Genomic DNA, 137073 nt, shown 5'->3' on the forward strand with positions numbered 1-137073 from the left:
TATATATTATATAAAAAGGTGGATGATCTCTAAAACTTAAGCTTTCACTCACCCCAGTAGGATCCAAGGTCCACTGACCGTCTACACAGAACTTGTACTGGTGCTCTCCCTCTGGCAGGTCCACAATAGCCACGAAGTTTTTCTGACTGGGTTTAAAAGACATTTGCGTGTTACATCTCCATCAGTACACACAGATGCAGGATGTACAGTCTGGTGATGCATTCTGCATGAGTCAAACTACCTTTTGTTGAGAGGGATCTTGGTGGCCCAGTTGTTAAAGGAGCCGGACACAAAAACTTCCTTGGCGGCCCCCGGCCACCTGAACATAGTGGGTCTGTCCTGGGTTGGACTTTTGTTATCACTCTCCAGGTCATGCTGCCAGGCCAGAAATTCCTGTATTTCCTCAGGAGCCTGTAGAGCATGATATAAAGGTATTGTTGCCATGTTAATAAATGCACCTTCAACCTCTGCCACTGTTCCACAACACAACACTTCCTGACCGAACGGCCGGCTGAGAGAAAGCTGAGGACTGGAATAGTTTTAATGATTCCACATATGATTTATATACATAATGTATGACTTTGCCTGTACATACAGTAGGCTATGTATGGCCTCGCCTGTGCATCTATGACAGATATTTTGCAAATCCTGTATATATGCAGCCATTTTTTATTTACTGCATTTAACTATTTCAAAATGATATGTCTTAGAGTTGTATAAAATCATGTATTAATACAGCAGCGTTCACAACATAATGAGTGATATTTCATTCATCAATATTTTTATTATATTTGTTATAACTTATGCATTCCCACCTGCAATTTTGCCCAATTTTATGCTAACAGTTTTACTAAAGCATACGAAAAGTCTCAAACCTAGAGATGCTCACAAGTCACTTTTCTGCAAGTCAACTCTCAAGTCACTGTGTGAGCAACTTAAGTGCGACCTGGTCCAACACCCCATCTCTGTTTCTTACCTTTGTGTCTTCTCTCTGGAAAAGGTCTCCGTCCTCTGAGTTGTCTATCAGGATGGTGGCGCTTGCCTCTTTCCCTCTCTCACCCTGACCCCCACTGGACCTGTCGCTGCTGCTGTTCCCCATCCTGGTGGCATCAAACACTGCAAGACACACACACACACACACACACACACACACACAGACACACACACACACACACACACACACACACGTCAAATCACGTCAGTACCACCAGGAGCCCCGGATGACTGCAAGTCCAATGATCCTCTGAAATACCCGAGTTAACCAGCATATTTCGCGGGTGATTCATAGGTTTCATTTTATGTACCAGCAGTAAAAAGCCTATGGTAATGAAAAAAACCCACCTAAGTCTTCCCAGGGGAGGTTTGGTTGGATGTGGTCTTATCAAACGGAGGTCTCTGGTCTCGTGCACATCTGTTTTGGGTTCCTGGATGTACAAACGTCCCGGTGCTCTTATCGTTGTTGTTTTCGTCTCTGAACGGCAGAAGTTTCCCTCTCGGACTCGAAGCACAACCATGAGGCGGAGCAGAGTTCACCGTCCCGCAGACGAGCACCAGACGAGCAGTCACTTGTTTTGTTTATGTTCTTTCTGTTTCCTTTTACCTACCACTAGTTATTCTTCTAATCTCCCGAGGTCAGCTGTACTTTGTGCGTTTTCGCCATTTAAGGGAAACCTCGGTGTGTGCGCGTTTGTGTGCGTGTCGTGAAGAAAACACACCTCTTCCGCCTCCTGTCCTCGAGCTCAGCGAGCTTTTGTTTAACCCGATTGTTGCCAGCTATTTTGTGGTAACGTTAGCAGATGGTTTACAAGTGAATTGCATAATTTCAAAAACAGATATACGAGTTTTTAATCATAAAATAACATCAAAGCTGTCAGTGGGTTTGGTGATTTTCAACAAATAGGCCAAGTTACATTTACTGCACGTCCTGTATATAAAATTCAGATAAGAACAATACTGGTTTATTTATGATCTGAATCAGATAGAAAAAAAATAAAAACAAAAGATTCATATGACGAGTATTCTTGAAAATATCAAAAGGGTGTTGTAGTAAATCAGTGGTTCCCAACCTGGGGGTAGCAGCCGTGCAAAGGGCCACTCAGTAAATCTGAATTAACAGGATAAGAAAGCGAAAAAGAAAAAACAAAACATTTGTTTTACAAAATTAGTTTTATTCTTTAGATTTAAATTTTTTTATTATATTATTATTAATTTATTATTGGATAACATGAGATCTTCAGGCCTCTACAAATTATTCAAACACGTACAGCCAGAATTACATTCTGTCAAAAATAATTTAAAAATGCCTCAAACACATCTTGGCCACACAAAGATGTGTTGAGGTGTATTAAAATGTATAATTTAAATTATTATTTACATATTCCGACGTATAGATCAGTGAGAGGCCTGTGAAGCAGACCGCTATCAGTAGAGCCTTTTAAGAGTTCTGCTGCTCAGCAGGGGAGTGTCCTTGAGCCATATCACACTTATTTATCTGAGGCGTTCTCACGGCTATCCTGTTTCATGTGATTCACATGTCTAAAGCCTATAACTGTACACACTGATAATAAAAACAGTCAGCAGTATTTCAGTGTTATGCACTGAGTGTTTATTAGCACTTCTGTCTTATTTCTGTCGCATTAAATCAGACATACATACAGTCCTGTCCAACTTCTATCCGTGGACAATTTACTACGGTGTTTATATACGCAAAATACCAGCATACTGCATTGTTATCAACTGGTATTGCTAACCAAGGCTAACAACGGCTAACCCGGCTGAGGCAAACCCCATCAAGTTGTCCGACTCAGGTGTGATGTCATTCACAGCTCCAACTTCCGATTTCCAAGGTAAATGGGATGCAGCTTAACTCCACATCTCTGTCCTCAGTGAAGGTCACAGAACAAGGCCCCGCCTCCCATGTTCTGGCTATCTGTGTGTTTGGCAGAGGGAGTCACAGAGGCCTCACTAAGCTAAGAGGACCTCCTTCTTCAGCTGGTGTCCATCAACAAGTTCTTGAGTTGCCCCTGTGAACTTCAAGCCACAACTCCAAGCAGCCACCTCAGCAAAGGAGGCTTTGAAAGGCTTCTCAGATTCTCTGTACCTCTCCCTCAAAATGCAAGAAAAGTTCATCTGGTGGATGTTGGTGATTTGGCAGGTTAGGCTCCTCTGCCTGACATTTTCAGTTCATCCTCACGACATTTTTTTGGACTTTACCGCACCCAACCAGCAGCTTTCCCTGTCGTCTCATCCAGCTCACTAGCAGGTGGGTAAGACACATGGCTGCAGTCCAACAGTACAACCACGCAGCTGATCATCAATCTTTAGGTAAAAGTGTTTTGGTACCATACATTTATGAACCGTCCTTTGCTGAACATGGATGGCACCATTCAGACTGCTACAGTTTTCAGGTGCTGATCACAACAACAGAGAAAAAGATGCATCAGACACTTTTAGTGCAGGTGCTTCCAGCATCACGGGATGAACAAAATCCTCCACCGTGATGTGTTGGTGATTCAACTTTTATTTTCTCTGTAATTTGTGTGCTGGATCCCTGCATAGCTGAAAGAGTATGCTCTTATTTTTAGCCTTGTTACAGTGTTAATATTACATATCAGAGTAAACGATACCTCACACTCATTGAATTGCAACAGGTGTCAAAGATGGCTGTCAACTAGGGCCATTTTGGTCCACTACTGTTGGACAGTATTTCACCACATTGTTGCTGTATTTGTTGGTTCTACCAGTGATGTTATAACATTGCATTGATGCCCTGATAAATATGAAACTAGTTTGTATCAGTGTCAGTAATAGATTTCGAATGAAACTCATTTTCAATCATATTGTATTTACAGTTTGGGTTTATTTACCATACCAAATTTCATTTTGTGTAAAAGTTTTTATTTTACATTTTATGTCCACAACATTTAAAGCAGTTAAAGCAGACCAATATTTCACCGTGTTAGATCACAATCAGTAATCGGTTAAACAGTGAAGATATAATGGAATGTATAACAGTTCATTAAAGGCCTTTAGTTACAGAAGTCTAAAAAAGAGTACAGTTAGGGTCTTGTGCATATGTCATATGGCATAATTCCTTTCAATTTTCATTTACAAAAATTGTAAAAAGTGTTATTGAAATATCATTTGCAAAATAGCTGAAACAAAGATGTATTCAGCAGTACAGGGAGACTCTGCCAGCTCTTGCAAAACTTCCAGAGTTGTTGATGATAGAAGCCAAGCAGAGCTGCTCTGCATCCCGTGGAGCTGATCTCTCCATCACCTCTTCTCCACTTCCACCTCCTCTTCCTCCTCAAGAGGTCACACCACATGCTGTGGAGGAAAAGGATACTTGAAATCTCTCTATCCTTTTGTTAATTTGTGCACCATATAGTATCTGCTGCATTCATACCGTGGTAAAGTGCACAACAGTGTACGCAGTGATGATCACAAGGCCAATGGCAAAAGAAACAATCCCCAGGTGGAGAGCTTTCCGACCCAGCCGCTTGGAGCCCTCATAGTCCTCTTCCTCATAGCTCTTTTGAGCCTATAGGGTGAGTGACAGGGGAATTCAAGATTCGTTATGAAAAGGCTTGTACTGTGCTGAAGAAACACCTTCAGTGTCAATAAGGCGATATACATGGATAGCATGCTACACATGACCAAGGCATGTGTCTTTTATGGGAATCTGTGCTGGACATTTAGCGAGCAAATGATTCTGAATTCCAACCAAATGTCTCTCCTTGCACCTGCCTTTCTTGTCATGTCTAATTCATATTCGTATTGATGCTAATATCCTTAGCAATGAGAAACAGTAGATTGCTGTCCCTCATCTTGTTACTCACAGCTACAGAGATGCAACAGCTGCTGTCGGCACGATGACTCAACACACCCGTCTCCCCTCAGACGGCTCAAAGACTTGAGACAAATGTAAACGAGTTGCTCCCATCTGACGCTTCTTTAAACTTTGTGGCTTCACGGCAAATGCGGAATATTTACCAAAATATGTTCCTCTCATTGAAACACAGATGGGGTAAATTCGTTGTGTAGAACAATACATTACACAGTTATAAACATGGTTTGGCACTTTGAGGAGTGGATGAAGTTGTCTGTAATAGCAATACATCACGTTTGCTGCTTGATCAGTAGACAGACAGACAAACATGGCAGTTAAGTGTTAATGTACAATATATCCAGACTACACTAATCTCTAATCTACTTATCCATGTGACATGACGCATGTTATATGATCTTTATGTGCTGCCTGCAGATAACTGAAACTCATTAAAGAAAATCACTTAAATTATGTTATTCTGTAAATATCCATAAATAGGAACCAAGCATGTCAAGAAGCTTTCAGCATTGTATAACTTACCAGCACAGAGAAGATCAGCGCCACAATATTGATGGGCCATGCAGGACAGAAACAGGTGAACATGGTGAGACAGAGATAGTTCCTCAGAGGGGGAATCTCCTGAGCCATCCCGCATTTCAGGTAGTCAGCGCTCCCGTCTAGTGAGGACTTGGTGGTCATGACCGGCGGACGTCCCCCGAGATAGTAAAAGCAGAGAGGCGAGGCACGGGGCTGAGACACTGGGAGAGTGGAGGTGGAGGCGAGGGAGGGGAGGCAGTGGAGCAGTGATGATGGAAGAGAGAAATCAGCCAGCAGAGAGATATGAGAGGGAATCAGAGGCCCGAAAAGTCTGAGCAGACTGAAGAAAGACAGACTGAGTGAATGCTGGTGTTGCGTAGAAACAAGAAAAGGACTGGAACACTTTAGGATTGAGAGACATTTTTATAGACAGTTTTATAGCTTAGAAAATATATAGTAACTTACAATGTTATAGTAATTTAGTAAAGATGCATATCAATTTAGTACAAATTTATAATTTTCCACAAACTAGTAGTATTTGTACAGAAAATATATAGTAATTGAGTACATTTGTATTCATTTAGTGCACGGTCATAGTATATATTACAAATGGTTTGGTAGTTCTCAAGTGAATGTATTAGAATAGCAAAACTGTTCTCTTCACAGTGTACATACGGTTATACAATTATACAAAGCAGGAAAAACGCATCAGTAGTGAAATGAGGTTTCCTCATTTTGTTTGTTATATGTGACGTGAAAATGTGTGAAAGCCTCTCACCTTGTACGAAGCTCAGATTATCCTGACTGCAGAGGACCACACAGCACAATGCTGATGAAGAATGATGCCCAAAATTTGTTGGACAAAAAACATAGCTTGAGCTTTATAAATGAGACACACATTCTTTTCGCCAAATTTGCATTTCTGTTCTCACGTTCAAAAGAAGAAGAAAAAACAGTACACATATATGGAATGTTTTAAAATAATTTATTAGGAATTTTAAAAAGTTTTTTTTTCAAAGGAATAAACATGACAGGAAAAAGAAAATCAGAAAATGTTACAGTGTTGACAAGATTGTTATTTTTCAGTGAAAACAGCATCAAAGTATGACCTACCCTGGTAGGCCACAGCAGTGTGAGCAAGTGTATCAAAATGTAAAACCTGGTACTTTGTAGATGAAGAGTGCTTTGTTCTTAAGCTAACATTCGAAGGAAAACACATTTTATCGTGATCGGCCAGTGCAACGTCCTAGTAGCTCTGAACATAATTGTTTTGGTCTAAAAATAGCTGTCACATTGCTACAGTCTGTGACTTCCAGTGGATATGCAGTGATGGATTGGGGGTGCGAGGGGTGGGGGGGGGTTGACAGGTAAACAAGAGTTAATAAGACCCCCCCCCCCCCCCCTTTCTTGTTGGAAAAGCCACCTTTCTAAAAGGTTCAATCATCCTCACTTTGACGTAGATGTTAATGTAATAATAAAAAAGTCAGATTAAAATTTCACATTTGCAACTGAGGTACCCCCCCCCCCCCAAAAAAAATAAACAGCACATGGCACATTGGAAACCAATGTGTATAAAACCATATGACACGCTCACGCAAACATCAACGCAACCTGCAGAGCAGATCAGTCACAACAGTGTTAACTGTGCATGACTGCTCCTGCACACTACTCCTTCATCTTCCTTCACAAACAATCATAGCATGTTGAACATCACAGTTAAAACAACAATATGACAAAGTAAGAATTCAGCATGTTTTTTTTTTTGTTTTTTTAACTCACACCCATATATCCCCAAAAGTAAAGTGTTGTTCCAGACTCAGCCTCTCTTCCCCTGAACTCAAAGTGTTTCAACTCTGAGGCAGTTTTTAAATGCTGTAACAGAATCAAGCGACACATTCTGTAGAAAATGCCTGGTGAGGAATACAGTATGTGGCTGGTCTACTATTCACTGACAAACATACTGAAATGTTCTTGACATCCTCCATGTGAAACTATGATACGTAACAATCAAGCTTTCCGACACATACCAATTGATGAAAGAAGCAATCTTATTCACCTCCCACCTCCCACACACAAACATCAGCTGAGCCCCTCCAAGAAACCAGTCATATTTACAATATTTTACAAAATTTTACAGCTCATGTAGGCCTATTACGTAACTGTGACTAATGACCTTTGTCTTCTGACCATTATTAGTGTAACAATGTTTTGTTAAAAACCTACCAAGATATACACTTTGTGACACATTTTCAAGAAAGAGTATTAATCACAAATGTTTTGTTAAAATTCAGTATGAACTAGTGACAAATATACAGTTTTTCAGTACAAATTACAGCTCCTGACCATCAAACAGGCTTCACCTGGAGATTTGTCTCCTCTTATCTCAGAGAGATCAGGTTCAGAGGTCAAATAAACCAATAAAACACAGCCAAAACAGATAAAGAAACAACGCAGCCATCACACACGAAAAGAAACAGCATGGTGAAACATAACGACGGAGAAAAAAAAACAACACAAAAAAATACAGCATCTTATGTGTTGCGATTACATGTAGTCATCAACTTTTTTGCTCCTTTCATGAACTTTCTCTTCTTTTTTTTTTTCTCAGGAGGGGGAGTTAAGTGAGGCGTCAGTAGGGTGGGCTGGGTTCAGGCTGAGACCAGGGTGGGGGGGTGAGGGCTGAGGGGTGAGGGTTCAGCTGCCCCAGCCAGAGAGGTGGACTGGACAGAGACAGGCCAGATCAGCTCCAAAGCAGCTTCAACTCTCAGCTCTCAGTCTACATCTCTGCACTGACACAAAAAGCACCTGGGTTACTCACAGGTGAGTCCAAATGAAACAGTCCTATATGTTAGGTTAAACAAGATGATGGCTTACAGTCTCAGTGATAGCCGTTGGTGAAGGCCGTGGCGATCAAAGGGCCCTGTGGGAGCAGGCATACAAGTTTCAAGTTCACTAGTTGTTCTCAGACTCATTTCCTTCTTTCAGGATGAAGATGCAAATCAGGTGAAAAATGAGCTGCTGCAGTGTTTGGTTAGAAAGAAGAACTGCACACATATTCTGAGTCATGATGGCCCACAACTCCCAAAACAAAAAACAAACATTGTTCTATGGTGGAAAATGTATCGCTAAAGATGAGCAGAGCGGTGATTGGAAACATTTCAAATAAATAATGGTGTTGCAGGACCTGCCTGTTTTATTTACAGCGTAGTGGATTCAACATCAGTACTTTGACAAGTTGGGAAATAGAGTTATTTGCTTTCTTGCAGAGAGTTAGAGATTTTTACCGTTGGATTGAGCCAGGCGAGCCGTTTCCCCCTGTTGCCAGCCTTTATGCTAAGCTAAGCTAAGCTAACCAGCTGCTGGATACAGGTTCACATTTATAGACAGACATCATAGTGGTATCAGTCTTCTCATCTAACTCTCGGCAAGAAAGGGAACAAGTGTATTTCCCAAAATATGTTGAAAGTAATTTCAATAAAAAAAGATGACCTCAAGCTTTATGTTACGATAAGGAATGAGGACAGAAACTAGTCCAACACAGAACTGAATATTCCTGAAATGACAAAGTAATCAGTAGAGAGGATATCTTACCCCCAAACTGTGGCTGAATCCAGAGCTTGGGGAGGGGCTTGCAGCACTGAGGTAACTGCTGACAGCCGACTCCTGACTGGCTGTCCCATAAAGGTCCGCCATCGGCCCCGGGCTGCTCGTACCTAAAAATCCTGAGCGAGACTGGTTGGAGCCTAGAAGCAAAATAAAAACAACAAATTTCTTTACACGTGAAAGAACATATTGAGCCCACTTTTTTTTAAAGTGTCATTCATCAATATTTTCATAATAACAATTAGCTCACAGTGATTTTACTTTTTTTGGTTCACACTCTCTTTTTAACGAATTTCTTATATTTGTTTTCCTGTTTTCTCTTGACTTTTGCTCTGAGACAAATTCCTTATATGCGCAAACCTACTTTGAAATAAAAACTGTTTCTGATTCTGAGTTCTGTATATTGAGAAGCTGGTCCCAGAAAAAAACCTTTTCAATGTTCATACCTCTAACTACTGCTGCTGCTGCTGCTGCTGCTGCCATGGGTCCATATGCAGTCAGAGGAATGGCTAAAGAGACAAGAGAGGCAAAGATCCAGCTTCAATGTTTTGGTGAGCAAACACAGAGAAATGAACTAATAACAGTAAAGTCTCTCTCCAGTGACCCCAGGAACTTTCTGATAATTTCAATGAAGCCTTGTGAATACACACAGACATAGAAGTAAAAACAGTCAATGAGAGCATTGCTGATAATGAAACTAAACAACGACAGACGGGTTGATGAAGTCACTGCAGGGAGCCTTTAAATTGAAAACGTCCTCATTACTGTCAGCGATCCTGCCTTCAGAAAGAGACCGAGGAGGACTGACAAACACAAACATGCAAACCAAAGAGTGTAGCAGACTGACAACATGCTGCTTGTAAAGTCCAGAGGAGTGACTGACTGACCTGTGAGCTCAGGGGGGTGGGGTGAAGTCAGAAGGGGAGTCCTCTCTAAGTGGAACTCTAAAACAGAAACATCAGAGTGCTGTTGAGACACACACACCACCATCACCAGCAAGGACAACACACACACACACACACACACACACACACACACACACACACACACACACACACACACACACGCAGGCAGGCAGGGAAACCCCTCTGAGGGGACGACAGGAGGTATGGAGAGCACATATTGTAACACACAAGGTTTGAGGGATGCAAACAGGAGTTAAAGGATGGACGAATGCTTTCAATATAGTGGTATTAAAATCAGTATTAAATAGCAAAAAAATACAGCAAATGTTGCAACAATTTCAATCCAAGAGTGAGCTTTGATTTCATAAATATGCAAAACACCTAATAGTGGGAGCAACCCCTAGATTAGCTTCATACACTCAAGTGAAATACACTGCCATACGCACAAACACCAAATTCCACTCCCTGATATTTACAAGCAGCCATTTACACTCACAGTGTTTCACGTGCTTCTATGGAAACATGTTTGTATTTGTGACAGTGTGTCTACTGTCTGGACAACAACACACAGTACTGGTTAAAGTTAATTTATCAGGTGAGAGGAGTATTTACACCAAAACTATCCGTTCATTGAAACGTGTTCACCTGCTGCTCAGGCATTTAAGACCTATTTAGCTATGCTGCAACTATTAGATAGACTGCTGTGATATTTGCTGCATATAGATCTCTAGAGGATAAGATCTATGACTTTTCCTCTCGTGCCATCATCAGGTCATAATTTAAATTCTTCCAATACTTTGGTTCATGACCAAATCCCTGCTATCAGCCTGAACTGTACTTTGTGTTAAATGCTGATTAGCAAATGTTAGCATGCTATCATGCAAAACTATGATGGTGAAACTTGTAAATACTACCTGCTAAATGACAGCATGTTAGCATTGTCACTGTTAGCATTTAGCTCAGCTGAGCCTAAGTACAGCCACGCAAAGCTGCTGGTATGGCTGTAGACGCCTGTTAAATGTGCAGTGGCCCAACACAGAACATGGATGCTTCCTGGTAGCGTACATAAATGTATTTTTTAACATCATAATTTGTGTAAAATTATTCAGCAACCAACAATAAGACTTTGCTATCATTTAATAATATTTAACTACATTGAACACAACTTTTATTCCCTTCTGTCCCTAAATGTAGTAAATGATCAAGTGTGTATATTCTACAAGGGACACAAAGATGATTCTAGTGTTTGTGCTTTCATTGTATGACAGGTGACCACTGAGCCAAACTCGAAAGATATTTACTTTTTTGTCTCACCCATCACAATGCACCTGTAATGCTGAAACCCTGAACACTTGCACCTGCTAGCTAAATACTAACTAAATATGGCTGAATATCGATTTCTCAGTTGACAGAGTGTATCCGGAGCAGAAGTGTGCTGTGATTACCAGGGAACTGGTAGGTATATCCAGGAGTGATGCCAGCATAGCTCCGACTGGTGTAGGTGGCTGTCTGGAAGCCTGGATAACCTGTAGAAACAAAATCCCTGTTAACATCTGGATCCTTGCAAACACTAAAAAAAACGAGCGGCCACATGCACTAAATAAATAACAAGTGTGTGGATGTGCTGCCCCCTAACAGTAAAACACAGATGGGTGATATTCTACACCTGTGGTCTGGATTTCTTCACAAGTTAAGGACTGAGCAGTGCACACTACATAGAGATCTTCTTTTGTACAAAACACACTAACCTGGATAACCGACCTCAGAACAACATTCAGATGGATGAGAATAATGTTATCTATTATGGGCTCCCCAATATACCACAACTAATTTGATATTTTTAAATTTTTTGTGTGCATGTGGTGGCATATCCTTTAATCTGCACTGTCTAATCAAAGCAATGAGATACTGGAGAGAAACAAAGCTGTTCTCAGACTGAACAGCAGGAGGCAGCATTGGTAAGTTTAGCTTCAGATGCACAAACCGGTCCTCCTGTTAAGATCTGTTAATGGATTGGCACCGCTGTAAACAAAAAGGACGTTCAAAAAAAAAACGTTCAAGTCAACAAGATCAGAATTATTAAAGGGCCATTCCACTATTTTACACCTGAGATTCAGTTTACCCGTCATGAGGAGTACTAGTCAGCTTGAGTTGAAAACTGTAAAATGCGGAGGGAGATTTCCAAAAGTAAATAAAAGCACAGTGAAAAACACTGCCGATAACTTAATATTCACAGCTCTGAACTGTTTCGACAAAGCAGGAGGCTTGTTTTTCACGCCACTTCTAATCTGAGGTCTCAAGTGATCAAGGCTGCATGGTGGAGAGTTGTGACCAGTTCAGCGGTCAGCTTTCTCCCCATGAGGCACCATGTGACCTTTCAGACAGCTGCGGTCTTAGCGCAGGAATACTTATTGTCATGTTCATGTATGCTGCCACATCCTTCCTGTCCTGATCAATACCACCTTACCTAGCATACCAATGCCCAGCATGAAGGCGTCCATTCCATAGGGCATCACACGAGAGCGCCCCCTGGCTGAGCCCGTGGGGGACATCACCTCTTTGGGCTGAGCTTTCTTACACTCCACCTGTTTCCAAGCAAAACACAAATCATTACTTCTAGCTACTACATGACATGCTGATACTAGAAGTCTTCCACAAATCGAGCTGCTCACCATTTTGTTGTTGATCTCGTGGAAGTGGATTTCGCAGACTTTTTCCACAACATCCTCGTTCTCGAACGTCACAAAGCCAAACCCTGGAGAGGACAAGGCAAGTTCATGAGTAAGAACATTTCACACAGTATGGGGGAGATAGACAGTAGGCTTTTCTGTGCAGAAGCACGGCTAATAGTCTCCAGTAATCAGTGCTGTAATAGCCGCTTAACACATTTGCCCCCCTTCCCCCCCTTTCAATGCTGCTACTCTGCACTCATCCTTTCTTCCCTCCCTTCCTGGCCAGAAGGCCCGGGCAAAGCCGGTAGGCTGTCATAATCGATCAGTCCCAGGGTGGGGAGGAGGTGCTTAAGGAGGCTTTATCCTGATCCAGATTAACGGACTGGCTAATTAGACTAGCCCCGTTCGCCTCCTCCAGCTCAGCCCACAGGAAGGAGGCCCGTGGGGGGTGGAGGGTGATCAATAGATACCCTGGAAGGACCGGAGGAAGAGTAGTAAACCAACGAAGACGAGGAGAGATGTAGGGATTGAACGGACATGGAGATGGGTCAGTCTGTCTCACCTCTGTGTCTGTTGGTGGTCTTGTCGAACATGAGCATGGCATCGTCGACCTGGGGGCAGACAAACAACACAGTTTTTTTAGGCAGGCGCTCTCTCTCTCTCTCTCTCTCTCTCTCTCTTGCCACGCAGCATATTGCCTGACCTCAGCCCTTCTCAAGTTCTGCAGGGAGGCTCAGCAACAGATGGACAGAAAGGAGGGGGAAGGAGGGACGGAGGGAGGGAGAGGACTGGAGACGAGCGACAGGTTACAGAAAGGAGGCAGAGGGGGCAAAGGCAGGAACATGAAGAAATACTGAACAACAAGCCCTGGTGCTGTATAAGACCAGTGGACATAATGGGTGGCATGAAAAGTTGGAAGTCGTATTTGCTGCTAAACTGCCCCGGTCACAGTCCTTCTCACAGAGAGCCCATAATCCGCCGCCTTCCCCCCCTCCCAAAGTTTGGCATTCCCATGGCAACTGTACAAGAAGTCCATATGAAAGAGCTCGAGCCAACATCAAATATGCTCTATGAATAGTGGGAGAGTGCCAGTGAGACAAAGTGGGCCGCAGAGAGAGAAACACTGAAAAAAGAATGGAGCCAGTGGTTAGCAGAAAGGTGAATCCTGTGGGCAGGTGGAGACTCGATGAGAGGGGAGAGCTGATAGCGAGAGGAATAGCGACAGGTGGAGATATGGTGAAAGAGAGAACAGAGAGTCCTGTAAGAGAGGGGAAGAAAAAAAAAAAAAAGATTGGGTCAGAGTGGAAAGGGAGGAGAAAGAAGAGACAAAAGGAGAGGGAGAACAAAGAGGCCTGGAGGCTTTGTTTGTTGGCACAGTCAGCTATAATTCCTCCTCCTCTTCTCCCTTTGACCTCTCCCTCCGGACTGGCCTCCCTTTATAGAGCAAAGACACAGGTGTCTATTCTACACACACACACACACACAGAGTGAGTTTGTAATGTCAAAGTTGACCTACTCTTTTGCTGTCGTCCCCCCCCCCCCCCCCTTCTCTCTTCTAAAAAGCTGACATGTTTATACTCCATACACAGGTCCAAATAAACATTTGGTAAATGAATCTGTGCTCTGTCTATAATAAGTTTACTGGATATAGGCCACTGAATAATTTGTCATAGTCACATAGTCACACAGCACACTGTGAGTGTGTGTGTGTGTGTGTGTGTGTGTCTGTGTGTGTGTGGACCCCTAAGGGCAGTTTGCCTACAGAAAGGTCAAAGGTGAGGAGTGTCAGTGTGAAAGGGGACCTGTTACTCTGATGCTCTCAAGTCAATGCTTCCTTCCAGACTGACATTTTGCTCAATGCCAGCAACATGTTCAATGCTCTATCTCTGCAAGAACACTCTTTATCTTTGCCATTTAGCTGACACTTTTATCCAAAAGGGCCTGACAGTAGAAACTCCTCATATTGACACATATTTAAACAATCAATTGTTCAGAGAGCGAGAGTTAAGAAGTCAAACACACGGGAACCTAGACAATCCCAACAAGGACACACGAGCGCTCTGGGAGATGCAATTGAAACATCACAACAACGCCTGCAGTTCCAGTTGAACACCGCACACTGAGTCAATTGCACATCATTGCTTGATGTTTTAAACGCTGCATATTTTAATGGCGTACCGCCGGACAATATTCCCTCTTATCCTTTTTTTTTTCCCCCTCCTCTCATCTTCCCTGTTATCCCCTGCCCATCCCTCTCCGCGCTCCTTTGTCCTCACCAGGACGGGACACAAAAGGTCCAGTGAGGCAGTCTAATCAGGAACTTCCATGGATGGCTGGAGCCTACATTTCACCATCCATCCCCTCGATATCTCTCTCGGCAAAATTCATCTAGACGTTATGATTGAGGAGGGAGCACGGGGAAACTCGAGGCCAAACCTTTGGCACTGAAAATAAAGTGCCACGCAGTCGGAAACGCAGTGGCTAAAACGGAGTCTTCGCATGTTTGACTTTGAAAAGTTCTAAGAGCTCGAGGTGCAGATTTACGCTTTGCTGTAAAAAGTTTATATGATTTTTTGTTTTGTTTTGTCTAATTTGTTTTGCACAAAATCAACCAAATCTCACATGGCACACTTATTATTGATGGTCAGTTTCCCATTACAGTACCCATTTAGGAGTGTAAACAGTCCAGAAACTTCCAGTATGCAGATAACTTCTGGACAAACTAACAAAATATTTGTCTAGCTTTGTACAGAGACATAATGGCCCCCGTAAGCCCCCCTAAAACACCATCTTTGCCCCAGTTCCCTCTCTTACGCCTCCGCAAACCTCTCTCAATCAGGCCCTCCCTCTTGTCGCGGCCTTTGTCAGCCCATCATCTATTCTCTGCCTCACTTCTGTCAGAGCCCTCAGAATATCCAAGAACTTGGACAAAACTTCATAAAGAAATATTAAAAACACACAAACAAATGCGTAAATTAAGGCTTAACGAAGGCAGGTCTTTGAGCATTCGGTCGACTTAAATTTATTGGTACTAAACTACTGAGTTGACCCCCGCCCAACTCACGCACACTCATGCTAACACCCCCAAACACCACCTCGTCCCTCCTCCATCAGAACAAAACCCCCTTACCCACAGAATTACTTGGGGACAATGGGCAAGCCAGGTCACCACGGTAACGGGCCAGGAGGGGGTTGTGGGTAGGAGCAGCTGTTACATCAGATTAATTCAGATTCTGATAATCCCTCCTCCTTCCTCGCCATCACCACACACTCACCACAAAACTTTTCTCTCCCCCCCCCCCCCCCCTCCCCTCTCTCCGCTCTTCAAGTCCCCCTAACTTCGCCTGCTGCTCCCGGAGCCTCTCGGCCTCGTTATTCTTTCCCTTCCTACCCTCTGCAAGCGTTTTCTCTCCCTCCTTTCTCGCCCTCCTCCTCCTCCTCGCAGTAACCCCTTCACTTCAAGGCGGTCGCTCGACTCCAAGTGAAGTTTTTCTCAGCGAATTTGCGGTGAATCAGACTCGGCAGAGCTGGTGGGATGTTGGACTACGTGTTCCATAAACTGTTGATTTGTTTCTGCACAAATACCAACGAGACTGTAATCCTTAGTTCCATTCTGATCAATTTCGCCGATGTTCTGTCAAACATTTCCACCACAGTGTGACATCCCAACAACTTTAACACTCTTAAAATATCTCTCACCTTCCCAAACTGGTCAAAGTACTGTTTCACGTCCTCGATGGTTGTGTTCACTGACAGGCCTCCCACAAAGATCTTCTTGGTTCGAGTCACTAACTGTAAGAAGAGGAAAGGCACAGATGAACACATTTGTTTCTTCGGACTGTCTGTTATCATCTTGTACATTTCTTATTATATAATATATATCTAGTAAGATAAGGCTTAAAATTACTTTGTCTCAACAATACAATCCTAGGCCACTCTACTTTAAAATAAATCAATTGTATTATTCGCGTCAAATGTACATTACTCAGTTACACACCAGGATTGATTTGTCCTGTTACTGTAATTGTTACTACATTACAAAAATCAAGTGCAAAAACAATATTCATTATCCTCTCATTAAAAGCTCAGTTAGATGAGAAATAGCAGAAAACTCTCTTTCGGTGGAACTTAAACTTAATCAAATAAAAACTTGAGCATTGACACGAAAAAAGTAATGTAATGTATTGTTTGAGCAATTAAATGAAAAGTGTTTTTACAACATGGTTACTATTCCTTTATCTGTGTGGTGTACTATATACAGCTCGATCTAAGGAGGCTTTAAAATAATCACAAAACTTTTCTCTGAGCGACCGTATTTATGTTTAATACAAACACACACATTAATGATTATATTCCATAACATCATTTAGCTTTGTGGGGGTCATTACTAAACACTGTTTTGGGGACGGTTTAACACTTTCACTTGAGGCCCAAACAGGATAACAAAAAACTCTCCCGTACGTCGGTTTCTTGTGTGACGTTGGCTGTCTTACATTACACACAATCTTTGAATAAAAAGCAGTTTTTCCTGTGATGGACACAGAGCAAAGCCTGGGTTTACACTTGAATTATTTTGCATCTTTTGCATCACTTTTATTTTCTTTCATAGCAAAATGAGCTCGCTCAGTCAGACACACAAAGAGCAAGACGAGCAGCATCTCACGGCACAGGTTACATATACTTTGACACTTCATCTAAATGTAACATATATTGTTGTTAGTTCACTGGGAGTGGATGCAAGTTTCTTAAAATATAGAGAGGAATCAGACACAAGGAAGCAGGTCGTCTGTGGGATTTACACGCATCAACTGGACGTGTGCCTGACATCCATTAGAATTTAATAACACTAAACAATATACAGTGGAATGTATTGAGCATACAAGAGACAATAACTAGTTTTGTACAGCATATGAGTCAAGCTTTGTATTAATGTAAGCCGCACTGGGATATTACAACATTACTACAAATTTCAAAGTAAAATACTATTTTTTTTTTAACCTTAATTTCTTTCTGCACTGTGTGCTTCACTTTGTATTTCCATTGTGCGCTGCATCATGGGACTATACTGTCCATGAAAAGCACATTCATCAATTTCATGTTGGTCTTTTATGTATAATCATTTTATCCTTGCACAATACATCACATACGGCACTTGTTGCAGACATTTCTGGAAATTTGTTGTGTTCATTTTGTGAATGGTACAAGGCTACATGTAGAGCTGGGTGATATGGAGGAAATCGAATAATCTAATTTGTCAATATTTTTGACCAAATACCTTGATATCGATATTGCGACGATGGGTTGAAAGCTTGACTATTGGTGCTTTTGAAAAATATTTACATATTGCAATATTCAAAATCCAAGACGATCCCTAGCCTAATTCCACAATATCGATATTCTATCGATATATATTGCAGTAGCTACACTACCAGTATTCCTTCACGCTGTTTGCCTCACTAAGGTATCCTTTCTCTTTCTCACCATGTTGTTGTTCATGAAAGAGACAAACTGGATCAGGACACAGCGTACTTGAAACACAATACCGACGTTTAGGTGAGCTTGACAATAATGAGCGTCTTTAAAGTTGTCAACTTTTGTTGTTAACACATGATCACAAAACAGTTCAGTGACGTCAGCGCTGCTCGTGTTCATCAGATTACGGGGCATTAGCGACGCTAAGAGGCACACACTCGCCCGCTGCAAACAATGCATGTGAAACCAACACAGGGAGACGCTTTGACTCACCTTGGGCTGAGCTCTGCGAGGGAACGCCACCTTAGGGTCGATCTGCGGGAGAGAATACAGAAAGAGAGAGGAACGGTTAGTGTTGTGTCACGACACAGATGACACAGCAACCTGTCGCCTTCCTTTGGTGTTCTCAGACGTCACAGCCTCATCTTTCATTCTTTAACGATGAAGGTGCAACAAATCCATGTTATTATTCCATGTATTATTCACCAATCCTAAATCAAAGCAGTGACGGTAAAGACACCTGTCTTTTTAAGGATCATCACTCTCGGGCCTGGAAAACAGAATGACACCATTTATAATTGTGAAGGAAAGTTGTGATGAAGTTGACATCAAATGAACAGTATGTTCTCAAATCAACACCCATCGGTGATGTTTTCTCATTATAACCTGCTTCAGCCAGTAGACCAGGTGCTGACTATGTCCTGGTGTACGTTGACATCGATGTAGCAGCAGATGACGGATAAAGGAGAATATATTTAAGATGCAGGAAGCGATAATACATTTGAATAATTTCCACTGAAGGTTGGTTCACAGAAATGACATAAAAAAAAAAATCAGCTTTCCTCTCGTGGTATTCAGTTGCAGATGGTTTTGCTTCTATTTACCCAGGTTGAGAGATTAGCCATTACAAATGATACTTTAAAAATGTAACATCTCTTTACAGAAACAATGTTGCTTTTACTCTTGATGACACACAAAACATGCTGCCAATAGTTCTTATGGGAGCTGTTCATTTGGTAGAAAGTAGTTAAAATGAAAACTGGACACAGTGAGGTCTGAGATTTATCCAAAGTAACTGCAACATTGTTTATGGAAAGAAAATCGAAATGACAGATACCCAAAACCTGGGCAAGGAAAAGCAGAACTACCTTGGGTGTAAGTGAATTATTATTACATTTTTTTTTTTTTACAATTTGGGCATGTGACAACCATTAAAACATCCTATCTTCATAGAACTTACTGTACATCTGTTTGTGATGTTTAATCTGAAATACGATCACACTCATTTATATTAGCATAAAAACAAGGATACAACCTTCAGTGTTTGTGCATCTATGTGCAACGTGAATGTGCTTTTATCCCACGTTTTTTTGTATGTGCTTGCTTGTGTTTATATTCCAGTATGTGACGATGTAAGAATTGTACTTGATTGTACACGTGTATGTGTGTGTGTGTGTGTGCAGCTGTGCTCAGGTGGAATGCCTGGAAATGTCCTGTGAACTCCTGCCTCTCTCATCACCATCATGTGACATGTGATCTCCTGGAATCTCACACGGGCACTACAATCACAAACACGCCTCACCTCAGGCGAGGAGAGCCCGAGGGGGAGGACAAGCGCGTCCGAAAGAGAGTGAGCGGACCGAGGAGGGAGAGGAGGACGGGGACAGAGAAAAAGGGAGCCGTCACTCAAACCACACTGACGGCAAGATCCACCCAATTTTGTTTGTTTGTGTTTGTTTGTTTTTGCCTCCATCGGCTATGGACGGAAGCGATGACAACAACAGCGACCATTCATCCTCCTGCACGCTTTTAGGTGATGCCGATCGTCCTCTGCCCTGCTGCTCCTTACGTTTACACCCAGGAAGAAGCACCAGCTAGGCCTTTTTTTTTATATTAATCTCTACACTACAACTACAAACACAAACAATAGAAATGTGTACAAAATATATGGTCGAGCCCACTGAATGTCACCACGGTTAAGATTGGAGAGAGAACCACACCATGCCACGAGGATGCAATCATAGACAGGCTGTAAAATTGGAATTTGAGACCTCTATATTAGTCTATACTGGTCTAACAGAGCTAGAGAACAACTAGACTACTCCACACTGTACTGCTGTTACACTAACAGATGGTGAGACAGTACAGCGCTAAGATTAGTCCGTAACCATGAGAGGGTAGAGTTGAACTACAGTAGACAGCTAGAGCCTCTATGGCAAACAACATGCGTTTACCAGAGTCAGGGTGACAGTGTTGTTTCTACTTGAATAAGAGTTGACATCACCGTTTGTTTTTTCTTCTTTTTCTCTTTTGTTCTAGAGAGCAGAGTGAGAAGACTATAGGCTAAGACTGGAGGATCAGATGCAGAGTCTACTGTTTAGTTTCTATGGTGGCTAGACTACTCTGATAGTCACCTCCGGTCACCAACCCTCCTGATGTCCAACACTCCTGTGCACATTCAAAAACAAACAGACACACACAAACAAACAAAATCAAACAAATGGCAGCACACAGCACATCCGTGGGGAGGAAATAGTGGACATTAAAAGACAAAAAGTGGCTGAAATTGGTTTGTTTTCGTGGAGGGGAAAAAAAAGTTGATCATAGCAAAGTCATGAGATGTATATAAAATCCCCCTCCGCTCAACAGAAATGTGTTTTGCTTATTGTTAATTCGGCAGGATGTTTGAGCTTCACTGTGCAGTTTGACAGTCATCGGATGAGGGAGGATGTCTCGTTGTACTTACCTAAAATCTGACTTTAAGAAGTTTACGAACAAACATGATTTGTCACAACTTGTATGATAGCCAATCGCGGCCCAGTATGCAAATTACACGAGTGTGGAAACCTGAAACTATAGTGCGCTGAGATTTTTGTAATGTAACAAAAAAATATTTGTATATCTAAAAAATTTCATTGCGGGAGAATAAGTATCGAGAATTTTTATTGAGGTAATTGAACTTTTTTTTGTGGAAAAAAAACAGACACAAATTATGAATCCACAACATACGTCATATAACATGGCTAGAGGGAGTCTTTAACTTTCTTCTACAGAGAGACGTGAAGATGTCAGAGGCGTTGGTTGGGAAGAGGCATAACCTCTCCACACTCGCAACAAGGTAACAGGGATGAAGCTGAATGTAATTCCAAGAGAGGTTTATGAAATCAGGGCAATCCCCTTTGACCAACTATATCCCGGCTATGGAACAGTCAGTCGAGCGCGCTGCCCGTCACAGCCTGAGCTGGGAACACACTTAACGCAACATGCCGATTGGGTAGCGCTCAACATCTCTGAGGAACAACTCAAGCTTGTTGACTCCAATCCTATTAGTTAGGAGAGCCATACTAATCACAAATGGAGTTATCCTGCCCCCCCCCCCCCCTCTTCTTTCCACTCAGGTCAGCATGGAAATGGTTAACGGGGGCCACACACACATATGCCTGATGCAACTCTGCAAAGAGCTCTGTGACGTTGTTGTAAACCTCTCCGCTGTGCACCTTGGAGCTGCAATTGAATGGAAACTTTGTCCCACAAAAGGTGCAGTTTGCATCGGCCGTCACTAACTTTACAGATAGCAGGAAGCTGGGAGGGCATCCAGAGGGGCAACTAGCAGAGCAGCAGTAACATAAATCACAGTAGAAAACCTGCCTTCCTAAAGTGGTCAAAACCGGGCTGCATCTGTCCTTCAACACAATAAGTACCAATAAATTCCTCTGCAGCACTGTATTTGCTCTTCAGACTCTGGGCTGTGCAAAGCTCTGTTAATTCCAGTGCCGGAGCGGTTCAGTCGGTCACAGCATGGCACATTCTTTCTGTTGCCACTGGAGAACTTTTCTCTCCCCTCTCTAACAGGATAACCTGTTAGCATGGGAGAGAGAGGTAGAGGGGGGCAGGGTGAGCGGTCTAAAAAGGCCTACTCTACTCACCATCCAACCCCTGTGGCTGATCACTGAGCCCTCTCCACGCCAAACACACATTCTCTGAGGCTGCCACACAGCCCCCACCCGAACGCCACCGACACACCCGACTGCCGGGCCACAAGGGGCCCTGCCGCGGCCCACGAGGCTACGCACGGTTAACGCACGCGGAAGTTAAGAGGAGAAATTAAAATGAAAAAAGGAGGGAATCATCACCGCCGGCCTCTTCCATAAATAAACTTAATAAGTCGTTTATCAGGAGAGGATAAACCGTCAGTATCATGACCGCCAATATCTGTGACCGCTTATGCCGTCTTGATTTCTGGTATCCGAGAAATGATTGTAAACGATGTGCATTGTTATCTTCCTTTTTCTTTTCTTCTGTGACAGAACCATTCTTCAACTGTGGAGGGGAGGGGGGAGGGGGGGGGGGGTCACTATGGCAACAAACCCCATGGCGAGTTAGTGGCGTCCAACCATGATGCCTCTACTTGTCATAGCTGTTGTGCCTGCAAGTGACACCGTAGCAGTAGGGCACTGGGGAAAACTAAATTCAGTTTGATTGCACCCTTCCTAATTTTGGATTCATCATAACAAACATTTCTCATTTCCTTCTAACTTTCTACAGCAAACAACAGGTTTGGTTTTGTTCCCCTTCTTTTTGTCTGATTTCTTTCTTCAGCACCTCCACTTATTCTCTAAAGATTTGAGAAGGTGCATCGCTCAGAGCACAAAAGAGGAAAGAAGAAATAGCCTCCCCTCATTTCAATACAGTGACTAACCAGCAGCCATCCCCACTCCCACAGAGGAGAGAGGCGGGGGCAATGGTCCCTATGGTGACCAACGGGCCACATTGTTCCAGGACCGACCCACATTCATTACTGACAAAAAGACACACACACACACACACACACACACACACTGCAACACAGGCGATTAATGCATTTTAAGTTACAATTCACATAGGTGAAAGGCCTGAGTTCCTCATCACTATATCCACAGTTTTACTTTTCCTGAGATCAGCAGGAAGTTTTTTTTCTGTTTGTTTTCTGCTTTCACACCTTGATGGTTTCAGGTTTCATTTGCTGGTTTCATTGAGAAACTTTTTTTTGGGGGGGGGGGGGCAATTCTACCCCTTGGGACAGAAAAAAAAAAGCAGAAAGAAAGTTTTTTGGTTCACTCTTCCGAGAGACCAAAATAAAAAATTTGGCAGTGAGAGCAACTCTGTCCGGTTCCCCTTGTTTCTATGGAAATTGACACTGGGTGACATTTGCTTGCCGTTTTGGCCGAAGAGTGAAGACGGAGCACATTCTCCAATGTGTCTCCACTGTCGACTACTGACTCAACCATGTAAAGTGCTCCCATCTGAGTTGTGGCAGCGGACACAGAAAAACATCGGCATAGGGGAACCCTTGGTAAGAAGTACTAAAAATGCAGCAATGATACACCTCTGTAGCGGATTATTGGAAAATCCACTAATCAAACACTAAGCAATGGGATTAGCCGGTGGTGGGAAGTAAATACAGAGAACTCACTGTTTTTGAGTCCAACTCGTGCCTGGTTTGGGCCAAAACTTTATCCACGCCAGGCTGATCAACAAAGGTGACGAATCCAAAACCTCTGCAGACATCAGGGAGGGGGAGAAGGTATTAATGACACAGAAACTGATGGTGACATGTAATGATACGTTACGAGCAGAGAGGAATCACAGAGGTCAGATAAACTTTCAGCTCCGGCGTAGAAGCCGGCCTCGCAGTTCCCTCACCTCGAGCGCTTAGTAACCGGATCTCGCATCACCATACACTCCTTCACCTCGCCGTACTTGCAGAAGTACTCCTTCAAACCCTCTGGGAAACCAAACAAGGTGGAGAGGACACACGTTCATTTATGAATCAAGAGGTTAAGAAGAAATTACAACTTTTTTTAATAATCAAATCAGCAAAGAGTTTGGCGAAAGAGAGTCTTAACTGTTTCACTCTGCTGAGATTTCCCTCACCAAAGTTCATACATTTTTTAAATTAAATCAGTCATAGAATGATGACCTGTAATCAGGACTCAGAAAACCTATTGAACAATTATTATGAACTATAATTCCAAGTAAAATTTCTCATCTTATTACAAATTGAATAATCTGATTTCCCCATTTTTAAGGAGCTTTAAAGAATCCCTCATTCATTCCATGGTAGTTCTGAATGGGTGCATTCATTCTGGAGCAGGATTTACACTCACAACTCAAAGAAGGGAAAACAAATAAACAAATCCAATGTAAGCAAGCAGGAGTATTACGAAATACAGCTTTTAAAATAAGTTTCCATTAGTTCCATCTGATCCATGCCAGGAGTTTCAAAGACAGATTGATGGTCATTTTTGGAAGAGGAAGTGGTGGAAACAGATTTACCTTGTGTTGTTTGCCAGCTGAGTCCACCTATGAACATTTTGCTGTGGAAAAGAAGAGAGAAAACATTTTGCATATTCATAAAAGGAGGATTCAGGTTGATTAATATTTATATATTATACAGTAAGACAAATTTGGTATTGAGGTTTTAAATTAAGAAGTGTAGTCGTGGAGGTCAAGACGTCATTTTAGAGTTTATCATTTCTGATTTTAGATGAAGGCTCTCTGTGTGGAGGTGTGTGAGTCTGGTTGCAGAGCGGACCAGAGTCCCCCTTTGCAGAATGCCCGGTTTGTTCCTGAGCATATGTCGGTAAGAGAGTTTCCTAAAAGTTGTTGTTTTTTTCGTTACCAGGGGTCGTGAGGGGAGTCCGTGGTGGACAGGCTGGTCTGGCTCCCTTCCGTCTCCATTCCGGGTCCTCGCTGTGTGTTGTGAGTGAGAGCTGCGTGTGTCCGAGCCGAGCCGTGCGGGAGAACAGATTGAGTGAGAGAGGAGCTGGGCGGGTTTGGCCCGGGGTGACAGAGAGGGGAGCGGGCCAGATGCAGGCTGGGACAGACTCCACCTCCTCCTCCAGTCGGTCAATCCCGCTGCTGTCTCTCTCTCTCATCCCACCACCGAGGCACGCGGCCCCGGCGTCAAAGACACAGCTACCAACCACGCCGCTTCCGCTGCACCCTTCCAAAATAAATCCCTGATGGTGCGTTGTACAGATAGAAGTGACCTTTCGGGCTGTCAAAATCAGGGACGTGTAGTAGGCCTGCATGCAAACTCTGTATAGAGAAATGCGAAAACAATGTACTTGATTACTCATTTATGAAAAGTAACAGGCAATACGGTATCAACTAAATTGCATGTGCATGAATATCCTTCATGCACACATTGTTTTTGCATTTTACTCTTTATTCATCAAATATTTCAAAGAACTCTGGAAGTTTGCATAGAAAGTTAAATGTCACTGATGAGCACTGTTTAGCTAAAAGTAAGTAACTGTTATGAAACAATAATTGATATCCAACCAATGCAAAAAGACTGCTCCAATTTGCTGATAGACCAAGATAATAGACCAAGAACTATTTGCTTGTTTTATATTTTCTGTTCTGAGTGATCAGTGGCTATTAGTAGGCCAGTCTTTCCTTGGAGGAACCTTTAGTACTGCGCTGTAGCTGCATGCCTTAAAAATACGAATGTCTTATATTGACGGTCTTTGGAGTGCATTTATAGAATGGGGAAAGCACAAAAATTACAATTTAATTTAATGTCAGAGTTGGAGATTTGGCCAGCTTTACGTGAGGCCCAATCTGTATTATTAGCCTGTATATTTGGAAAGTGTATTTTCTTTTCTTTTTTTTTTGAAAAAGCCAATAAATCCAATTCAAAACATAAAACACAGGTTTTTTCTAAATATTTGATATCAACAAAAAAATGTTTACGGTACTGTGTAAATTAAAACATAGCTTTTTATAATGATAAAATGCTATTCATAAGGCAAAGACATATTTCACAAAGAGCTACTGAATTGAAAGGAAACAGCTATATGATGTAAAATGAGATCAGATAATGAAAGCTAACAAAACATCATAAAATCTAAAACATGAGTAATTTAAAACAGATTCTGATATCCAGAGGTTCTTAACTAAACCCTCTGTACTTAACATAAAGCCTTTCTTATGAAGGCAGAATCTCATAACTTCCTGTCACATTCTGGCTGATTTTTATTAACTTGATGCAATTTCCGTTCTGGATAGAATAAAGTGTTAACAGGTACAATTTACAGTTACAAGAACTAATCTGCATTTGTAATAAATGCCTAAACAGTCTTGAGAGGTCTTAAAAAAAAGAAAGATAACAATGAAAGTCGACTCATTTTAGTACACAACATGTACATGCAACTTGTATTTATATTGTCAGGGAAGTAATATGATATGCTATCAATTCAATCCAGAAAAAAATGCATCACAGACACTACTTTACCCACAACAGGAAATTTTGAAAGCTACTCTATAAACGTGTTGTCGTTACAGTGTTTATGAAAAGGTAGTCAGGCCACAAAAATAATCAGTTTCACAACTATTGGCCAACAGTTTGCTATGAAATTTCTTATCAAGCCTCGATTGCAGTAGCAAGCTTTCATCAAATTAAGTCAACATGAAGTCATACTTCTCTTTTAATACACCCACAGGCCCTTGTAGTGTGTCTGAGGTGCTTGAATGACAACTTATGTTTTGTTAGATATTGTTGGATTTTTCAACCTCGGTCACGACTGATATTCACTGATCTATAACTTCACGAACATAACTGTTCCAATTCACCAACGGGCTTTTTGTTAAGTCATTCTAAGTGAATGTCTGTGCAGTGTTGAAGCTATCATCATCGCCAACAATGTGGCTGTCTTAAAACACCTTCCATATTGCAAACCGGCTTATGCCATGTGGTGTACAACAGGAGGTTTGTGTGCTGTGTGCTCATTCATTGCCGGGGTTTAAGTATCTAATTAGTACCAAAGCCAGCTCCAGCTAATCTTCTCAACACTGACTCAACATGTGACCTGCTAACCAACGTTAAGGCCAATCAATAGCCTGAGCAACACAAAGACAACAACTGCTTTGACTTACGGCGGGTGTAAAATGGCTGCTGTCCTACCCGAGGCTGCAGGGTTTGGTGCAAAGTTTGGAAAGTCTGGATATTTGTGAGCATACTGATTTATAGTGCTGGTTATGTCTTCAAAATACACACATACCTGTAACACGATCATGTTCAGAGCAACACCACTAGCTCAGAGTGTGTAACCCAGGATGTTTGGGCACAGATTTAGATTCATGATTGTCCTCACTAACACAGTTTATCCTCACTGAGTGCTGCAGCCAGTGTCCTGCCTGCACACTCTATCCTCTGCAGATGAGAAGATGAAGCTCTGGAAGTGGGACAGGGGCTATTTGGACAGGAATTAAGGGGTGTGTTAAATTTCTGCATGCATGATCAATGGGGTTGAATGGTGGAGATGGGGTTGGGGTGGAGGGGAGGGCACTATGGCTGAGGCAGAGTAAGAGAAAGAGAGCTAGTGTCGAGAACACAGGCCGAGGCAGCCAGCAATGGCTCACTAATGAGAGATGGACAGTGTGGATTGTATCTCATTATCAATCAACATAGCTTTGAGTTCTCTGGAGAGAGAAAATGCAAGCCCTCGTGTGTGCTGCATGTGGTCCATTTCGATAAACCCAGCTTGTGTGGAGGAGCATTAGTCACAGCCGTATCTGAGCTGTTGGAAATCCACACACATTGCCCTCTGTCCGTTTTGGTGAGGAGTTTCCTCTGAATAGTACAATGGGACTTAATTACAGGTCAGTGGCATGTCTCAGGGAGATAGAGGGAGCTCTGTTACCCTTCCAAATACAGTATAATGCCATCTTCCCAAGGGTGGGGTGGGGTAACAAGAGCTCTACACAAAAAGGTGCTGATAGGCTGAACCTGAGAATGGTATAAGGTGATCCAGGCAGAGAAAGTGAGCGTTTTACACTGAAAGAGAGAGAAAAGATAAAGGACTACATTAACTCTCAGAGGTTTTCTCCCATTCAGTATGCCCTCTTTGCTTTCCAGTCCACTTCCAACTTATCATTCCTGCCAACTTTCTTTGAGAAAAAAAACAAGAGGGGGGATCAAAGACAAAGAGATTGTGGATTTGGAAATCAAAAAGTCGGATTCAGAGAAGTCCATGAAAACAGCTAAAGAAGAAAGTTCTGAGTTTAATACCACCTGTGGGGGAAGTTGAAAGAAATGCCTACAAACATGCTCACAGTGCCTTTTACAAAAAGAATAGTCAGGTAGTGTTTAAAGAAAATAACCAGCATAAACATTTACACTGTCTGTAATGAAAGTAAAGGAAATGTGTTTTTATGGAGATGGGTGGTAACAAAGATCAGACAGTGAGATAAACATTAAAATATCAACAGGTGAGCAAATGGGAGTAAAATAATAGTAAAAACAGTCGTTTATTTTTCCTCTTTAGCCTGTGACCCCGTATAGTAAGCTATATAAGAAGCCGTTAGTCGTATATTGGGGCCTCTCGTAACATTTCAGGTGTTATTGAGTTGTTATTATTTCCCCTGTAAACTTCTCACATGGTTTCATTTAAATAACTGTTTGACAGATTTGTGTCACAGAATTTTTATTTTTTTATTTCTCCTTCCTATCACACTAATCAAACAACCCCCCTAATTTGTCTTGTGACAATACAAATGGCCTGACCTCTAGGTTGGAAACAATTGGACTTAACTACAAGTATCTTAAAAAAAAAGCTCCACTTCAACCGTCTACAAGAACAACATTCTATTCACACACAAATTAATACATTCTAATATGTGTCAGTCACAGGGCTAATTTTATGGAAACAGTACTTTTAAGTAAATCTGGCTGATAATGCTTTTACTTAAGATTAAATACAGGGCTCTCCTTATTTTTACATTGTGGTATTGGTAATTTTACTTAAGCAAAGGATCTGTGTACTTCTTCCACTACTGCATGTTACATATGTATCACATATATACATATACCAACCTGCATAGACAAATAAATACGCACACATGCAAACTAATAACCCAAATTAAATCAAATTATAAAACCACCTTTTGATAAAAATATAATTCCAAAGTGATTTTTAAGAGGATGCTGATTTTAAAAAGCTGTCTCAATGCTCTTACAAAGTGCTTGAAGAAACACTGTGTGCACACAACAGACACTAACTTTACTAACGTTGGTTTAGGTTCACACCCTGAAACTGTGTCGTTCAGATGTAAACACGACACGACAGCGCTCTCTAGTGGCGCGTAGGACAGATCAAGTCCTGTTCCTGCTCAGTCAATCTAATGTTGGTCTGTGCCTTTATTTAGACATTTATAACTACATGCTTCAACATTAAAGTTTGGAATTCCCCAAATTTAAACAAAAGAAGGTCAGAAGAGCTTCTCTGTGTGTCCTAAAAGTCTGTTTGACTGGGACATAAAAAATAATCTACATATATAAATACACCACACAAATTATGAAGTTATTTTTTCTCTACTTGTCTTCTTTGTCTGCTTCGAGAGGTGATCTGTTGACTCTGCAGCCCTGCAGGCAACCATAACATCCCGTCAAGTTCATTTATTGTTTATAAATTGCACTTTGGTCACTGTTGGGGACTGAGGGAGTGGGGACAAAGTTCACAGGACGCATGTAAGAAGGAGGGGGTGAAGAGGAAGGTTAAAAAAAAAGAAAATTGACCTTTGAAAGCAAAACAGCAGGTGGAGAGCTAAAACCAGGCAGCTCAGGACGCATTGGGAGGAAATTCAACTCAGGAAAAATGAAAGTATCTGTTCTTTTAAGCTGAAGAGGGACTTCAAATATAACAAGGCCCACCGCTGCCTGTCTGGCTGTCATTTGAGTGTGCTAGTGCACATGAGAGCAGTGTTTGTTTGCGAAGCGGAGGTGAGGCGAGGTAAGGCATCAGAGTAATGGAAGAGAGGTTAGACGAGAGGGCCGGAGCAGCCAAGGCGAAGCCGAGTCGTTTGACCGGCCTTCAGGAGCAGCTGATCTGGGCCCTTCTGGAATCTGGACTGTCCCGGGACATCCTGGTCCAAGCCATAGGGGAACTGGAGCGAGACAGGACGAGTGCTGGTGCCGAGAGAGGAGAGAGAGGGGATGGAGAGAGCTCCGAGGAAGGAGAAATGGATTTCCCACCGCCTATATTCCGAGAGCTGGAGAAGCTTCTCCCCGAGGAGGCGGCCAAACTGAGGGCTGAAGTTGACCGGCTACTGCAGTAAGTAGATCCCAGCGCTTTAACTCCATGGTAACAGCAAAATCACCTTAATCTTTCACTAACTGCCAAATCCATCACATTTGTCTGTGCCTGTTTTGGACCTGAACTTTGAAAATACCTTGGCCACTTCTTCAATGCTGTTTTTCTCTTTCACTTTCTCTATATCAAAACTAAGCAACAGTTTACCTGATAGCATCCCCTCTCTTTCTGTATTCTTCTTAAGTTCCCCCCTCTTTACCAAATCCTCCCTCCTTCTCCTGCTTCTCTGTCTGCCTCTCTCTCTCTGCAATCTGGCTTCTGAGGCGAATTTAAAAAGGGTTCCTCCTTTGCTAGTTACTAATTACCCACCCCCAACATTATTCTCTGGCCATTTCTTAATAAATAAGCTACATGCATAGGTGAAGATTAATGGAGTAGGGCTGGTCTTGTGACGTTTACATAAGCCAGGAGCGATATTTCTACATCTTTGTAGACCTGTTTTCTGATATTTGGAATACATTGCGCACTTCGTATACTCAGCTGTGTATTTAAAAAAAAGGTTTAAAATACTCGCTAAGTGCCTGTTTAAAATATATTGTATTAAGTTTAAGTTAAGTTTACTGTCTAAGTCTGAATTTGAATCTGGTAAAGTGAGAGAGATTTGAAATGGTGTGTATTTTATATGTTCCTGACCTGACAGTTAGAAAGCGTTAAATTAGGCTTCATAAACCTTTTACAGTTTTTCCCCTCCAGTGATCTGAAAGAGGACTTTGCCCTTGTGTGCTTTCCCTTATCTCTCTCTGTCAATAAGCCTCTCTGTACTTCCCTCTGAGTGGCCATGCTTTATGTCTCATGTTTGACAAACTGTTAAGCACTTTTCTAGAAAGGGTTTAAATGTAAAAAATAAAATAAAATAAAAACAAATAAACACAAGAACGTGAGGTGGGCAATATCACGCAATAACGGTGTCTTTGTCTAATAGGGCGGACCCCTGGCACGTTGCTAAAATTGTGAAAAGCTACATGCAGCAGCACAACCTCCCTCAGAGAGAGGTGGTGGAGTCCACAGGACTCAACCAGTCCCATCTCTCCCAGCACCTCAACAAAGGCACGCCCATGAAGAACCAGAAGAGAGCCTCTCTGTACACCTGGTACGTCAAGAAGCAATGCGAGATCAGCCAGCGTGAGTACACAAGCAGCTGTGGAGCTGCAAAGGCCCTCATTTCTGCTTTCAAACATACATCAAATATCAGATCTCTAAGTGTGTGAGACTGAAAGAGAGTTGTAAACAATGAGGGGGGGGGGGGGGGGATTACCAATCCTTTTCAGAATTTACCAACGCCAAACATGGCCTTGGATCTGCAGAGGAGCAAGGAGAAGAGACCAGGAAGGGACGGAGGAACAGGTTCAAATGGGGCCCGGCATCCCTGCAGATCCTCTTCCACGCCTACGACCGACAGAAGAACCCCAGCAAAGAGGAGAGAGAGGGTTTAGTTGAGGATTGTAACAGGTGAGACATAGTGATGATACAAGGACAAACCAGGATTTTGTTTATCCATCGAATTTTACGGAGTTGTTGTGTCACTAGAAGACACAAATCATGGGCCAGTTTGGTGAGGTTGGCCATTTGCTATTATCAAAGCCTCTAAAAGCTGCTGTCACAAGCTTCTTGGTGATTGAACCCATAGAAACACTGTGTGTACACAACAGCCCCTGACATTTAGTAACACACCGGTTGCCACTCATGTCAGCTAACAACGGGAAACTTAGACTACAATTGGCCAAAAACTTGTCAATAGAAGACTGGGGAAAGCATTGCCCGGTCTGATGAGTCTTGTTTTCTGCTGCAACATTCAGATGGTAGGGTCATCCCATCAAAGACTTACCAATGGGTCTCACTCACACCGGCAAAATGTATCGGCAAGTATGTATCAGTGTGCTCTTTCTCCCTCAGGGCAGAGTGTCATCAGAGGGGGGTGTCTTCCTCCCAGCTTGCTGGCCTAGGCTCCAATTTGGTTACCGAGGTCCGGGTGTACAACTGGTTCGCCAACCGTCGCAAAGAGGAAGCATTCCGAAACAAACTGGCTCTTGACACACCTTTCAGCAGCCAATCTGCTTCCTCTTCTCACCTCCCACCAAGTCCTGAGCACGGTAATACCCTGACAATGTTCAGGCAAGCTTGAAGAGTGATGAATTGAAATTCAAGAGTGAAATCAAAACCTGCCTCCCGAAAAAAGGGAGCTAGACAAAGTTGGACTTGCCTCTGCCGGATCTCAAGACATTCTTGTCTTTTCGATCCCTTTGGGTTAGAACAATAACCAGCACACTCTTGTAGACGTGACTGCACTGGTTCTGAAAGTGTTTGCTTATACTTCCCTCTTACCTCATGCTGCATGTTGGAGCCATCAACCAATGCATGTGTTTGATGTACAACATTTGTAAAATATGAACCCCGTCAGTGTTGCGAGGCCTGACTTCTTTTTTTCCAGGTGTCAAATACAGCCAGCAAATCCTGTGTGACACCGTGAGCTCAGCTAGAGGAAGCATAGGGGACAGAGTGGGTCATCTGGTGGTCAGCCCCATCCAACTGGAGCCCAGCCACACACTCCTCGAGACACATAACCACAAGCTGGTGAGAGCACGTGTCATGGTCCTAGTTTATATTGCGTAGACTACCTGTATGCACTGCTGCGATCGTAACCGTTGCTGTCCTCTGGTCTCTCAGGTGTCCAGCGGTGGCCCACTGCCCCCAGTAAGCACTCTGACCTCGCTGCACAGCCTGTCTGCCTCCCCTGCTTCCTCACAGGGCCTTATTATGGCCTCACTGCCCAGCGTCATGAGCCTGGGGGAGTCCTCACTTCTCATTGGTAACATTGCCTCTCTAGTTTACTCTCTTATCTATGCAGGAATAAAAAAGGAAGAAATCAGAGAACAATGTTGTCTTTGACAGGTTTAACCTCCACGCAGCCTCAGACCGTGCCTGTAATCAACAACGTCGGGGGAAGCTTCACCACTCTCCAGCCAATCTCATTCCAGCAGCAGCTTCACGGCTCTCCCCATCAGCCTATATCACACCACCTCCAGAGCCACATGGGGGCCAGTCCCTTTATGGCAACCATGGCGCCGCTGCAGTGTCACAGTAAGACCACAGCAAACAAACATGTCATGAGTTTTAACGTGTTATGTTGAGTGAAGACTCATTCATCTGTTCCTCATTACAGTGTACAACAAGTTGGATTCGCCGCAGTACCACACGTCCAGTCTGCTGTCTCAAGCCATGGTCATCACCGACAGCAGCAACCTGGGGACGCTGACCAGCCTCACCGCTGTCAGACAGGTAACAGAGTCTGACGCGTAGGTTGATCTGTTCGAGAACGAATAATCCAGTAAACACTGCCATTGATTTTCCTTCTCGGTAGAATCTAACAGCAGATCCCGAGGAAGAGACGGACCCACCTTTACAAGAAGACTCTCTTCACCTGCAGCCGCACACACCTTTGCCAGGTACACAGCTGTAAATACAGGTTTACTCCTTGACGTCAACATCCTATTACAACATCCTTGGGAGGACATCATGTCTAGTTAAGAAAATTTCAAAGGGACCTCCTTCCTACAATTGATTTTTGACCTTTCAGCATGACACAATCAAACTGGACTTATTACATTTGATCACATAACTCCACACAGTCCTCATGGAGATTTTAAAGGAGTATTCAATGCATTAATTGCATGCAAAATGTCTTTTTTAAGTAACACAACTGCAACATTTCCCATTAAAAACACAAACCAGTATACAGGTGCATTATAACCACCTACTAGACTGGAGTTTAGAGCATCAAACAAACAAATCCAAAGAGTTGTTTACTAAATAAACAAATCAAAATGATCTTATCCAAGTCAATTTCTTTTAAGTAGTTAAATAAAGAATGTCTTCCCAAGCAGATTGTCTAATGAAATCATAGTTGTTTTACTTCCTTTAGTGGTGATACGTTGCCTCGATCCTCATCATATCTTCAACATTTCAGTAGTAAATGTCCAACACATTCTTGTTTACAGTGTGCATAATCCAGTTATGTTTACTTATTTTATGAAGTGTTAGATTGATATTGTAGATATCTTTCTGTATGATTGAACTCAGTATTCTTTCCCACATTTTAGCATAAAGTTTAACATCGGCTTTACTTAACAGAAACTATATGTTGGCTGTTTTTAATATATTTTTTTGTCAACAGCTTCCTCCGAGAGCCTTGAGCTGTATCCTGCCTCTCAGACGACAGAAAGTCATCAGTCTCACCTTCTCTCCCCTTCACCAACAGACATCAGCTCCTACATCCCGACACAAATGGTCTCTACTGCACAGTAGAAGTACTGTGGCAACGTAGTGCGTCTCCTCTATCGGCTGGACTTTGTGTTTTGGATGGACAGCTACTTCTGGTGCAAATTTCCAGAAAAACTTGTGGAGTCACGGGCCACAGAGATAATACAGCTTTCATGTTTCAAAGACTCTCTGAAATTCCGTACCACTGTAATACGAACAAGGATTGACATTAGAGAAAATTCACTTTTGATACAATAATAAATTGAAAAATCAACACCAAAATGTATTTTTATTAAGATGTTTGGTAACATTCAGAAACTGTACATTAAGTTGAAACTTGTAAACGGCATGTTAACTGCATTGTTTATGTCACTGCCTTGAAATGGCTTAAATGAGTATATTTCATGACAAAGAAAAGTCTATTTCAAGAATAACCACGAGCAATGGAATCAAAAGAGGTTTCTGTTCGGATACACTTTTGCTGTCATCTGTTTAGACACACACGGCTTCCTAAAATATACTTACATTTTTTGGGGAAATATATTTCAAGCTTGACAGACTGGATAACAAACAAACATCCCAAAACAGTGAAAGATTGGTCATTAGTTCAGTTCAAAGCTTCTTCCTCTGTGTGCAATTTTCTTTGCTTCTTTTTCTTTTTCCGTTTCACTTTGACCTGTGTGTGTTCCTGCTCTGAGATCCCATGCTCACCATTTCTTTGAGCATTATGAGGAGGACCTGCAGAGTCCACCTGCTCACCCCCTTCTTGATTCGGTTTCCTCTTTTTCTTCTTCTTCTTCTTCACAACAAGACTCTCCTCTCCCTCTGCCACTTTCCTCTTTATTTTTTCTGCTGAGGGAGTGTAGAGTGCAGAGAGCGGTAACGATTCGGATAAGAGATCTTTGACGGACACCGCTGCCTCCCTCAGCCTTGTTTCCATCTCACTGTCGCTGTCACTGTGACCAACAGAGGAGCGTATAATGTTAAGGACTATACAAACTAATGAGGTTCTTTAAAAACTAAATAATACGAACCTTGAGCTGGGAAGAGGCCGACGCCTCACAGGAGCTGGGGGATCATCGGCTGGCTGTCCCGGTACTGATGTAGAAAGCAGACGAAATCCTAAAAAAAAGGAGGCAAAAACAGAAAACATGTGGATCATTGTGCATGTAAGGAGAAGATAGCAGAATCCCCATAAAAGCAGCAAAATAAAGAGAAATTTCACCTTCATGATCATCATCATCACATTTTGCTGATTCCACACAGGATACAGTTTCAGTACACATTTCTGCAATGGAACTGAGAGTAACAGGCACAGTATAAGCCAGGTGTAAAAACATGTGCATTATGAGATTATTGCATTAAAATGCCAGACTTCTCGACACAGTCAAACTACGTACCTGTCGAGAAGATGTCCCAACTTTTTAGCAACGTGTGTTCGAAACCCTTGGGTGACCTGGAGCTCGTTGCCATCGTGTTCGTGGTCAGCGACCACAAAACTGATGCACAGAAAGACAACAGTCAAACATCTGGCATTCAAATATCTGTATGCAATGCAGACATTGTACCATTAATAGAAAGCTAAGCTGCACATGTCGCACGTTTATTATATAGCTATAGCTGGAATACTTGAACTATAGTTTCCTAAATGAAGGAAGCTAAACAGCTACATAGGCTACTTACACTGTGTGGAGATACAGAAACTAATTGACAGCTAGCTCTTCTTTCTTCTCAATAATGGTTTATAGTTTGAGGTTATGTTGACAAATAGGCTTACCGCTTTGACTGTGTCACATTGCTGTCCCCATCTGAAACAAACACAAACAGGTAAAATACATTTGATAAAATACTCTGAAAAAGAGTTTGAATGGACGAGCAGCTTAAAACCAGAACACTGACTGCGAGAGGTTAAAGCAAGCTAATGAAGTCCAATCAAATATAGTATATTTTAGACAGTTACGTAACTTTAACCGACGTGTATTTACAACTACCACCTCTGCATCGGTGGAGTATTCTGTAGGACTCCTCACAGGCTCATGTCGTGTTTCTACTGGAGTTCATCTGTCTGTGCAGAAATACTCACTTCATCTCTCACTTCTAAACTAACAGAGAATCGTTCACCTTGCTTTTCGTCCGCCCGTGTCTCCCAAACTGCCTCCTGACATCTTTTTAACACCTCATCTTCACTACTGCTGGAGTCGTCAGAAACACCAACCATCTTTCTAGCGGGGGCCGCCATGATAACGCATGTGCTGCTGGTGTTGTCTGTTTGGAGCTGAGGATTCTGGGTAATGCAGTCTGTTCGTCAAGGGGAGTTGTGTGGACAGAAACGAGGCTTTTTAACTCAAGATTTGTGCTTTTATTCATCACCGTCTTCATACACAACTGTTTGATCAAGACCAGATCAGACTGGAAATAAAATAAGTCACGGTAGTTATATTTAAATCCTCACTATACTCACAGATGAAGTCAAACATCTACAAAAACAATGTAATAGATTTCCCAGTTTACATTTCTAATATAAAGTTTAAAAAATGACATGGAAACTTGACCATGGTCATGTGATATTCAAAATATTAGGTCTGCAACAACTATCCAAATGTATGTAGGTTTAAGAATGTCAGCAGGCACAAATATAGCAGATTGTGTAAATGTACATAAAGACTTGTTTGTTCTTGGCCAGGCCACATAACCAAATGTCACATAACCAAATAACCAAATGTCACATAACTATGTTTACCATGCAGCTGGAAGATAGAAAACCCCCAAAATCCCTGATCATTTACTGATATTGATTTTTATTGTTTTGCAGTTCGCTGTTTTTATTTACAATGAATCTGATATGACATGAATGTATTATTTGTAAAATTAGCCAATACAAAAAGAGTCTTTGCGACAGGTTACAGAATGGATCCATACATTTTTTGGGTCCGCCAAGTAATTTTAGTGCAGACAAAGTGTAGCCACTTCTCAAGGCATTCAGATCATCCAATTTTCCTACCACTGACTGATACTATATGGCAAAGCAATGTCTTTCTAGCTCTTACAACACCAGTGCTGCTAACCAGCAGTCCAACATACGTCCATTTAATCCAATTGATTAAAAAAAGAGGTTATATGGGGTCATGGACTGAAGGCTGCAGCTGTCCAAGTGTGTTCCTGATAGCACACTTGTTGGAGTTATAAATGGGCTACATAACAGTTTATCACTGTTTTTGAACTGTAAAATTCCAAATTGTATAAGAGTAAATAAGAGTATGTTTCACACGAGGCAGTACTGCAATATTTTTTCTCTTCATTTCAGCCAAACAGGTGGATGATGCACAACGGTCTCTTACATAAAAAAAAAAAAAAAAAAAAAACTAAAAACAAACACCTGGCTATAAGGCACATGGAATCAATGTTACAATGTACAGTTAATGGATCATGTGTGTAACATTTGAAAACAACCGTTAGACTATTCCAGTGGTTTTGCATTAATTAAATGCCTTTCAGGCAGCTGCTGATTTCCATTCATGTCTGTACAAAGTGAAGCTCTGAGAAATGGAAATGGCTAATCAGACATCCCAACCTCTCAGGAACACCCTTCAGTGGATAGAATACAATTCAACAGCAACATCGGCCTCTTAAATAAAGTGATTAAGTGTCACCAAAATGCGCATTGCGAGCTTAATGAAGGTAGGATTTTTTGCAAGGCTGTTGTGCACAATGACGTTACATTGTTCAGGTGTACCTAATAAGAATGGAACCATGTGTATAATAGAAATATTACACAATATTTAGTTAATGAGCTACAATATGCAAAACCACCAGTATAGTCCTTAAAACAGGGCTTCTATGAAAAGAGAAACGTGTCTGCATCTATCAAACCGCCTCATTAAAAATAGATCAACTACCAAGCTACATCAGTCTGTACGGTCATGTTGTGTGCTACTGTATATTTAATTGATAGATTGAGAACCTGAGTGCAGAGCGGCAGAGGATGCATTCAGCAACCAGTTTAATAGGTACACCACACCGCTGGAAAACTAGAGTGGGATTCCCAGTGCTGTTGTGCCAAATAAGTCAGGAAGACTCACCTCAAGGGGTTAAATAACTGTGTGTGCTTACACATTGGAGTGGATAAAGGGGAAGATCAAACTGTTTGAACCATGGCATATAAAGCAAGTCCAGGAAGTCAGATTATGCTGTTATCTAATGCTATTCATGTTCATGTATCACAGTGTGTTTCAGAGTTTGATAGAACAAACACTAGATTCCCAGTCAACAGCCAATTAGGTTGTAAAAAAACTGTTAAAAATGTAATAGATATTAGCAGAGGGAACAGCTGGCATCAGGAAAACAGATCATGCTATTCTTCAATAATAAACTACTAAAGATGAGATTGGTCAACCTAATGTTCTTTATAAAACCGAAACCAAACTTAAATATCTGACACGAACAGTCCAAATGAATGACAACTGATAGATATTTAAGCAAGAATGAAACTCAAACAATGTCAACTAATGCTACATGATCCTCTACGATTAACAATACTGTAAAACATCTAGTTAATGCTCGCTTTTCCTTATGGGAAACACAATTGTCACTTGCGAAAGTAGTTCCAATAAACATCAACTGATAACATCTCTATACTAAAGTAAATGAAGTGATAGCTAACACAGTCACAGTCTAAAGGCTTTGCCATGAGAGGTCTTTGACTCAAAGTGTCCCTTTCCAGCAGAGACGGCAAGAAACTTAAGGCAAAAGTGAAACATGATACTTGAACGACAAACCGAAAGACGGAACAAAAAGGTTTCAGTCAGGATTAACAGAGAAATATTTGACTGAACATTCCTCGGAGTCACAGAAACTGAGCTCAGTGAGGTACTGATGAATGGATCCATGATTTCATATGAAGGCAGATGTGGTCTGTTGGTTTTAAAGAATGTTGTCAAGTTCGGTGGAATGTCCACAAAAGGAGAGAATACTTCTGTCCCCCAAAAAAGAAGCCTTTGGGTGGTTGTGATGCAGGAAATCAATCCCCTGGGAAGTATTGCAAACATCATCCACTCAAGTATTACAGACCACCATTGTAGGCATAGTCTGCCTTGTTGTGCATGATGAGTTTGTTGTCAACAAAGTAGAAACTGTCTGATCTGGTCTCGTAAGGGTGCGCCACCATTTGGCGAACTGGAGGGGAATAAGGAAGAAAAGATCAAAGGAAGGACAGATGAAACAAAGATTAAAAAATGGATTCTTATGTGAAAATATGCATGCAACAGCATTAACATCAGTGGCTGAGTAAAGTAAACTCACTGAGGTCATCTGGAAGCTGTGGAAACTCATAAATGTGTTCACATGTGTTGCGGCTGTTGGGAATGCAAAATCCAAAATCAAAGTCGAAGTTCTTCAGAAGGCGTCCCTGGAAGTAATGCCTCTCAATCATACGAAAGCTGTTAATAGGCCGGTCGCCCACTGTGAACTCCACACTGAGGTTTAGAAACAGAAACAAGTTCATTCAGCTGTGAACATAAAAGTCTGATTAACATGCTCTCAGTTTATACGAGCCAGAAAGTTACGGTTCATTTACTTACGTTGCACCGACTGTGCACAGTTTTAGGAAGGCTGGTGTAAACTGATATCGCACAAAACGCCCTGCGCTGATGTCTGCATCTCCACTCTCTTCTTCACCCTCCACGGGACCTAATACAGAAAACATGTTCAGCTGGCTTTCATTAAAAAAAAATTACAATAATTAGTAGTGTGAGAGCAACTGTGCTGAAAGGTGTAATAAAGTGATTATACATTATACAACAGAATATGTAAGATACTGTTGTCTGTCTCATGCTATTGCTCAACATGATGTTAAATGTTCTGTCTTATCAAAAAATTATAAAAGTAATAATTCACCAGATATTTAAAAAAAACTGTGATGAAATTACATTTTATATAGTTTGGTTGTTTCCAAATTTTGTTCTAAAATCTGAATACATTACATGCATTTGTTACTTGTTCAAATTAAGCAATGAAAAGAGGCAATTGCTTAAGCATTGCCTCTACTTGTGGGACTTTCTGTTCTCTTATATATGTATTTCTGGTGAGAGCAATACCCAGCATGCCCCTGGGAACAACTGCCGTTCTCATGCTTGGTGACACAGAGCTTTGTTGACTGTGCAACACCTGCGGGCTATAACTGAACACCATCTGTGTGTCTGTCTACATCCTTCTCCAAGTGACGATCTAGATAAAATCAACTTTCATTGAGCAGCTACCTCGCAAGGAAGTGTAAGCAGACAATCAACAGCTTTACAGAGCTTCGGCTGTACAAGAAAACAGGTCTTGTTGAGTGAAACAAATCTCCCTTTGTAAATAGTTTGTATGAGGCAGAAGTTAATGTGTCACTTACTGCTGTTTGGAGGTTTGGCAATCTCAAACAGCACTGTTCCAGTCTCCAGATCTCTGATTTTGAAACGTGTGAAGTCAACGTTGTAGATATTGTCTTCAGGTTTGCACAGATAGTCTGGAATGTGAAAAAAAAAGAAAAAGTGCGAGCTCATGTTAAGACAAATTCAAACATTTAGCAATCTGACAGCAAGCAAGCAACCATTAGCCATCAGTGGCACTTCTTTGATATTTGATTAGATTTACCAATACTTATACTTTGGAGCACAAAGGCTCATCCTTAGATATCACTTGATGAGCAACTAGGGTTTCAGTATCTGTTTTCTGACTCCTGAACCTCGCAGTAGTTGTTGAGTAATGCTATAGTGATAGAAAAGGGAAGCAATGCCATTGTTGTCTGGTCCGGGAAAGGCCAAAATAAACAATGGAAGCCATTAAGTATTCACTGTGGTAGACTGGTTGTAGGATGACTCAGACGGTTGAAGCGCGGCAGTTAGTTATAAGTTGGGTTAGGTTAGTCGCGATTCCAGGAGACCAAAGAGAAAGGGGCCAAAAAATATTGGATTAAATTACTTAAAGCTGCACTTGAGACTAAACACAAAACACAATGTTTTGTAGTGAATAGACCTGCATTTGTTAGGTGGAAAGAAACATGACTGCAAATTACTTTGTATTTGCTAAAGGATGACAATATGTTGTGTTTAAATCGGTTTGTTTTCCCCCAACTCACCAGAAAAAACAGCTGTTAATACAGGGGGCCCTGGATAATATTACTTCTGGGGGGCCCAAATGCCTTGCTACGCCCCTGGATATATCCTACTTTTAAGTTAGTTTAAATGCCCAACTCAAAACATAGCTAGACACATGCCAACGTTAACGCTACCTGTTTGACCAAATTAACACGTGACTATATTCATTACAATTAACGGACACAACTAATCTGAAAACTCGTCACTTAGCCACCATTAGCATCGGGTATATGGTGCCCGTTTAGGACCAAGTTAACGTTCACACGTCTTACCCTCCGTGACTGCCCGGAGACCCAGCACATTGTCCGGGGTAATATCTCTCCCCAGAGCCCGGAGTTCATCCTCTGTGACCACGGGCCACTTCTCCGTCTGACTGCGCCTCGACTTCAGCTTCTTCAGCATTCCTCCACCTGTCTTTCTCTCCCTGTGCTTCGTCTCCGAGCCGCTGCTGTCTGCGTCCGTCGGACCTCTGCTGACTGTTGGGGCCGATTTGTTTTGCGAACCGTTCATAACCTGATGCAATAATGGAGAGAGAGAGAGAGAGAGAGAGAGAGAGAGGTTGTTTTTTTATTTGGGAGCGACTTGACAAACTGCGGGTGTAATTTCAAGATGGCGTACAACGTGTATGTGAGACAAAAAAGGGAGCTTGTGATTGGTTAACAGCGATGGATATTGTCATAGTTACCAAAGGGGTATGAACGGTTTGAAGCCCCGGACCTCCGGTTTCTTCTTCAACCGTTATCGCTCTTAAAAACCAGACCGTGTTGTCGGGTTTACAAACTGCTTTTAATTTCTCTTAGGATAAGGATGATAAGGATGTTCATAATTGGACTATTACTAATTGTATTCTATTATTGTATAGTTTACTTGTATCGAGCGTGAAGTACACCCAGCAACGCAACTAATGTCCAGCGTGTGGCGCTAGTGCGACTCTCCGGGCGGTAGAGAGACTTCTGTTGACGGAAGTTCCCACGGAAGAAGACACGAGCTGCGATGGTGCGAGTGAAGTCCAGGTAAAATGTGCTCCTCGTGTACTATTTGTTCACAATGTGTGTGTGTTCACAGTTTGTTTCTTTGGTTGGTAGGTATTTACTGTGCGAAATCAACGTTCAAGACAGGAGCTGCTTGTTGCTGCTGGATGACCGAGCTGTTGCATTGGCAGTGAAGGCAGCGGTGGCCCGCACACACGGGGACTATGGGGCGGCTCTCTGCAGCAGCAGGTTCTCTGGTAAGCAGTGGTTAGACGTGTGTAAAGTACGAAAATCACAATCAAGTAAAAATCCTGCGTTTTAATTAACATTAAACACATATAACCAGATAATATAGTCCTCACGTTACGTAAATTGTAACAACTAAAAGTACTTGTGCAGCAGAATGGGCCCATTCTGTTTTGTGATTATATTTTTGCTTTCTTTTTAAGCTGAATTTGTTTACAATTTCTGTTGCATGAGCGTGTTGACAACATGTCCATGTTGGCCATTGTGTCTGGCCATTTTAGCTTTTTTTACACTGTTATGTAGTTTAATCTCGGATAATTCATCAAATTTTATAAACTAACAGATTCAAATCTTAAAGTGCAGAGTAAGTAGTACCAAAACTGTCAAATAGATGAAGCGGAGTAAAAACTTTACTATTCACCTGTGAAATTTGGTGAAGTAGCATCAATGGCGAGTAAAGTACACAAATTCTTGTCATCCACAACTACATTTTAGATACACAAAGATGGCTTTAGTGCTGAAGTAATATCATTCAGTTTAGGTTTCCTGGAAACACGCTAGATGCAGGGTATGTTTAGATGCGTTGACATGAGAATGTTAAGTATTCCCCCAGCCCTTCAACTCAGTGTTAACTGAGCTCTCACTGTTCTCTTCTTTTGTTTCTTTTCAGTGAAATATCTGAATGCTCATACTGGAATAGTATTCCTGCGTTTCCCCAAAATGTGTTACAAACTCCTCTGGTCTGCATTGCCTTTCATTACCTGTATTGAAACTCGTGGGCAGAAAATCTCATGTTTTCTGAACTGTTTGCATGTGGGAGGTGAGAAAAACATCAACACACATCCCATAATGAATCAGACATACCCTTTGACAATCTTGAATATGAATTGGACACTAATTAAAGATGTATGGTTCTTTTCAGGAACAATTAGAACATGTCAGAAGTTTCTGATCCGATACAACACCCAGCAGCTCCATCGAATGCTACCTAAATGTAAAAATGAAGGTATGGAATTCAATTGTATCATTCATACTGAACTCTGCAATATGTGGTCCATTTATTTATTCATCTATTCATTGAATTATAATCTGTCTTACAGGATGTATAGAAGCATTTCACTTAACCTAAGGTCCTTTTGAATTTTGTATTGCAGCCTTTAGTTTCTTGAGACAACAGCATTGAAAACAATACTTTGATCACAAGATGGATGTAAGAAAAATGGCATTTGACTGCTTCTTCCTCTTTCATTTGTAGAAGAAAAACAACAGGTACGGAAATCAATTCTGAACTGCACTCTTACAAGAGGAAACAGGGAAGAATTTGAAGATTCAGAGAGTGAGGAAGATGAAGAAGAGTGACTTCACAGCATACAGTAAAGGGCGGCAGACAGTTTTTGTTACGGGACTGAAATCAAGCATTTGAAGAAATGCATACCCAACTCTGTGGAAATATGGTTCATACTGCAGCTGCTCAGAGCTCTTGTTTGTAAAGAAAACTGACTGACTGTATGCTTGTCTTCAATAGAGGGACACATTAGATATGTTTGGCACATTAATCGTTTGGGTTGGCAGAATGCCCTGAGTCCAGTGTCCTAATTCTGAAAAAAGAGTTTTCATGTTTCAATGAAATATTTTGTATTTATACTGTTTTATGGTCATGCTTATTTTGTTTACAAATTAAAACACTGTTTTTGAATACACTGGTTTTGTCCTTGGTGTCCTAAAAATGATATTTTGTACACACCCAAACATTCACAAAATTAGTGTTAAACAGTTGGTAAATTATTTAGTTTAAGATGCAAAAATGTCTATATTCTATCGATATCAGCCTACATAGTATAACCTTTAACAATACTGCGCCATACCGTGTCAGGGTGTTAATTACTTAACCCATTTATCACCTAAAACCATAGACTGTATATAAGAAGAAGCCTAAAAACCTGTTACGTTGATACATAGCCAACAAAGCTTCTTCGACTACATTTCCCATAATGCTTAGTTCTGACTTTACTAAACAGATTTGCAAGCGGCACAAGAAACATCCGGGTCTCTCAGGATCCCGTTTGGCGACCAGTCGCTATTAGTGCAAGCCCGTTGTAACAGACATATTTTTTTGGTTAAAATCTCTAAATTGACTCGTTTTCCAGCTTTTGGAAAACATTTAACGTCTTGTTAAGGGCATTTTGATTTCCTTAACAAGTAAAAGCCTTAAATTCGGGGGTCCTGGCCCCGCGTGGCGAGCTTTCGTCCTCTCTACCGACAGCCTCCATAAATTGAGACGCCGAAATCGTGTCTCTTATTTTTTTTTCCTTGTTTTATAGTCAAGATGTCACCGTGATGGAGTCTCCGTGTTTGACAGAAATGAACCAGGGCCTTCGTCGCCTGACCCGCACTCACTACTGCCCGATTTCCCCTTTTGTTTTTCCGTTTGATGTTAAAGAGCTCGGTGGCTCTCTACCCGGAGCTCTGCCCCAGAACCGCTCACTGCACGGAGACAAACATGGAGAAAAACCCCAACAGCAGCACCAACACCAAGGTTCCGCCCCGTTCCAGCTCCACAGGCCCAACATCGGCCGACTCTAAACCCAAAACAGGTGAAAAGACCTCTGTGCACAACACAACCGTCGCTCGAAGTTGTCAAACATGGTGTACTCTCAGCTAAACAGTCTTTGCCTTATGGCCTGCTGGGGCCTAGCAGTAGCGCAGAGGTTGTTTATCTGGTACGGATGACGTCGTTGTCAAACGTTTAGCCCTCTCACAGTCAGAACTGTAACGTTATCTAATACTTGCACACAGCACTATATATGTAATACCCGTTGCCCTGTATTTATGCACCGCAGTTGGATGCAGAGACACATTTTAACAATCAACTTTTGCAAAAAGAAAGTTGTACCTTGAACAATTATTTTTTTTTATTTACACAACAATCGATTAAGTGACTTAATGTTTGCACCTTTTTTTTGTATTGCATAATTCGTCTCATGCACATATTTTGTGTACAGCTAATATATGTTTCCTAAAGATGTGTGGAAGTTCATGGCATCAATAAATGTTAAACGCCCCACTTTGAAGCTGGACAATCGGTAACCTAAAGAGGCTGCCCCTTTTTATTTTAGTGGTCAGTTCTGTAATGTGCTGTATGTGGGTTGCATACAATGATTTCTTCAGCTGGAGTGACAGTTTACGGAAGGCCTTATTGTAACCCATAGCACTAATGATAGATGTAATTACAAATGTTTACATGGCTACATGAAACTAGCTTACAAAGCCCCCCATATTACTTTCTTTTTTCCTCCAGGACTTTCTGGTTAACATCTTTAAAATCAGGCACCAGCAAAATATATATGTTATATTGAAGGATAATATTTCTGTTTGTGTTGCTTATACCTTTTTCTTTTTTCTTTTTTTTTCAGAGGGTAAAAATAATGGAGGCTCCAAGCGCTACGGGCGCAAGCGCGAGCCCTCCCTTCCTAAAAGTGAAAGTTTTCAAGGCTCTCGCCACACCAATTCACAGAAAAGCAAGAATTTTGACAAGAGACCCCCTCAGAGAGGTGGAGCGCGACAGTATGGAGTTACAGGCGGAGGACGACGGGAGGAGGTTGGTATTCCTAATGGATCATCCTTTAAAGAAGAAAAAACATTCTTATATATTTGAAAAAAATGTCAGCAGCTCAAATATGCGTTACAGATTCTTCTCCACTTCTGCTTCTCCAGGTAGCAGAGACACGCCGGGCCGAGTTTAGCCCGGCTCAATTTGCTGGACCGAAAAAAATAAGCCTCAACCACCTGTTGAACTTCACCTTTGAACCCCGCGGAGGTAACGGTGGCATCGGAGATGCAGGCCACTCCGGTTGGGGCCGCCGAAACAAATGGGGCCACAAGCACAAGCCCTTCAACAAGGAGCTGTTTCTGCAGGCCAAGTAAGCAACCCCTCCGTACCCAACATGAAACAGATGTGGCAAACAGATGTGCGAGTTAACACACTTTGTGTGTTTTAGTTGCCAGTTTGTGGTGACTGATGACCAGGACTACAAGGCTCACTTCACTGATCCAGACACTCTGGTCAACTGGGACTGTGTGGAGCAAGTGGTGAGTGCCTGTTATCTGTTGAACTGTGCTACCAGTACGTGTGTATAAGTAATAAAGCCCACATTCATTTACATACTAATGCACGTAATCACAATCCGCTTGTGTTTGTCTACAGCGCATCTACAGCCACGAGGTGCCGTCTTGCCCCATCTGCCTCTACCCTCCTTTGTCAGCCCGCATCACCCGCTGTGGACACATCTTCTGCTGGCCGTGCATGCTGCACTACCTGTCTCTTGGTGACAAGAGCTGGTCCAAGTGCCCAATCTGCTATGAGGAAGTTCACACCGCTGACCTGAAGAGGTAAATAAGAAATGAATAAAGCCCTGTAGGCTAACTCTGAGGTCAAAGAAAGCAGTAGGAGAGGAGTACATCTTTCTCTTAACAAGGAAAACAATAAAGCCTTCACATAGAGGCAGATTAATTTGACTTTATTTTGGTTTGGTTGAGTTTCTTTGACAGTTACTCTTAACAATTGGTTCCTTTTTGGCAGTGTGGTTGCGATGGAGACCAGGCAGTATGTGGCTGGAGATGTGATCACCATGCGCCTGATGCAGAGGGAAAAGGGTGCTCTGGTGGCCATGCCTAGCTCTCAGTGGGAGAAGGTGGAGGAGCCTGTACGCTTTGGTGGTGAGACACAGGGGCACCTTTTATGAAAGAGAGTCTTAATTTCCTCTCAGCATCATAGTCTTCAAAATGATTTTATATGGCTCACAGTAATTCTATAGCACCTTCTACATACAGACTTTTTATGTCCTTGAAGTTGGGTTATGTTTTTGGAAGATTCACTACTCAATTTTGAATGTTGTTTTCTAGATACGTGTCTTAGCCCGTACTCCAAGCTGCTGCTGACCTCCGCGACGCAGGTTCTGAGCTTGGTGGCAGAGGAGAAGGATGTCCTGCAGGCTCAACTCAGCCAGGAGGGGGATGCCCAATGCTGTTTCATCCAAAGTGCCCTGTGTCTTTTGCAGGTAACTGAAGCTATACGCCTCTCTGTGACACCACACAATTAGGTTTTGTTTGTCTGCAGTCAAAAATGAACCAATAGGTTGTACATAGTTAACAAAAAATCACAGTATGAAATGAGTACATTCAAAATATATAAATGCATGAAAAACAATGATAATGTCTAACAAGTAGGTTTTGGCTATGCCACTCGATGCATGTTTCTCTTGCGTGTTTCCAGGTGAAATATGAAACTTACTTTATGACTAAAACTATACATACCTGTACACTGACATTTACCTCTCTAACTGTGTGTCTTTATGTTTTAGGAGCGGGAGGAAATGCTGCTGAAGCAGCAGAAGGCAAATGTCAGAGACAGTTTTGATCTGTCCTCTCTGACTCTGGAAGAAACTTCTCCTGTGGAGGAAGTGGTCACTACCATCAGCAGCACCAAGGTGAGTCTAAAAATGCATCTTTTCAACATTCTTGTTTGACTATATTTTATCTATTGGTGACAGGATCAAATGATCTTACTTGCATATTCTCCCCCGATGCCGTAACTTCTACTTCTATTATATGGTATCATGCTTCTGATTTGTAAGTGATGTCTGTCTTTCCTTTCGTAGCCTGTGCTGCAGTACTCCTCTGCATTTGATGATGAGGTGGCTGAGGTCCCAGATGTGCCAGAGGAAGCCACTGCAGAGCTGCCAGGCTTCCCTGAAAGTATTTTGGAGAGTGTGCTTGAGGAGCCTCCAGAGTCTATGATGGGAGCAGCCCCAGAGCCCCAACCTGAGGAGGAGAGCCGTGCCAGCAAGGCCGAGTCAGGCCGCCCTTCAGCCAGCGTGGTGCACGGACCCTACTACTATTTTTACCAAGGTGCTTAATTCCCTGCTCTAAACATAACTGGACAATCTTGTACATAGTAATTGAAACAAAGTTATGGAGTCTGACCATGAAAAGGTGCAGGAACTAGTTTGTCTTGGCTGTATGTTTGTCTTTTAAGTTTCAGTGTTGACGTTGCTTTCCTCTCCCACGTGTCCGTCCAGCTGATGACTGCCAGCAGATGTTCCTGCATCCTGTGAATGTACGCTGTCTGTTGCGTGAATACGGCAGCTTGGAGGCCAGTCCTGAGTCCATCACTGCCACAGTGGTGGAGATAGTGGGACACACAGTCACTGAGGTCAGCAAAACAAAGAAACACAAATCAGATGCCATTCCGATCATTTTTGGTTTAGCTTTTTCAGCAGATCGAGGGATGGGTGTTTTCAAGTTTTAGGCAGTATTTCTTCTCCCCAAAAGCTGATTTTACAATCTTCTACTATAACCTGCATACGTTACAACTTTAACTCTTTGAAAATGGCAACCCAATTTATTGCTTCAGCTGACTTTTCATACATGGCTCTGTTACAGGACATCCGTCGCCGGCATCGCTATCTGGCACATCTGCCACTCACATGTGAGTTCAGCATCTGTGAGTTAGCCCTTCAGCCGCCAATCCTGTCCAAAGAAACTCTGGACACATTTGCAGGTTAGAACACTTTGCCTCTTCTCAGAATGTGAATTTACAGTTGTAGCAAGGAGATTTTTTTTATTGTACCTGTTGATTGTATATATTTTCCTGCAAACTACTAGATGACTTGGAGAAGAGAAAGCACCTGAGGCAGAAGAAAGCAAGGGATGAGAAGCGCAGAGAGAAGCGAATTGAAATTGAGGAGAACAGGAAGCAGGGTAAATGTAAGTACAGCAGTTCAGGTCACAAGAGGAAAATCACGCTTCCAGAAAAAATGTACACACATCTGAGAGATATCGGACTGAGGTTTGTAACTGTACTTGCATTCATATGTTCCCCAGATCCAGAGGTGCATATTGGATTAGAGAACCTTCACCATTTCCCAGCATTTGGATCTCCTCCTCACAACAGCAGCCACCCAATGCAGCCTGACTTCACCTTTGCCCCCTCTTCACCTCTCAGCTGCAGTCCTTCCTCTGGTGAGAGAAGCTCCTTTCTCTGCACTTTATTGTTCCTTTCTATAAATGTAATCTCTGCCTGTTCATGGCTCATGCTTAAGCAGTTGAACGTTGTGAGATGAGCGTTCCTTTTGTTGTTTTTAGATGGAATGATATTCCCAAATCTGAATGGGCAAAGCTCTTCACCCATTGTGGGTAGTGTGGAGGACGACTCCCACTGCATGTCCTTTGCACAGGTGTGTATGGCAAACACGCAAACGGCAACATAATGAATTGAGACTGCCTTTGTCATAAGGCAAATGCATCACATAACTGAAGGGCTTATATTTTATAACATAACTTGTATACTTGACATGTTCCCGTGTCCTAGATGCTAAGAGATGGGAAAGCCAGAGGTGATGCTGGGCCCAGGATCACTCCAAAGACAGGTAGTGCACGATTGTAGATGCTGATGTGACTAGAATATGTAATGTTACAATTCTAATAACAAAAAATAAATTTAGTACCGATTCAGAAACTTGCCATACTCTGATGTGTGCTGTAAGTTTAATAATAAGTTGAGTGTCGCCTTCTGATATCTTATGACTCATGTATCATTAAAGTAATTCTGATAAAATGCTTCACTTGTGAAATGGTCTGTTAGACTACTACACCACAACACATTACTATATTCATAGTTTGCTCTGTACTTGTGTCAGTTGGTACTACGAGTAGCACGTAAGGATAGGTGTGGGGGAAATAAGTGGAGCTCTGTGTATGATTGTGTATTTCCTGTAAAGCCTGTTTTGTTACGGCTGTTTATCAGTGTAACTCCCTGAAGGCTTCCTGAAGTCACTATTGTGTCTTGTGTGCCATACAGATAAACTGCTAGCTCCCCCAGCAGCAGACAGCGATGGAGAGAGCGACGGGTCGGACCGCGTCCCTGTGCCCAGCTTCCAGAACTCCTTCAGCCAGGCTTTTGAGAAGGCGCTTCTGCAGCTGGACAGCGGTGCAGCCGCTCCTCCACAACCTGTGGTTGACCCAGGTCTGGCATCTACGAATGAATTGTATCAAGTACATTTAATTTAGATATTTCTAAAGCTAAATTGTTTGTTTTAAGACTTGCACTCATCCCCGGTGTCTTGTCTTTCAGATGAGAAAGGTGGAAAGAAGAAGAAGAAAAAGCAGAAACTTCTGTTCAGCACATCCATGGTTCACACAAAGTAGACAACACTGAAGTTAATTTCATCACATTGTTTCTTGAGTTGATCTTCCCGCTGTTTTTACTGCCATGCAGATATTTCTTGGAAAAAGGTTTTAGGAGGTCGCCAAAGTATACTCTGCTTTCGGTCATTGTTTGTGGGCTTGATCCATTGTTTGGGTGGCATTCCATCAGTTTCATATACCTTCATTTTTCATTGTAAAAATAAGTCAAAGCTTTGCTACAACCTCCTGGTACACTGCAAGCCTGATGGATAACATTTTGTTGAGATGCTATGCAAAGCTGGGATTTAACAAGCTGCTGGTTCCACATTAGGTGTGCTTTAGACTTTTAATGGCTTGTATCAGAGTGGTTGCTGTATGATGTCCAACTTTCCTGAAGTTTGACCCTGAGCATCTAGGATCCATGAGTAATATTGATAAGATCTTTATAGGTGCTTAATATTAGAGTAGCAGTCAGCCAGCTGCAGGCACGTTGCACCTTTTAAAATCTTTTCCAAGATACTCAGTGCTCCGGCATCAGTGTTGAACTTCAGCTTTGAATAAATGGAAACCAGTCCATTTCAGTGTTTATCACAGGTAATAATTTGGAGTAGTACTTCATCACCCTTCTAGGGGATATCTTTTGGGTTTGAGATCAATGCCCTGGGATTTTGTTCCAATACCATTGCGAGGAAGCAAAAACGCAGTATTGTATTGAAGAGATTAGATCTGTTGGTTCAGCAGAACTCCGGTATATATCCTGCGTGGTTAGACCATAACTACGCACTTTCTTCTCATTCAGTTTCTTCTCTGTGTCATCTTCTGTTGTAGAAGGTTTACTTACTTTTAACATTACTCCCCCAGTTTAATTTCAGTGTTGAACATGTGTGAAGTTTAAACTGACATTTAAAGAATGCTTTTGAAACCTGGAGAGAAGGGGATTGATTTTGTTTTGTTTGAGGGTTCTTTAAGTCACCTTTAATTTTGAGCAAGTTTAAAGACTAGTGAACAAAACTAGTCTGTTGAAATGAATAAAAAAATGATGCACAATCAAAGAACTGACTGTTTTGTGTGGCTATTAGCTAATAAAGGATCATTTTTGGTAAGATCAAACACTATAGAAACTACCACTAGAAATCACCATTAAATTGGCTGCCACAATTTGTAATGCAGTGTTTAGTTCTCTCCACATGAGGGCAGTCCAGACAAGCCTGATGTTTATACAATCTATTTATCACAGCTGCAGAGTCGATGTTTTTATTACATGATTGGCTAATGCAAAGCTAGGAGCGAGGTCAGACTTTAATAACATGCATAAGGCTATTAAAGGCTATTCAAATACATGAATGATGTGCTCATATGATAACAGGTCTCTTTATTCATGGAGGCGTGAGCCATTATTTTATTGTGTCCAACTTTTTGAAACTGTCAGTCAGTCCCTATAGGTTTATTAATTAGTGTTTTTTTTTAATATATTGATTATTTCTACATAGCTGAGATGGGATAGCTCTCGCGCAATCACATTATCAAGCAGAAGAGTCAAGTTGTCCACATTCAGCCCGGAAGTCAGGGGGATTTACCTATAAAATACACGAGTTCCACTGAGGGTTCATAATAAGACATGTATATTAAATTAAACTCCGATGTATGGACATTTAGAAAAACTCTAATGTCCCTGTCCCTAAACCAAACTATTTGGTTCCAATATTAGTTCAGTTTATGCTACGCTTTATTTTGAAAGTACTAACCGGAACACGCATGTCGTGCTGGTTCTCTTAACGCTGGTTTAGAGGCTAACCAGTTGGTCGGCTTGTTCAGCGCTGTCTAGTCGAGCCTGTCAACAACACTGCAACCTGAGACGGGATAGCCAGCCAGTGGGCTAGCTAAGTAAACCAGCTAAGTTAGCTACTCTGCTAGCACCTGTATCAACCAACTACTACGACTCGGAATTTATCCTCCTAAGTTTCAAAGATGTATTATGTTTGAAGTTGTTTCGACAAGAAAGAAGCAGCAGAACTGACTTTTCCATTTCGGTAAGTTGTCTCCAGTTCGGATCAAACGGACAGGTTCAGTCAGTGTGTTTCCATTTTGCGAGTCCAGCTTCTTGAGTTGTTAGCTAACCGTTGCTAGCCAGCAAGCTGTTTGGTGCGTTTTATCTGTCCTCTTATTTTGAAGTCTGGTATTATTAGACGAGTTTGAACCCCGCGTGCATCTTTGTAACTCTGTATTTGAGCTTTAAAAGCACTCCTGTTCTGAGCAGGTTAACTCCGTCTTTTTCTGAATTGGACCTGGTACTATCCGCGAGACGAGGTACTTTAATTGTAGGTGAGCGGTCTGCACAGGAGGAAGGAAACTAACACTTGTTGCAAATTATAGACCGAGACAGACGAGGTTTTAATGGACATAATATGCTGTATCATAAAATAATCAAATGAATGCAGCTTGTTTAATTAGTAAAAGTTGAATCACTACAAATTGTCTTAATTGATTGTCTTTGCACATTTACATTCATGCTTATTTGTGCTTGCTCCTGTTTTAGACTACAAGAAATGCCTAAAAACCTTACCTTGATCTTCTGGATCACGTCCTTTAATGATACTAATACATATTACAAGCTATTTTAACTCTGCATCAAGTCTTCTTGCAGACAATTGAGATTATGAGATATATTTGTGAATTGTAATTTAAATCTTTGCTGTGTACACTATGTGAGAACTCACTCCCGAGAGATACTTCTTCTTTTAGTTGCTGGTAGGTAAGTTAACATGAAACAGTCTATTGTCTGTGTTAGATGTCCTCTGTATAACTGGCTGAACCAGGTCACTGACTAGATATCTTGCTAGTAACACTCGGAGCACTACTCTCTTTCTGTGTGTGCTTCCTGCTAGAAATTAATGAAATGTCTTTGAATTTTGCTGCACCCACTTATTAAAGTTACCTGCTAAATGTTTTACGTATTCAACATGAGTATGCATCTTGCTAAAAATAATACAGATATTGAACGTGTCGTTTGTGGCTTTCTGTGGCTTTCAGTATTATGTCCTTTGTAAAACTCTCGTATGTCTAAGGCTTTATAAGGCAGACACTCTCCTAATCCCTGCTGTGCTGCTCGACCCACCATCACAGGGAATGTTTAGCATTCCATCTTAGCGAAGGCGTTTCCTGTCAACATCTAAAGTTCAACTTTTCAACTTTTCAATCTCTGCTAGGCGAGCTGAAGTCGGTGTGTTTGATCAGTATCATTCCTTTTCCTTCCATTTCTTCCTTTTAGATACAGTGCATCTAAACATGTTATCAGCACCTAAGTGGTTAAAACGTATCAGTTGATGTACATAAAATGAGATGTGTGTGTGATTGCAGGTGAGCAGTGATAGAGCAAATAATAAAAGTAGAAGAACAGGAAAATCTAAACATAGAGCAGCATTGCGCCAATGATTTTCCTCGTGCATTCTGTTTTTAATGTCTGTTCATATGTCATCAGCTCAAAAGTAAGGGTGTGACGATGTTGACTCACGTCTCTGTCAGTGCAAACATTATCATCTCTTTGCTTCTGTACGGGGGCGTGAGAACACAGCAGTGAAGAAGTGTTTGGAATTGGACAGCCCTGTAGCAGCTCTGCTGTGATTTTTGTTTTCCACAGCCTCAATCACAGCGGTCCTGACTAGAGAACGTGTGCTCTATTGACACAAGAGTGTGTTCTTCTCAGGCTTCTCCACATTCTTCCTCCTGTGTGATATGACATCGCTGTTTGGTTACAACAAAAGCCAGAGCTCTACAGCAGACGCTTGACATCTGGTCAGGTAAGATATTCTGGGATTTACCTCACAGCAGTTGGTCATTTTTCCTGTTGCTAGTTCGTATAGTGAAGTATCTCAACACAACAACATGTGGAAAGCATTATCGGATGTGAAGAGGGAGTCTCTTAAAGGGCTAACACAGAAGTGCTTGAGTTGTAATGTTTTCTATCGTCGTTTTCACTATAGAAACGACTGATAAAACTCATTATCATCATAGTGAGTCAGATGATCTCCAGTTATCTCATATTTTATCACTGTCTCCTTTTTAGAAGAGTCCGTTCAAGATAAACATGTGACCGTTTATTAGGGGAGGAGCTGGATCTTAAATGGCAATCTGGTGTGAGTTTGCAGTGGAATCCCCCATTCACTGTCTAAGCCTGATTTGCGTGACAACATGACAACATGAAAACGAAAACAATGCCGTTGTTAAGTTGTGTAGCTCCTCCCCCTGTGTCAGGATCCACCTTTTTAAAGGTACACTGATCACTACTGCACCAGTAATTCAGCTTGGCAATGCACGCAAGTCAATCAGAGGCAATACATTTACTCATCCCAGCCAAAGCAGTGTGACAGTGAACCAGCATGCTCAATACCAGAACCCTGAAACTGAAGCAGCCATCATCGATTGTTATTACTTACGCCTGTGCTTTTCCTAATGAGACCTGTCAAGATGTTTCATGAAAAAGGTCTATCAATGTGACAAACAGCTGTCGACATGCGTTTTTAATCACCTAGAGTGACCTATAACCTTTCTCACTGCGCTGCAGTGTGAGGCACTCCCAAGACAAAGTCCACAGTAGTGGCTTGATGGAGTGAGTGCTATGAAGCTAATAATGAGTTGGATTTAGCATAATGCAGTGCTGTGGTATTGCATCAATATAGAAATGACCATAGATAGATCTTTTTGTTACTTTGATCTTTTTTTTTTTTTCCTTTTTAAAGGTGCTGTTCAAGAGGATGTCTGCTCAGGTAGAGGTCCAGACTGGGGAGGTAGGGAGGCCAGTGGTTGGAGGACGACTTCACCTGAGTCCTTTGACTGACTCCAGCAATAAGAGCCTCATCGAGATCCCCTCCATCAACCAGTCCCTTATTATCACCCCAGAACCTAACAAACCTGTCCCAGGCCCCAAGCCACGGCTCACTCCCAAACCTTTTGCTCTGGAGAGGAACCCCACTGTTAAGCCTATACTTGCTCCTAAGCCCCAAACCAAGCCCCGGCCAGAGTCCACTCGCCTTTCTGGATTCAAACCAGAGCCTCCATGCATTCCAAAACCTCAGCAACCAGTTGCCACTGGCAAACCCAGGCCAGTGTCAACCAACCCCAACCGACCCGCCCCTACCTCCTTTAGAACAACTAATAAGTTCAACACTGGACAAACAACCAAGCCGATAGTCCAGCCATTTACACCGGCCCCTCCTCTTGACCTGGGAGACCCCAGCAAACCCAGTCTTCCTTTAACAGCAGAGAGGCAGAGACTTGGTTCATCAAGCTTGGTCTATTCCAAGAGCCTTAAACAACTTCCAGCAGCAGTTTGGACTGGAACCACTAAAAATCAAGACGAGACGGACCAGATGTCATCCAGCACAGGGGGGTCCTCCATGGCCAGAGCCAAGTCCATGGGTTTTCTCGCTCAGGTAGGGCAGGAGGAAGAAGAAAAGGAAAAAGAAAACCCCGAGGCAGCAGTGCAACTGCGGCCGAAGCCCAGAGGATCCAGGCCCAGGCCTGTGTCAGCCATTTTCCTTGACAGTCCGACCAAGACGGAGACACCAGTTCCTGCCCTTCGCTGGGCCAGACGACCGCTTTCAGCCGATCTCACGGCCAAGTTTGAGTCTATCGGTCTGTCTCTGCACCGTAAAACTCCCACGGAAGATACTAAGGAAAACACTCCAGAGGAGAAGGGCCCGGCGCAGAATAGAGAGCAGGAGAAAACACCGAAGAGTACCACACCACAAAGTACTGATGTTGTAAGTTACAGAAAGACTCTGAAAGAGACTGAAGAGGATAAGCGCGCAGTTAGCATCAAGTCCCGAATCAGTCTCCTCCTCGATTCATCCTCCTCTCCTGGGATGGGTGTCACAGACCAAGGGGCAGATCTTCACTCTCCAGTGCAGCCGGTCCCTGAAAGCGAACCACCGGTGGGTGTCAAAAAGCTCATCAAGCAGCTGACCGAGGACCCATCACCAACTCAGAGCCCTGTTATGAAAACAGCACCGAAGCCCCGCCCCCTGCCCCTCGACCTGACTAAAAGGTAAGATCTGCTCTTTATAGGCTTGTTTGAGATGAGCCAGTTGAGATGCGCCGATCGCCGCACAATGCATGCCGGTTAGATTTGTGCCCGACTTGCTCTGACGTCATCCACACGTGGGCAACGATAACCTCACGAGATCGAGGCGGCCACAGTTTTTAGAGCCAGGCGCCGCAGTTGCTCTCCACTGCCTGCAAGACCCAATGCATGATGGGAAACGCCTGGCTGTCTCCTGATAAAACAGCTGATTACGTTTTGTAGAACATTTTTATGTGTAATTGTAATATTTAACTCTAGATTGTTGGCTATTAGTCTCATGTTGTGCAACGAAGGTTTAATCTAAAAACATCTTGTGTGATTGTTAATAATAAAGTTTATTTATATAACACATATTAAAACAAGCATCAAAGTGTTTCACAGGCATAAAAAGAACAAAAGATTGAACACAATGCAGATACACGCATTTGCACAGAAATATATATTTACAAATCCAAACGAGGTCTGTAAACTACAAGTAGCCTACAGATGGGATCTAACAGGATGTTACTGTTTCTGTGGCTTGCTGTATATTCTTTGAAGGCTGTTGGAAGCTGTCCGACTTCAGCAGTACTTTGTCAACGCCCCCTGCTGCTGCCGCCTGATCTCGTCCACTTTCCAGGCAAAGTGCAGCTCATCTCAAACGAGCCTAATGTCTTCATGCCACAGCTTGCTTTTGTGACGTGTGTGTGTGTCCACGAGTTCCATTGTCATGCATGGCTTTTGTGTTGTGTGATGTATGTTCATCAGGTTTGGATCCGAGAGGTCGCCAGAGCTTGGCAGCGTTTTCTTCAGTGAGGCGACAGACCACGATGAGATCAGCAAAGATCCTCAGAGGAGGGTAAGAAAGGGACTCGGCTTTGCAGGAACTGGTTTCTGTTGGGCTCAGTATATATTTCCACAGGAGAAGGAGAAACAGTGTTACAGCTTCGGGGAAAGTTTTCACATGGTATTTTCTAAACAGTTACATTTTAGTGCGTTTCTTCTCGTGTCTTGCCAAAATAAAAACCTTGGCAAATAGCAGAGAGAGAAAAATACGAAACCAAAATGGCACATGAGTACAGTACAGGTCTGAGAAGTAGATTAAACAAGATGGAAGTTGACAGGAGTTACACTGTGTGCCTTTGTACTTACTATTATAAGTTTATGCGTGAAATGGTAAACCATGGGGAAATACAACTTTAACAACTAGTGTTTCCATTTGCTGTGGACACCTGAGAGTGTTTAAAAGGAAATTTCCCAAGAGGAAATTGGACGTTGCAGCAAAACGACTTGTCACTACCATAGATGGACAAAGCTGTGAAACCTAATACAGGTGGCACAATAATCGTCCCCGGTGGCTGCTGGTTATGAAACGCACAGAGAGGAGATCACTGGGAAAAGGTCAACACAGAGAGGCTTTGATTGCCTCCTCTGCACCACACCCACTGTTATGAGGCCGACGTAGAACAATGGGGATACCATTACTACGCTGGCAGTTCTTCACTCAAATCCTTTAAATCCTTTGAGGGCTGTATTTTCTACTGTTATGTTGTCAAGTCGCATTTCTTTTGAAAGCTTTTATTTCTGTCAGATAATTCCACATTGGTTGGTTGTTATGACTGTTATCACTTAACAACTCTCAGCATATCTCTGAATTTCCTTAGAGTGAAGAGTCGGCCATCACCCCCAGTGACCAGAGGACATTTGTGGATCTGAAAGACTCCCAGGAGCAGCTCCAAAAGGCCTTCACGCCTGAAGGGCCCGAGGCTGGACAGGCATTTGGCGCCACTCCCGAGGAAAGTGATCCCAGGAGTGACGTACAGACGGTGAAAGCATCCTTGTTTGACAACGTTGTGGAGAGGCACAGTGTGCTGATGGTGGAGGACGGCAAGCCTGTAAACAAGGCCAATGATTCGCTCAGCAGCCCGTCATTTAAGAGGGGAAATGGCGAGGATGAGGGAACTCTTTTCACTGCCACCTACAAAGAGCCTGCATCTCCATCAAGTCCTCTGAGGGTGTCGCATGCCTTTGACACTGTGCAGGCTGTGGAGAAGAGCAGGGCAGTGAGTGAGAACATCCCGTCAGCACAGTGGGAGGATAAGGCCATGACGCTACGCTCCAGACGCTTAGAGGGGAGCCGGCCAGTGGCAGAGAGGACCGGATCAGCACCAGGCGAGCCAGCAGAACAGCAGCCTCGCTTTCTGAGAGTGGCTGCTTTGCATAAGTGGACCCCTACAGGTCTTGAGACAAGTGTGGAGAAAGGGATGCCAAAGGAATCACAAAGGGAAGGACAAGGGGCTTTGGATCAAGACGGGGACCGGCAGCGAGAAGCTGAACAGGAGGAAGTGGCTGCAGCTCCAAAACGTTTGAAAATGCTGCAGTCGGAAGAGCAGCCGAGACCCAGGGCCACCTACTTTGCTCTGACTGGACAAATACAGGAGCCAGTTTCTCCTGTCGATGCAGGAGCAAGCGTGAGGGACGTGACTGTGCCCTTTGACGACTTCTCTGTGAGGTCCGCGCCGGGCAGCTCACAAGGGAAGCTTCTTCCAATGAGGAGGAATCCATCATTAGAGGAAGCTTTTGGAAAACACTCTCACGGTCAAGTTGAGGAGTTGATGAGGGCCCACATTTCAGAAAGAGCGAGAAGATCAACTTTGGATGGACAGGCAGCAGAGGAAATAATGGATGTTGAAAAGAAAAGAGAGTTACAAAAAGAGACAGAAAGATACATGGCAAAAATGAAAGAGCTTGAGAGGGAAAAACAGAGACAGCTGGAAATGGAGAAAGAAGCCCATTTAGAATTTGCACGAATGAAAGAGAGGGAGATGCAAAGAGAATTTGAAAGGCAAAGGCAGAAAGCCTTTGAGAAGGAGAAACAGGAGTTTGAGGAGAAACAGCGTGCGCTGGAAAGGCAGAAACAGTTCGAGCTTGAACAGAGACAGAAACTGCAAGAAGTGGAGAGGGCGAGACTAAGAGAGCTTGAAAAAGAGAGGCAACTACAACTCGAGACAGAAAAACGACAAAAAATTGAGAGACAGAGAAAGATTGAAAGAGAGAAACTGCGGGAGCAGGAAATGGTGAGACAGTGGGAACAGGAGAGGCAAAGACAAAGGGAGGAAGAGAGGCAGAGAGAGCTGGACAAGGAAAGACAGCTGCTGGAAATCCAAAAGGAGAAACAGAAAATGGAAGAGCTTAAGAGAATTAAAGAGCTGGAAAGACTTCAACTCTTCGAGTTTGAAAAACAGAAGCAGAGGGAAAGGGAGACGCAGCAGCTGATGGAGCTCGAGAAGCAGAGGCTCAGAGAGAAGATGGAGAGAGAGGAGGCCGAGAAAATAAGACAGATGGCATTAGAACAGGAAATGTTGAGGATGAGAGAGATTGGTAAAGAAAGGGAAAGACAAAGGGAGATGGAAAAGGAGCTTCAGAAAGAGATGGAGAGAGACAAGCAGAGAGAGCTGGAGAGACAGAGACAGAGACAACTAGATATTGAGAGACAGGAATTGGAAAACCAGAGGCTGAGACAACGAGAACTGGAGAAGGAAAGGCAGAGGAAGGAGGTGTTGGAGAGAATGAAAGAGATGGAGAGAAGACAGCTCTTTGAGTTGGAGAAGCAAAAGCAGGCAGAGGGGGACAAACAGCAACTTGTGGAGCTGGAGAAACGCAGACGGAGGGAGAGTGTGGAAAGGGAGGAGGCGGAGAAAATGAGGCAGATAGCCAGGCAGCAAGAAGCAGAGAGGCAGCGACTAAAAGAGAGGCAGAAGAAAGAGGAACAGGAGAGGGCGAGATCGGAGTCCTCACCTCTCAGGCCTCACGTGGTGGATCTGGACTCCATGCTCCGAAATAACTCATTTTCCAAAACCACTTCTCAGCGCAGTGACCCGGCAATGCGATGGAAGGAGCCGTCCCCGAGAGCAGAAGCGTCTTACAAACCTGCCATCCTTGACATAGACTCCTTCACATCTCAAGTTCAGCCCTCCCCCAGTAAAGACTTGTTTCCTGTTTCTGGTATTCAGGGTGTAGACTCTGCATTTGGAGCTAGATCACAGCCGCATACACCCGACGTAGATGTTAGCTGGAGGTTGCCGCAACAGACTTCAGGTATAGCAAGCCCCGTATGGACCACGTCTCTTCAGGACCCGTGGGAGCTGCGGCCCGTCGACATGCCTGTGGACAAACCTATGGCTGAACCCAGAAAACGTACCAACAAACTCAGCCCAGAGCAGCTCCTCCTCAGGCAGGAGGAACGGCTCCTGGCTCCACAGAGGCCGTCCCGCAGCGCTCCTGAGGAGCAGATATGGCTCCCCAGAGAGCAACAGCCTCAAAACGGCAGGGGGGAGGTCCGGAGATCACAGGGGTCTCAGGTGAGTCAGATACATCCACGAAATACTGTTTCATACAGGCGGCAAACCTTCGTGTCTGAAAATGTATTCTTTCTAAGAGTCAGCTCTTAGTCAGCTCTAAAAATGCTCCACCCTCTCGTGTCACTTTTGATTGCAACAAACCAAGATGGCGACGGCCAAAATGCCGAACCGCAGGCTTTAAAACCCGTAGTCTAGAAACCAATGGGTGATGTCACGGTGACTACGTCCAAGACTTAAATACAGTCGGTTCATGTGGAAATTGTTTTCATTTTGCACAAATGTAATCACACTATGTTTAAATTAAATACAATATTGTTGAACGTGATGATTATTGTAATACAGGTAATAGTGCAGAAAACGGTATTGCTGCAACAATCCTGTAAGATTCACATCCTTTTGTAGATGTCTGAGATAAAACCGTGTGGGACCACGTGCACACAGTCGTAGCTCATTTTACACACATGTGCCGTCATTCAATTATATTTCTGACCTGCTCACTGACTATACCCCCATCAGACGCCTCAGGTCTTCAGACAGTGGCTTTCTGGTTGTACCCAGAATAAGATCTAAAGCTGGTAAAGGTACCTTTAGTTCCTGTGGCCCTCTGGAATGTGTGCATGTGTGTAGGTGGTGTGTGTCAGTCTGTGATTTTATTTTATTTATTGTTACACTACTGCGTTGCATATGCGTGATGTTTACTTGAATGCAATTAATTCATTAATTTATTTATTTTTCTTTTAAATGTAAAGCACATTGAGTTTGTCTGGAATGAAATGTGCTCATTGAATACGTTGAAATCACAGAAAGCAGAACAGTTCAGAGAGAAAAGACTCATTCAATCTCTACAAATGTATATTCGGTTAACAAATGACAATTCATAGTTCTGAATATACTGGTCTTACTAAGCTGTGTCACCAGTGAGCAACTTATAGTTGGACAGAAAGGGCTGTTGTTCCAGCATTTCCATTTATTTCATCTTCTTTTCATTGAACTAATATTATCTTCTGCCTTTACATGTCTGCTGAATACCAAATATAGATTTTTACAATTTACATAACATGTTTTAAATGTAAAAACGTTCACATGTACACTACATATTGCATGCCATTTTTTCTACAGACTTGTTTGAAGTAATCATAACATTGTTGTAAAGCAACATTAACATACAGTATATGCTCATTCTGTGTTAGTTAAGTCATACGTCTGCACCTCGGGGGGACTGTGCTGTTTGTGTGTGTCTGCTTGAGCGGTGGAAGAGTGACCACATGCATGCTCTCCCTCTCCCAGTTGTCCAAGATTACTTTGATACAGTTGTGCGGAATAAATATTCCACAAGTTATGAATACCTCTCAGAGATTCCCAATCCACAGCAGCATCCAGCATGGTAGCAAACATGTTCAAAGACATATGTTTACAAGGTGATATGATAGGAAGTTGACTCTGGTTCCTGTGTGTGTGTGTGTGTGTGTGTGTGTGTTAGGAGCTTAACAGGATGCGGTCTCGCAGTGTTTCCCGGCGATCAGCTCCTCCAAGCAACGTTTTGCAGAGAAGCCTTTCCAGGATCAGGAGTCGCAGCGCCCACCGAGAGCAGGATGGCAACAGCTGGGTGAGTCTGGCTGCTGCTCGGCCTCTGCAACACAATGAGACGAGGAACTGCCTCCTGAGTCTTTGCTTCGTTTTAATGGTTGACTGTGAGCCGTTTATTATAATCACTGTTTTCATTTGGGAATGTTTGTCACAAAGCTTTGTGGAAACAGGGAGGGAAATCTGTGTGCACTTGTGTTTGTACTGTGAGTGTGAGCAATATTGTGTGTGTGTGTGTGTGTTAGTTACAGACGTAGGTAGAAGGTAGAGGAATGCAGTTAGTTGACTGACCGGTGACCGCTGAATGCTGTTGTGCTTCGGTGGTAAAGAGTCGGTGACTAATGTTGATGGCGCGGCCTACGAGACTCTCCTTCACCCATCACATGAAAGTGGCGGACAAAAATCCTCTCGGGCCTGTAATTCAGGATTGGACTAGTCAAGTGGTTAATGAGTACATATTCTCAGTGCTCATTTATTAGAAGCCTGCCAGCTGGGAAGTGAAATGTCCTGTAATGTGTCCTGCAGCCAAACAGACACTTCATATCTGTGACTGTGTTGATCGGTAACGCCTATTATTTCTAACTTTTAATCTTGTTGTTCGCATCTGATTTTCACACATATTTTGAAATGGATACGCTAACCTTTTTTGTCTGCATATTTGCAACCACACACTTTCCATACACAGATGTATCATCTGTATTCAAGCATGTACAGGGCTTATTGATTTGCAGGGTTGGGCTCAGGTGGCTCTTTGTCATGGAGACTGTAATTGTCGGCCCAGGTGGAAGGCCTCCTCCTCCTCCTCTATGGAACCAGAAGTACAGTTTGTTGTGTCTCATAATTGTACACTGCATGATACAGAGCGTACTGCCACCATCTAGTGGTTGTGCTTGACTTAGTTGTCGCCGTTCCTGATGTCAGCAGTTACACACTGCTGTTCTCAGTGTTTTTTGGTTTGAAATAAGCTGAACGACGATCGTCTGGTGTGCTTTTAAAAGGCAGCTGCAGGCAAATGAATACACACTGTTCCAAAGACACGGTTCTATAATGATATTATACAATAAGATAAAATATATATTACAGTGCTGCATTACACTACCACCTCCTCGCACTTAAAATGTGGGATTTCTCCTTTATTGAGCGTTCGTAGCCATGGTCTAGTTTGTGATGCCGATAACTCAGTTTACACGTTTACACACACATACGTATGCGAGTACATTTAACAGTGTGTGACTTTGCTTATTTCCATTACAGGCATTTGTTATTCAAATAGCTGCCTCGTGTCACGGCTGAATTTCACCAGGACATTGTGTGTAGTGTAAAAACATGTTTTACACTATTTTATGAAAATAAATCTCACACACAGAGCTGCAACTAAACATTTTTATAATGATTATTATTGCTTTTATTATCTGAATCCCAAAATTGAAACCAAACACCTACCCAACGAGTGAAGGTCCTAATAGTTGAATATTGGGGTCCAGCCCGACTGCATAGTAGACAAATAAATGCCTTTGAGCAAAAGCCCAGAACACATGCTGTAGAAATCAGGTAGAGAATTTGGCTTCAGGATTTATAGAAATTACAAATAATGTTTGACAAAATTAGAGATTCACCGGTACTGATATTGAATATCGGTCCAATACCGACTCAAATTGCTGGATCGAGTATCGGTGACAATAAGCCAATCTGGTATTGGCTGCCATTAGTTGAATAAATAGCAATCCAGTACATTTATGTGTTTATTTGTTACATTTCATTTTAAAGCAATGTATAAGTCAAGTCTGATGTTGCCTTAAACAGAGAAGAATGATCTGTTTCTTCCACACAGAGAGCCAAGCAGCTTATTGATTAAACGCTGGGATAAAATCGGTACTCTGCATTGGCCAATACCCAAAGCCCAGGTGTCTGTCGGGACTGAAAAAGTTAGATCAGTGCCTCCCTAGCCCAAATATATCAGTGTTGGCAGATTTTGCTACCGTGTATTTACTGGTGGACGACTCATCAGACAGATGAGATAATAGTTGTGCGGTGACATCATTGGTTTAAGTTCGGAGGCTCTGAGGCTGCAGAGCAGAGATGGGCACCGGGCTGAGAGCTGTGTTGTACATGTGGTCATGCTGCCTGACTCCACACTGCCTCTGGGTAAGTGACCGCACAACTCTCTCGTTACAGACATATACATATGTCCTCTTGTATAATACTGAATGGTAGGTACAGTTATCATATATATATATATATATATATATATATATATACACAGTATATATACAGCATGCTGTGTGTACTTAAGCTTCGTCCTATTTCTTCTCCTTTGTGTGGTAGCTGCTTGGGTTTCTAGTCGGGGCTGTGCACAGATTGATGATGTCAGCGGAAGAGGGGAAGTGATGAGAAGCCATGACTCACTTGGTAACAGTTGATTTTGGATAAAGAGGCACATATTGTTGTTGTTTTCTTAATTGATTCTTAGCAAGTTCTTTTGGGATTTGTTCATTATTTGTTCATAAAATGATGGAAAATTTCCAATTTAACGTCTACAATTTCCTAGTTCTTCTTTCCCCAACCACTCAAAAGCTTTCTATGTATAAGGATTTTTTTTTTTTTTTAATGAGAAAAGCAGAATATTTTCTAATTTGAGAAGCTGGAACCAGCAATTGTTTCACTTTTTTTACAAAAGAAATCATGTATTAAAATAGTAAATACATTTTTTTCAGCAATCATTTTGAGCATTATTTCAATTATCACATTGAGAAGGCGGAATATGAGTAAAATAGTAATATATCTTTTGGTACCACTCGCAACAGGAAAGTAATGATACTGCTGTAACCTCCAGATGCTTCATGTGAGTCATTTAGTTTCTTCAGGCTGTGTCACCTCGTCCTTAATAGTACCCCAGAAGAGGCAGCCATTCCCAGGCTGAGGAGTCGGTGAGAGAGGTCAGCTTGTGTGCTGTTGGAAACTGAGAACCTCACAGCTGACTTGACTTTTAGCGCAGCACTTCAGAGGAAAGTTAATCAGATTACCTGTAGGGGGCATACGTGGACAGGGATTCAGCTTGAATGAGCTGTCCCAGTCTGCTCTGAGGTTAACGCTCTGAAGTGTGTCTGGAGTCGCCCGCTGTGGCTTTTATTCAGGTTACCAGTTCACCGGCACCACATCACAGAGATTAAGCTGGAAGTGTTTTCTAGTCTGTTCTGCTGTTTGCATGAGTTGAACAAACATTCACTCGACTGTTGTGATTCCTGCTTTTTTGGCAAAACTGATTGATGAACGCACAAACTCCCTTCCCTGGTCGAGCCACACCTGTTGTTTCTCTGTTAACTCTCATGCATGCCCAATCAATCTATTAATAGTTGTCTCTTTTCATGCACTTGTGCTTGTTCTTGTCTGATTGTATCACACTTTGTAATCCCCACGTTCTCTGTAGCTTCCTCTTTCTGTTTGGAATGGAGATGCTGTGTCATAGCGTCTCTCATCCTCCTCTATTTGTTTCCACTGCCTCTCTGTTGTGGCTGTGACACTTCACTGTCTTGCCCTGCAACTGAATCAGGCTGGAGCGATAGAGCACCGCATAACATATATCACCCTCCTCTCTCCCTCCCGCTCTGTATCAGGGACCTCCCATTCTCTCTCTCTCTCTCTCTCTCGCTCCCTGATTCCGCTCCACACTCCCTCTCTCCACCCAGTTTCTCCTTGACGGTGAGTCCTATAGCGCTGAGAACAGAGAGCAGCACTGCTGACGCATTTTCTCCTACCTGCCCGTACCTGCAGAAAAAGGCGAGGAGAGAAACATTTCCTCCCTGTACCTCGTTTCTCCTCTGGATTTGACTTCCTCACCACAGTGGTCTCTGCTGTTTTCCTCTGTTTTGACACTGCGTGGATTGCCCTCTGCTTTTTCCTTATGGAATACGAATGACTACAGCAGCTTTCCTTTCGCCACCAGCTGTCCTGCACCATTTCCCCTCGCAGCCTTTCGCCGGAGGCTCGCACAGCGTCTGGCACCGTGGAGATGTAGTCTTGTTGGATGGATGGATTTTTTTTTTTTCAACTTTTAACCTGGGCCTTGTTTTGGGGTTGACGCATCATCGACAGCTCTTGGAGCGCTGTCGGTTCGGCTGGGATTAGTACAGAGTGTCTCACATCTGGAGAATTGGCAGAGGTGTCACAGAGCGTTGTTAAAGAAACTAAGTATTATTAGCACAGTGGAGCTGAATGTTAGGCCAAAACACAACCAGCATGTTGAGGATGTGTTTCTATTATTATTGTCTTTTCTGTACTGTTGGTAGATAGTGCAGCAGTTTTTTAGGCTGTCTCATAGAGTAGTGCCCTGCTTAACTAATAGTAAGTGCTGGCCTAACCTTTACGTGCCCACTGGGTTGTTTTGCCATCACATATCATAGCTAGCATATCTTGTATTGAAATAGGCATTAGAAAGCTTCACTATTCAGTTCAGGCCGGAAGGCTGGAGCCTTGACCGTGATGAGTTGAAACAGAGTCCCAACGTCTCCATTGGGACTGCACTGCAGAAAGTGAAACTGAGGAGTTGCTCGGTCCTGTAACGGTCAGGGACTGACTGTCGTTGTTCTTGCTGCAGTGCTGTAAGCATCAGACGCCATCCACATTCCCACATTGGACTGGCTGAGCCGTGTTGTTGTTCTCTCTGTCACCTTCCTCACTGCTGCAGTATTGACCCAGCAGAACACTCCTACGACACTGTCCCTGGACATAGCTAGACGCTAATGATTCTCTGTTGCTGCGATAATAACAGCAAGAGTCACGGTTCACAAACTCAATTCTGACACACCAAGTCTTGACAGCAGTGGGTCGTGATGGAGTATCTGGGGGACAAGCTGTCAGTGGCCCAGTCTCAGATGTCAGGATGGGTGGGAAACGTCCGTCGGTCCCTTCACGGGGCACTAGGCTTTTTGTCCGTGGAGAGGGGAGGCCAGGGAGAGGACGGGATGGGGGACTTCAAGAGAACCAACTCCCTGCGCTCCCTGGCCTCTCGCAGCAGGGAGTCCATCCGCAGGTTCTCGCTACGCAGCCAGCAACGTCTGTCCTTACGCAGGCGCACCGCACCCAACACCCCCACTTCTGTAAGACGACACACACATTTAAAGCACACACACACACACACACACACACACACACACACACACACACACACACACACACACACACCAGGGAAGCACCAGTACACACAGCTCACCTCTGATGCCAACAACAAACTACAGTCGCAAGTGCCAGGCACAAATGCGATTCATACTTGAACTGACCCGTAGAGTCGGTCAGCTATGTGCCCAGCAGTATTGCTTTAACATCTGTTGAAGTTAAATAAAGCACAAGTGGAATTCAAGTCATTTTTTGCAGCAATGTCCGTGCAGTTCTGTAATGTTACTGTGGTAACAGCTGCTCCTTCGTCAACTATTTGGTCTCCAGCCAAACATGTCAAGAACTCATCAATCTGCCTGCCTGGTCTCCTCGATCTCCTTCTATGCTTTCAGCACTTCTCAGTCTTACGTTGTTCTTGGTGCAATGTAAACCTTTCTGTCTCTCTCTTTCTCTTTGTTTATCAAAGCTGTGGTTGTACTGGTTCATCATGTCACAAGGGGACACAAATGTGATTCCTTGGCTTCCTATCACTTGTCTCCACCCTGATATCCAACCTGCTCTGTGCTCTATATAAAGGACCGATGGTAGAAATCCATGTAGGGATATTATGGATGCATTACAGAGAAGTTGTTCCTATCTTTAGGTTACGCCTGTTTGCTGAACTACCGTCCAACACCTCATGAGTCACAACCCTTAAAGATAAGGGGTGTTTTCATGTCGTCTGTTGTGTTGGCATATCCTATTAGATCTGAAACACCATCAACTGTGGTTGTGGTCTCTGGGAGAAACATGCCTCCCCACCGGGCCAGTGTTAAGTGGATGAATGACAGTAAGAGGTCAGTGATGGCTGAATGGTAATGGATACATAGCCAGGAAACCAACGAGAGCAGGCGAGGGATGTGGGAAAGAGACGACCTTTTTTTTTTCTTTTTTTTTTTTCCTGATTACAAAATTGTTAAAACAGGTCTGTATGTCCAGAGATGCAGACTATGTCAAACATGTTTATTTATAGTAGAGATACTATGCTAGTGACAACTGCAACATAACACATTCACAGATGCTGGAAGAGAACAATAGCTATGTGTCAGCACAGTCATGTATTTGGTTACTTTGAATAGCTTTGGCTACCATTATAGCATTGTAGCAGCATGTGCCGAAAGCATGTTAAGTGAAATGTTGTTATCCCACCAGCAGATCTATGAATTTCATTTAAAAAGTTGGGACAGGTCAAGAAATATCAGCCGTAGATTGTTACTCGTGGACTAAAAATTGATAAATGCTAATGATTTTGGGATTTGGACGTTCAAAGAGCACTCTTAAGCTCAGCCAATCACAGCTATTTGTTTTGGGGGCGACCAGTGTGACCTGATGACTGGACAAATCAGTCTGTGAAGTGTGTTAAGCATTACTAAAGTATAAGATAGATTTTATAACTAAAATGTCACGGTGACTGTTTAATTGCTATTATTATAAGTATTATTATTATAACTGTGTATAGACGTGTAACTGCTTTGTAACTTTAAACCATCTTTGGGGTCAGCTATTACCTGCAACGGCACTTCCAACAAGTTGGAGAAGCATCGATCTGGACAGTTGGGAGACACGAATGCAACTCAAAAAATTGTCATATTGGCAAAAAGCAGGAAAACATCACCCGGCTGAAAGAAATGAGAATAATCCTTTAAGTCGGATCCAGTGCCCTCTGAGTAGAGTTGTTAAGCCAAGTCGGGTCTTTACATTCTTTCCCTCTGTTCTTACGAGACGCTTTGTACAGCCTTGAGCCCTGTGTCTGTATGAACCACTTGTGTAATGAAAGAATAACACGGTGCTGTTGGGTTTGCCGAGCAGAGTTCGTCTCAATGTAAGCCCTCTGACATGCGGCTAGAATGCCCATTTGTTGACATGAGATCAGTGCTTGTGGGAGCGGTTGTTTTGAATATCTGTAGGATATTGATATGGATGACTGCTGTGTACATTAGTGCACGCAGAGCATATTTTCCCACTCCGCCCTACCCAGAGTGATGAGAGCAGATGAGTGGGGAGCGGTGGAGTACTGGTGTAATGGTACGATTGAATGTATTTTCATGTCTTTTAATGATCTCGCAGTACTTGAGATGGCCATTTACAATAACTTGGAGAAGCTCGCAACACGAGCATGAGCCGCGATACAGTCTCAGTCAGCTGTATGTTGACGTTCGCTGCAATACTGAGGCATGTGCACACCTTAACAGAGATTTCTACGGTTTGAAAGATCTGATGTGATGCTAGCACTTGCACACACTGACACTGCAGCACTGATTGGGAATCCAAATTGCACACACATTGTTCAACAGCGCTGTTAACACGGTTGTAAGTTAGTGTTTTGGATGCTTTGTTCATGTAAACGTGTATATATCTGCCCACTGTGTTCTCTGCTCTGGTTAGCTCTTCCCTTTTCAAGGAACACTTTCCATTTAACCGTTGAGGTTGAAGCAATCCATAGACTGCAGTTTCTCCATCCTGTGCGAGTGTGTCGTCGGGTTGTGTGTGGCACTCTGCGATGATCGGTGTGTTATCAAGCAGTAGTTTCCATCGAGCCCCTTCCTCCTCAGATTGTCCCCTATTTAGTGATCAGCCCTTTCTCTCCTTCAACCTTCCATTCATCCGCTCTTTGTTATGTCGGTTCCCTCGACACACCCTTCCTGTCTCAGGGAAGCTGGCAATTGCTAATGTTATTAAGGGAAAAGCCTTCTCCCCTGACGGATATAAATCATTGCTATTGGACCTGTTGGTTCAGTAGGCCTCGCTTCCAAAACCAACCACATTCTCCTTGTTTGTGGCTGATAGCAGAGCCTACACCTGTGTGCGTGTCCATTCAGCAGAGCAATGGAATAATCTCGGTGCTGAAAAGTTTTTTGTTGTTGTAATTGTTTGGCCAATAAACCCGTCTGTCTGTAGATTAATACAGGCTTCATCAAAAGAGAAAGTAGAAAGAGTCCAGTTGAGGTACAGTGCTGAGGCTGCTAAAGGCCCCAATTTCACTGAATAATAAATGGTATGAGATTATGAAAGAGCCTCTAAAAGGCTTTACGACTGCTTTGAGCGGGCGGCCAGAAGTCGTTTCTTCTAGCTGCTGTGTATTGGGGCCTCTCTTCAACATGTTCCAGCAAAGGCAATGTTTGTCCTGTGTGCTGCTCAGGTGAGGGTGTGTTATGGGTGTGTTTTAGGTTGAGCAACGCACACGTACACACGTACGATAGGAATATTTTTTTCGCTAGCATTTACGAGACCTGGCTTTAAGATTTTTTGGCATTTTTACAACAGTGTACAGTGACAGGTAGAAGAGAGAGTAATGACATGATACCAAGTGTATGTTGAAACTTCCATACCTCTGCACACCTGTTAAATTTCTGCATTAAATGTGCATGACTGCATGACTTCTGAAAAATCCAGAACTTGTCTGTGGCAGCCTTTTTTAATTCAGCTGTCAGAAAGGTGTCTTCAGAGCCAGCTGCTTTAACTGAAGTGCTCGTCTTAAACCTTTCAGATCGACTGGGCTGCTTCCAACTAGACCTGTGTCTTTGTCTGCCTCCACCAAGTCAAGTTTTTTTTTTTTTTTATATATAGCGATAAAACTTATCGTGAATTCTTTTGATTATTCAAATTGTGTTGTGGAAATTCCATATCCTGACAGCACTACTTCCGTCAATTTCTTTCCAAATCCAACAATCTAAGAAGCTTCACTCATAATTTGACCAGGTGTGCGAAGGTGAGATTGTTTTTGTTCGTACAACAAAGAGCCTTAAGGAGAGACCGATACTGTAGCGAGCCACTCACGAATGTGTCTATAGTTCAGACTTACTGTCGCACATCTTTCTCTGTAGCTTATTCTTTGAGGAAGACCTACTCATCTAGCTAAATAAGCATTTGATTGACCCCAAGATCACTAGATAAGTGGAGTATATGGTTAATATGTCTGATTTGGACGGGGGGGTATTGTTCATTGTCAATGGAAGGACTCTTAAGTGTGTGTGTGTTTAAGGGTAAGTGGCGTGACCCTGTGATGTCAAAGAGAAAAGTGCAGAGTGCAGTAAATCCTTGAGAAGAGGATGAAGTTGAGAACAAGTGCTTTCTCTGATGCAGGGAGCAATGATGAATGTCACGCTCACTGTTCTGTTTTATTTTTTCCTGTCAGGAAGGGCTCAGCTGATGAATGACATCCGGCACTGCTGTCTCTCTCACTCTCTTCAGCTATCTTGTGTTCCCTCAATCCACAGTCGCACTCTTCTTTCTTATTGTCTCACTTGCGCTCCTTTTTTGAAGTACTCTTGTTGTATCGCTGCTCTCGGGTACACAAAGAAAACAAGGACAGCATTCATGAAGCTCTAACACTGAGAACTCTGATCCTCTGCCACTGCGCACATAAACATCACTAGTGCATGGCTCTCACAGTCTAGGAACCTGGGCAATCACAGAGCCAGGTGTATCACATTTCTCTGTCCACCCCTCAGGCAACATCTGAGGACAGAAGGGTTTTCTATTGTTTTTCCCCTATATAGGCCATGGTTATCAGTTCATGAGCAGGCGTGCCTCTGTGGGCCCTGTGTGCTTTTGAGACAGTATGTCCTCTGTACCAGCCTCATTAAAAGAGGCACGGTTCAGTGGACCGCAAACACACACTCGATCACCCACCCATCTCCCTTTTTTTTTTTTTTTTTTTTTTTTTTTTTGTCCCCACTCTGGTCCTGACTCCATTAACTCATCCGTTCACCTTTTCATTACTGTACCGCTGCTCGAGCTCGACGGGATGCAGCTCTGTGAGCAACACTGCTCTTCAGTAGCACTGATGACATCGATTACCCAACTACTGTTTGAGCTTGACTCTGCAATACAAAGCTAAATGCACAAATATTTACCGAACTTAACTGAAGTTCAGATGTCTAGTGTCAAGTGAGAGCTGCTGCAATGTTGGTGTCACTCCAACTGGTCTGTTCCTGTTTGATTCCTCATTTATTCATAATTGCTCCCTCCCTCTTGCCTTCAGGTGCAGCAGAAGCAAGGTGACAGTGGCGAAGAGGAGGGGAAGGACTCGGGAACACCGGTCCGTGACACTGACAGCCAGTATGGGACCTGGGAGGCCGGACTGCGCACTGATGACAGGTAAACATACTGTAGTCGTGATGTCGGATGTCATGTGTTTTTATTTGTGTTGAGCGTTAATGTTCCGGTTCCAAAAAAGTGTGTTATAACTGGATTCAGATGGACTTAATTGAAACAAGTCGATCATTAGCTTATGTTTGCTTAAAAAGGCCGAATCACTGGATGCCTGTGGCATGTCACACTGCATGGATTGGCCGAGCAGCCAGCAGACTTTTCCTTAAGCCAAGTACACACTGCACCACTTTCAAAGTCAGCAGATAGCTGTACTGTACACAACTTCCTGTCTTCTAGTCGGGAGTTTTGGAGTCGTCGTGGTTTTCATACTACATTACTGACTGGGAATCCCAGATACGGTCTATAAACTATACACACACACACTAGCGTATTCATACTTGTTGATGTTGTTTTTGACACACGTGTTCACATAGTAGCCTGTTTCCACACCTCCTTACTATTTTCCCCATGTAAATCAGTCACTGTGTTATGTTTATCCATGCAAACATCCAACATCCTGGGTGCAACAACTTTGGTCTGTGTTGCAAGTGCTACAGGCTACAGGTGAGGCAACCCGTCCACCAGGTTTCCCCCTCAGCCCTGAGGCTCTCATTGGCTGTGGCTCCCTGACAGACTCCTGAAGTTGTTTAGCGTGAAATTACTCGCAACAGCTCTTCCGCTGTTGGTTTAAGTCACGGCATCTCCCGACAGGACAACGCCACGGTTGAATTTCAGCCTGCGTGCATTTTTCCAGGCAAAACATTTTTTTAAACCGAGCAGCTAATATTGGTAGCCAGAGCAACAAGTTAGCAGACTGCCGAGTGTTCAAAGCTGTACATCAGTAAACGGTAAATCAAAGCAAAATACAGTGAAGTCTCCCACTGAGCTGAAATGACACCAAAACTCCAGATTATGCTCTTTCACTGCATCCATGCAGAATTATCCAAAATATGAACAATTTAAAGGAACAGTGTGTAACATTTAGGGGCATTAATCATATAATATTCGTAACTATGTTTTAATCAGTGTATAATCTTACATGAATCTAAGAATCGGTGTTTTTGTTTGAAAACGACATTTATATCTACTGAGGGAGCGGGTCGTCTTCCACGACCTTAATTGAAACCTGACAATCATTCGCTTTTATTGGCTTAAAAAGGCACTCAGTGCTATGGATTTAACACTGTGGTGGGAAAGTGTGTTATGCGGAACAAATCGGTTAATGCCTTTTTATTAAAAGTGCAAAAGCTCAGAAACAAATCTTCCCTGTTCTGGAAAAAAAAAAAGACTTTTTCTCTGCGTATTATTCACGTTCTGTGTGAAAGTATGAAAGAAATCACCCACGGTGTGTAAAGGCTTTAAATCACCAGAGATGAGATTTAAGATTCTAACCATCTCCCTTTGTTGAGGATGCTCTAATGAAAAATAAGAAACTGTGTACAATGTCTTTTTTTTATTATTTAATACCTAAAAATGATTCGCTTGAACAGACTTAATCCAAACATTAGTTAATCCTGCTAACGAGCATGGTTTGCCTGCGTAGCCACAGCCTGGTAATGGTGAGACCTCTATGCCACAGAAAGCCATCGTTGTATCAGGATAAACCAACAAACTATTTGTTGGTTTTCATATCTTTGTGGAAAAGAAAAGTTTAAATAACTCCAGCGCTGCCCTGTAACACAGACACTGACCTCCTGTGGTCAGAAAATAACATCACAACATTTACCAAAACCAACATGAATGTAGTTATTCAATGCAATTTTGTAAAAAGAAAAAAAGAAGTGAAATAGTTGTCTATTACATATATATTTGTATAAGAATCCCTGTTGTTTCGGCTTGCAGTTTGATTGTTGGTGTGTCAGCTAAGTCATAACTTCCTAAAGTCAAGTCAACAAAAGGAAAGTTATGACTCGGACCCGGTTTGATTGTAACTGCGGTAACAGCAACCACACAGTTGTTTTCAAAGGTGTTTCCTAACTATCTCTTTTTACTATTTCAGCCTCACTCCTGCCACTCCCAGCTCGGAAAGCAATCTCAGCCCTTCACCAAGGAAGCCCACCTCCCCACGCGCGCTCGGTGATCAGGCCTCACGGTTTGATACCGACACTCTGGACAGCCTGCTTCCCTCCTCCCCATCTGAGCCGCTACCCTTCCCTGATGTAAGTGTGATTTGAGTTCACCACAGACCGGTTCTTTTGATGGCACATGTGCCTTCACCAGTGGCTCATGTCGGATGCTGTTTTTAAGATGTTACCGTTTGTGTCAGCAAAAACTGAGAAATAATACTTTTCAAGTTTTAGCCACCAATGTGTGTCGAGAATGCATTGTCACTTGTATGTTTGTATACAAGCTGATGTATTCCTCTTGTGTCTGCGTGTCCAGACCCCGACCGCTCTCTTGGACACCAGCGCTCTTCGCTCCAGAGCACAGCTGGGGAAGAAACGAACGCCGCGGACACGACCCTCCAGGGCTGCCCGTCAGACGGCTGCGCTGTCGGAGGGAGAGGGAGGAACCATGGAGGACTGGCTTTACACAGACTCCACAGGTTCGCACCAAACACGAGCTTAAATGTTGATACGGTTCTATTCCATCAGATGAGCTTCTCCTTCAGTATATGAGATATGTGAAAATGATGCACTCAGAAGTTTTATTGTGTTGTCTAGAGGCACGTTTTAATGTTTTACTGCACACCATCCCATAGGCTGCCTCTTTTTAACTGACTGTTCAGTATGCTCGCATATTCCAATGCTACGTGTTCTCGCTGTGAGGTTGAGAGTAAGGACGATGACTCGTCTGAGGAGCCGGCCAAGGGAGCAGACGCCAGCCCGGCTGTTTCCTCTCAGCCACAGAGGGTTGCCCTGTTCCCTGGGATGGACCCTTCAGCTTTAAAGGTGATTCTCACTTGTGGTTTGTCAGATGTATTCACCATATGAGTATGTAATATTTATTTTATACAACACAAAGATGTATTGTTTTGCCCTCCTGTAAAATGTTCCTAAATGTGTCCCGTTCCTGTTGTCAGGCCCAGCTGAAGAAGAGGGGCGACTCTGACAATCAAATCGATGGATCAACTCCCTCTCCTTCGCAGCTTTCTCGCTCTCCCAAGTCCCCCTTTCTTCGCAGGGCAGCGCGTGTACTGCCCCCTCCTGGTGGGAAAGAGAACGGGTAAGCCCTGAAAGTTACAGAGAATGTGTTTTTCTTTTGGAGACAAAAACTTGTTTAGCTGTTAGCCCCTGAACTAACTGTGCTGTCTGTCTCTTATTCATGTAGTGAGGAGGACTCACCGCAGTGGTTGAAAGAGCTGAAGTCCAAGAAGCGCTTAAGTCAGTATGATAATGACAGCTAAGTAAATGATGAGGTGAGATAGTTTTTGAATGTCCTCTACATCTTTCCCTGTGCGTATTAAACATGAAGATATATAATTTCCATTTTTGACACCAGTTTTCCTCTCCCGCTCCCCTCTAGGTTGCCTTAACAGATGAATTTATATGAAACTGAAGCCTTAACGTTCAACCTAGAGAGTAGGAGAGGTGAATCTACAGCTGCTGATGTGTTGTTTTTTCTATTTGTTTTTTGTTCTCTTCCCGTCTGGGTTGATAAATGTGCATGGTGCCTTTTTTTATGGAGCGTCTCTGTCTTGTGGAAAAAAAGGAAAAAAAACAAGCAAGGAGGGGAAAAAAACATCGGGCTACTCTGCTTTATCCATTTCATGCTTGAACCTGTCGAAGCACTTCTGCACTTGGAGGCACTTCACACGAACACTTTAATGGGGACCAGAAGTTGAGGAGGGGGGGGGGGGGGGGGGGAGAGAGAAAAGACGATTATTGGCAAATATTTCCTGTCGAGCTGCATTTCAGGAAATGGTTAACTTGTGGGACCACGACGCCTCTTCATCCTGGACGTGCTTCATCACCTGCTGGAGGACAATGCAGCCGATCCTTTCCAAGATGTTTGTATTTAGTCTTCTCACTCGACTAATATGTACAAGCTGGCGGTGTCTGCGTTGGACATTTGTGTGTTGTTGATGGTAGTCACACAAGCATTGCCATAGGACAACGTTTCAAACACTAATGATTTTCCTTCTTGAACATAGAGAACAAATCACTGCTGACTCGATTGCCCGGAGAGAGTGTATTATCATGTCAGTAACTGTAATCAGGAGATGTTATATTTGTATTATCATTGATTTAACAGAGACCGAGAGCTAGTTTTTACAAAAGTTAAGATGCATCACCGCAATAGACTTTGTTACACTCCACAATCCTAACCTTGTCACGGTTGCTGCATACTGTATATATGTTTTTGTCTAAGTATCTAAGAAGAGGGACGGGGGACTTTTTGGCCAAGTGACTTTGCATCTGTCAATCATGCCTACTCCTTATCAGCACAAATACACTCTTCAATCTTATATATATATATATATATATATATATATATATATATATATATATATATATATATATATATATATATATATATATATATATATATATATATATATATATATATATATATATATATATATATATATATATATATATATATATATATAAATAAAACAACACTAATCAGTTCCCTCCTTTAACAGCTTAAGTGAATGTAGATGTAAGCATTCATCATAAGCCATACTTTCAACTTGTGGCCGTCACACACTCCTCAATCATGTTTTTTGAAATATATATATTTTTTCCAACGAATGTGCAATTTACCACGAGTTTGTCCCCATTAATGAATGTGCATGCACAATCTTTGCCTTCACACCAGACATCGCTCAAACTGACTGGCTCAGAGTGTCGGGGTGGTTTGTTCACGACATCGTTTCAATGACTACCTTCTATGATACTCCCAAAAAGCATTTGCTCCTGCTTTTCATCTTAACTACAATCGTTCTCCTCGTGTTAGTCCATCCACCCACTCACACTGCGCTTCTATAAAGCACTTTGTCCCTTGATGCACTACAGCACTGACCTCTGCCCCCTCTTTTTGACCATGTCTCGTCTCCTGTTTTGTCGGAGTGCTCGTGCAATGCAAGTAAATATGTTAATCGAGTCTTCGGAATGATTGTCCCTGGTTTCTGTGTACATGACGTTTTACTTTGTCATGAATTTTGAGGGTTTATTTTTTCATGTCCTCGTTTTTCTTTTTTATTTGAAAGTAAAGATGTATATTACACTGTGTTGTACTGGCCAGTGTCCTAAAGTGAATACATTCTTAATAAAATGTACTTGACTTGAGCTACAGCCGGTCTCTGTCTAGTGTTTTCCTAACTAAGTTTAACTCTGTGGATGTTAAAAAAAAAAAGTGTTTTGCGCTCCTTAATCAAGCTTTGAGTCGATTGAAATTGCATCTTTTAAAGTCTTATTTTAGTAAAGCAAGGGCCATGAATATAATCAAGTTTGATAAGATTCTTTGATGCAACTGTTGCCGATTTGCTTCAAAGTTAAACCTGTGAATGGAAGTATCTGATCCTGCTGATAATCCAAACCCAAATTTGTGGGAAAAGTGTGAGGTTTGGTGTGGTTGCGACCCGGTGTAGTCCCAGAGTGTGTGTATGTTTGTGTGTGTTTGTGCTGAGCGAAGCGGTTTGCTGAATCCTCTTGGCTCTCTCTCCCGGTGCCCGCACACAGTGCTCACTGGCAGCCAGGCGGACAGGGAAGGCAGCGTGTGCCAACACAGCTGCCTATTGAGAGGCAGCGTTACGGACACAATGTGAGCGACAGACTTGCTGTATCAACAGCTCCCCCTTTTCTGCTGTTGTGGCCAGAAATAAACCATAAATACCCCCCCTGTCCCTGCCCTCTAATGGCTCAACTCCACCGAACACCAAGTGGCAACGAAAAAGAGGGACACTACCACTTCCTAGCAGGCATACACAGGTAAAAACCTCACTCTGGACACAGTCGGTGTTATAATTCCAATGAAATGGAGTTAGATGGTGCTGCATCAAGTGGAGACCCAGGTTTGGATGATTTATCATTGGATTGTAATAGAACCTGCTTTAAATATTTTCTATCATTCAGTCGATTCAATGATAACAGAATTCTTAGGCAAACTATTGCTACTTTATCCTCTTATTCAAGGGTGAGTTATAAACTGCAACTGTGACATGGAGCTTTCCCCCCGTGTGCATTTCTGTGACTGTGTGTGTGCTTGGACATGCATGCGTGATGGATGGTGCTCTCTCTGCGTGTGTGCTGCTGCCAAAAAAAGTGGAGGAGCAGTGGATCAGGAGGATGTCGGCGGAGCAGCAGAGTGCCCCGGAGCAGCTGGCTGCTGGGAAGAGCCAGGGTGGAGCTGGAGCCACATATAAGGTACTGGAACAATCATGTGAGAGATGCAAACCTGGTTTGATCAGGGAAGGATTGTAAACCTGGAGTGATCCAACACAACCAGAGAATCCTACTATTGGTCATAAAGCTCTCTCCAAAAAAGTCTCCTTATGTATCCTGGTTAACAGACATCGGAATACAAGTTATTCTAAGTGATTCTACAGTATTTAAGAGTATGTATGACCACATATATGTCTTCTTTATAACCAATATGAGCCACTTTATGAAGGCCTTTTTCCAAAACAAACTTTATGGGGACTGAGGTGATCCTGACTCCTCTCTGTATTGTTGTCATGCTGGTAAATATGCACCTTTATGGTCCCTCTGTGTGATCCAGGTGTTGCTGTTTGAGTTTGAGAACTTCCAGGGCTGCAAGGCAGAGTTTTCTGCTGAGTGTCAAGATGTGAATGAGAAGGGACTGGAGAAGGTTGGATCTGTGATAGTTGAGTCGGGACCGTAAGTAATGCTCAACGTTTAATTCATGTCTCAAGAAAATTGTTTCCTCGATAACTTGGTCATGTTTCATATCAGTGTCGGGTAAACTAAATTGAACATTTTATTTCCATCTTTTTCCTCTCAGCTGGGCGGGTTATGATCGGCATGGCTTCACAGGGGAGCAGTTTATTCTGGAGAAGGGCGAGTATCCACGCTGGGACACCTGGACCAACAGTCAGAACAGCTACACCCTCTTGTCTCTAAGGCCACTCAAAGTGGTGGGTTGACTAGTCTCCATACAACACTGACACTGCAGCCATAAAGCTCTATAAATGTGCAGGGTTTCAATGCCCGCACATTACTTCTCTACACACTATATATGATTTTAGTCGGCATATACCAGAGACAATTAAAAGACTTGCGTCCATGTGTCTGGTTTCCCCTCTATAGGACAGTGATGAACACAAGTTACACCTCTATGAGAACCCTGGATTCACTGGTAGAAAGATGGAGATTGTTGATGATGATGTGCCCAGTTTGTGGGGCCACGGTTTTCAGGATCGTGTGGCAAGTGTCAAGGCTCTTAACGGAACGTAAGACCCTCCCTACACCCCTACGTCCATTTCTTTTTGGTGTTCATTTTGTTTAATTTACCTGCACAACTCAAAGACATGCATCACAGTTTGTCTGGTTTCCCTTCCTCCAGATGGGTCGGCTACATGTACCCAGGCTACAGGGGGCGCCAGTTTATCTTCGAGAGAGGAGATTTCAAGCACTGGAACGACTGGGAGGCTCCTGCACCTCAGATCCAGTCTGTCCGACGTGTGCGGGACATGCAGTGGCACAAGAGGGGCTGTTTCACTGTCCCTGACCCGGCTCCGGCTCCTGGCCCAGGACCCGGACCCGGCCCTGACCCTGACCCTGCCCCAGCACCTCCTGCCCCTCCTGCCACAGCTGGGACCAACTGAGCAGGATCCTCACACGCCTACCACCCCTTCCCACAGCCTCCCCCACGCTGCCGACAGTGCCTGTCCTCTACATTAACCTAACCATGGCGAACGATGCTTGTGCCCAATGAGGAGCGCCATGTATGTTTCAGTGGCGAATAAAGTTGTTTGACCTGGAATTGGCCCTATTTTTGGTTGATGTTACACTTGTAAGTCACAGTGGAAATAGCTTTAAATTAGATACTAAACATTTAGAAAAACTACTATCAGAGATGTAAAACTGACATCTATGTGGAAATAATGACGCCTATATTATTTTCAAGTCGTGTGAGACACTTTTACTGCCTCAAAGCCTCATCCAGCAGCATTAGGAACACATGACTTATTCAGGGAATATGTGGATACGCATCTGGTAAACAGCAGTGGAAGTGATGTCATGCTTGCCATAAAAACAGCATGCACTGCATTCCTTTCCATAGTCATCATTGTGCTTTTGATGGTTGATGATCCTAATGATGCATCGTCACTAAGTAAACATTAGGAACTGATGTCAACTATATTAAACTCATGGAAATATTCTTCTTATCATAATATGAGCCAATATCTGTATTGCACAATCCAAACAGATGCCATCTGCAGACATTATTTTCATTACATTAAATTGCACATGCAGGCTATAATTTAGTAGATATTGATGTAATAATCTAAAATAGAAACAATTCTTCTCATAACCGTGATAAAAAACAGAGAACACGGTGACACAGACCTGCTATTAACTTATAGCTCCGTCCTGTATATCCCCCTCTGTCTCCTGCAGTGCTCCCCTTTCCTTTAGATTTTCTCACATGAGTAATAAATACACAGCTGTGAGCACATCTGTAGCATACGAAGGTCTACCACATTGGATTATGAGGAACCTTTCGGTTAGTCGGTTGATTCAGAACACGAACAAATTATGAGGATTTATTATTAGTGTCGCATTGCTGCACTTTAATCTGTATTTTTCACCAGAGCATAAAGCCTTCTTGACATGAGATCTAAAACCCAGATCCCTAATTCAGATATAGACTAAAACAAGTTGCACTACAATATGGAGCCGACTTTTCTCACCCTTAAATTCTTTGAAAGAACCCTCAATACACGCACAACCTCATATGTTCTTTATAAACTCAGGCCTGTGTTTTGAATCATCACAAGACAGATGGCAATGTCACAAACAGCTCAGTTTTACTCCAGTCTCTCGCTGCTGCAATGGGGATACATTCAGACATTGATCACAAATTCTCAGGAAACTCAAATAACTAATTGGTTCTCTCTCTCATACAATGTAATCCTGTTTCTGTTGAACTGAAATTAAGTGTAATGTAAAAAAAAAACTTCAAATATCCCAACAGAATAGTAACATGGTTCATCACACATATTCATAGACCCAAATTTGCCAAAATCTTGAGTGTTTCACAAACTCCTCTCCTAAAAGCTCATTCCACTGCGTGCCGTGTAGCCTATGACATTAAATGGGGGGTTAAGGCTGAATGACGAAACACTATTCTAACGCATCGATAACACTGAATCATGTCTAGCTGTGAATTAATGATGGTCGACTGACTCTGTTTCTGTTATGTCTTTTATGAGATACAGATATCTACAGGACGTGGAGCGTTTCAGACGTAACATGGGTAGTTTAAGAAAATTGATGATGCCCACACAGTCTTCATTAAGCACTTGCATGGTACATACTCGATTCACACTCTGTCACATCTTATGTGATAGCCAACAGACGGGATTTGGAAAAGTACTCGCAACTACAAGAACACAGAGAAACTGGAATCTGTCTTTTCACATGCTTCGCCTACGTGTATCTTTTTGTACTTCTTCACAGATGTCAGTGCAAGATCAGTTGAGCGCCCCTGGAGCTATACAGGTGTTCATTTGCTTTTTTTAAGGGTTGCAGCACAGCACACATGATGGTGGTCAGCTGGGATGTAATTCTAGACTCTCTGCCTTAAAACTTCCACCAGTAGATGTGGTAAAACTCTTTACTCAATAATAATGATATTAATGATGATTCATAAGTCAACATTCAACATGTTATTAAGATAAAAATACTTCTCTGTCAAAAATATATATTTTTAAAAGACCAGCAAGTGAAAAGTGTATCCTATGTGATCACAGCCTAAACCAGTATTGTAGTGTTGCAGCTTGTTGTAATAACTCCATTATATTGCATGCTCCCATGATTAACATCTAAAACCTCATCCTGCTAAGCAAGTCATGATAAATAACAATAATAAACATTATTTATATTTATTTATCACATTTCAAAACAAAGTCTCAAAATGCTCTACATGTAAAACCAGGATTAACATAGTTATGAGTAAAATAGTGCGAATATAAAATTGATTAAAATACCCAACAATGATATAAGCTATAAAAAAAGATAATACTAATCAAGCTGATGAGACGTGTTAAAAATAAAGTGGTTTGTAGAATTAATTAAAAAGCTTTTTTTTAAGTTTTGAGAGATGTCACCGATGCTGCAAGTGAAGTGAATTGAAATGAAGTGGAGCAAAAAACCTCCAGGCAGTGGAGTAAACATATAAAGTCTCACAATATTCAGAAAAAGTACCGGTTCTGCAAAATGGCACTTAAATATATAACTTGAGAAAAGCACTTTATTACATTCCAACTCTGCTGCACTACAAAACCTCTCATCTGAAATCTCTACAGAAGGTTGGATCTAACCTCAATAGTGACACATGCTCTCTGTATTTAAGCTATATATATATATATTATTAAATATATGTACATATCTAAATGTACACTTATAAAATTAAGTAACGTAAAGTAAAATTATAGCACAATAATTTTTCTTCAATAGAAGACAATATTTAATTCTGAGCCCTTGCAAGACTATTTATATGCACATACAAGGTCAATAAAACGAATTAAATAATGAAATGTGACATATAGTTTTTTTAAATGTATCCTCACTAAACTTTTTGGCATTGCGGTAAACAGGTTTGACTGAAGCTCTGGAGCTTCCAAACAGCAGAGGCAAATGTTTTTTTGACATGAAACCTTAATAGAGTTTTCTAGAAATTGAATAACAAATAAATCTACTCTTGTGGAAATATTCAGAGGTATTTGGACTGTAATTCAAATCATTATGAATCTCTCCTGCACAGTAAAACCCATCTTTTACTGTCTTTCTCTCTCGCTCTCCCTCTCATTGTAGGTGTGGGACTCTTGGCACTGTTTGTGCTGAATCATGTGGATATTGAACAATGACTGGCTGGACAAAACTGACAACTAATGAAATAACTTTGTGGGAGTGTGACTCCCCGGGGTGGGGGGAGAATACAGGGTGACCCCTCATTTCAGTCTGCTCGGCCTATGACAGGCCGATCTGCAGGCCGGCTTGGACACTGTGGGGACTGTTGGCAGAGTTTCCACCCCTGGGCGTCCCGTATATATTGAGCTCATCGTGCCATCACAAACACACTGGCACAGACAGGTACTGGTAAGAGGTTCATGTCCGTCAAGCTGTATTTTTTATTAAGTTTACTTTAACATTTTTGATCAGTATTTGTTTTTATTTTGCTGTTTGAATATTTTAGGTTTAATTTATCTTCAAACGGTCTCCCATGTTTCATTGCTGTAATTCTGTGTTCAGAAACTTGTTTTGGAGGGAGAGGGACGGGCACTTTTTTATACATGTGTATGGGTAAATGTTATAAAGAAATATGTAAAAGTGGGATCAACAGCAGTTTGACCTGCTCATATTTCAGATATAAAGACAGCTACATGTTGTTAATCATGTAGACATCCAAGGATATTTATAAGAAACAACAGATATTATAGTTTTTCTTTTCAGTTTCATCTTTGCCAATCCATTCACTATGGCCACAGACCACCTGAACCCTGCATCCAAGCAGCAGCAGCCAGGCACCAGTGCATTCAAGGTGAGAGGAGATGCAGCAGACATGCAGAGACCAATTCAATTACAATTTACAACTTCTTCCTGCAGGAGTTACACTTGCCCTATTTGGATGCCTTGCATCCACCGAACATCAAATTGTAAACAGATTGACACTCTTGAAATTGAGACCAGTAGCTCAACAACTCACACTCACCTTTTCTCCCATCGGCACACAGCTGGTTATCTATGAGCAGGAAAACTTCCAGGGACGCTGCCATGAGCTGACTGGTCCCTGCAACAACCTCCAGGAAGCAGGCGTGGAGAAAGTGGGCTCCATACTGGTGCTGTGTGGACCGTGAGTGTGGGTCAGAGACCGACAGAGCATTAAAAAATGATTTAGAACCGACCAGCCAGGGAGTGACATAAAGTCCCAGAATAAGGGAATTACTTTGTGTATGAGTACAGAATGGAAGGGACAAAAATGGCCAGAAAAAACAATGATATGTGTGCAACTAGATTTCTTTCCTGCTTTGCCCCCTACTTCAATCACAACCATCCATCTCTTTCTTCCCTGCCCACTCAGATGGGTGGGATACGAGCAGGCCAGCTGTAAGGGTGAGCAGTATGTGTTTGAGAAGGGGGAGTATCCTCGCTGGGATTCCTGGACCAACAGCAGGCGTAGTGACACCATTATTGCATTCCGCACGATTAAAGTGGTAAGAAAGATACCACCCATACATGGATACATATACCCCCATCAGTCGTGCCATCAGTCGAATCATCCACCTGGTTAATGCTTTGCTCCTCTTTCAGGACAGCCAGGAGCACAAGATTGTCCTTTATGAAAACCCCAGCTTTGCAGGGAAGAAGATAGAAATCATAGATGACGATGTGCCCAGCTTTCACGCACACGGCTACCAGGAGAAGGTCTCCTCTGTTCGAGTTCAGAGTGGCACGTGAGTCCATCTTCCCAACACAGATGTTGAGTGATACTGCAAATAACTTACTTCATGTCTCTTGTCACTATCTCTTCACCTAAAACTGTCTCTTATCTGTTTTCCCCCTCTCTGTGCTCCTGGTGCACCAGTTGGGTGGGCTATCAGTATCCAGGTTACAGAGGCTATCAGTACCTGTTTGAAAAGGGGGAGTATAAGGACAGCACTGAGTTCGGAGCCCAGATTCCTCAGATCCAGTCAGTCCGGCGCATCAGAGACATGCAGTGGCATCAGAGGGGTGCTTTTCACCCCGTCAACTAAGCTTGTGACTCTTTCCTGTCATGAACCCTGACCATGGCCTTGCTCCCTTCCAGCATCAACCCCTTTGTTCTTCATTTACATCATGCAGCATTTTGATATCTATTGCAGCTGTTGCAGTAGTGGCATTCTTTGAAGCAAACTAATAAATCCTAATTGCTTACATTTGACTTGATTGTGTGATTTACTTGAGTTATTTGCCACTTCACAGTAACATCCTAAAGGGATAACACAGGTGAAATTAAAGTTAGGTCAGTTATGTCAAATGATTTAAAGGGTCTATGGAGGTACCATAAGAAACATTTCAATGTTGTTAATTTTGTAGTTTAATGTGCACTTAGTGACTCCGACCAGTAGGTTGTGCTGCAGGAGCTAACGGATGGCGTCACTTCCTGTTTTCCGGTGAAGCGGAGCTCACGAGACAACAACATGCTACTTTATCTGTTCGTGTAATACTTTTGTTGTTTAAGTAAGAAAGTGTATATGTTTTAAGTATTTTTCTAGTGTACTTCGTCCCCATATGCGCAATTCAGATCTCGGTTCATCGGAAACGTTGGTATGAACATGTTACTTAATAGAAATGTGACTACTTAGCTTAAATTGACAAGGAAACGGCTAAAGTTAAAATTAGTACGTCGTTGGGCTTTTATATGAAATGAACAGCCGTGTGCTTAAATTGTATAAAGTCATTTCAAACAGTTAGCGGAATGTTAAAGGTTTTACGGGCTGTTTTTATCAACTTCTTCCCAATAGGTTTGTGTTTTTAGGGTATTTAACAGCCACAACCTCACATCTTACAGTTTGATGTAACCCGCTCCACCGTTTCAGTTGAGCAGTGCATTGTGGGATACTAGTATCCACAGCAGCACGTTTAAAGTTAATACATTATGCAAATTGAATCCTTAATAAGTGTACTGAATTTTTTCCCTGCTTAACTTAAACTTATACTTGCAATCAAGCGTCATATACATTCAGGTACATACATTAGCAAAGACAAAATGATTAAACTAAAGAGCAATTGTATTAAGATAACAGTGAAGGATCTATTAAATTAAGGGAATAATAATGAAAGTTTGTGGGTCAGCTGTATGCATCTTCAACTAAAAAGATGGAGCATAGTATATTAGTTTATTTGACAGACTTTTACTTGCATATTTGTTTTACTAAATTTGAATCTCGTATCCAACAGTAAAGATGCCTGTCCTGTGCAGTAACTGTATCGACAAGCGTGCTGTGCTGAAGCGTCCAAAAACAGGCCACTCGCTGTGCAAGGAGTGCTTCTTCTGGGCCTTTGAGGAGGAGGTGCATCAGACGATCGTGGCAGCAAAGCTGTTCAAACATGGGGAGATAGTGGGAATTGCCGCCTCGGGTGGAAAGGACTCCACTGTGCTCGCACATGTAATGAAGCTCCTAAATGAGCGGTACAACTACGGCCTTGAACTTATGCTTCTCTCGGTGGATGAGGGAATCTCTGGTTACCGAGATGACTCCTTGGAGACGGTGAAGAGGAATCAGCAACAGTACGAGCTGCCATTGAAGATCGTGTCGTACGAGGAGCTGTACGGCTGGACTATGGATGCTATAGTGAAGCAGGTGGGACGGAAAAATAACTGCACCTTCTGTGGAGTGTTCAGAAGGCAGGCTCTCGACAGAGGAGCCATCATGTTGAAAGTGGACAAGATATGTACAGGTAATCCCAAAGAGCATTTACAAATGTGAATGCAAGAATTTCAACTTTGAAATGTGAAAGAGCAGCCTGAATTTAAAAGAGTAAATATGTTTGTTAGAATTTGTTACAAGGGCTGTATCTGTGTTTTCTTTCACAGGTCACAATGCTGATGACGTGGCAGAGACGGTTTTGATGAACGTCTTGCGAGGGGACATAGCTCGTCTGCGCCGATGCACTGCCATCTCCACAAGCAGCGAAGGCGAAGGGGTCGTGCCGCGCTGCAAGCCCCTCAAGTATGCGTACGAGAAAGAGATTGTTCTGTATGCGTACTTTAAGAAGTTGGACTACTTTTCCACTGAATGTATCTACTCTCCCAATGCTTATCGGGGCCATGCGAGGACCTTTTTAAAGGACCTGGAGAGCGTGAGGCCGAGCTCCATAATGGATATTGTTCACTCGGGGGAGAACCTGTCTGTGCGGGAGGGCGTGAAGATGCCTGTGCAGGGGACCTGCAAACAATGTGGCTACATCTCCAGCCAGACTCTGTGTAAGTCATGTGTGCTGCTGGAGGGGCTGAACCGAGGTCTGCCGAAGCTGGGCATTGGCAAACACCACCGGCTGCATGACAAAATCCTCTCCAAGCAGCCTCTTACTGAGAAGGAGGAGAGGAAGCTGAAATCGGTAGTCTTTTGACAATTATGATCCCCTGTTTTATTTACCACAAGACCACATTTTAAAATGCACCATGTGTAGTCTTTTACATTAGAAAAGTCTAATGAGTCAACTGGGATTTTTTTTCCATTTATCATCAATTAAATATTCTATGATGAGCTAATCAGGTCACTTTTACCATGGACATATTAAACATTATCAGCATCACTTGGATTTCCAAATTCTTGTGTAAGTAGTGTACACCTACTAGGTGTGTGAAGTGCAGAAATGAGGACTAGCAACTTTGTTTTTATTTTTTTAAATTTTGTTAATGTCTCCACAGCGATGGAAACTCACTGATGGCATGTTTTATTTTTTTTTTTGTATTTCATGTTTCTTCTTTATGTTTCAATGCTCCAATCTCTGTGGAGGATATGATGATTTAATAAATGCATCATCCCATATCTTCTTGTTTCTCCTGTTTTTCTTGAGGTGGATGCAATAATTAATAATATCATGAAATAAATAAATTTTATCTTATAAATCTGTGAAAACATTCTCTGTGAGAACGCACACAAAATGATCATGAAAAAGTATTTTCCGTTTTTTCCAAATACGATTATCCGTCTTTTCCAAATACGATTATCCGTCTCGTGAATTCGGCTGATCGGTGTCACTTCGTGTAGTTCCACCTTCTGGCCGCTAGATGTCGCTCATCACCGAGCCTCAAATCAGAGCGCGCGCTCTGCTAAAAGTACACATGCACATATTGCAGCGCGTTCACGAGAGCTATCCCCGACCAACTTCCAGGGCAGCAGCCAGTGGGGAGAAGTTTGGAGAGAGGTAAAGTTGAGAAGCTACCAAAACATAAAACGGGAGACAGGCCGAAGCCAGGCAGCCACTATGGACGACTTAGGTGAGTTATCAAGTCGTTTGTTATACGCGCTTGTTTTTCCACAGTGAGCAGCGGACAGCAAGGTGGAGGAGTTCACGTTACGACGAGAGTTTACGTTAAAAAACAAAAACAAGTTTCTGGGTCACCTTACTCTGTAAAATGCTGGCTATTTTGCTGCCCAAAAAAATGTCACGGTGCAGTATGACTGAGTGGATGTTTGCCTCATGTTACCCACTTTGATTTATACACGCATCGTAGCATCGTTAGCCGTTTACCAACCTCCTTTTTTTAAAGCTCTCTGTAGTCACGTTAATGTGTCGGATAACACATCGTTATCCTGCACATTTAAACGAACTTACTTTTTCAATTCGTCAGCCAGAGGGAGGAGATATTTGGTTGACATTTTGACACGAGCTTCAACATTATACCTCCTCAACTTTTGCCCCCAGGCTACTCATTCCAGCTTTGAAGTGGTGGAGTCAACGGGCCTCCACATTTAGACTGCTCGCTGCAGCACAATGTGAGCTCAACCCTGGCTTATAAAGTGTCTCCTTTCTGATGAAACAGACCTAACTGCTAGTGATACCTCATCACTGGCCATGCAATCTGCTGTGTTTGTGTAAATAAATGGGAAAGCCTTGAAACAGGAGACACAGGAGATTAGGACAATAGAAAAGCTGGAAATTGTACTGCAAATAAACCCAACATCTTATTTACTATGTCAAAGGTACTGTCAACACTTTCTCCTAGAGGTGAAACAGTATCGCAGTATTGTTGGTAGGACCCTGACCCTGTGACCCTGTTGATTTGTGCTACAAAGCAGGTTTTATATGTTAGATTAGTCTAACATATAATCTAGATTAGTCTAGCTGGGCCGGTATTTATCCGTGCACATGCAACACAGACCTTGAATAATGGGGATTCAAAACCCTCACGCTGCACAGTCGCCTGTATTATGATAGTACATTTAAGAGTTGCCTTTAAATCATGTGGTATAAAGGCATGAATTAACTTTTAGTTATGTAAGAAATTCACTTGCTGAGTTGTTATTACTACACAATAGTCACGTTTTTAGAATAGAAGACGACCTCAAAATTGCTGTTGGAATAGATACTTTTTCTGTGAACCTATTGCTGATATTTAAGTCAATTTGCCATGATTTCTTATGTGTGTTTTTATGGCATTGTTATTTCCTGAGAGCTGTGAGTTGGGCCTGTGAATAACTAACTAGTTTTCATTATTCACTAACATGTTGAATTTTTTTGCTAGATCAAATGTTTAGTCTACAAAAATGGTGAAACTCCAAAGTGACGTTTTGTAATGGCTCGTTTTGCGTGACAAATGGTTGAATACTCGAATATATTTAACACACAGTGATGCAGTATATTTAGGAGAAAAGCGTTGCAGTTTTTTTTTTTGTTAATCAATTAATCAACTAATCCTTTCAGGACTAAAAGTGCGTTTTATCCGCCCTATGTCCATCACCAGCATTGATGACAATCAACATAAACTGAATATGTGTAGCGCTCAGCTATCCGCTCCATCTATTTTTATGTGCCTCATTAACCAGTTTACCTCTCTGGTTCATCGGCCCTTGACCTTTGGCATTGAACCTGCTGAACTTCTAATTCTGGTTGTTATAGTTTTCACCAGCTGGTCAGTTTGCTATATTTACTTTGCTGATTCAGAATAAACCACTTCTTAAGTCCAGTATCTGTAGGAACGCTCCCATTGTACTGATCTCTCCCAGTAGAAAGGCCGTAAAAACGGATTTGTGAATTGTGTAAGCGGAGAGACAATGTGCCGCATTTTGAGTTTGGCCCGATGTGAGAATACCTCCAGGGCACGCTAGATGCTCCCGCTCCCGAGGGCCACTGAAAGAGCCGATTGTTGGTTGAGAGGAAGCCTGCAGTCTCACTGAAGCAGCGTGAACAGCAGGCTGATGGAGGGGGCGAGGCTGCTGAGGAATGTCGAACATCGCTCTGTGTCGGGGTCCAAGGCCAAATACTCTCTGGGTCATGACTCGCCTCCTACCACTACTCTCAGCCCTGTGCATGCTGTCACCAGAGGGAGGGCCGTCGGTTTCACTCGCTCCTTTTAAAAACGGGCCCTGTGGTAATTACACTTATAGATTGTCAAAAACGTCTTGAGCTTTGACGTCCGGTAGCCTGGCGATCACACAGCCGTGAAGTTAAACTTTTCTTTGTCCACATCATGTGGAAAACCCCTCCCATGTCCTCCCTAAATATGCAACAACAAACCACGTTAAATGTTTGTAAATCCTTAATGACTGTGGTTTACTGCATATATATCCAGTAAAACCCCCTCTAACAAGCCCCCATGGGTCCTTGTCTTGAGGCTTATTGATGACTGGTGGGTCGACGTGGAGCTGTTTGGAAACCCGATCAGACTCCACTCCTCCCGTCTTCTTTCATTCTGTGGATATTGATCTGCTCGCGTTGCTTAACACTCGAGGAAGGGAATTCCCTCAGCATAGTGCGAGCCGAGCTCCTCTGAGTCACACTTTTCCACATGTTTTCTCTGATCAGTCTTTCACAGTCCAGTGAGGCAGCCAGGCATTGCCTCACTGTTGTTACTGATGTGGCCCCCGGAGTCCTCACCCACATGTGGCCCCCCCAGACCACATGTGACACACTGTCCTTTTGGCTTGTCCTGCTCCTGGCCTGGGTCTCATGTTTGTGTGGTATGTAGCTCAGCTCAGCTCTCTGTGAATTCCTCATGATTGTGTGAGATTCAGGCAGACTGACCTCACTGTAGTGTGGAGGCCGTGCTCCATGTCTGCAGGTTAACAGTGAAGAAAGTGGATTAGCATAGACATGCATTATGGGGGGGGGGGGGGGGGGTTACTAAAGTGAGAATAACACTTTAGCATGATTGACTTTCATTTTGCCTGTAAATTCTCTCTGTTCACGGATTACCAATGACTGAAATCCTGGGCTGGATTAATGACACGGTCAAGTGGCCAAGGACCCCAGACCCTGAAGGACCCCTAAAACCAGAGGTTCACTGTGTATATCATGCACTATTAGAGCCCTGTCCTGGAGAGGGGCCCTGTGTCAAAATGTAGTTTTAGTACCTAGAATATTTCAGTTGATGCTGTTCTCACATTCTCTTACAAAGCTGTGTGTTAAATCAAATTACAACTAAACTAATTTGGGGAACCCAGGGTGAGTCTGGCCATTAACGGGTTAATCCAGCCCAGATCAAATCAACACAGTTCAGTCACAATCGTTGTATATATTTATTTGATACACTGTGTGTTGAAACGAGCGTCTTGTATTATCATACAACACTATAGTCTCCTACACAGGCGATAGTGTAACTGGTAAGAGTCAGGCTTGCGAGCTTTGTAATGCAGAAATACTCATCTGTACTGTTGAAGACAAACATGCCTTTATCTTTATTTACCTAACTTTACTCGAGGAAACAGTGTGCATTAGCTTACCAATGTACAAACATGGTTTAAATCCTGTAACCCTGAGAAGAAACACAGGTACAATGTCGCTGTACAAAACAATGTGGGCCTCAGTCTGTATTTTGCTCTGAGGCCCATGTGTATCTAGGGGTTGTGTCTATGTGGGCTGAAACAGATGGCAGCACCTGCTAGATATGCGTTTTGTAAACACACAGCGGTCTTGTTAGATTTAGTGTACTATTATCAGTCGGTCACCTTGCAGAGGAAGGCCTTATCCTCCAGACAGGAGCAGAAGTTGGCCGTTGTAGAAGCAGCAGCGTGGTCTTAAATGTTTACAGCGTTTGCGCAGCATACCAACAGATCTTAGAAGGTCTTAAGTGCTCTCTGGGTCCCGGTGTGTCGGCAGCACAGAGTTAGTGTTACCAGACGAGCTTTCATCACCCCGTGAGAGCTGCGAGGATGGCGCATACCGCTCCTAACCAGCGGGCTCGCATGCTCGGCCAGAGGGAAGCTCCCGGCTGTAAATCAGTCTTGTTGCCGAGCTCCACACCCATCCTGTTCTGGGTCTGGGGAGGAGAGAGCTGCATGGCTGACCTCATCGCTGAGGCAACAGACCCTGCCCCACATCCTGAGGAAACAGAAGAGAAAAACAATGAGCGGAGTCCATGCTGGAGGCCAGCACACTCTGGTAGAGTGGGCAGTCGTGGGCCCTCGGTGTGTGATCTGGCCAGAGCAGCGTTTTTCACTATTAAATGCTGTCTACTCTTTTTCCTGTTGTCATGCTGTTTCCCTGTTTCCCTGGCCTTGTGCCGTGCCGCAGAAAGCAGATTATTTTAGGGTAATGCAGTACGAATCCGAGTCCCTGCTGGGTTCTTCTAGCATTACTGGAGCCCCCCAGGGGCCAAGTTCAAAGACAGAGGGGCTGCTTGTCTGTGAGCAGGGCAGTACATCTCACTTCTGCCTTCATTTAGTTTTAATATGATTCCATTAAACTCCACTTTTCTCATGTTTTGATAACTAGGATTGGTATTAAACGTCAAAGCTTTATTGATAACTGAGATGTGTGTTTGCAGCACTAAGTATTATGTCAAGTAACAAAATGCTTGCTCATCATTTTGGCATCAGAATCTAACAAGGCTCACTAATCGGCTTTAGTTTAGAAATATTGAAAACAATACTCGGTTGAACTGAGATGATAAATCGGGAGAATAATCTGAAACTGTTTTCATAACTTTCAGTCAAATACAGTCTAAAAAATAACAAGCAGGTTGGTCGATAATTCATCCATGACTATCTCCATCAGCTAATGGCTGTTTGGAGCTCAGCTCGGTGTTTTCAGTCAGAGACAAGATGGCCTTTCTTCGAGGGTCTTCCTCAATCTACCCCACTCTCATGGCACAAAAGCCTGCTCACTGTCTCTGGCATGCGGTCCTGGAACATGCACGGTATCAATGTGTCCTCAGCGACTGGGTGTCAGTCTTCAGACTTTCCCCTGTCATCTGATTTACTGGTCTGTGGGGAAGTGCTTTTATTTTGGTCCAGCGCTCTCTCACGGGGCGTGTCATCTTTCGGCCATGGGGCTGCTTGGCAGTGTATATTTGGCTATGTTAATTTTGAAATAATCCCCCTTAGATGCTTCTGTCTTTTCGGATGGTATACTATTACACTCATTCATCCTTTGTCTGTATGAATCTGCGTGTCCTAGTGTACAAACGGGGGGGGGGTGGGCACATCTGTAAGCTGTGAGGCCACAACATTTTATTTGAATGTTTCTCTCTCGGTTTATCATTTAATCTGTTTGCTACCGGTCAATATTCTCTCCTTCACTCACATTCCCTCTTGTTTGTCTGTTCCTGGTTTCTACCCAGCCTCCCCTGCCTGTCTCACTGGCATCTCCCCCCCCTCTCCCCGGCCCCCGTCTGTCTTGTTTGATATAAATATCGTGTCGGGTTGGCCTGATGGGGTAGAGTTTCGCTGCGGGGCCGTGGCCAGTTTTGCTTATTTGCTCCCCGGCTATAAACAGGTGAGCTGTGGACCCTGGTGGGCTATCACCGTTGCCCACATGTTAATAGAATGGATTAGACAGCCCTGCCCCCCCTGCACTGTACACCTTGCTCTGTGGGAAATGGGTTGGGAAAACATTGACATCTCCCTTATCCTGGAATTCAAAGCACGCTGTAGTTAGTGGAACGGGTCCTGTAATTGTCAACACATTATTTTCAATTTCTGGACTTTGACAGATGGTGTTTTGTATTCAAGCACATTCCTCACCGGCTCTGTACCTAAACTCCTGAGGTTGTGGGAGGAATGTTTGTTCTGCTGGAGTAGATTGTATCACACAGCATCATTTTTGTTTCCAGATAAGACAGGTTGCATGTTAAACGATGCTTCGCTGGGACTAGAAACACCGAATGCCCCCCTTCCTAGAGCCACCGTGTCCCCGCCTGATTGCTTTCTTTCTCAGGAACGGACAGAGGAATGTTTGGAATTCCCCATGCACCTTCGCTCCCATCTGATAAACACTGCAGGACTGTGGCAGGACCTTGGGTGAGTGGGTGGATGGATGGGGAGGGGGTGTATGTGCACAGGCAGGACTGTACATGCACCCACTGCCACAAGAATGTGTACATTATCCACATATCTTGCGAGTTGTTTGTTGAACGTAATGAAGATTAGTTACCACAGCGTGACCACGGACGGTTCCCCTCGGCACAGTGAGCCACTGTTGTATTGTTGACGGACGTTTGATGAATTCATCTCGTGTTATTAGTCCCAGTCATATCCCTTTTGATGACAGCTTTATTCCTCCAGAGCTCGCACAATGGGCTATTGAGTCAGGATGCTGTTGGAGCAGAATTGGACTTTGTCCTTTGTGGCTCCTACCCCCCCTGTCTGAAATGGAAAAGATTAGCCTGTTACTTGGCTTACAGCTCTTTTGCATTCTTAATGCTTCGAACTCTTCATGGACCAAAACTTTTCTGAGACTAACGAAGGCTTGTTGTCCGTCCTCATGCCAAACTCAATGCTGCCCTCCTCAGGGGACAAGAGGGAAGCAAGACCGTTAAAGTAGCAGCTTCAATCTTCAATCTGTATCCTTGTGTGACCGGCATTAAATGATATCAAAGAGATGCACTTAATGGAGCGGTGTGTGTTTATTGCAGGCTGCTTAGTCGAAGGCTACAAATGGATATGAGCTGTGAATTTATGGATTTAAAAATGATACTTTTCTGATGCTAAATTTAAACAGGCCTGGCTGTGTTTTAATCTTTCTTTATCCAGGTATAGAAATAGCAGAATCGTATGTGGTGCATCTCCCACTGTGATTATAGTGCCATTCATATCAGTGCTGCAACTAACAATACGTTGTATTATTTTCACAAATTCCCAAATACCAGCGTGACACCTTTAAATCAAGTGTTTTGTACCAGCAGTCTAAAAGCCAAAGATATTCAGTTTACTATCACTTACAACAAATCCTATCGCTGGAACTAAAGACTGTTTGACATTTCTGCTTCAAACATTACTGAACAATTAGTTGATTATTAAAATTGTTCAGCAACTGATCGATTATTTGACTAACAGTTTCAGCTCTAATCTATATCTTCTTTAAATCCCCTTTATGTAGGACAACTCCCAATCTGCAACACATAGATGACACTCACTTTCACCGGGACGGTCCAACTTTTCTTCAAACAAAAAAACACAATCTACCAATTTCGAGGTATTGGAACACACAGTAGCTGCTTTTCCCCACCAAGGAATGAATACAGGAACTAGACGTTGTAGATTAAACGATGAATCTCACTGTGATGATGCCCCCTGTGGAGAGCTACTCTGGAGTCACAGATGTGTAGCATCAGCAGGTGGTGGGGGGGTGGGGGGGGGGATATATAGTGAGTGCACACTATTATAGCCTCATAATCTTGGCTCTGTCTACAGGTGTTTTTGGAAAGCTCCAGGCAGTGCAGCTGTCCTCTTCGTCAACGCCACAACGAACTTTCTAGGAATACATTTCAATAATTCGTCTTTCTTTAAGGCGTTTATTATTTTTGACAGCTTCTACGGTCTTCTAAGCTACCAGAGAGTGATGTAAATGTAAACCCCACACTGTATTTTATATGGCTCACCTTCGTTCCAAAACCAGCTGTGGTGTTTTTCTCTGTGGAGGCTTTGTTTTATGAGTGACAAAGTCAACTTCAGTAAGACCTTGTTCAGCATGTCAGCACCAGGTGCAGATTATTTTGAGCTGGTCATGATATTTCAGCACGTTTGCACAGACACGGGCTACACACTGAGCTTACTGCTATAAATAGGCCTGTGCTCCCATGACTTAAACATTCAGCTTCTGGGCCGGATCTCCTTTTGGTCTGAAGACTGGTTGCAGAATATAGCGGACGTCTTGACGTGCGAGATGTAATTTAACATAACGGACATAAGCCTGACATCTGTAAAGCTACAATCGTAGTGGCCGTATTTATTTGAGGGTGAGAATGCACTAATGAGAGACACTTTCAGTGTTTCTTGGTAAGAGAAAGGCGCAGTGAAAAGATACCGTCACCCACTTCTGGCTCTCAACCCCCCCCCCCCCCCCCCCCCCATTACGCTGGGAACATGTTATCACTCCTTGTTGCTCACACTATCTTCGTCTGAACTGCTGTCTGCTTCACGCACACAAATAAATGCACACAAACACGCATTTAATACTGCCCGGAAGATATTACAGATGCAGTAGGTGGAAACAATAATGTGCGTATAGATACTGGCTTTTTATTATATGTACTCATGGATTACAGGCACTGCTTTATTGTTTCATTATATTATTGCGTTGCTTTGTTGTTGGATCTGTTAATGTTGACGTAGACGAAGGACAAACTTATCTTAGTCTATTCCAAGCCTGAGGCGGCGGGGACTTCATTTTCCAGATATTCTGTGATATGTGTTTTTTATTGTCACTTGATTGCAGATGATATGAAGTCAGTGTCAGCAACACAGGGGAGTAAGGCAGCCTTATGAGTATTCAGTGTTGTGCAGTCAGACTTGATCCAAGTCTCTTTTTGAAATAACTCCTATTCAGGACAGGAAATCAAAGTGTTCATACATGAACAGATTTATAATTTAGAGAGACACTTTTTACGTACATTGAAAGTATTTTAGAAGCCTGGTTGGCCGTCTGACCTTGTGCTTAGTTGGACAGCTTTTGACTCTGCTTCTCTTGTGTTCGGGTTTGCGGTAATTCCTCGGAACAGACTCCCGTTCCAAGCCTCTGTACTGTGACAGTATGCGGCCGGTGATTGCTTCTATTCTGGACCGGCTGAGAATGGACGGCTCGTGTGATGCAAGAGTCTATTTTGCTCCTGCGTTCCTGTGAACACTCAGCGGGGTAACACTGTCGCCCCTCAACCCTGGACTGGGTTCAGAAACACTTTCTGTTGGTCTGCTTCTTTGTTCTTATCAGTCTGTCTTGTTAAATTCACACGCATTCTCATAAAACAGAGACTAATCCAAGATGTGCATAACTTCCAGAGGTATAAAATACTGTAATGACAGATCAAGCTCATAGACCGGTAGCTCTCATTGTCAGCAGGGTTGTATTTATAGTGTGGAGCGATAGGGGGGGGGAGTATGTTGGGGATTTCAGAGGGTTATTTCATGAAGGCCTAATCGGTATAGGTATGAAGCTGTGCTCGGTGATGTGCCGGGCCATGCTGTGAGGGTGACAGGGCTTAACAAAAAGCTTTTTTTGGTGATGGGTTGGAATGACTGACTCAGACACGCTGGCATTGTCCGTTTACAGCCTGACACCCCAGTCAGTAGTCGCCTCAGAGAACCCAACGACCCAGTAAAGAATTCATTGGTCTCCAGCGCAATCATGTTTGCAGGTCGAAATATTTTGCGTTCAGGAATTTGGTGTCTTTGCTCCAATGACACGAGGCATTACCGAGTCCGAGTTTGATGACCAACTATCAATTATTTCAGACGCGTTACTGGCGGACCTGGAATCTACTACGTCCCACATCTCAAAGCGACCTGTGTTCTTGGCTGAGGAGACCCCCTACTCCATCCCCACTGGAGGGCACTCCTACCAGGATGTGTCCGTCCCACCTCCAGTCCCTCCTCCGCCCTCAGCCGAGGCTCTGAACGGGTCCCTGGTGGATCAGCCGGACTCCCACCACTCCTCTCAGCAGGTATGTCTCCGTAGTGTGATGATCATGCAGAACTCGTGAACTAATGTTTCTCCGTGAAGCCATTCCGCAAACAGGTTCCTCTCTGATATCAAACTCATCGGAAAAGAAACATGAGAGGGGAAGTCAGTCTTGCACAGTTAACTGTGTCCAGATGAATGTCGAATCGAAAGCCAAGTGGAAACTCTGCTCATGTTTTCTCCGTTTGTCTCACTGATGTGTCCTCTGCAGTCGTTAGGTTCAGCCCAGAAGAGCTCATGGTCCAGGGACAGTAGCAGCTCTCCGTTGTCTCACATTGAAGAGGACCACGTCTACAGGTATCCTGTCACACGCTTGAAATGTTGTGTGTATCATCGTCCTTTTCTTTCACCTGTAGTTGCTGTTAGCAGTTGTCCCTGTCTGTCTCCTCTTCAGTTTTCCAAACAAACAGAAGTCGGTAGACTCGTCAACAGCAGCCATGACCTCTGCCATGGGCAGTAACCTGTCGGAGCTCGACAGACTGCTGCTGGAGCTCAACGCGGTGCAGCAGAGCTCCCCTTCATTCCCCACCACAGGTACGTGCAAAGTCCCCTCAGCTTTCTCGCTGCTGTTTGTGGTCAGCAAAATGAGCTGTACTGTTGTGTGTTGTCCACAGAGGAGGCAGCTCCACCTTTACCGTCCTGCAGCATTACCCACTACGAGAACGGCGGCTCCCCTGACATCATGGTGAGCCCCGCCCCTCAGGAGAAACCCAAGAGGAACGGAACGAGGCTGGAAGAGGCCCGGCCCACCGTGGAGAGCCTGCTGGACGAGCTGGAGGGCTCGGTGCCTTCACCCAGGTGCTTTATATCACACATGGAGGCAGGGCGGAAAGCACTAAATCAGTAGATACCTTGAGTTGACGTTTTAGGATCTGTATTGGCAGAGAAATAGCTGGAACAGTGCATCCCGTCATTAGAGCCCCAACACACCAAGCTTACAATAGGCCATTAGCTGGGAATGAACTCAATCAGAGCTCCCCAAAACGGACAACATTGCCATCTGAAAGGGCCAACTTATGTTCAAGATCATGTTAACGTTCAAATGGTAGTTTATAGACGAGAGTGTTTTGAACAGGCTGCTCTCGGTTATGTTGTGGAAATGCTTTGAACACGCCCCCAAGTCACATCACATGGTAGCACATGCAGGTTGGATGACTTTACATAATGTTGCTTTCTTCTTTCTTTTTACTAGTTTTTAAAAATTTTGTTGAATAATATAAAATTGATTAGAATGCATGCTAGCTTGTTTTGCCTACATGTGCAGCTGTGTTTAGACTAAAGAGAGGAACTTATCAGTGTGTGACGTGATCTCTGTCTGGAAGGAGTGGGAAGACTGTGCTGGGCCGTTGTCCTTTGTCTCCCTTTAGTTTCATCTTCTAAAATGCTGAATATGGCAGTTTCGACTTCTTGTCGGCACAGAATAAGACTATTCAGGTTTACAGTGGCATCAACATGGTTGCAAGTTGGTTTTGTTTTGTCTTTCTGATGTTTTAGGATCAGGAACACAGAATGACAAACCTTACTTCCTCAGAACGTACATGAATGCCAGCAGTCAGCTAGCCTGTTAGCTGTTGTCTTTTACATTTTAATAGAGGATGTGAGGTAATTCTGACTTTTGTGGTAACTTAGACAATACATATTTTGGGTTCTGCTGTTGGTAAGGCGTCAATGTTTGCATGTAATAACAAATCATGTTATAATTTGTATTTTCTAGCTCCTCTGCTCGCCACAGCGATTTAGACACACCCTCTCAGCAGCAAGCCAGAATTTCAGCTTCCTGTGCCACAAGAGAGCTCGACGAGCTGATGGCCTCTCTGTCTGACTTCAAGGTACAGAGCAGCATGAGTGACGACTGGAAAGGCTTCAACAAAAACACATTTCTGTTGATTTCTCTGTCCTCTTCCTCTTATCTTGCTTCTGCTTCTATGTCCTTCAGCCCAGTTCTTTGGGCTGTCTGCTGGACCCAGCAGGAGCGTCTTCCAGCTTTCCTCATCCTCCAGCCTCTTCCTCCATCACCCCAGTGGCTTCTCCTTTCCTTAGCCTGTCCCATACGTCTCCCTGTGCCTCTCCTCTGTTCTCTTTGCCTGCTGGTCTAGAGCTGCACATAGACGAGGATAGAGGAGACGGTGGCATGTCAATGTCCCATGCGAACCGTCTCTGTCCTCACAGTCCCATATCCTCACTTTCTGCAGCCAGTGACCTAGACCTGGACTCTGTCATAGATGTCTCTGCCACCATGCTGTCGTCCCAAACCAGGTCTCTGCTTGTCCTCTCTCAAGCCGCTTCCCTTAACTCCAACCTTATGAGAAATAGCCCGAGTCCTTCCAATACCACCACCACCACCCTCTCGCTAACCTCCGTTAACACTGTCCTGGACCACAAGTCCTCCAAGTCCTCTAGTCCATCTGTAGAGCGGGTCTCGCCCTCAAATACTGTCGGTAAATTCCCCTGTGCTCCTGAGACTATGACCAAGGGATCTTCTTTTCATGACCTTGTTTTGAATTTCTCTACTCCTCCTCCTCCTTTTAAAAACCTCACCCCACCTCTCTCAGCTCCAACGACTCCTTCACCCGTCCCTGCTGCTGTCTGTATATCTCCACATTCTGCGCATGTTTCCTCAAAAACATCCTCGCCATCTCCAGTCTCTTCCATGACGGTCCCCTCTCCACCGGCCTTCACTAGCACCAGCAGACAGCTGTTGGAGTCGGCCCCCGCAGCCCAGAGAGCCAGCCCCTTCGCTGTGCAGCAACCCCCCATGGGGGAGCCCTCCTTGAACGAGGCGCTGGACAAGCTGCTAGCCATGAGTTTTGCACAGAATCACTCCGAAGCACATGTGGAGGATCCACAGCTGAAGATGGAGGCACATTATTTAGGCAGAGGAATGCAGGAGATGCAGGAGGAGCTCATCCTGCCTCTGGACAGAAACAGCGTGCAGCCCGACACTTTCACCAGCGCCACCAACACCATCACAGACGACTCGGTGGACGGAGGGACTGATGGGAATGGAGATCTGGACTGGGCTGACGAGGAGCTGTCAATATCCTTCCACGATGGACTGGATGGCACCATGACGCCTTACACCGAGAGGCCGTACACAGACGGCAGCATGACCCCGCTGACAGAGGCCAGCTGGATGGATGAGTCCATGACCCCGTCTTCATGCCCCGGGACCCCTGACGCTGCCCTGGACCTGCCCCTGCTGCAGACTCCCAGTATAGACAGAGTCTCTGCTTCCGGACATGTAATGCATCTCGCCTCTTGCTTGACACAACATGGGCTTGTTTTGCTCACATTGTTCTGCTCCTGCTCCAGAGACTGATGCTTCCACACTAGCTAGCCTCTACTTAAACTAAACTAAAACATGATACCAAATATTTATCTGCTAGTTTGCTCACGAGTATAAGTTTCGCACTTTGTCATTTTAAGACAGATAAAACGGGGATTGTTTTGTTAGCATTCTCTCAAATCTTCTTTAGCACAATCAAGTAGGGCTGAAACAATAGGTCAACTAATTGATTAATCGATGAACAGCATGAAAGGTTTTCTGCTTTTCTGTATTTTATATTTTAAAGTGAATATCTTTTGAATGTAGACTATCGGTCACATAAAACACAGCAGGCTTTCAGCTGCTGGAATAGAAGCTGGCTTAGAAATAGAGATGCTCTTTGTAATCAAGAGATTTTGCTTTGATGCTGCACTTAGAAATAACTCACTGATTGGCAGAACCAGTACTGAGCATGGCACATGTAATCCTCCTGACCTGCTGCACCAGTTTTGTGTGAAGGACCCTAATGTCACCTGCGTTGTGAGCTTGGTGTGGTTGTTGAGAGACTAGGAAGGCTGTGAGGAAGATTCATGGGCACCTGACATAAGCATGCTGGAAGTGCATGGAGTGTGACTCCGAGCCCACTGACCACAGCACCCTGGCCTGTCATGGATTTGTGACTCACCTGCTGCCTCAGCGCTCTGCTGTGACTGCTTCAGCTGGGTTGTGTTTGGTGTGGACGTATGATGAGATGCTCACCATTCCTTCTTAGATAAAATCAGTGATTAGGCGCACCAAGGAGACTCCTAACGTGCACCCCATGTTCCGAGACGGTCTTCTGCGCAGAAAGATGGGACCCGTCATTGTAAACAAGAACACTTCTCAGGACCGCCTCATAGAGGAGCTTCAGGGCAAGTTCAGGATCGGCCGTTCAGAGCGGCGACATAAACAGTCCGATGATTGGCTGACCGAGGGCGTCGTCGTCACATGCAAACCCCAGCGTTTCCGTCCCGATGGGGCCGGCAGTGAGGTCGACAAGGTTGGCTTCAGTGTGCTCAACAGTTTTCCCCAAATATTGCTATTCCCAATAAATTCACCTTTTCGTTCTCTACACACTTTGCTCTCTGTGTTCCTTCCCTTCTCTCTGTTTTTCTCTCCTCTTTGTTCAGATCATAATTCCCCCAGAGTCGCCTGTCCCCGTGAGGAAGGTGCTCCCGCCTCTCTCTCCCCCCGCCCTTTGTCGCCCTCCTGTTATAGAGGAACCTAAGCGGCTACTCCCAGTACAGCACCCCCCTATTCCTACACCGCCACCTCTCCCTCCACCTCCGCAACCTCGCCACATCCAGGAACCAGTTCCCCGTGCACCTTGGCAGATTATAAAAGCCACACCACCACCACCACCACCACCACTACCACCAGCCCCAATTCAGGGAGCTCCTGCCACCAAACCACAGCCCCCTCCTCCTGTTCTTAAAGCCCCAAACCGCCCTCCACCAGTGGAGCCAGTGACACCAATACCACCCAAAGTCCTGGTGTCAGTAGGCTGCCAAACAGAGTATGACCCAATCTTCCCTCCAATGCAGGCATGAACCCCTGTCTCTTATCCCTTCTTGGTTTTCACAGCTTCACATTTTTTTCCATCTTTGTAACGTTAAAACGTAATTTAGTTAAACGTCTGTGTGTATCAGGCACATCTTTAACGCATAACTATTTTGACAATTTAATCATTTCAGATTATGGCCCAAGGGAAGGGCGGCGTTCCTGGTGGGGCTCCGACACAGGTCAACAAGCTGGACAACATGCTGGGCAGCCTGCAGTCTGACCTCAACAAACTGGGTGTACAGACGGTAGCTAAAGGAGTGTGTGGAGCCTGTTGCAAGCCAATTGTGGGACAGGTGAGATGCTTTTTTTTTTAAAAGATAGAACGTCTGTAATATATATGTATTGTAATTTTAATCATTTAATTTGTACAATCCACTTTTCTGTTCGTCTAGGTGGTGACTGCAATGGGCCGCACGTGGCACCCTGAACACTTTGTGTGCACGCACTGTCAAGAGGAGATCGGCTCCAGGAACTTCTTTGAGCGAGAAGGACAACCGTACTGTGAGACCGATTACCACAACTTGTTCTCCCCGCGGTGCTACTACTGCAACGGGCCCATACTGGATGTAAGTCGCTGCTGTTTACGTATGTGGTCGTGTCTGTTGTAGAGTACAGTCAGCCAACAACTCGTGTTCTCATGTCTGTTCAGAAAGTTGTGACGGCGCTGGATAGGACATGGCATCCCGAACACTTCTTCTGCGCTCAGTGTGGATCTTTCTTTGGGCCAGAAGGTATTGTGATTATATCTACAGTCCAGTCATAGTAGTACAAACAATAGTTTCTGTTTGCATTTCGGTTTTGTGATTTATTAAAACCTGTTTGTTATTTCTATGAAGGCTTTCATGAAAAGGATGGAAAAGCCTTTTGCAGGAAGGATTACTTTGACATGTTTGCACCAAAATGTGGCGGCTGTGCCAGAGCCATTTTGGAGAACTACATCTCAGCGCTGAACAGCCTTTGGCATCCTGAATGTTTTGTCTGCAGGGTCTGTATCTTGTCATTTCTGTCACTCTGGCGTTATTTCATGTACCAGAGTTCAGCTGGATATTGTTAAAGGAATGATAGCTCCAGAATAACGGCATCTTCCTCTGCTTCCTCTCTTGTTTTTGTTCACAGGAGTGCTTCACCCCGTTTGTGAATGGAAGTTTCTTTGAGCACGATGGCCAGCCTTACTGTGAAGTGCACTACCACGAGCGCCGTGGCTCCCTCTGCTCCGGCTGTCAGAAGCCCATCACGGGACGCTGCATCACAGCCATGTCCAAGAAGTTCCACCCGGAGCACTTTGTCTGTGCCTTCTGCCTGAAACAGCTCAACAAAGGCACCTTTAAAGAACAAAACGACAAGCCTTACTGCCATGGCTGCTTCGTCAAGCTGTTCAGTTAGGGAGTTAGTGAGAGCAGCTCTGGATCAGGTCAGATCAGTGTCTAAAGCATCTTTAGCACAGGTAGGGTTGGGATGGGATTTATTGTGTTGGTATCAAAGAAGGCTGTCCGTTCTCTGATAGTGACATTGGAAGTGTGTATGGATTAAGGATGTGCATGTGGTTGAAGCAGCATACAGTCTCTGCTAAAATACTTGTAACTCGTCCTTCATCAACTTGGAGAAACATCCCTATATTCAGACCGCCAGCTCTGCATTTTGCATTGAGGCTCTTATACAGGTGGTTTTGAGTTTTGGTCAGTAGGCCGGAGTGTGACGCAGATATACTCAAAAGGTGACATTACGAGGGTTTTCAACTCAACACTGATAATATACACGACTACGGTGTTTTTCTTAATCCCCTGAAATGTGTTGGATATGTTCAACAGGCAGAGAGCTGTCATTGTCTGTGTTTTTATCTTGTTAGATGGTGGTGAAATCTTACTGAACACTGTAGAAATTCATGAAACACTAGGCATGTGTGACATTGTTGCTCACTGGTTGAGCGTGTCATTTTAGAAACCATAAAAAAGAATCCGACACCGACAGCAGGGAGCAGGTGACTTGTTGTTTTTTAACGTTACAACGGAGGAGGGTAGAACGCGTATCCCCCTCACATGGTGTAAAGTTGGAAAGAGCAGATGGATGTATCCATAATATCACTGTAGCATTGACTGACAATGGGCTGCCTCAGCATTCACAATTACTTTGTGTGTGTGAACAGTCTAGTGTCTTTACACTTCGTGTCACAAAGATGAGTTTGAACTGAATCCATCTTACAGTTTCCAGAATCAGAGTGACAAACCACACCTATTTTTTTAGCCAAAGGCAAACTATGCATGGATGAGTATTTTCACAGTGATTGTCAATGAGGAAGTTCAGTATGTAGTCGTCCACCAGTAGCTGCCGTATCTGCCAAATCATTCCTTGTATTTTCACAGAAGAAAAGAGAAAACAATCTGAAATCTGATTTTTGCAGTTGTCTCTTACAGTGAAGTGGAATCACGCAAAGATATTGGGAGTATATTGTGCATCTCTTAAACTACCATTACTGTTTCTTGGTACATCCTGACTAGTTTTTTGTATATATCAAAAGCAGCTGCAATGTAAGCAAAACGCTGGCATGCTTATTAGCATGTACATGCGTTTGATAACCACTCATTCAAAGAAGGAGAGGGCTGGTGAGGAGTCATAGCAAAGATATTTTGATATTTTTGGTATCATTACTGTATTGAGAAGCTGATGAATGTTCACTTGTTTTTGAAAGAAGTTCACAAAACGAGAAAGTTGCCTGTGATGTTCCAATGACTCTGCAACCGGGGATTAACAGCTTTGTATTTCAGCATCGGGCGTCTGTGCCATTGTATCAGTATCATGTCTAATAACACTGGCAAAGTCAGCACAATACTCATAACAGGTCAATAGTCCGCAGTGATGTTTCATGTAGGAGTCCACTGAAAAATGATGGCTGTAAAAGTGAGAGGCCGGTGGTCAGTTGATGACTCGTGTCCCTCAGCATCTGAGTAGCATCTACTGTATGACCACACCTCCACGTGGGATCATGACATGCAGCAGAGATATATCGGGCCTTTTGTCTTTTTCAGGGAATTCTAGAGCCTTAAATCCTTTTTCACTCTACTTAAGATATCATGTAACGGTTGTCTTTTCGAATCAGTTGAGTAGAGTGTTATTTAACCAAAGCCATACCTTATTTGAGTTGTTTGTGTCTCTTCTTCTTTCTTTTCTTTTCACTCTGAATGTCAGTAGTAATGAACAGTGATATTCCTCTCATCTAGTCTGATTAAAGCAAATAAATTCAGTTTTGTTATTAAATAGTATACAAGGGCTTCATTTGTGACATGTTTTCACTCGACGCGTCAATTTTACACTCGCACTCAAGGAAACACCATCGAACACGAACATTAGTCCAACTGTACAATGCAGTTGTTTGGTTAAATCTTTGCACTGTTGTTTAGTTAGTTAATTTAATATTCTATTTTATTGTATATATTGTGCATTTTTATATTTAACATTTCAAAATATTTTTACTGTTTTTTATTGCTTTACCTGTACCTATTAATGCTGCTGTAGCGAAAAAATGTCTACGCTATTAATAAAGTAACTATCTATACCTCCTTCCTCCTCAAAGATTAAAGAGGTAAGGAGGCTATTTTAAATGCATGAGCAATAGAGACTACTGCCCCAAAATTCAAACTTAAAACAAAAACTTAATTCAGATAGTAAACCAGATGTTTTGACTGAAAAACAACAGACTCTATATAACTTTAGAGAGGCAGTACACGCCCCGCACCAGGTGGGGGCGCTAATACAACGCTGTCGTTGGTCAACCGCCACAAAACGTAGAGAATAAGAAGAAACGGGAGCCGTTCCGTCCTGTGATTGGACACAAGTATCACGTGGTTGATAGTCATACCAGAGAGAATGACATGTTTATTTTTGCTAACACTTCAGGTAAGTCGAGTTAAAGTCTGGCAAAGAATGTGTTACTGTATTCTTTTGTACAGTACGGTATGTCTATTTGTACAAGTTCAAGAAACGAAGGTCTTGCTAGCGTTGACTTTAGTTATAAGTGTACCAATCTCATTAAATACCGTTAAACAGCATTCATGTGTCCTTGTTTATCAGAATGAGCAATGCTATTATATATATCTTATATAGTATGAAAGGTTCATTCATGCGTAAAGTTTATCAAACATTTGATGAACGTTTTGAGTTAAACTTAAACTTAAAACGTCAGTATTAATTAGTATAAGTTATAAGATATGCATTAAGTATTTACATGTCGTATATTTCACCCTGATGGTACAGCAGGTAGTTTGGCCTACAGCCCTGAGGTGAGCACGAGAGGGATGGTTATTACCTCATCATCTTAAAGGTCATGCCAAATCCCTCAGGTGTCATTTTTAAATGTCAGCTGTGGATTTAATGTTTTTTTTTTGACAAATTGGTGAACCTACAACATCCACATGTCTTTCAGGTATCTTAATGCAAAGTGGACTCAAACATCGGCCTCACCACAATGGCTTCCTACTTTGATGAACACAACTGTGAGCCCACCAACCCGGAGGAGCAGTATCGTCAGAACGCACTACTTGAGCTGGCCAGGTGAGGCTCAACACACTTCCCACACATTGTAAGGCTTCACATTGATTACTAGTGTACAGTAAGACTGTTGGTTTGTTCATAGGTCTTTGATGCAGGGCTTGGACTTATTCGACTCGGGGGCGTTCGACTTGTCCGACTGGGACCAGCGTCTCCCTCCTCCGGCTGCCAAAACGGCTGTTCAGACCCTCACTGTGGTCATCATTTCTCCAGAGCAAGCAGGTGACAGACATGACATCAGTCATGTTTAACTGATATTCAACAAATGCGGAGGTTTACAGAGGCAGAGATCATGCTTAGGTAGGGAGGGATTTAACTGTGTGTGTGTTTTTATATCTCACAGATAAAGGTCTCAAGTGTCCTGTGTGTTTGCTGGAGTTCGAGGCACAAGAGTCAGTTCGAGAAATGCCTTGCAAACATCTTTTCCACTCCGGATGTATACTGCCCTGGTTGGGCAAGGTAAAGCTGACACATGTATCATTCAGAATTCAATTCCACATCGGACATGTTCGGGAAAAACATACCTTTTTGAATCTTTTGCATGTTTTCAATCATAGACCAACTCCTGTCCGCTGTGCCGCCTTGAATTAGCGACTGACAATTCAGAGTATGAGGAGTTTAAAAAAGACAAGGTGAGTGTGTAAATATGCTTTGGACGGTACAAATGAGCGTCATCTTCTAGCTGTGCTTCCTGTGTAGCACCAGTCCCGAGCTGAGTGTTGTTTTCTGTCCTGTAGGAGAGAAGAAAACAGAGGGAGCACCGGCTGGAGGACCTACATGGATCCATGTACACATGACTCAACTGTGCTGTGGCACAGCGACTTTTTACAGAAATTTATGAGAAAAATGAATGTTTCAGGAAATGCATAATGCTGCATTCATGCCATTTCGTGCAGAACGTAATTTCAAGCATGCGGATGGGAAAAACTCTCATGTCAGCCTCATATCTGTAGTTATGAGTCAGGAATATAAATGACATCTTCACTATCTACCAATTGGCAAAAATAACTACAGAACTACAAGCTGTAAAGCCACCATCACTGAATAATATCCCACATTCAAAAACTATGTAACGCCATTCTAAAAAAACAAAACGAATTTGGTTTGACTGCATTCGGGGTAATCATCGGCATGAATGCAGCAAAAGCAACAGGATCATTGAACATGCTCATATTTCAGTTGGATAAATGTTCTTTTCTTTGTAGTTGGGATGAAAATATTTTATGACAAGTATGATGTTGACGGCGGCCCTGAAGCATTTCTGGTTTTATTCCTTTTTGATTTAAATCTATAACCTTTTAAACACACAAAAAAACGTCTGTTCAGCTGTATTTGTCAAATTTATATGATTTATTTAAACACAGGAATATATTTTAATCACTGACTCTTTTCGTTTTTTCCACAGAAATAATTTTTAAAGTGCACTTCAGTAATGCAATATGAATAGTATACACTTACATATATTCTGCATTTTATGTCAGGTACCCTGTCAGGTAAATGCCCCCACTGTCACACGGGCTGTCAGTAGGTTTGTTTTCTTCAAGCCGAGGTACAAACTGAACAATCTCTTCTCGAGCCACAGAATATATACAACTACTTTCACTGGCTGAGTAGTACTTGCCTCATGCTGAGTAAACTGACCTTTTTGTGTAAAATAGTTTGGTTCCCCTTTAACTTGTCCCGTGATGTTTGAGGAGGCAACGCCTCTCTTCTGGCCGAGACAGAGGAACACTTAATAACACAACCAGTGTGATCTGGATTGTTTTTTTGATTCTTCTACATCACATGCAGATTTATACCACTTCTATACTACAACAATAATCTGGGGAAAACCCATGTTTGCTATTTGTGCATGTGGTAACACACAATGTAGAACTTGCAACCTTGCTGACTCAACTTAGGTAGGATTTTTAACCAGCAGTACATTATGCAAGTTAGCCATTCTTTGTCATATGCCAAAAGTTATTTATAATTGTGTTTCAAATGAATAGACCATTTTATATATATATATATATATATAAAGAACCACAACAACCCCCCCAAAGACTTTTAACCATAGCTTTATTAGCTTCAGGATGATACCAATACTGTTCCACACTGTCAATATAACAAGTACTGTATGACCATGATGTCATTTTGCTCTCTGTTTTATGCAGCAATTTAGTGAGATTGTTGTTTATACGGACTCGGAGGCAATTTTATGTTTCAAGAACAATCCATGCAAAACATTTAATCATTTATAATTTTTATTTCATATTTGAATATAAATCTCTGACCAATGGAAATACCTAAATGATAGACAAATCGTACATATTTACAGAATTTATTAAAGGAATCAAAATAATCTGTGTTGATTTGTTTTGTACAGTTTTATAGACGTTTCTGTGTTGTTGTTGCAAGAGTACGGGGGATAAGGCTGAAACAGTGCACTCGCATTAATGAGTCACAAAGACACACAGAAAACCAATCACAACTCCAGAGGAGTCCGCTCTTTTTTGACAAAACAGGATTGTTACAGTTGTTGCTCACTAAAACAAAAACTTACTCTGAGCGTGTCCTAGACTGGGTGGCATTAGTCAGCTTAAGTTTGAGTGGCGGTAGTTTGAGGCAGTCTGGTGATAAGCTAATTCACAATTGTCGATTTTGTCTTTAAGTGATATTTACAACAGGAAATTATACACAACCTTAATATATGACACACTTTCCTTTTAGAATACAAGGTATTATACTGTGACTTTAATTACTTTTTTTGACATCCTATACTATCACTTATTTTACATACTATACTATGAATTTTTAATGACTTTTTTTTAACATACTATACTATGGCTGTAAGAACCATTTTGTTATTGTTTTGTTTCGTAAAACCTCCCACCACTTGGGGGCGTAGTGCCGCTGTCAATTAAGCCACAAATGAATATAATCAGGAGGGTCACTGATGCAGGTGTTGCTGAATATACAGCAGCAAACAGTTTTTGACTGTGCGATATTATAACCAACCTCTGTTTATGTTGGAAAAGATGCAATTGTGAGAAATGAAATGCCGATGTTGGAAACTGGATTTCGCTATTTGTTGCACACGTCTAAACAAGCAATCAGCAACCGTGGTTGCCTTTCTTGATAAGCAACGGGGACTACAATGACTTTTTTCGACATATTATATTGTAACCTTTCCTGACTTTTTTGGACAGACAATACTATGACTTTCTATTACTTTTTTGACATACTATACTCATCAAGTCATAGTCATGAAAAGTCATGACGAAAAAAGTCACAATAAAATCTTAATATATGTCAAAACCAGTCAAAGTATAATATGTTGAAAAAAGTCATGAAAAAGTCAGCATGTCAAAACAAATCATAGTTTCATATGTGTAAAAAAGTATTTCGTGTCGTTTTTATGAATAATATTTGAATGGCTCGTGCTCTTGTGTGGTGGAATGCGTGGATCCGCTGCAGGTCTGCTGGATTGATGCGTCATAATGAGGTTATTAGGAGGTAATGCAACTGTAGTAGGACAGCACAGAAGGCCCAGGTATAAAATGCAGGCCCGCCACTGTATGAATGTCATAAAAGATGTCATAAAAACGTCATAGTATAGTTTGGCTAAAAAAAATGTAATAAAATAGTCACAATATTGTATGTCTTGAAAATATCATAGTATAGTTTGTCATTAAATGTTTCATGAAAATTCACTAAAAAAGTTATGTATGTCATCAAATGTGATAAATTGTCTAAGTGCACTGAAGTACGTCATTAAAAACGTTATATAAACGTCATAGTGTAATACGCCATGAAATGTCACAACACGTCATAGGTCATCAAAATGTAAAAGCAAAGTCATAGTACAGTATACCAAAAACAAGGCATTAAATAATTATATCTTGTAAAATGTCACATGTGATAGTATGGTATACAATCATAAAATATAAAGAAGTCATAATATACTATGTCATGAAAATGTACTCAAAAAGTCATAGTATAGTATGCAATAAGTCAGTCAATCGTATTTCATTACAATGTCACACATACGTCTTAATACTATGTCATAATAAAGTAATTACAACATCTTATACAGTATGTTATGAAAACATCTTAAATAAGTCAGAATATAAATTTCATAAAAAAAGTCATAGTGTAGTATGTCATAAAAGATCACAGAGTATGCCATCAATAGGTCACAAAAAGTCATAGTATGTCATAGAAATGTTGACAGAATGAGCCGGTCCTGGCGGTTGAATTTAAGTCTTCAGTTCAGTTGTGGAGCCGAATCCTTAATCAAATATTTACACTTATTGCGGGTCACACATTCTGGTAGTGAGGCCTGCAGCACGGAAACCTGAAGAACTACAAGCTGCAAAGCCACCATCACTGGCATAAAGTCCAATATCAGAAATATGTTACTCGATAATAATAAACTAATCTGGTGAGACCACAATGATAGCAATCGGGGTAATAACCACCCAAAGACTATTCCACACGGTCTGTGTGTGTGTGTGGGTATACTGTGTGTGTGTGTGTGAGTATACTGTGTGTGTGTGTGAGTATACTGTGTGTGTGTGTGTGTGTATACTGTGTATGAGCATGTCATTTTGCTCTCGGCTTTAAGCAGCAACTTACAGATACTTTTGTTGTTTAAAGGGATACAACGACAATCTTCTGTGAATCAAGGACAATCCATGCAAAACATATAATTTATCATTTTTATTTCATATTTGAATATAAATCTCTGTCAAATGAAAATACCTAAATGATAGACAAATTGTACATATTTACAGAATTTATAAAAGGAAACAAAATAATCTGTGTGGACTTGTTTTTTGGGGGTTTTCTCTGACTATACCATTCTTTGACATATTTTTCAAATTGAGGAAATATGTAGAATACATTTTTATAGACATTGTTTCTGTGGTGATGTTAGAAGAGTTCAAGACATGTACAGGTCAGCTTTTTGTACTGTAGGATCCTTCCACCAACAAAGATACCATATGAAAGCTTACTGGCAAAGAACAAAAAGTTGTAAAATCTACCTTCAAAGTTTGGCCTGTGGAAGATGGTATCATAGAACAGATGCGTATACAGAATACATCCAACCCTGATGCGAGGGCTCATACAAGCTGCCGTTTGTAGTCACACCGTGTGACTTAGTTACAGTTTGGTGAAATAGGCTACAGCTGAACACAAGATTAAAATAAACACAAATCTGAACATGTTCCCCCTGGCACAGCCCGAGGGATAAGGCTGAAACTGTGCACTCTTATCAATTCATACACCTGCTGCGGACGCACACAACACCATCTGAACCTCCAGTGGATTCCAGTCCTTTTTTTTTTTTTTTTGGCAAGATTTGCAGAACAAAGACAGGATTGCTGCAGTCCCAGAAAGCATAGGAAGTTAAATGCACAAAGAGTAAAGAAAACTGACCCGACATATGATCACGCAGCTCGTGTAACAGCAGATCCGCCGTCCTGTCAAAAGCTTGCAGAGACTTTGTGGATCCAGCGTTGGATTGCTGAGCTAGCGTCATATTAAAAACACTTTTCAAACTCTATCTTATCCTTCAGAACATCAAACCCACAAAAGATAAAAGAGGTAGGTGATGTGACCTTTTTTTAAAACGTGTATTGCTGGCATCCGGTTGTTAGACAGTTAAACATGTATCAACACTACGCAGAGGGCAGAATACTGTGTGTAATGAGTCAGCTTTAGTTTGAGCAGTGGTAGTTTGTGGCAGTCTGGCGATAAGCTAATTCACAATTGTAAATATCACTTAAAGAGAAATTGGCAACAGGAAATCATACACAACCTTAATACACGACACTTTCCTTTCAGTCTACGACCCGTTTAGTAAAGTCTGTAACACTGCACGGACACTCTTGTGACGCCATTACGTTTATGGCACGAGGTCTACAAGCATGATATTCACCTCTCGGTTAACTCCTGTGAACATAAACTGTTGAGCAGGCGGAGCATCGCTTCATATCTAACAGAAAACCTATCGTCAAAACTCAAATAAGGCTTCCAAGGGTCCAGCCTGGAATCAAGTCGGTGTGTGGGCAAGAACTACGTCATTGTGTCAATGTGGTAGTCGGATTACATTTATACCTCCACATCTACTTATTTTACTATAATATTTAGGTCACTTAAAATGTCTTGGTGTCACTTCTTTAAAAAACAAAAAGAAAAGCCCCGCGTTCAACTCCAACACACTGAAAAAAGGCATTATTCACTCCAGCGGAGCGGAAATGATCAGACGATTGATGGCAATTATTGCACCGGACTTCACAGTCAATGAAATAAAAAGACAGCATGAAATGTAAATGTTGCAAAGAAATCCTCGGATCATGCAACGTGTTGGACAGTAACGGAATGACATCAAGGGAGACTACTTCAGAGAGTTATGAGTGATTGAGACGGTCCTCGTCGTAATCCTGCACTCCAATGCCAATGCCAAGGATTATGATCTCAAGAATTATAGTGGCTCAAGATACACGTATACAGTTTGTAAAATCATTTTAAAAATACCATCAAAATTTGCATTCAAAATCATCTGTGCAACCAATTAAATTGTCGAGTGAAATGAATGATTTTTGTCACTTGACGGATAACTTATGCTTGATTGATTTTAAAAGGCCGTATGCTTACAGCCTGTAAAACATACACAACTGTTAACTGTTCCCTTCTCAAACATTCAATATTTTGTACTTACTATGCAAATTCAAAACTCAACCATAAATTGTTATTCTCTCATTCAAAAAAAACGGTCCCGTGCAGAGATAAGCAAAGGGCCAAAACAGGTGGGCCCCGCTGAGCGTTGGGTAGTTCATGAAGGAGCGTCTGGGCCGCGGAGGAAAACATTGTGGGCACACCAGCGATGTTCAAGAAACAACCGACTCCGGTGAAGAACTGCCCAAATCAACCGCCATCTTGGAAAACATTCATGGTTCCAGTGCTCAAGCTAGCTCCACGCGTTCAACCTTTCAACATCGCTACAAGATATTCGACTGCAGTGGCTCGCACCAACATTGGAAAAAAAATAAAAAAATAAAAAAATAAATAGTACAGCATTACAGATGGGATAACCTGGTGTTGGTTCAACGGTTAAAGATAGCAGGACTTCCTCTCCTCCTCGGTTGTCTTGCCCTCCTGTGTCAGCCAACGAAGCACCTCTGCAAACCTTTGAGCAGCACTGCAGAGCTACAACATGGCTATGCTCTCTGGCGTACAGTTGAGGTGTGTGGATGTGCTGCTTCCCCCGGGGGACTTGAGGCCCTTAGTCGCCCCACCCAGTGTCGAGCCCCGGGACCTGGAGCCCATGATAACTCCCGAACCATGGTGGTGACTCTGCTGCAGGCCCACCATCAGGGTCTCGCTGGTGACGGTGCCAAACTCGTAGGTGAAGGTGCCGTAGAAAACCAAGATGTCCACCGTGAACACCCACTCGCAGATGGCTGCAGCGTGCTGCAGGACAAAGCTCTCGTGGATGAAGAAGATGCCACCTGGGAGGACGGCGAGTTAAGGGGAACAAACACATCGGGTAGATGGAGGAGCAAAACAAATAGAGCTCCTCTTCCTATTCACACTTCCTATTGTCTAGAACAATCCATGATGTAATGACATGATATATATGACAATGTGCAGGAGTGAATACATTATATTATTAGGGTGAAATAGAATTTGGCTTTGCATAGCTCCATAAAACAGATGGGTTTAATAATGGGATGCCAAAGAGGGAATGCTAGGATAGACTATTTTTCAGACTCTTACACATGAACCTGAATGGTTCTCATCCCTGGCACCAGACAGAAGAGGAGACAGCATACAGGACTGAATGTTTTGTGGAGGAAAAGCCGTCACCCCGGACACCACCGAGACAAAAGGCAGGGAGGAGAGGCATCGCGATTGTTAAATAAGATGGCAGGAGAGGGAGATAAAAGTAAGCCCAGACAAATGTTGTCATGGCCTCGCTGTCCTGTCTCAGAGTTGTCTTAATCCGTGCAGGATTGTAACACGGCTACTGAAGGGAAAATGACAAAAAAACAACCCCATAAGTCATTCCAGTGTGCAAGACCTTCGTGCCGGTTGGCCTAAATGGGAGTCGTTACAAACTGTGTCTTTCATGTCAAAATGTCTCCTCACATCCAACATGGTGTTTAGATATAACATACAGTACATAAGATCTGCACAACAAGGGGGCGCTAGCAGGTGAAGGATACTGAGGACGAGGGACACCATGGCTCCCAGCGTCAGAGCTACTCGGAAATGGGCCATCCAGTAGTCAAGGGCCGTCACAGCCACCCGGTAGGTGAGCACACACTGCAGGCACACAAACAGCAGTCCTGCTGGAAATGCCACCCCAGCACCCACATAGTGCAGAGATTTGGCGTGATCAACCTGACAAACAGCAGTACGGTCAGAGGAGTGGCTTCTACTTGTCTGAGGTCACCAACATTTGAGTTAAGATAATTCATATTTACCTGGAAGTTGCCCACCATGACCAGACCCAAAGCATTGGTGCAGCCGGACACCAGAGCGCTGGTGTTGACCCAACATCGGTGGCTGTGTTCGATCACCTGGGCGTAGCGCAGAAAGCACACCATCACCACTGCAGGACAAAAGGGAAGCTTTACACTGCATCCATGACACACAAAATATAGAAACGAGAATTACCGCCTCGAGGTCGTATGCCTCCGCCAACCAGGCCAGTTTACAGCCACGTCATCACTTCATCTTTTTACCCTCGTAGACGTGTGTGTGAAATTGCCATAATTGGCATATGAATTCATGAGTTCTGCGAGGTCACCGTGACCGTTTATCCTCGAGTCCAAGTGGACATTTGTGCAGAGTGTGAAAAAAATACCATCTGGCGTTCCTGAAATATGATATTTACGAGAATGAGACAGAGTTGAGGTCACAGTGATCTTGATCTTTGAACAAATCTTAGTTTAACCTCGAGTCAAAGTGGACGTTTGTGCTACATTATAATAATTCCCCTCCAGGCGTTCCTGACTTACGTAAGTATGGGAGGGTTGAACAACCTGAAAACATAACGCCTGGCAAAGACGTCATAGTAAAGACAGTATACTACGCCATAAAAATGTCAGAATATAGTATAGCATGTCATAAAAAGTCCTTGTTTATCATAGAAAACGTCGTAGTATAGTATGTTGTGTAAAATGTCAAAATGAGAGTCATAGCTTAGTGTGTAATAAAAAGGTCATAGTATAGCAGGCCATATAAAAAGTCATCTGTTGGTGGACAATCATCCTGCTGATTTGTTTTCACTGCTGTGTCAGTGGGGACGTATTCTGAAAGCTATTGACGTCTCAGGTTGCATGACGGGGGATTTTTGACACAATTTCTTCCCATTTTGTTCGTTTCACTCTTTGAGAACCATAAACCTGCAGGTTGCTGTGTGTTACAGTACTACCACCAAGACAGTAAACACTAAATCATCCAAGCAGCTCACACACTAGTGAGAGGGAGAAAGGAGAAATTAACAGAATGTAGAAATAAAAATGCAATGAAACAATAACAATAACTCTCAATACACACGAGAAGAAAAGTTGTCAAAAATAAATGAATCGTGAAAACAGCGGGAGAGAAGCATTTAAAGCAGAAATTAGAAAATTGGGGCAGAGCTGAGTGGTGGAAATACAAGATGGGGGGAGGAGGAGCTAAAGAGGAAGGCCGTGGAGGGCACATGCAGAGGAGAGGACAGAGGGGGGGGGAGTGGAAGGAAAGCCGCATTCATTATTGATTAGAGAGCACAGGCTATTTCAAGTCCCTCCAAATCTCTTGGAGGTTAGTGGCTGCTGTCTGTGGGCCCCATTGATTAATACAACACACATAATGGACAGCGGAGACAGACATCAAACACTTTCACGTCAGCTGTACTCAGTCGCTGCTTCGTGTGAAAGAGCAGACGGCAGCAGTTTTATTTAGTGCACTTAGTGGCAGATCGACAATTTTACATTGCATATTGAATAACCGGTATTTAACAATTTTCTTTGCCATTTTACTACATTATGGGACAACAATTTGAGAATATTTAATTTCCTTTATAATACCCCACTTGTACATCATATTTGTTTTGGATTCTTTTTGGTCATGGGATCAGAAATAATTCCACATTTTGTAAATAAAGATGCTTATTTTCTTTCTCGCTAGATGAAAAGATTGATACCATGCTCATAAAAATAACATCTGTCAGGAAAGGAAAAAGTTTAAATTCGTGTAACTTTCATATTAACATGTGTGACTGAGACAGGCCCCTCTGCGTGAGGTCTTCAACTACCACCTCCAGAGAAACTCCTGGGGGGGAGGCTGGGGACATGGAATCAGAGTGGGCCATGTTCAAAGCCTCCATTGTGGAAGCGGCTGCTAGGAGTTGTGGTCAGAACGTCATCGTGTGGGGGCGACCTATGAACCCAATGGTGGACCCCAGCGGTGAAGGAGGCCGTCAAGCTGAAGAAGGAGGCCTTTTGGACTTCACTCGCCCGAGGGTCTCCAGAAATAGAAGAGCAGGTAAGGTTGGCCAGAAGGACTGCAGCTGCGGCACTTGCCGAAGCAAAAACCCGAGTGTGGAAGGAGTCCGGCAGGGGTTTCTGCTGGAATTTGGGGTACCAGAGTCATTGCTCCAAGCCATCCAGTCCTTGTATAACCAAAGTGAGAGTCAAACACCTTTTCAGCGGGTGTTGGCCTCCGCCAGGGTCGTCCCTCGTCACTAATCCTGTTTGTGATTTTCACGGACAGGATTTAAAGGCGCAGCCAGCGGGAGGAGTGCGTCTGGTTTGGGTACCTTAAAATTGCATCCCATCTCTGCAGATGATGCGGGTCTGTTGGCTTATGCACTTTCGGAGCTTCTGAGGCACCAATAGGAAACACAGAGCCCGGCAAGCTGTACCCAGTCGTTAAGCTAAGCTAAGCTAATCCTGGTAGTAACTTCATATTTAGCATACAGACGTGTGAGTGGATTCAATCTTGTCCTCTGACTCTCCGCTAAAATGCTGTACTATTCCTTTAAAGAAAGAACTCTTACACACACACACAACATGTCTTCTAATGAAATAACTGTGCGTGCGTGTGTGTATGGTTTTAAATTCAGTCACAACGAGGCCTTACCCATGAAGGCTCCAACGTTGCCGATCAGGCTGAACAGGCAGCTTTCAGGAGGGAAGGATCCACATTTACTGTAGCAAACGGAGACAAAACAGCTCTCAGCATTAAAAGCTAGGAGAAGAACATCTATCTAAATATATCACTATATGCAAGGCCACACTCCTTTTACCATTTGTCTGTATTTCTTCCAAGACACACAGCCATGTAGTCAAAATGTATATCAATAGACAAAGTGATGTTAATGACTGTCAAAGAGCCACAACATAACAAGGTGCTAATTCATGCCTCAGGGCTTTTGCTGACACACAGTTGCTTTTGTAAACTGCATAAACAAAGAGAGGAGGAAAGGTAGACGCAGACCTGATGAGGGGGATGTCCTGGATGGTGCAGCATGTCTTAGGGAAGCCCGGTCGGGGAAGCTCTTCTGTGCATGTGACATTGTAAGACCTGGAGCAGGGACACAAGACGTTCAGTTCACTCCCACACTGGTAGCTGTGGCATCAGACTGTGCCCACATTAAAAATAAATAAATAAAACAAGAGGAGAATCCCTCACCAGTTCTCCACAGGACAAACATGGTGATTCATCACAGCCATGGCATACCTGAGGGGGAAAGGAACACACCACAATGTAAAGCAAGAAGTGGCAAAAGGTCAAACGCAGCGCTGTGATCCCTAATGAGACAAGGTGAACCGTTCTACTGGGCTTCAGAAACATCTGTACACCTGATAATGTGAACACAGTATGTTTCATTGTGACAGACACAGTGTTGCTTGTAACTCACACTATCCATATTCCTGTGATGGAGAAGGCAGACAGGCTGACAGGCAGGACGATCCAGGCAGTCATTGGGCTGGCAGTGAGCTGGCTTTGTCCCAAGCATGGGGTGAGAGGGGGGCTTCGGGCTGGAGTGGCAACACGACAGGAGGGATCAGGTGGGGGGTGGGTGGGGGTGCGGGGTCACCAACACACAGTGAAACACACCGGGAGGGGGGGGGGGGACATGAGAGGAAAAAAAAGGGGGAATGGCACAGCTCTTCTGCTCCACAGGGCCCTGCAGCCAGCAGCAACCTGACAGAAGAGAGGGCAAAGTACAAATATATGAAGAATATACATTCAGTAAAACCATTATCATACATCTGTGACGTCAATTATACTCCAGAAGTTACATCGTCATGAAGACTTAATTCACCATTTTCTGAGCGTCCATTTTTTTCTTCACTGGGTCTAATTTAGAGCAGCAACGAGTCATCGATTAGTCGTCAGCTATCAAATTATTCTCCGATTCCAGACTCTTACATGTTCATAAGTTCTGGTTTCTTTACTCTTCTGTGACAGTTAACTGAATATCTTTGAGTTGTGGACGTCATCCTGGGCTTTGGAAAACACTGACCTACATTTGTCACAATTTTCTGACATTTCATACAATTATTAATGGATGACAACCGAGGTGAACAACAGTTCTGGGCACTTTCACTTTGCTTTCCCTTTCTCGCTGCTTCCTCCTCTCGATGTATACTAGCCTCCTTAGCCACTGAGGTCTACGTTGTTACCACAGCAACCCATGCAGATGGGTTGCTCAGTCTTTTTAAGATCTGATTTGAGAAACAAAATCGGATTTGCCTGCATCCTGAACACGGTCAGAGACAGATCGCCTCACATCTTCTGTACTTGAGACGCAGCAAACACTACAGCTGACAACCAGTCAGTGGTCTGAATGTTGTACTCTGTGAACATGACAGAAGCATTTCCACATCACAGTCAATCTCTCGTCAAAATGTGTTTAATAAAAGAATGCAAACTAGAGATATCAGCCTTTTCTTGGATAATGTTCTCATTTGATCATATTTAAACATGAATGGAAATGGTTTGTATGAAGAGGAAGCCTTGCTCTTGGAATTCTAAATGGCTAAAAACAAAACCTGGCGTTTAATGTACATCATTTAGAAAACATGCTCTGAACAAAAGCATTTGTTTTTGCTGCCCTGTTTCATGGTGACGTTTCTCTAAAATCACAGCAGCACTGTGAGACAGAGAGAGAAGCACCTCTTGGAGAGAAGTGAACAGCAACGTGACGCTGTGAACGGTAGCGTCAGGGAAAAGTGTAACCTTGTGAGAATGAGGACTCGGCCACGGTCAGCTCTGTGGTGGAGAAACAACACGTATCACTTTACAGAAGTGTGTTCTTCTCTCAGAGGGAATATACAGTGAACGGGATGAACCCGTCTTGAACTGATCCAAATGAAAGGGGAAGTCTAAAACTCTAATAAAGTAGTGTTGAAAGTGATTTTATAGTACTTTTAAACAAATTCTCCTTGCTTATTGTTCAGGTGTGGGAAACCTTCACTCGACCGTTTTATCCTGCTGCAGCTTTGAACTTTGCTCTCCTTTGAATTACTGGTGTTGTGATTTGCTAATTTTTTACATTTCTCATCACTTATTGCAACAGTTTTAGACACCCCACCGGTTAAGATATTCTACATCTGGTTTTTAAACAGTAACGGTTCTCAGTCACTTTCTGGCATTGTATCAGCTCGCTCATGTGATGTCATCAACTTCCTTTGTTATTTGTTAAGGAGATAAACGGACTCTCATTCAACAAACCTCGTCTGTGGATGATGTACCTAACGCAACGCACATCAATTGTAACATAAGATAACTTGGGCTTACAACCAGCGCGTCAACCAGGTCACTCCTGAGGGAAAGACACCTCAGTAGCTTACAGTACTAGACTCCTTTAACAGAAGGGTTTGGTGTGGTTAAAGATTAGACTTAAGTGTACAGACAGAAAGCCTATTATTGTCCCCCATCTAAGAGACAATGACTCACCTGCCGCAATGACCACCCCCCCCCATCTGCCACACAAGCTCCTCCATCTGCATGGACTTCATTAACTAACGGACCTTAAGCCATAGTGAGTACACAGACATGTGCTCTCAACATCACATCACAGTTCAACAGCTTGCTAAACACTGACAATAGATTTGGATAAGGATGTTTTCTCACACACAGCTTTGTTACATCCATGTCCTCTGGTTCTCTCCTGCACTCATCACTCAAGTGTAGCCGTTTCTTCATATGGTTTGGTGTACATAGTAATCGTTTCCTCTTCTGAATGTATGCAGTGAGAAATAGAGTGCTTTTGAAGGACTGTATGGTGCTCTGATGAAAGGCCAGAATACTCACTACAGGACCAGGTTGTTTTACAGTGCTCACACAAGATAGTGAGGCTTGCAAATCACAGCCAGGAGAAGACATAAAGGCAACAATAAAAGACTGAAGCCTAAATCACACGACACCGTTGACCCACAGCAGACAGATACGGCCAGCGTGAATTGCTGATTTGATACTACATCTGAGACATTTTCAAATTCTACATATAGTCACTTTAAGATATTATAATAATATAAAAATGTAGGCTTGTGCATTGGTCTCCATGCAGGTGACAACACCCAGATAGGACTCGACTTGATGTCATAATTAGGTATTCAATTAAGAAATTATGTTTCTATTTCACACACTTGCAATATGCCGGGTGACAAGGCACATAAACTGTCTTTTAATTGTTATTATTCACAAAAGAAACATTTTAACATCACAGTTAAAGCTATGCACGCACACGCACACACACACACACACACACACACACACACACACACACTGTAAACTTTCCATGACAGCATAAGGTCAAATTATGAATAACCCGTGAAAGTTCACAAATCAGTTGCAGATGTAGCTCAAGTTGGTCAGATATATGCAGTATAACTATCATGTTTCTTTAATATTCATAACTAGCCTCCCAGGAGCAGCTAAAAGGCCGGATACTGAGTTAATCATCGCAAAGCTGAGTGTGTTTGAGTATATGTAACGTTATGGGGGGGCCATAGCACCCCCAACCCCCGCAGCCATTCAGAGGAAATACTCGGCACTGTACTTGTAAGACTGAGTATAACTGTGACAATGTAATAAACAGCAAATACATTATATTCACTTCTCCACAGTCGACTAGTGCAGCCAAACAGACTGAGCAGCATCACTGTGGTCGGCAGCCTGTGCCAGTGAACCGGTTAACGGTACCGTTAGCTTTATTAGCTTCAACCGAGCTAGCTTGTTAGCTTGCACTTTACCAGTTGTCTTGACTTGCCTGCTCTTTGATTTCTGCTAACCTAAGTGATAAGCCGCTAAACAAAAGACAGTTAGAGGACAATAAAACTGACGCTGTTGGGACAGTCAGTACACAAAAGGGGAATCTGCACATACCTTCAACCTGCTATGCCCACCACAGACCTCAACAACCTTGGTTTCCCTTTAAAAACAGAGATTTCTTAGCAGACGAGGCTAGCGGCATAAATGACTTCCGGCTGTGCATTTCAAAATAAGACATGATAGTTTCACTGTGAGAATGGCTTTTAGGAAATTATTCAAAACATTATTTGTTTCATTTTACAAACTCATTCCGTTCATGATAAGAGTAGAAATATAGATGTAGACGTATTTACATGAACAAAACAATTGATACATTGGAAGAATCCCCATCAGCGAATGTGTGCCCCAGGAATTAAAAAAGCCTTCGGTGCCAGCTGGAATAAAATCACCTTACATGTCAGTTTAATTTAAATCAACAGTTTCACTACGTGTTCAACCGGGTTGATCTTTTTAACATTATTTGTTTTAATGAATATGATGCTTTTATTTTCGCACAATCTCTGGTTTTATTCTGATGTAACTAACAGGCCTGCTGGGCGACAGACACCTCCATAGTTTTTGATGAGAATGTCCACTGTGATGTTTAATTTATAACACATAAGAGGAACGCGAATGTTTCTCTTATACCCTTTTTAAAATTATGTTTCAAAAAATGCCCACGAAACGTGTTTGTAGGACAACAAATCTGGAATAGGATATCAAATGTCATATTTTAACTGGAAAAACCTCGCTGGCACCGACCCACATTTATAATGAGAGAAGTACAATTTTAACCGCATCCATTGCAGTCATCTTTACGTGTCAAAGCAGGGAGGCACAGGTGCAATTAATAGCAGTAATTGGCTCTGACACACAAGATTCCCACCCACACGTAACAGTTATCCAATCAAAGCTTCAGCTGCTCTCTTGTGGGTTAGACTTCATGAAGTAGAAAACAAATTAATACTGAGATGGAATATGATAGGAGGCAGTTAAGTGGAATAACAAAAAGTCAAATGTAAAAGCCATTTTAAAATTTGTTTTCCTTTTCCATTTTTGAAATTCAATTATTATTACAGAACATCATTTAAAGTGAAAATATCTTTAAATGCAACAGTATTTTTTTCTTTTATTTTTGAAGGTATCATTTAAAATGAAAATATAATTAATCAAGTTATATTTGATCAATGTATATTTGGGGTCAATGGCTCTGCTCTATTCAAGTGCCACCAACTGTGTGATCAGCACAGAACAAAAATGAACATCAATGTGGTGTATTCAATTGAGGGTGACTAGGAAAAGCTCAACTACTGACATTATGTATTTTATACATGGCTAGCACTTATTTTTATTGGCTTGAGCTTGATGCAGCATAAACATGGCATACATACAGTAATATACAGGACATCACCTGAGTCATATTCAATTTTCCAACCTCAGCAATATTACACTGTCAGTACCGTCACTCAGCAAAATGACAAAGCGAGTACATTGTGAGGTTTGGATTATCGTCTTGCCAATGATATTACCATCTGCTGGAGAGAGCCGACAACAACAGATACCGTTCCACTGATTTCTACAACGTGCTAATGTGAGGCACATTTATCAAACCTGGAAATGTAGCTGCAGACAATTCATCCATTATTCAAAACAAGTATTTTTGCTTCTCTTGAATGCTGTCACCTTCACAGTTTAAGTCATTTAAATTGTCAACATTTGTCCGGTGAATCTTAAAAGTGAAAATGTTTTTCGGAAAACATATTTAGTTGAGAAAACAGAAACGAGATGCCCAGTGGCTGCTTATTTTGAGCAAAGCCTGTATGTGTATAATCACATCAGCAAAGGTCAAGTTCAACAGTAGCATTTATTGTAACTGAACAATCTGTGTTTGGATTTTCCACAGAGAATTTACAAGGCTTTATAAACCTACATGAAGGATTATAACCGACATTCTTGTTTTACTATAAGCAGCTTTGAAGGGACTGCAAAATGTGATCCGTAAATCTTGCGAACAACACAGTGAGTGACAGGAAACGTTAGAACTCAAAAGCAGATACCATTAAGCCTGGAACAGAGATTCCATTTATGCTTTGTTTTACAATCCTGCTTCCTGGACTGGATCAATAAGGAAAAAAATGTTGAATCAAAATCAAAATTGACTCATTTCTTCTGCATGATAATAATTGGAGTAAGACTGACACACGCCCACTGAACAGCATGGGTTGCTTCCCCTCTCTAGTAAATGGAAATCACCATGGGACGATTGTTTTTGTGCATCCATAACATTTGTAATGTAATTTGGTTTGTATGAAACAAACTCTTTACTTGATGTCTATCATGTGTGTCTAAAACCCCAAAAGCTGAGACCTGTCATTCTGTAGGCCTTTATCACATCATATATCATATTAACATTTGCCTTGTTTCACTGTAGCCTCATCTGCATGGTGTGACCCTGTGGTATGACAAATCCAGTTCACCTCTTGTTCTGTTGACACACTACACTAACAAGACTAGCTTAAGTCTGGTAGCTCTATTTAAATGTCACTGCTTTAACAACTTAAATCCTTACTTGTTTTAACTAGTCAGCGGTGGTTGGGAACAGGAAAGTAAATGAAGATTAATACTGTATGGTTCATAATGTCTTCAGCCAGTTGCCTTGCACGTCATTTCTGGTCAGGTGGCTCTGTTAATCAGCAGGACTATAATCTGATATCCAATAAGAGGATTCAGTTGTAAGCAAAGTTATGTTTCTTATTCCATCTGGTTAAATCACTATGCCTGTTAGTTATGATAATGTTTTTAATGACATGCCACAACTTTATTGATATATGGGTTTCATATACATTATTTCCTGGAGTCTGTGGCCTTGACTCACTTTAACTTTTGAAGAATCCTGCACCCCCTCTGAATCAGGAAGTAGGCTAAGGCTTAAAGCCTTTATCCTCTTTTATGAATCTACCAGCCTTCCTTTGTTACCCTCCAGTATCTGAATTTTAAAGTATTGCACAATAATAACCAACACACACAATTTATTGTAAATTTAAAAAAGTACACATAACCCTGAAAATAAAAATAGAAAATTGCAGAGTATTTTGTAAAAGAAAATCCTCACAAAATGTTTTCCTCAAGCAAAACAAAAAACTCAAAACACGCAATAATATTTTCCAATCATAACCTTCCAGTATGACTTCCTTGGGGATTGCAAAATTATTAACGTATGGCACAGTGTCTATGCATTCATAAATACATGTGACAAAAACAATAGTGATTCTTAGTCTATTCTGTCTTTAAATTACCCAAATCAGCTGTAGGTACTATCAACTCACATCATGTAACTTATCAACTAAAAGGGGGTGAATTCATGATGTGTATTTGTAGAGGTATGCCACACAGCCAACCTCATGTCAGCCAGGCAGCTCAGCCGGGGATAATGGTATTTAGATGTCCTGTAAGCATGCAGATCCTCTCAGTCAGCAACATTAATGGGGCCATGAGGCATCCTGCTCATGTCCTCCATGCTTAGGTAAAGGGGGTATTAGACAGCAGTAATGCTGGCAGGTCTGAGGGCTCTGTCTGTTGTGTAGTCTTAGGGGGATCGTCATGGAGAGCAAAAGCAAGGTGGCCAACATATGGAATAGAAGGCAGAGTCTCTTCTCCAACTACAAAGTAGCAGATTTAGACATTAATCGAAGACCCTCGGAGATTGCTTATCCACTTACCAAAGAAAGCTGTGTGAAGACATGGAACTCCATGCAGGAGCTGAACAGAGACATCTACGACATTTATGCAGAGTATGAAGATGAAGAGGATGACTGTAGTCCGTACGGCTTCCTCAAGCAGAATGCACCCCCCAAGAAGAACTACATGATCAACATCAATGTAGGGGGGAAACTCTACCAGATAGCCTACAAGACGGCCGCCAAGTATCCCAAGACCAGAATAGGACGACTGGCCACCTACACGGACCACAACATGAAGCTGGACCTGTGCGATGACTACACTGTCACAAACAATGAGTTCTTCTTTGACAGGGACCCAGATGTCTTCCACAGCATCTTCAACTTCTACAGGACTGGTGTGCTGTGGATCAAGGATGAGTTGTGTCCCCGCAACTTCCTGGAGGAGATCAACTACTGGGGCGTGAGGATCAAGAACACCCACCGCTGCTGCCGCATCTCTTTCGAGGAGAGGCAGGATGAACTGAACGAGCAGCTGAAGATCCAGCGGGAGCTGGAGGCAGAGGTGGAGATCGAGGAGAATGAGGAGCTCTTTCATGACATGTTCATGGGCCAGACACGCAGGGTTATCTGGAACTTGATGGAGATGCCATTTTCGTCTATCAAGGCCAAGCTGATGGCGGTGGTCTCCAGCCTGTTTGTCATAGTCTCCCTGGTGGCCATGACTCTTAACACAGTAGAGGAGATGCAATACACAACTCCTAAAGGTCAGCTCAGTGGTAAGACATACTGGGAATACGTGGAGTCCGTCTGCATCGCCTTCTTCACCATGGAGTACCTGCTCCGTCTGATGTCCACTCCTGACCTCAAATCCTTCAGCAGGAGTGTGCTCAACACCGTGGACCTGATTGCCATCCTGCCTCAGTATGTGCAGGCCATCCTGGAGTTCTTTGACAATAAGGAAAACTACATGAAGCATGAGGCCGACATGCAGGCGGTGGGGCAGGTGGGAAAGCTGGGCCAAGTGTTGCGGATCATGAGACTGATGCGAATCTTTCGTATCTTGAAACTGGCGCGACACTCCACAGGTCTGCGGGCGTTTGGCTTCACTCTGCGTCAATGCTACCAGCAAGTGGGCTGTCTCTTCCTTTTCATCGCCATGGGCATCTTCAGCTTCTCCGCTATGGTGTACACTGTGGAGCATGACATGCCACAAACAAACTTCACCAGCATTCCTCATGCATGGTGGTGGGCAGCTGTAAGTACGTCGTTGTAAAATGTAATTGTGTAAAAGCCCAGCAGGGCAGGACTCGGAAGTTAACTTAGAGGGAAGATACACAGTGTGGAAGAAATATGGAAAGCACAAACATTTTAAAATCATAAAACTTAAATAAATCACTTAGAAATAGACCTAAGTAACCTATTTATGTAAGTGAAAGGAAGTGCCCGGTCCTTGAATTAATTTAATGCTGATAAAGTCCCTCAATGGTGTGATAACTCCAGCACTACCTGGCTTACAAAACAAAATGAGGTCAGCTCTACTGTAGGGTGGTTCCCCTCATGCTTTGGTATGTGTGACTTGCGTGGCCAATGGGAACATTCAACCAACAGATTGTATATTTAAATCCAATATTAAGTAAAACAGTATAGTCAGCTAACTTTACAGGGTTTCTCAGTGCATAGTATAAACTCACAAGTAGGTCTCTAAACATTTTGCTCAACTAGAACTCAAAGATTTCTGATTGTCTGGTATCTCGAGACTAGTGCAGAGGGGCTCCAGAATTAGGACTGGTTGATAGCCACAGCGTTGCACTGTGTTCTGTTAATTCTTTGTTTCTCTTTTGACTTTGTATACTTAATCTTTATTGTACTTACCTGTGTCACTGGGTAAAGAATATTGAATATCCTGGCTTCCATTAGAATCTGATCCTCCTGCCTATACAGGCAAAACCTCCTGGTGGGTCTGAGATTCATGTTTCTCCATCACCACTGACTGCTCTCTTCACTCCGTTGCAGGTCAGCATCTCCACTGTGGGCTACGGAGACATCTACCCAGAGACAATACTGGGCCGTCTCTTCGCTTTCATCTGCATCTCTTTTGGAATCATCCTCAACGGTCTCCCCATATCCATTCTCTTCAATAAGTTCTCAGACTATTACTCTAAACTCAAGTCCAATCAGTACACAGCCTCCGTGAAGAATCGAGGGAAGGTGAGATTTTCCAATAGGACAGTGGACAAGTTTAACCGCTGTTTTGGAAGCCGCCAATATCCCGCACATTGATTTCTTATGTGACTTTTAAAAAATAAATATGTGATGTGTATGTGATGATAGGTGGAACAGGGACAAAAGATGAGGGTTCAATCCCCAGTAGTGGCACATCTGGCTACGTGTTTGGCAGCTTTTGTGGTTGGGATTATTATGTACAAATAAACTGTCAAAAAGAATTTGGAGGAAACTTGTATAAATCTATGCAAAACACATCACAACACACAATATTTCCACTTGATGTAATGGTGCACCTTTTTTCCCTATAATTATCAGGTGGCTTCAGTGAAGTTGGAACAAGCAGGAATATGCTTATTTTTGATATTGTCACCCAGTGAGGGAAGATGTTTTTTTCAAATCTAATTAAAATGTACAATGTATTTGAACTAAATATTGTTTTAAAGCAGTTCCCACCGTGAAAATGTATAATAATGTCAACATCCTACTGTTAGGATGAAGGGATCAAACTTTGCTAGTTTGGTCTGGGGCACTAGGGATTGAATGACAAAAGCTTTTAAATTACCATAGCAGCTCTCAGGGCATTGACCTTTTTGTTCATCTACAACATTACTCATTACTCCACTGAGTTTGGAAGATGTACTTTTCAGAGACAGCTTAACCAGGAACCAGCAAGGACCTGAGCAATTACTTTTTTCTATTTGCAGATGGCATGTTTTAAATCTGTACACTCACACAGGAGATCTGCAGGTGCAAAGTGTACTGAACCTTCAAATACTGGTGCTGCTTTTCATGTGTTTTCAATGTACTATAGTTCTGCCAATATAGAATGCACACAATGCAGTCTCATAAACACTGTCCTGTCAATAAACACTGTACTGCTCCTCATTGACTAAATACTACACCTTCATATTGACTGCTTCTCAACAACATTTTGTCTCCCATGGGCGAAGAGTAGCAAAAAATACTATTCAAATATTCAATCTTATATTCAAATTCTGTAAAAATGCTGAAGTGCCTCCAGTGAAGCTGTGGATCACAGAACTGACATATTGCACAGAGAGGGAACTAGATTCCTATTGAATGATAAACGTGAGCAATTATTATTGGCCACCATTTATTTCTTTTCTCGAACACCAATCAAACTGAATACAACTCAAATCACAAGTAATGATGGACGGGCGTGTGAATGATGGGTTTATTCCCCCTTTTTTGTTGTCTTTTTCCTTTCTCTCTGTCTTTTCTATTTGATTTTGTAAATTAAATTTAAGTAATGTAAAAAATGAAGCTATTCCCTTAATTGTACAAATGCCAAAAGTCTTGCACAAATGCTTTCAATAAAAAACATATTTTAAACATAAATACTGCCTCTTCATGCACGTTTCAGGATACATCAGACCTGTTAACCTGCATACATCTCTACTGACCTCTTCTGGATAACCTTTGCTATTGCGAAAATAGCTCCTTGGTGCAAAAAGCATAATGTGATGTCAAAAAGAGGAGAGTCAAATATTTAACTGGCAATACAGATCGACAGCACCACAAACTACAGTGTCCAAAATGACAACGGCTGAACACACTTGTCCGACACAGTAACAGCAAACCTGATAATGATATGAATGATAATCCTCATAAAGGTAAGATCCGGCAATGTTTTTATATTACTCTCCATTTAGCAACGCTTACCTAATAAAATGGACACTCAAGTGTATGAAATCTGAGGTGAACAGTAGAGATATCAAAGATGCTTCCTGTCAGACCATACTGGTTTTGGTAATGAAATGGGACATGTGGACCCAGTACAACGTCAGGACTCAGAGGTTCGAGGGACATTAATAAAGAAAAAGTGGTAACAGTGTTTTATGATGTAGAGAAAGTAGATGACATGTTATGGTGGGAGACAGTAAAGGTTCTAATTAGATTATTGCTTTTTTTATTATTGGAAACATGCAGCTGAAATAGCATCACAAATGTTATACATGTGTCTTTCAGAAAACTCAAATATTAATTTAATATTTCTATATTATTTGCTAATAAACAAACAACATATTTATAAATAGATAAGATAAAATAAGATAATCCTTTATACAGGATTACAGCAGCATATATACATTAAAGTGCAAACAAGAAACATAGTAAAAAACAAGATCAAAAGCCAGTATTATAAATAAGTAATAAAACAGTAAAGAATATTAAATAAGTTAAAAAGTTAAAAAAATCCACAATAACTAAAATATTATATATACAGACAGAATACTTTTTGTATTGCACAGTGTATTTATATTTATAAACACATCGTTAGATACGGAAACATTTTTATTTGCAGATTATTGGGGTTTGTGGCAAAAAAGAGAGATATGATGCAGCCTGATGTATTTTATTGTAGCATGTTCTTTGTACATGACTAGTGGAACCATCTATAAATTGCCAGTGAAACTGATAGTTTATCCAGGAGATGGCAGTAGTTCTACCCCGGTATCTGCTGCAGTCAACCCTCAGAAGAAGAACCTTCTCTCACAGTCCTCTGGTGGTAAAGTGACCTCTGCTGCTAGCTGCTAGCCTGCTGTTAAACGATGGCTCCTCCAGTTGCAGTGTCGCCTTTGATTAAGGTTCGTGTTGCGGTTAATATTGTGAGAAGATGCTGCTCGTGTTTTACTGTAAATTACCTTTGCAGTCGTGGTTCAGCTTGCTAGCAACACACAGCACGCTAACCTGCTAGCCGTTAGCTGGGCACTATGCTAGCTTACAGCTAACGTTAGTGGTAACTGATCAACGTTAGTTTTAGCATCTGTGCTGCCTTATTGCTTTGTTTTTATTAATGCTTTTGTTGAATGATATTGTTTGGTGCAACGTGCATGGATTGAAATATCACCATCATCATTGACGTTGCTAATAGCTAAGAAAGTCGCACTGAGTGTCTCTATTGAATCGATGTAATGCTAGCACTAGCACTGGTTGTTATTAATAGAAATGTCCTTGGATATAATGGACATTCATCCACTGAATTATAAGACATTTTATAAATCATATCACATCCTTTATCTCGCTGCAAACACAGATCACCGTTCGTTAATGTATTTAATTCAGCTGTAACTCGTGTTTTTGAATACATTTGTTTTCCTCGTTGTCGCCCCCTGCTGGTATTTACGTCACTAAAACTTGTAAAGTAAATGTACTACACTGATGTACTACCGATGAATAGTAGAACGTCTTTTTAAATACTTGATTGAGGATTTGCAGACTGTGAAGGGACTGCACCACTGACATTCATTTGCATGGATTTCTCCTTTCACAGACAGCAAGGTATTCAGCTTTGATTGCTGGCATCATCTATGGCAAAAAGAGATATGGTGAGTTATTATTAGTCATCATGCATTTAACTGGAACAGTGCACTGAGAAACTCACCGTAATATACTGAAAATACTAGTAATTTGTACGGCATAGGGGAGTACATTTGACGCTTTAAACAAAAAGCATACAAGGTCATTAGCTTGAAATATCAGATTATGAACTCCAGTCTTTTTTTTTTTTTTTTTTTTAATGCCTTTTAAAAAAAGAAACTCCTTATTTTCCTCAGATAACTTGAAGCCTATTGCAGCTGAGGAGAGGCGGATCGAGGAGGAGGAGAAAAAGGTTCGCGAGGAGCAGGAGCGCATCGCAAAGGAGCTAGCAGAAGGTAGCCTCGTAGGCTTCAATCCTGTCTAATACTTAGTCTACAGTTTGCACTTGCATACACCGGCATGCTGCACTGTTTACAGGGGGGAGATGCAATAATAGCAACACCAGTGTGTACACAATATAATACAGTTGGTGTTGCATTGCACAAAGTGGTCGTATAGCCATTCAATGTAATGCACGTTATTTGTCAATTTATACCTATAAACCATATTTGCTCTGTAAAATCATAATTGTACTAATCCCACTTTTTTACTCTTCCCTTACAGCAAGTGAAGATACTATTCTGAAGTGAAGCTGGTGTGCTGTGTGAGGATGTCCATGTGCAATTCCCAACCTGTTCCTCCTTTTTTCCTGGAGTAATGATGGCGAAGTCGGGTCCCAACCAGTCAAACACTACCGTGTTATGGACGTATTCACTGTTACCTTGTATAATACAATTATTTTTAGGTTAGTTACATGATATAAAATAAAGCTCTTGCATTGTAATACTGCAAATTAAGCTGCACTCATAAGTTATAAAGTTCATGTTGGTAATGAAACAATGTAATAAATACATAATTACATGATCACTGTAGTCTTTGTTTGCAGACATGTCCTTAGGTTATAATCAGTTTTCTCTTATCAGCCACTGTTACAGGACAGGTATGGCAAACCTGATATTAAAATGAATAATGAATATTTTGTCATTGTGTTATTAAAAGACGAAGGTGCATAAATGTCATAAGAATCATTTCCAAAGGAAGCTGTTAAGTTAAAGTCTCATTTAATTATCTTATGGCGTATGTACTGTAGCTTTGTGAGCCCATGTACATTGAGATAGTTAATACTTGGCTTTCTAAACTGCACATTTAATTAGTTTGAGAAACATGAGTTAAAAGGATTGGTCAGCACGGGCAAAGGGCTGAAACAAAATAACTATCTACCTTTTATTTTCTTTGTGTAAAATGTATGGCATATCAAATAGTGAAAAATGCCCATTATACTTTCCTCTAGTTTTAGTCTGACAAATGGTGTAAAACCCCAAAACACTCAGCTTTTCACAAAAAAAGCGGAAACTAGGAAATGTTATTTGCTGCTTAAAAAATAACTAATTGTCAAAAGAGTTGCCCATTATCTTACTGTTTATTTACTAAACAACTCATTGGTTCAGTCCCAAGTACATTCCAAACCAAAAAATCTGACTTTACAGAATTATGGGTAAAATCATACATGACATTTCCCTTAAATCCAACTATTCCTGCAGTCCCTTCAGGGTCCTGTGTTGCTCACAGTGAAGGCCACTACAGATATGCATGTTGCCCAGATGCTATCAACATTCATCTTAGTGAAGACCACACCTCAAATTTTATGGAGAGGTTTGTGTATTCCTCTGACAGTCACCTGCAAATATCAAGCAGTCAGTGACCTGACATGGCTGCAGTCCAGACATGCTGAACCTAGGCTCCAGATCAGCAAGTCTAGGATCACCTAGCTTTTGTTTTCGGATTAGAGATGCAGAGTTAATACTGTTTACATGTCACACGTCAGGTTGATAGTTTCGACAGCGCTGAATTATTATTATTAAACTGTCTGAGAAGTTCGAGAGAACTACTTTGTAGTGGGTTGGTGGTTTTGCCTGTCCTGGCTCTCTGTCCTTCTCTCCAGCCCCTGCTCACTCCCCAGACCTGCCAGTCCTGGTCACATGACATCCCCTCCCACCTACACACCTGTTCCCACTTTCCTCATCAGACCTGTAGTTTCTAGAAAACACACCTAAAAGATTTTACTCTACTATATTTTTGGAGTTTTACAATAAGTAATTGTTCTTTGTATATCAGAAACATTTCACCAACAAAGACCACACTTCTTATGATTGCAAATTAGTTTGAAATAACATGACATACATCACAAAAAACATAATAAATAGGAGAACTGAAGCCACCGGGAGATAATTGACACACTTATACAGGGAGACACAGGTTGTTAAATCAGGAGAAACTTAATTTACAGTGAACAAATACATTTATTAAATTGTGCAAAGTAAAGTAAATATTTTGGAGAGTCGACACTGGTGGAGTTGTTGAAGACAGTAGTGGCAGGCTGAAGATCTCGATGATGGCATGTTTGAGTGGGACTGCCCTCAGTGGAAGAAACCTTGAGCACCGGATGCGATGATGAATGGGGAGGAGGGTCACATCGGTTTGTACTGAAATGACAGCTGACTGCACAGAAGAGAACAGGTCTTTAAAGTTTGACGGGAAATATATGATTGGCTGAGGGAGGCCGTGGCGAAATCGCCCACTGTCAGCTGATAGAGTAGGAGTCAGAGAGATGTGTGAGTGAATGAGAGCATAAAAACACTGTCCTAATGTAGGAGGTTAGAGTAAATCCCCAAACTTTACATAGTTTATAATCATACAGTTGTAAATGAATTAATACTATATTTCAAAATATCACTCCTCTAAGCAAAGCTCTCTAAGTTGTACTGTACTTTACTCTCAGTAAATAATCAATGCTAACAACTTGATATTCAAGGAGGGATTTGGTAATCCTTAAATTATTATAGTGGCACCAAACATACTAAGCTAAATTACGAAAAGTGCTAACGGACAAAATCTATTCTGAATCCAATGTTACAGGTCAGATATGCTACTGGTTTACACGACAGGAGTTTGGTGAGAGTATATTACCCCATCATCGTACATCGGACACCGGAAGTACCCTAACGCATGTTGGCATATGATTTGAAGACTGGCCATCCCCTTGTTTGATACTATTGAAACAGCAGCCCAACACAGCGACAAGTCACCGTGCAGGACTCTCACTCAGGAGATACGTGACTGCCTCTCCCCGACAGATCACGCTCACTGTCACGATCAGGGCAACCAGGGATATTACTCTTGCATATGTCACAACTACGTTAGAGGCACGACCAGTGTCCAGATATAACAATGATCCATAGAAACTTGTGAGAGAATGAGAGCATACAAACACTGTCCTAATGTAGGAGGTTAGAGTAAATCCCAATATTTTACATATAGCTAATTATTTTACAACTGTATGATTATAAATACTATATTTCAAAATATCACTCCTCTAAGCAAAGCTCTCTAAGTTTTACTGTACTTAACTCTCAGTAAATAATCAATGCTAACAATTTGATATTCAAGGAGGGATTTGGTAATCCTAAAATCATCATGGTGGCACCAAACATCCTGAGCCAAATTATGAAAAGTGGTAGCAGTCAAAGTCTATTCTGAATCCAAAGTTACAGGTCAGATATGCTGCTGGTTTACGCGACAGGAGTTTGGTGCCAGTATCTCACCACAGCAGCCTACATCGGACACACCAGAAGCCTGAAGTGAGGTTGAAAAGCTTGCAAGTTCATCTGCCAATTTGCCAGATGATAGACCTTCACGTCAACAGGGAGCCCCCCAGGAAGCCTGACCAGTCATATAAAATAAAATAAAATACTTTACTAGAAATTTTGATGAGTGGTTTTGCCTGTGGCTTACCTCAGAGCTGTCCAGCTGTCCTCTGTGGAGCACCGGCTTCATCCACAAGATGACACCTCAACATTCTAATGTATTCGAGAACTCTGCTGTGTTCCAGTTCCATCCAGCATTCTATTCTATTCTGTTCTATTCTCATGGGCAGATAATGTCTCCTTTTATGAATTCACTATTTTCTAGTCCAGCGTTCATCATGTTTTCCGTGGCACAGTTTTCACAAAACTCCACACATTATGACCCATTAGCAGTAATGATCCAACACTATATATTAAAAAAAATAATTTTGTCTATTGCTTCGCAGATATTTTAAATCATACATGCAACAAGTCACAACAAAAGTTGAAGCTGTTGCA

The 137073-nt window shown here is 42.5% G+C and overlaps 15 protein-coding genes and 1 long non-coding RNA gene across 30 annotated transcripts in view; 10 read left to right on the plus strand and 6 right to left on the minus strand.

The window, feature by feature from the left end:
- prkab1b (protein kinase, AMP-activated, beta 1 non-catalytic subunit, b) overlaps nt 1-1723 on the minus strand; it is a 3473-nt gene extending 1750 nt beyond the window's left edge. Inside the window, exons 1-4 of the mRNA XM_076104827.1 lie at nt 1342-1723; nt 977-1116; nt 242-411; nt 53-146 (exon numbers count right to left, since the gene is read on the minus strand). Of these exons, the coding sequence (XP_075960942.1) occupies nt 53-146; nt 242-411; nt 977-1099 (387 nt within the window). The 5' untranslated portion in view covers nt 1100-1116; nt 1342-1723. The remainder of the gene's footprint in view (nt 1-52; nt 147-241; nt 412-976; nt 1117-1341) is intronic.
- Nucleotides 1724-4275: 2552 nt separating this feature from the next.
- LOC142964596 (transmembrane protein 233-like) lies at nt 4276-5530 on the minus strand. Its single transcript, XM_076104992.1, has 3 exons — nt 5372-5530; nt 4409-4543; nt 4276-4308 (listed from the first exon to the last, which is right to left on the minus strand). Exons 1-3 carry the CDS (start codon nt 5528-5530, stop codon nt 4276-4278), a joined length of 327 nt encoding a protein of 108 aa, XP_075961107.1.
- Nucleotides 5531-8246: 2716 nt separating this feature from the next.
- msi1b (musashi RNA binding protein 1b) lies at nt 8247-24755 on the minus strand. 6 transcript variants are annotated; one of them, XM_076104609.1, is made up of 14 exons: nt 24682-24755; nt 24336-24376; nt 23703-23784; nt 23473-23557; nt 18294-18335; nt 16248-16340; nt 13111-13159; nt 12549-12631; nt 12344-12461; nt 11322-11402; nt 9859-9915; nt 9418-9480; nt 8960-9111; nt 8247-8288 (listed from the first exon to the last, which is right to left on the minus strand). In XM_076104609.1, exons 1-14 carry the CDS (start codon nt 24738-24740, stop codon nt 8247-8249), a joined length of 1047 nt encoding a protein of 348 aa, XP_075960724.1. In that variant the 5' UTR covers nt 24741-24755. The 6 variants fall into 6 exon arrangements, with proteins under 6 accessions (XP_075960724.1, XP_075960721.1, XP_075960719.1 ...); XM_076104606.1 differs by having other exon boundaries at nt 8960-9100; nt 9431-9480; nt 24682-24740; XM_076104604.1 differs by having other exon boundaries at nt 8247-8305; nt 8944-9111; nt 24682-24740.
- Nucleotides 24756-29813: 5058 nt separating this feature from the next.
- On the plus strand, nt 29814-34681 carry hnf1a (HNF1 homeobox a). The gene is made up of 10 exons (XM_076105025.1): nt 29814-30118; nt 31080-31279; nt 31426-31606; nt 32051-32247; nt 32556-32728; nt 32822-32963; nt 33047-33235; nt 33318-33433; nt 33516-33600; nt 34329-34681. The coding sequence occupies exons 1-10, from the start codon at nt 29814-29816 to the stop codon at nt 34457-34459; spliced, it is 1719 nt and encodes a 572-aa protein (XP_075961140.1). The 3' UTR covers nt 34460-34681.
- cunh12orf43 (chromosome unknown C12orf43 homolog) lies at nt 34673-36686 on the minus strand. The gene is made up of 6 exons (XM_076105029.1): nt 36536-36686; nt 36192-36222; nt 35815-35913; nt 35640-35713; nt 35449-35536; nt 34673-35370 (listed from the first exon to the last, which is right to left on the minus strand). The coding sequence occupies exons 1-6, from the start codon at nt 36651-36653 to the stop codon at nt 35022-35024; spliced, it is 759 nt and encodes a 252-aa protein (XP_075961144.1). The 5' UTR covers nt 36654-36686; the 3' UTR covers nt 34673-35021.
- A 72-nt stretch (nt 36687-36758) lies between these two features.
- unc119b (unc-119 lipid binding chaperone B) lies at nt 36759-42171 on the minus strand. The gene is made up of 5 exons (XM_076105026.1): nt 41820-42171; nt 40803-40916; nt 39991-40099; nt 39713-39885; nt 36759-39586 (listed from the first exon to the last, which is right to left on the minus strand). The coding sequence occupies exons 1-5, from the start codon at nt 42055-42057 to the stop codon at nt 39474-39476; spliced, it is 747 nt and encodes a 248-aa protein (XP_075961141.1). The 5' UTR covers nt 42058-42171; the 3' UTR covers nt 36759-39473.
- Nucleotides 42172-42266: 95 nt separating this feature from the next.
- Nucleotides 42267-44460, plus strand: pop5 (POP5 homolog, ribonuclease P/MRP subunit). Of its 2 annotated transcripts, XM_076105028.1 has the most exons (5): nt 42271-42560; nt 42633-42775; nt 43435-43584; nt 43687-43770; nt 44020-44460. In XM_076105028.1, the coding sequence occupies exons 1-5, from the start codon at nt 42541-42543 to the stop codon at nt 44121-44123; spliced, it is 501 nt and encodes a 166-aa protein (XP_075961143.1). In that variant the 5' UTR covers nt 42271-42540; the 3' UTR covers nt 44124-44460. The 2 variants fall into 2 exon arrangements, with proteins under 2 accessions (XP_075961142.1, XP_075961143.1); XM_076105027.1 differs by having other exon boundaries at nt 42267-42775.
- Nucleotides 44461-44805: 345 nt separating this feature from the next.
- rnf10 (ring finger protein 10) lies at nt 44806-52003 on the plus strand. Its single transcript, XM_076105024.1, has 17 exons — nt 44806-45358; nt 46178-46362; nt 46479-46684; nt 46763-46853; nt 46969-47153; nt 47344-47480; nt 47667-47821; nt 48125-48250; nt 48422-48671; nt 48842-48975; nt 49206-49323; nt 49428-49529; nt 49647-49784; nt 49908-49999; nt 50134-50191; nt 50623-50787; nt 50896-52003. Exons 1-17 carry the CDS (start codon nt 45196-45198, stop codon nt 50967-50969), a joined length of 2379 nt encoding a protein of 792 aa, XP_075961139.1. The 5' UTR covers nt 44806-45195; the 3' UTR covers nt 50970-52003.
- Nucleotides 52004-52766: 763 nt separating this feature from the next.
- On the plus strand, nt 52767-77618 carry LOC142964113 (uncharacterized). Of its 2 annotated transcripts, XM_076104260.1 has the most exons (14): nt 52767-52978; nt 54586-54745; nt 55685-56991; nt 57775-57865; nt 58671-61367; nt 62848-62973; nt 73087-73202; nt 75196-75355; nt 75579-75741; nt 75860-75873; nt 75971-76087; nt 76219-76361; nt 76467-76554; nt 76662-77618. In XM_076104260.1, the coding sequence occupies exons 3-13, from the start codon at nt 55700-55702 to the stop codon at nt 76540-76542; spliced, it is 4995 nt and encodes a 1664-aa protein (XP_075960375.1). In that variant the 5' UTR covers nt 52767-52978; nt 54586-54745; nt 55685-55699; the 3' UTR covers nt 76543-76554; nt 76662-77618. The 2 variants fall into 2 exon arrangements, with proteins under 2 accessions (XP_075960375.1, XP_075960374.1); XM_076104259.1 differs by lacking the exons at nt 75860-75873; nt 75971-76087; nt 76219-76361; nt 76467-76554; nt 76662-77618 and having other exon boundaries at nt 52768-52978; nt 54652-54745; nt 75579-75779.
- Nucleotides 77619-77708: 90 nt separating this feature from the next.
- On the plus strand, nt 77709-81086 carry LOC142964114 (beta-crystallin B3-like). Of its 2 annotated transcripts, XM_076104262.1 has the most exons (6): nt 77709-79072; nt 79407-79507; nt 79863-79981; nt 80106-80238; nt 80411-80553; nt 80667-81086. In XM_076104262.1, exons 2-6 carry the CDS (start codon nt 79430-79432, stop codon nt 80926-80928), a joined length of 735 nt encoding a protein of 244 aa, XP_075960377.1. In that variant the 5' UTR covers nt 77709-79072; nt 79407-79429; the 3' UTR covers nt 80929-81086. The 2 variants fall into 2 exon arrangements, with proteins under 2 accessions (XP_075960377.1, XP_075960376.1); XM_076104261.1 differs by lacking the exon at nt 77709-79072 and having other exon boundaries at nt 79087-79507.
- Nucleotides 81087-84806: 3720 nt separating this feature from the next.
- On the plus strand, nt 84807-86082 carry crybb2 (crystallin, beta B2). Of its 2 annotated transcripts, none has more exons than XM_076104683.1 (5): nt 84807-84869; nt 85063-85181; nt 85410-85542; nt 85640-85782; nt 85914-86082. In XM_076104683.1, the coding sequence occupies exons 1-5, from the start codon at nt 84807-84809 to the stop codon at nt 86080-86082; spliced, it is 627 nt and encodes a 208-aa protein (XP_075960798.1). The 2 variants fall into 2 exon arrangements, with proteins under 2 accessions (XP_075960798.1, XP_075960799.1); XM_076104684.1 differs by having other exon boundaries at nt 84807-84860.
- A 404-nt stretch (nt 86083-86486) lies between these two features.
- LOC142964388 (cytoplasmic tRNA 2-thiolation protein 1) lies at nt 86487-88863 on the plus strand. 3 transcript variants are annotated; one of them, XM_076104686.1, is made up of 3 exons: nt 86487-86635; nt 87269-87769; nt 87906-88863. In XM_076104686.1, the coding sequence occupies exons 2-3, from the start codon at nt 87274-87276 to the stop codon at nt 88439-88441; spliced, it is 1032 nt and encodes a 343-aa protein (XP_075960801.1). In that variant the 5' UTR covers nt 86487-86635; nt 87269-87273; the 3' UTR covers nt 88442-88863. The 3 variants fall into 3 exon arrangements, with proteins under 3 accessions (XP_075960801.1, XP_075960803.1, XP_075960802.1); XM_076104688.1 differs by having other exon boundaries at nt 86503-86522; XM_076104687.1 differs by having other exon boundaries at nt 86504-86548.
- An 18710-nt stretch (nt 88864-107573) lies between these two features.
- On the plus strand, nt 107574-109718 carry rnf181 (ring finger protein 181). Of its 4 annotated transcripts, none has more exons than XM_076104360.1 (6): nt 107574-107690; nt 108217-108344; nt 108427-108563; nt 108685-108800; nt 108899-108973; nt 109079-109718. In XM_076104360.1, the coding sequence occupies exons 2-6, from the start codon at nt 108259-108261 to the stop codon at nt 109136-109138; spliced, it is 474 nt and encodes a 157-aa protein (XP_075960475.1). In that variant the 5' UTR covers nt 107574-107690; nt 108217-108258; the 3' UTR covers nt 109139-109718. The 4 variants fall into 4 exon arrangements, with proteins under 4 accessions (XP_075960475.1, XP_075960474.1, XP_075960476.1 ...); XM_076104359.1 differs by lacking the exon at nt 107574-107690 and adding an exon at nt 107777-108114; XM_076104361.1 differs by lacking the exon at nt 107574-107690 and adding an exon at nt 107777-108073.
- Nucleotides 109719-113030: 3312 nt separating this feature from the next.
- LOC142964161 (transmembrane protein 150A-like) lies at nt 113031-123780 on the minus strand. Its single transcript, XM_076104357.1, has 8 exons — nt 123723-123780; nt 120247-120533; nt 120018-120065; nt 119823-119909; nt 119466-119533; nt 116819-116946; nt 116558-116735; nt 113031-115840 (listed from the first exon to the last, which is right to left on the minus strand). Exons 2-8 carry the CDS (start codon nt 120309-120311, stop codon nt 115539-115541), a joined length of 876 nt encoding a protein of 291 aa, XP_075960472.1. The 5' UTR covers nt 120312-120533; nt 123723-123780; the 3' UTR covers nt 113031-115538.
- Nucleotides 123781-127247: 3467 nt separating this feature from the next.
- On the plus strand, nt 127248-129607 carry LOC142964663 (potassium voltage-gated channel subfamily V member 2-like). Its single transcript, XM_076105124.1, has 2 exons — nt 127248-128582; nt 129341-129607. Exons 1-2 carry the CDS (start codon nt 127248-127250, stop codon nt 129605-129607), a joined length of 1602 nt encoding a protein of 533 aa, XP_075961239.1.
- A 2425-nt stretch (nt 129608-132032) lies between these two features.
- On the plus strand, nt 132033-133795 carry LOC142964324 (uncharacterized). The gene is made up of 4 exons (XR_012957522.1): nt 132033-132159; nt 132846-132900; nt 133129-133227; nt 133496-133795. It is a non-coding gene; the product is annotated as an uncharacterized LOC142964324 (long non-coding RNA).
- The last annotated feature ends 3278 nt before the right edge of the window (nt 133796-137073 follow it).

This window comes from Anarhichas minor, unplaced genomic scaffold (assembly GCF_050575085.1).
Source record: "Anarhichas minor isolate MPS153535 unplaced genomic scaffold, ASM5057508v1 ptg000030l, whole genome shotgun sequence".
Taxonomy (NCBI): domain Eukaryota; kingdom Metazoa; phylum Chordata; class Actinopteri; order Perciformes; family Anarhichadidae; genus Anarhichas; species Anarhichas minor.

Coding starts and splice junctions, on each gene's coding strand:
- LOC142964596 (XM_076104992.1), bottom strand. CDS start 5,530: ATGACCACCAAGTCCTCACTAGACGGGAGCGCTGACTACCTGAAATGC. Junction 4,544..5,371: donor CGCTGATCTTCTCTGTGCTG/GTAAGTTATACA, acceptor CTCACCCTATAG/GCTCAAAAGAGCTATGAGGA. Junction 4,309..4,408: donor CTGTTGTGCACTTTACCACG/GTATGAATGCAG, acceptor TGACCTCTTGAG/GAGGAAGAGGAGGTGGAAGT.
- msi1b (XM_076104604.1), bottom strand. CDS start 24,740: ATGGAGACGGAAGGGAGCCAGACCAGCCTGTCCACCACGGACTCCCCT. Junction 23,558..23,702: donor CCGGTTACTAAGCGCTCGAG/GTGAGGGAACTG, acceptor TGATGTCTGCAG/AGGTTTTGGATTCGTCACCT. Junction 9,112..9,417: donor AGCAGCAGCAGTAGTTAGAG/GTATGAACATTG, acceptor TTTTGCTTCTAG/GCTCCAACCAGTCTCGCTCA.
- hnf1a (XM_076105025.1), top strand. CDS start 29,814: ATGGAAGAGAGGTTAGACGAGAGGGCCGGAGCAGCCAAGGCGAAGCCG. Junction 32,248..32,555: donor CCCACCAAGTCCTGAGCACG/GTAATACCCTGA, acceptor GAACCCCGTCAG/TGTTGCGAGGCCTGACTTCT. Junction 32,964..33,046: donor GGAGTCCTCACTTCTCATTG/GTAACATTGCCT, acceptor TGTCTTTGACAG/GTTTAACCTCCACGCAGCCT.
- cunh12orf43 (XM_076105029.1), bottom strand. CDS start 36,653: ATGGCGGCCCCCGCTAGAAAGATGGTTGGTGTTTCTGACGACTCCAGC. Junction 35,914..36,191: donor AATGTGACACAGTCAAAGCG/GTAAGCCTATTT, acceptor TCTGTGCATCAG/TTTTGTGGTCGCTGACCACG. Junction 35,537..35,639: donor TGATGATGATGATCATGAAG/GTGAAATTTCTC, acceptor CCTTTTTTTTAG/GATTTCGTCTGCTTTCTACA.
- unc119b (XM_076105026.1), bottom strand. CDS start 42,057: ATGAACGGTTCGCAAAACAAATCGGCCCCAACAGTCAGCAGAGGTCCG. Junction 40,917..41,819: donor TCTCCGGGCAGTCACGGAGG/GTAAGACGTGTG, acceptor TTCACATTCCAG/ACTATCTGTGCAAACCTGAA. Junction 40,100..40,802: donor TGCCAAACCTCCAAACAGCA/GTAAGTGACACA, acceptor TTTCTGTATTAG/GTCCCGTGGAGGGTGAAGAA.
- pop5 (XM_076105027.1), top strand. CDS start 42,595: ATGTGTGTGTGTTCACAGTTTGTTTCTTTGGTTGGTAGGTATTTACTG. Junction 42,776..43,434: donor CTGCAGCAGCAGGTTCTCTG/GTAAGCAGTGGT, acceptor GTTTCTTTTCAG/TGAAATATCTGAATGCTCAT. Junction 43,771..44,019: donor ACCTAAATGTAAAAATGAAG/GTATGGAATTCA, acceptor TTTCATTTGTAG/AAGAAAAACAACAGGTACGG.
- rnf10 (XM_076105024.1), top strand. CDS start 45,196: ATGTTAAAGAGCTCGGTGGCTCTCTACCCGGAGCTCTGCCCCAGAACC. Junction 45,359..46,177: donor CGACTCTAAACCCAAAACAG/GTGAAAAGACCT, acceptor TTTTTTTTTCAG/AGGGTAAAAATAATGGAGGC. Junction 49,324..49,427: donor AACTCTGGACACATTTGCAG/GTTAGAACACTT, acceptor GCAAACTACTAG/ATGACTTGGAGAAGAGAAAG.
- LOC142964113 (XM_076104260.1), top strand. CDS start 55,700: ATGTCTGCTCAGGTAGAGGTCCAGACTGGGGAGGTAGGGAGGCCAGTG. Junction 75,356..75,578: donor AGCCGCTACCCTTCCCTGAT/GTAAGTGTGATT, acceptor CTGCGTGTCCAG/ACCCCGACCGCTCTCTTGGA. Junction 76,088..76,218: donor TGGACCCTTCAGCTTTAAAG/GTGATTCTCACT, acceptor TCCTGTTGTCAG/GCCCAGCTGAAGAAGAGGGG.
- LOC142964114 (XM_076104261.1), top strand. CDS start 79,364: ATGGATGGTGCTCTCTCTGCGTGTGTGCTGCTGCCAAAAAAAGTGGAG. Junction 80,239..80,410: donor CTCTAAGGCCACTCAAAGTG/GTGGGTTGACTA, acceptor TCCCCTCTATAG/GACAGTGATGAACACAAGTT. Junction 80,554..80,666: donor GTCAAGGCTCTTAACGGAAC/GTAAGACCCTCC, acceptor CCCTTCCTCCAG/ATGGGTCGGCTACATGTACC.
- crybb2 (XM_076104683.1), top strand. CDS start 84,807: ATGGCCACAGACCACCTGAACCCTGCATCCAAGCAGCAGCAGCCAGGC. Junction 84,870..85,062: donor CAGGCACCAGTGCATTCAAG/GTGAGAGGAGAT, acceptor ATCGGCACACAG/CTGGTTATCTATGAGCAGGA. Junction 85,543..85,639: donor CATTCCGCACGATTAAAGTG/GTAAGAAAGATA, acceptor CTCCTCTTTCAG/GACAGCCAGGAGCACAAGAT.
- LOC142964388 (XM_076104686.1), top strand. CDS start 87,274: ATGCCTGTCCTGTGCAGTAACTGTATCGACAAGCGTGCTGTGCTGAAG. Junction 87,770..87,905: donor AGTGGACAAGATATGTACAG/GTAATCCCAAAG, acceptor TTTCTTTCACAG/GTCACAATGCTGATGACGTG.
- rnf181 (XM_076104360.1), top strand. CDS start 108,259: ATGGCTTCCTACTTTGATGAACACAACTGTGAGCCCACCAACCCGGAG. Junction 108,345..108,426: donor GCACTACTTGAGCTGGCCAG/GTGAGGCTCAAC, acceptor GTTTGTTCATAG/GTCTTTGATGCAGGGCTTGG. Junction 108,974..109,078: donor AGGAGTTTAAAAAAGACAAG/GTGAGTGTGTAA, acceptor TCTGTCCTGTAG/GAGAGAAGAAAACAGAGGGA.
- LOC142964161 (XM_076104357.1), bottom strand. CDS start 120,311: ATGACTGCCTGGATCGTCCTGCCTGTCAGCCTGTCTGCCTTCTCCATC. Junction 120,066..120,246: donor ATCACAGGAATATGGATAGT/GTGAGTTACAAG, acceptor TTTCCCCCTCAG/GTATGCCATGGCTGTGATGA. Junction 119,534..119,822: donor CAGGACATCCCCCTCATCAG/GTCTGCGTCTAC, acceptor CGTTTGCTACAG/TAAATGTGGATCCTTCCCTC.
- LOC142964663 (XM_076105124.1), top strand. CDS start 127,248: ATGGAGAGCAAAAGCAAGGTGGCCAACATATGGAATAGAAGGCAGAGT. Junction 128,583..129,340: donor ATGCATGGTGGTGGGCAGCT/GTAAGTACGTCG, acceptor ACTCCGTTGCAG/GTCAGCATCTCCACTGTGGG.